This window comes from Paramormyrops kingsleyae, chromosome 3 (genome assembly GCF_048594095.1).
Source record: "Paramormyrops kingsleyae isolate MSU_618 chromosome 3, PKINGS_0.4, whole genome shotgun sequence".
Lineage (NCBI taxonomy): Eukaryota > Metazoa > Chordata > Actinopteri > Osteoglossiformes > Mormyridae > Paramormyrops > Paramormyrops kingsleyae.
This window is the reverse complement of record NC_132799.1, coordinates 7165367-7282075: the sequence shown is the minus strand read 5'-3', so window position 1 is coordinate 7282075 and position 116709 is coordinate 7165367. Positions and strand designations below refer to the sequence as shown.

The following is a 116709-nucleotide window of genomic DNA, read 5'->3' as shown; positions in this document are numbered from 1 at the left end:
GATGAGTTTTGCGTTCACGTCTTAACAGCAAGAAATGATAGGCTATATTTTGTCTGGAAAAGTATACGCCGTGTGGTATTGAATTTTCTCTCGTTGTTTATCCTTACACCAACGCTAGGCTCAGGCACATCTGCGGCTTTTCAAATATATGACAGATATATGGTCTAAGTGAAACAAGCGGCGGTGTGTTTATTACTGTTAGCACTGGATGAGACGGGAAGTGTCATTATGTTATTGTTTCTGGTTTTCTCCTTTTTGAGGTCTGAGGACAAAGTAATATATAAATGATATTGTTTAAGCATAGCCTTAAGTGCACGAAGTGCACGTGTGCAAATGATATATCTCTGCACTCCTAAGGACGCCTGTTATTCCCCCAAGCCTGTTTACACGCTCGGTATGAAATGGCACCCCAGTCATGGTCAGCTGTCCCTTTTGTGCTGTAAGGGCTGTTACACGGGCCAACACAACGCTGATCTACTTCTGAACGCTGCACGGAAGCTTACATTTTTGTCGATTTATTGTAGTTAGTAATACTGTGCCCGAGACTATAAATTTGTCCCGTATTCGCTATGGTTTCAAAGTAGGGGCGGCTGCATTTCATCCCAGGAAGAGAAGGAAAGGTAAGATGGTTTAGGTGATTGCATATCCGAAGTCAGGCTTCCCCAACTCGGGGCTTTTCCAAAGCAGGACAAAAAAAAACGGAAGAAGCCGTGGCTTGGGTCGGCTTGCGTAAGGATTTATGGATTTAATGCCACTTTAGAGAAAATCTAAACAGCGTTTTGGATTTAAACGGTTCACCTGCTCGCTTGTATTTGAGCCTGTTTTCTAGCGAGATGTGGCTTCAAACGCTCGCCGACGACGGAACATCTCGCATGCAAATTGCTCCTGCATTTCCATTCCCAGACTTTTGTGGAAATCATAGTGTTTGCACTACAGCTATTGCACTGCAGTCAGTTACTCGGCTGTAATTTGACCATTTAACCGAAGGTGTTTTTAAGTGCCATTTTCTTACTGTTCCACTTACTTTGTATGGGCTGAAAGCGCAACAAATGCGAGTATGATGAGATATTCTGGAAGATATTCTGGGTCGGGGTAAACGAGCATTTAAAAATTAACTTGCATAAAATTGTGATAGCCATAATTTTTCATTATTGAGATATTGGCTACTCCTGGCTCCTAAACTGTAGTATAATTCTAATTTTCAACTCTTTGGATCCACAATTTAAAGTGGGCGGCCAAGGAAGGCGGGGCAGTGAAGTAAAACTTGAAGCAGCCTAAGTTTTACACAGGCGCACTTAGGGTGTATAGCGGGTGTTTGGACGATGTACATGTATAAAATGTAACATTATTTCACACAAACTTGTAAATCCATCCCTTCGGGACTCAGAATTAGGCCTTTATTTTGCTTGTATATATTTTTCCCTGCCCTGCCCAATCTGAATGCTATTTACACAGCAGAAGCGGCGGCGTTTTAATTACACAGCTCCAGTCCCCGGCTCCAGGCTGGGAGCCCCTCGAGTTTGAATTCCGGAGCTCTGGAGACGTAGCGCGGGTAAATCCCATGTTTGACTGCCATCTTTAGGGGGTCTGGAAAACTGTTATCGGCCATTTTTATTTCAGCGACCGTTTTTTAAAATGCTATTCTTAATACATGACATATATTTATTCGCTAATAAAGCAACAGTTTCGAGCTTAAGTAAAATATGCGATGTTTTGAAAATAGGTTTTTTTTTATATACAATAAAGTCTTTCAAAGGATTACAGTGTCACACTGATCTTAATTATCTATTTGCGGCCCACAGTCAATCATATCAGCCATGGGACCTTTGATTAGAAATTGCAGAAACTTGCTGTTTTTTCTGTTTTTGTAATTTAATTTGTAATTGGGTGCGTAGTCTATCTTGTCATTTCATCTTAATTACGTCCAATAAAGACATGCTGTCCTTAGACCTTTAATGACACTTTAAAGTGCATAGTTGTGCATACAATTAGGACCCCCACTTTCCGAAACCCCCCATAAACTTGCTCCGTCTTGCTTTTTTTGACGAAAATGTGTGCACACACGCTGTTGCCCTGTGTTACACATGATAGGCGAACGCTCAAGCCGAGATGTTTGTAAAAGTCTTTGGTTACATAAAAATGTTTTATTGAGTCGTTTTTTAAGGGATGTAGGTGGGGAAACACTAGTAGTGATTTCATTAATGAAGTCAGATTCCATTTACTATGGATTCACACTTCCTAAAAATTCACTTGCGGTTTCCCAAGTCGGAAGTAGGCTACATGTTTTTTTTAACGTTACGTTATGTATTGCCATAGACGTTGACGGAATAAGCTAATAAAATAGGCCTTTCAGAATACATTTAAAGTAGATTATAAAGTCATCACTCCTTTCATGTCAACTGGTGGTAATACTATCTTCAAGGCATTTGTTTGAGTAAAATCCCTGAAATATACGGCCCCATTGTCACGCTGTTTTCGTCCTCATTGTCTGCGGACAGTTTATTCGTAGGCAATTTTAGTTAAAACTGCCTTTAAGTCTATGAGATGTAATTTTATTTTTGAATGCGAGTCCTGTGTTTCCCAGAATCGGGCAAACAAAACGAGCACAATGCCAGTGTTCAGTGCCGCTCCCCGTACAAAAGACAGGCGAGACCTTCGGTCACATATATCGTGGGCCTGTCAGGCAAACCAGAAAGCGCTTTCTGCAAACAAACTGCCCCAATAGCGAGCTGTCGGAGTATGAAGGAAGAAAAATTAGCTCCGTGAGTGTAACGGTGCTTCTCCCTCCCCCCCACACACATACACACACACACGCACGCAGTATTTTCTTCCTGCAGGACTGGGCTGCATGCTGTTGTCCCCAAGTTTTTAAAGCATACATCCCTGGGTCATCCCAGGCAACCGTTCCTGGGGAACTGGTGATCTAAACTTCCAGGCGACCATGCTGCCCAGGATGGGTGGTGTTGTGGTGTGTGTGTGTGTGTGTGTGTGTGTGGGGGGGGGGGGGGGTGGTCTCGCGTGCACGTGGGGCCGTCACACCGCGGCCTAAAGCCCCGCCCTGGGGAGACGGCGAGCCGCTGTTCCTGCGGCATGATGTGAGCCAGCCCGCAGATGGAGGTTTGTGTTTTCTGTATCAGTGTACAATTTAATCGCTGGCCATTTTGTAGACAGATCATAATGCACGACTGTCTGAACATGTGGAAGTTCCCAGGCGCTGTTCAAGTCCATTTCATCACTTTACTGTCGATCTGTCTAAATGTTGTGTGTGTGAAGCATGCAGTCTGTATGTCTACAGATACTCAATGCATTATACCTCTGTTTTAGCAAGTCTATTTCAGTATTTTATTTTGGTAGAATTACCTTATGCACAAGAGACCTGTACTATTTTTAAAAAGAAATACATTTCATGCCACTGTAAAAACAGCTGTAATGGATAGGGCTAATTATTTTTATTTTTTTCAGGTTTTGGTTATAAATCTTTTTTCTCTTTGCATTATTGTGCCTTGTTAATGTGTCCATACAGGTGCAGGCTGACAGACCTCTTTTTCTTAGGCTTAAAAATGACGTATGTGGAAGACACAGACACTTTGGTGTATAGGTACCATGAGGTGAAACATCGGTAAAGATGGCGGCGGAAGTAAGGGGGGCAGAAGAGGTTCTAGATTCTAGAAGGTTCTGTACATATACAACAGGCCTTGTGGACCATCCACTACATGAATGCGAACCCTTGGGAGATAGAGGGGGACACTGGTCATGAATCTTACAGTCACTTAGGGTGTGGTTCCCTGGTCATCACCTCGCTGAGGGGTTCACATGGAAACTCACAAATACGAGAGGGGTCTCTGCCACCCCCCGAACCCTCTACACTCTTCACATGGAAACTCACAAATAGGAGAGGGGTCTCTGCCACCCCCCGAACCCTCTACACATGCCCCCCCCCCCGCCCCCATTGTGCATGTAAGAATAATGTAAGGCAGCTTTGACACCCAAACTTTACAGAGTGTTAATTTTTGCCCTTTAAAAGCTTTAATTCAAAAGTTCGGCTTAATTTTTTACTGTTTTTTTTTTTTTTTTGCTCATTTGAATTGTAAAAAAAACTCTTGATTTACGAGTTCACACCTCTGGATCTTTATTCCACCTGTGTTTTCTTACGCTGCCTCACACAAATCTTTATTGGTGCTGCTGCATTTTCTCCCTTTCTAGAGTTACGCAGAAAGACCTCTCATACTGCATTAATAGAGTGGCGAGGTATTTAAGGAGAAGCATGGAAATGGTGGATCGGCTGCAGGTTAGCAGGATGGATTGAAGAGAAAGAGGCTAAGATGTCTGTGATAGCATCTGGACATTCGTTAGCGTGCTTTACAGCCCATGAGGCAGAAGTGTAACTGTTGTAAGACTTGAATGATAATTTTGTGAATGTTTGGTGCATTCACAATGTATTTTTTCCTATATGTATTTTTATGCCAGTTCCCTTTGCAGATATTTTTCAAACTATTATTAATTTTAAAACTTTTTTGTGCACGAGAAAGCTATATAACATTTGAGCCTAAGTTTAAAAACATTTTTTTCTAGGAATTTCTCTAGGAATTTTTTCCAGCTTTGTTTATAATATTCAAGAGTGAACCAGGTGCCTGGATTCAGCTCTCCTGTCATCTTTCATTATAAATGATGACGTGTGATTTGTCGTAAATATAAAGAGCAACTTCCCCTTCTCTGTGTACAATGGCGTAAGAATATAAATTATACCGCTAACGTTTTACAAAATGTCGTTAAGATCGACGTCCGAGGCTATTTACAATCCCCACCGATCTCAAATAGTTTAAAAAATACAAGATAAATGCCCTGTCTAAAATGCAATATCCAAAAATGCAAAAGCCATTTGTAGTAATTTTTAACTAGTCTCCCATATGTTTTAATAATAATTAAAGAACTTTCTGGTAGTTTTTATTTACAAAGCAGATCTGTAGAGGTGTTAAGAATACACTTCGCTACAAAAGTCGCAGTAACGGCGCGTTTAGACAGGATCAGGCGATAAAAAAGGTCACGTGCATGTGGCAGCTGGTACTGAAACAAAAAGAACCGGGAGAGAAAAGTCTCCGTTAAAAGAGAAAAGAGGAGGGGCTCTCGGGTACGGCGTTAGAGCCATTTTGGTTGTCATCTGTTTCCTTGGTGACTAAGCTCAGCCCTCAAACCCCCTGGGCCGGGAGATTGTTAGAGAAAACCAAGCTATTTTCTGCACCGTCATTTATCACTGTCAGCACATAATGATTCCCCTCGCAGCTCCTTATTGATGTTTGTAATTGCATTATCTCATAAGGGGGGGTGGACGCGGGGTGCTGATCAGTGAAACCGAGCCGAGCATTGTGAGGTCATGAGATGCCGAAGTACTATTTGTCCGTTTAATACAACAAGCGCTCATTATCTCCACTACTACGCCGAAAGAAAGATTTGATCTGGTCCTGACTGAGAGAGAGCCGAATAACGTATTGTTTCATTTGTGTAACCTCGATCCATGAAGGATGAAAGGATGCGGGGAAATACAAGCGTGAGGAAAAGCAAGAAAAATGAGATAATTTGCCTGAATGAAATAATTTTCCTTAACTGAGAAAAACGATACGCGGAACTAAAGCACACGGTGGCAGCTGGTTATTTAGATGCTTGTTGCAGAGTGGTATGATTTTTGATTCTGATGGGATTAAATAAACGCTTAGGTCGAAAAAGGAAGACGTCAAACTAACGTTTATTATAATGAACAGAAGGAGAGGAAAATTTGGAGATGGGGGGGAAAGTTGTTTATACATTTCTTTCTCGATAAAGATCTGACATCAGTCTGCTTTACCATTCAGTGCGAATTACACGGTCCGAAAAGGTATGTTATTCTTGAAAGCATTCCACACACACACAAATATGTCAGGATCAGGCCAAAAGTAACAGTGAAATTTCTGAGACAGTCTGTACAACGGCGATAGCCCCGGACGTTTCAGTTGATAGATGTGATCCAGGAAAATGAAGTCATGATATCGAGTTTCGCGTTTCAGTTGGCCTTGGGTTGGTAAAGCACTCACATCAAATAAAGACACCCAAACGCGTTACTGCGCAGACGAAAATAACAATTAGGGTCACGTAGCATGCCTGACTGTGACGTACTCAGTAAGTTGTTTGCCTACATACATACATTATATATATATAACTTGTTACTATTTTTTTAATATATATATATATATATATATATATATATATATATATATATATATATATATATATAGTAACAAGTTTTGAAGGTACAATAAAAATGAATGTTTAAAATTGTGCGCATTATAAAATCAGTATAACAAGTATTTGACAATTATTCTGAAATACTGGAGTTACTGATGATGTGATATTTGTTGCTTTTTAAAATTATTTGCAAACAAATACATTTATATTACATTTGGAATAGTTTGGTTTTGTCTAAATGCTGCATAGTTCTAAAAACCTTAAATACGTGTTTTTGTGGCCATGTACGTTTTTCCGTGATTGCAGCATTTGCTATAACAATTGCAAAATAAATTAAAATTAAATTTAAAATTAAATTTGTTATATCTTCATATATTATAGTTCCCTTCGCATACAATGATAATTTTAAAGAAAGAACATACTCGCCTATTGAAAATACCATATAGTTATAACCACACAGTTATAGTTATAACCATATAATTGTTTACGCATTTTAATTGAGCGCTTTGTATTTTTGGTTTAACTGCTGTGAAGTACAAGCGCATCCATTTTCCTATGAAATTTACATGCATTTAGCCGAATTTTCACACATGCGTGGAACGTAAGAGCTGACCATAATCACTGAGCTTAAAATAGAAAATGCTCAGAAGCAAATTTCGTGTTTGTGTTACATTTTTTTAAATATAGAAAAATTACATAATGACGGAAAGCTGCTACTCCCCTTGTTTTTTATGTTATCTCACGCTTTGCTTGTATTTAGTAGCTTTTACTCGGAAAGACCTTCGTATACACGAAAGTTAAAAACGCATAAGCAATAAAATCCCAGAAAATTGCTTAATATTATCGCACGGACTAATATATTTAATGAAAAATAGGTTGCATAAAAGATTCTCGTTATCTAAATAATATCCGGAAAGATGATCGGACTGAAAACTATCGATGAGTGGCTTAAGTATGATATTTTCAGAAACGCCCAGCGCGGGAGAGGATCCGCTCCAGGTAGAGGGTATGAAAGTACTCGCCGGCTTCTCCCATCGCCTCGCGACGGCTTCCCTTGCTTCTCTCGCCAAGCAGAGTCGAGTAATTTAAACTACCGCAGAGTAACAGAAATTGCGATTGGGGGGTGAGACCCCTTCTGCCCTTGTAATCGCTGATTTATATACTTCTGGCACACTCGTTTAAAATACTTAAAACGAACACGAAAGAAGCTGCTTTTATATATTTATATTAAAATCGTGTCTAATGTATTTGTGTTGGTACAAAAAACACGAAACCATAAATATAATGAAGTATACATGCAGCTGTAAAATATATAAAATGTTAATATATAATGGGATGGTTTTCTTTTTATTTTAGATAACCATGAACGCTTGAATAGTGTACGTAGTCGACGAAGTACTAATTATTGTATTACAGTTTAACCATACTGAAAAGATTTATACGTCTATGTGTGTTTATTACCTAATACATTCAGTATTGACGTAGAAGTAGGCTATGTAAAAGCTTTTTGACTATATTGTTATGACGCGTAGTTAAATCTTAATAAAAAGCTGAACAGTTTTTTCCAGCAAAGAAAATAACCTAAGAGACGGACAACAATGCCGGCAGAGAGAACTACGCTCGCCCTCGTTAAGTGTAGGCACGGACACTGAGGTATTACTTTTTAACCAGCTCTTCTGGTTGAGTTCTTGTGCAGTGAAATGAAATTCAGATCGCTGAGGCTGTGTGCTTGTCTTTTTCTTTTTCTCCCCGCCGCTTGTCATTCCACCCTCCTCATTTTCTCACTACCGGTCCTTTTCTTCCCCGCCTTGTAGTCTATCTACAGTTGCGGGCCGGGCAAAACATGGATGAATTGAAGGTCACCCTGGTGCTGGGCCGCTAAGGTCAGCGCCGACCGTGCAGCCTCAGGTGTCGGCAGAGGGTATACGCCGGGTCGGCTCCTCTCTTCACCTGATGAGATCCGATCCAATAATAGCCATCGTGTTAGCCTTTAATGAGACGCCCTGTGGGAGCACACAGACCCCCACCTGCTCTCCGCGGTAATACCGACGGTCCCCGCGAATGCCAGAGCGCGGTCGGCATCCTCTCCCCTGCCTCTTTCTCTTGTTATGAAGTATTGCGTTTCAGTCGCACAATAACCACTTATGTTCGCCTGCAGCTTTGATCCTGCCGAGCCCTAGAAATGCACCTGACAGTGAACTGTGATGTAACCGAAGTGAGTCAGGTAACAATACCGCGGTACTGTACGCCCATAAACAGGGAGAAGAGCTCTCTTCCAGGCCATTTACATATACGGTCACCACAGAATTGCTTAGTTAACGGCCATAATTGATAAGAGGACTCGCACTGTTTGTTTCACTTGATGACTCAAAAAGATTCCCTGGCCAAAAGTGATGGAGAAAAATTGCTGCTACTGGATTTGTTAACTTCTGAGAGAATAAAACGCAACAACACACAATGTATTTATTGAATATGCTGTTTACGCAACATTTACTTTTTGTAAAGTACGGGGCAGGAGTTTATATTTAGGTCTTCAGCGGATTGTTTACCATGAAGCTAAATGTAAGAAAAATATTTTACAGTAGGCCTGATATTTAATCAATTATTGGCCATTTTCATAAAGAGCAATAATATAAATTGTGTTTACAATTACGAAAATTGGCAAAAATTGTCTAATTTAATGCTGATTTACTTATTTGTTTTTTTATTATTATTATTTTAAGTTACCGTTACGTAGAACAGTCGAAGTTCCGCCGAAATTCCCTCCAAATGAAAATAAAAGTGATATTATATAAAGATTCAGCGTGCGAATAACAAGCTGACGTTTTCTTTAAATTATCGATCACAAACTCTTTATAATGCAATTTATTTTAAGGCATAGAGGAAACGCTCGTGAACTGCACGGATATCACCCACTACCAATTAGTCACGCGTGCAAAAGCGCACCTTCTCTGCGGCGGCTGAGTTCATATTCGGCTCAGGGGAGCGAATATATTAGTATCACGCTGTCCGCTGACCTCTGTGGATGCGCACGATAACATTCACCACAAACCATTTGCAGCACAGCATTAAAGGACGACATATATACAGCCCGAATAGGCACTGATCTTAAAACTTTTTAAAACTCTTTTTCACGGACATGAAATAAGGTAGACACAAGGGAAACGGCTAATGGAATCATCATTCTCTCTGCAATACGAAGTCCACCGTTTATCTATTAGAACTATTAACTATAAATACTATTTAAATTATTTATGATTACACATATGTATTGTGTTCGCACTTAATAACCTATTTTATATTTGGTGCGTGTTTATGGAGAAATAGATAGGATCGTATTTTCATTGTGTCAAAGCGGAACGGTTCTGAACTTTGTTAATTCCAGAGGGACTTTTCTGTACATCAGTCTTACTTGTCCTCGCTGATAAAACCGCACCATGGCGATATACAGCCGTTGGCAACATGGTTCAAGAACAAGGATGTAATATTTCTTATACAGCAAATTTTATTCTTGGGAAAATACATGAAAAAAGAATTTGAATAAAATCGTTATATAATTTCTGATCAAATGCACAGATCTGAGCTGTGCAAAAATGCTATGCCGTGATGTAACCTCATTAACGAAAATAAGAAATCAAAAATAATTCTGTAAATGATGGCTCTCTAATGATTGTAAATAGCTTCGTATTTTAAATAAATATTACATTTGTACTAGCGGAACAGGTGTGGGTAAAAGTTTGAAACAATTAGGGAATGAAGACAGTCGTGCTGATTATTGTAAAGCATTTAGCACTTTTAAATGAATTTTTCTCTGTGGAGAATATAAAATTTGAAATACGCATCATTTATTTTAATAGAGGAGTCGTGCAAACGAACGTGCCTAATTAAAAATGGCCCGTTTAAAAGGTCAGTATGTGGTTTCTCATAGTGGTCTGGGGTACTCAGGACTCTCAGGCGTGTCGCATTTTTCCAGCACTCTGAGCGCTACTAGCAGACAGATCGAGCAAATATCAAAGCAGGCGCGATCTTCAGTTGCATATTTGTCTAGACTCCAAAAGAGGCTCAGAGCCCTCTTGGGCATTAACCAGATTTTTTCTTCTTGTACGGAATCTCGTCTGGTAAATGTGCATGCAACCTGGATATTTTCAGGAAGGTCTGTAAAAAAAAAAAAAGTTTATTTATACGTTGAGCGCCACACAAAGACGCGCGGCATCCATTAAACCACGCTACGTCCGTAAACCGCGCACATGCTGTGCATATTTATCAGTTTTTATTGTTGTTGTTGTTTTTTTTGCTCCCCAGCCGCATGGCACACACTGTTTTTTCTTTAGCCAGCATGATGCGGTCTCACCTTGTCAGCTTCCGACGCCGTCTTTTCACCTTCACAGCCCACCTCGAGCTCATTACACATACAGCGCGAGCTCTTCGCCATTGTCGGGTAGCGTCTCCTCCGCGCCGCGCGAGACTCACGCTCAGATACACTATCGTAAATTTTCTGCCTACACGTATTTATTCAATCGATTATTTCGAAATGCATCACCATGGCTAATTTCTCTTCACAACGTCTCCATTGTTCATTAAGGTGGCTCAAAGTTCATGTGCGCGCTATTTTCCCTAATACGTTTTTGAATATATAAAAACAATACGTATTATTAATCTTCAGCTGGTCAGGAAGTACATATCTGTTTTATACTGTTGTATATTTTGATATCTCGGAACACGATTTGTTTATTTATTTATTTATTTATTATTAACAGCAACAATAACTTTGTCCAAGGAACCAATGAGGCCAGCTAGGACAGCCAACAAGAGTGCTATGATGTTTCACCCTCTAAACATTTAACACTATAAAGAAAAAAGTCATAGGTATTTGTAAATAAATCATAATTGCTGCCTGAAAAAAAGTTGCAGCACATGCGATCTTTTCGCAGCCATTGAAAACTGCAAAGGAGTATCCCACTTTTTAACTCTCTCTCTTGCTTTCTCTTCCCCCCCCCCTCTGGTTTATGTCGCCGCTGATGCAAGTGAGGGACCCCGGTTCGGGGATGAGTTCCGAGGCTAATTTACCTTTAGCCCCATCACGGTGGGCTGCACCACTGCGCAAAAGGGGGGCTGTTTATTTAGCGAGGGGGGGAAAAATTATTTAAAAAAACAGAAATAAAAGTAAACACCCAGGTGACACTCAGCAGGCTGTGTTAACAGCTGCCTGGTGGCTGAGGGATGAACCACAAGTACTGGGCCAAATGACAACGGAGGAAGAATCTTTGTCCATCTTTATTCTTTGTTTACACTGAAATAATATACAAATATATTTAAGCAGGGGTATGCAGTGATACAGGGTTTAGCTATCAATAAGAAGGAGAGACATGGATATTGTAATTCTTTTTGTTTATATGCAAAATACAAAAACAGATATTGGTTGTTGAACTACAGCTGCAGGAATGAAGCTGGGAATGTCTGCAGTCTCTACAGACCCGGGTGGGGAGACGATGTTCTCCTCGCTCTGGGATTTATGGTCTGCGGCCTGTTTATGAAGAGCAGCTCAGTCAATCCGCCTGTCCAGCTGACGGAGCACGTGGGAGCGGGATGCAAGAGAAGCCCCGGGATTTTTTGGAAAAATATTCACTATGATGAAGATGTTGTTTTGCCCGCACGAAACGTCACGGCGGCCGAAGCGATTCCAAACCAAACCCACGCTTTGCGTCAGTAGTTGACTGGTGTCGTTCCCGAAAGCCGTCGCCTCCAGTCGCACGGAAATAAAATACGTGCTCATTGTTTTGTCATAGTGTCAAAAAGAAGAAAGATTTGTTTGCACACTGCTCCCTGCTAAATTAAAGTGATTTGCCTTAAGGACTCCAGGCTAACAAATGAAATTTGTTGTGGAAGATAGAATTACTGCTTAAGATGTCAGGCGGAGTTGCCTCCTCCTGAATCCAACCTTGAAATGATGCAAGCACAGTTTACGGAGGTTCGTAGTCCCTGTCACAGCTACTAAGATTCCCCCTTTCGGATTAACAACTGTGGTCAGAGAGGTCTGCCTGAACAGACTGGTGGGATCCTTTCATTTCACAGGAGGTGTTTTTTTTTGGGGGGTGGGTGTTGATTATACAATTACTTAAATTGGTTGCGCAATTATGTCCTATCCCGCGTCGTGACGTTTGAAGTTCTGCTGAAGACCTCATGCCCGTTTATTACGAGGACGGAGGCGGCCCGATTTGTTTCCTCTGGGTGCTATGGTCCTTTCTGAGCGTGTGTGTAGATTTTGCCTTCCGGGACAGAAGTGTCAAAAGGTTTAATTTTTCAGGGCATTGTAAAAATATATATATTCCTGTGATTTTCACAGATGTGCCTAGTTATTTGTGCAGAAATAAGTGTGATCCCACACAAAGATTTCAAGGCTTGAATCCATCTGATTACACTTTTCTCTTGTGACAGCCCCCCCCACCCCCTGGAATAGAAGAACGACACATTTTACCCAAAAACCTTTTTAACTCTGTGGGGAGCAGTTGAGCTGGGACTATTGTCAGCCCCCACGATGAATTAAGTTCAAGAATGTTAGGTTTATCCTCCGAATCCACTTTTTAATTTATTAGCAATTGTGTAAGCAGGGTCAGTGGCATTAAATGGGATGTCAGTGACTGAAACACAATTTCAAGGTAAATAATAAGCACTAAAACGACCGGGTAACCCGAGCAGCACCTTGTGAGGGCCTGGGTGGAGGGAGAGAGGAAGAGAGAGAGGGAGAGAGAGAAAGAGGGAGAGAGAGAGTGGGAGAGAGAGAAGGGGCCCTGGACAGTGCATACAGGAAAGGATTTACAACCGGTGGCATGTTAGCAAAGCTTATTTACAGTTCTCATTTCTCATTTTCCCTGTAAGAAATTGGGCTTAATTCACCTTCAGCTGAAGGCAGTACCCATGTGGAGAGTCTCCATGCCCTCGACAATTGAGGAGAGCATCCAGCGATACTAATCTCAGCATACAGTCCTCTACACTTGTTTACGATAATACTTATTATTTAGATCCAGGTATAAAATGGAATAAGGCAGACTCAGTTTATAAAAAGTGTTAACTGTTACCAGTGTTGCCCAACCTGACAGTACACAAACAAACGGTACGCAGAATAAACACTCCTGACTCCCCGCCGGCGAGCTGCGGCATCGATATTAATGAGGGACGCATCGTGCTGTGATTTATGGAACCGTGTGTGTCTTTCTCAGTGGTTCTGGATGTCTATCCACCTCTGTGGAGCACGTCACATATTCCTGAAGTAAACCGATACCTATGCTGGTTTGCGGTACTTTAACGGGCAGGGTGGGGGTCCCGTCGGACTTTCTTTTGGGCCTCCACTCGTCTCCGCCCGCCACCCCGAATCTGGGGATCCCCCTCTAGGCCGCCCTCGTTGCTGCGTGCAGCCAGCAGCGTGCTTTTCCTGAGTCCAGTTAGCAGAGCGCCCATAAATCATGGTGGACTGGGGGCGGGGATCCAGCTAGCTTGATTTGCGTGGCTGTCTGGGGCTAAGTGGGGGTGACTCAGGGGTAGGGTGGAGGGTGGGGGTAGACAGTGGGGCAGGTAACACAGCAGCCTGGTTGTACCCTCCAGCCTGGTCTTATTTCACATTACAGAGCAAGCCCCAGTTATGCTGCACTGTAAGCAGTAGTGTCATAAGCAGGGCTGTACTGGGAAAGCCAATCAAACTGTGGCTTTCTGCTTATAGAAAAAAACAGAACATGAAACGGAGAATGTGATTGGTGGAAGCAGAGCCATTTCTGCCAGCCACAACCAAAACCAAGCTGGCCTCCCCGCTTGATACGTCAGTAGGCTGTTACGAGCCAGACCCCCGTCTTTAATAGGTGACACTGTTGGTTTGTGGGCTTTCAGCTCCAGGGTTTGGAGTGTCTGACCATTGGCTCTAACCCGGCCACCCTACAGGACGTTGGTGAAAGTGCAGAGACCAGGGACACAGAACACAATTACACAAGAAAAAAAACGCATAAAACATGTAATCTGCTGCAAAAATATTAATATTAATAAAATATGTATTTTATTATATATAATAAAAGCACGGGGTGGCGCTCAGTGTCCCAGTCTCGCCGGTGCTCAGAGCTCAGCTTTGCTTCCACTGGTTAACTCCATGGGGCCAGGATCAGCATAGCAAAGGTGAAGGGAAGCGACCAGGATCAGCATAGCAAAGGTGAAGGGAAGCGACCAGGATCAGCATAGCAAAGGTGAAGGGAAACGACCAGGATCAGCATAGCAAAGGTGAGGGGAAGCGACCAGGATCAGCATAGCAAAGGTGAAGGGAAGCGACCAGGATCAGCATAGCAAAGGTGAGGGGAAGCGACCAGGATCAGCATAGCAAAGGTGAAGGGAAGCGACCAGGATCAGCATAGCAAAGGTGAGGGGAAGCGACCAGGATCAGCATAGCAAAGGTGAGGGGAACCGACCAGGATCAGCATAGCAAAGGTGAAGGGAAGCGACCAGGCACCCAAAGTGACCAACTTCCTCACAGACACCCCCCGCATCCTGCCCCTCCCTCCCTGTCTGTGGCGCGGTGCTTAATGGCAAATCACATTGAGTTATCGCATCACTCCTGCAGGCAGGGGAGAAAGCTATGGACGATTCTGATCCCTTAAGGGGGGTGGGGGGGGCAGGACAGTAGATTGGGGGGGGGGGGGCTTTGGAGTCATCCGGCATGAGAACAAAGCACCTGGATTTGTGTCTTTGATAATATCCCCTTGACAGATGACCGGCGAAGCACCCAAATCAAACATGCCTTTAAATGGAAGCCCAAGAGGGACAAAAAGAAGGAAGCGGGGGCCCATGGTGCTCACCATTTGACTTGGTGTTTTCAGATTAAGAGAGGAGATTAAACTTTTTTTTTTTTCCTCGACGCCGGCAACTTGAGCTGCTTTGTTAGGGGGTGGGTAGATTCAAGCTGTTTTGTCCTTACACCACAAACAGACACTTAATCCTGACAGACAGCAGAACTTGACATCAATTTGTCCCTGGGGGGGGGGGGGGAGCCCGCAAGCTCCCGGTGACTCGCTTGAGTCCTGTGGCCCCTCCCCCCTCCTTTTTTTCAACCCCATGTTTTTTTTTTTTCTTTCAGCGTTCAATGCCATGGTAATAAATCCACGGGCAGGACTTCTGTGCCACGTGTCGCCGCCCGCCGACGCTTTCGGCAACCTCGGAAAATTCTAGAAGGTTTTCACGTAGCGTTTTAGGGTTAATTAAGCATATGGGGAATAGCGTCAGTAACATTAGACTGAGAATTAACTGCTGTGAAAATGTCCCATACATAACGTGATTAAAAGGCTGCGTGTGGGGGCCGGGGGCCCGTCCATGGGTGGGATGGAGTTTGTGTTCCCACAATGCATTGCTGCATCACAGTCTTAAGGGGAGGGGCCACGCATCCCTGCTTGTCTGCTGTTGCCCCAGCTGTCCTAAAAAGGAGGGGGGCTGGCTGAGGGGTTCAGGGAGGGTTTGTAGGGGGTGGATGGAGACCCTCATTTTCTTTTTTCTGGCCCGATGTAGATAGCAGAACAGGCCGGGGTGACAGGAAGGACACGACGCCTTGTAAAACACATGCTCTTAATATCAGGGCCATAAAACTTGTAAAATTAAAAGCTGTTTTGAGAAACCGAGAGATATTTATGTGTGTGCGCAGGATGGAGCGCACGCATTCCCCTCCCCAGGCGGGGGGATCGGCGCAGGTACACATCAGTGGTGTTGGGGGTGGGAGGGGGGGGGGAGTGTCCGCAGCATCGTGGTGGAAGCTCAGATGCACAAGAGCGGGAAGTTCAGCCCAGACGTGCTCTAAACGTCCCAAACAACCCGATGGAATGTGCAGTGGAGTTCGCAAGAATGACATCAGCGGAGAGACGTATTCTGAAACGCATGTGAATGAGCGTCTCACTCCCACCGTTCACCGCCCCCCACCCTGCGTGCGGCTGGAGGCCTCACCTACACCCGGCCCGACTTGGGACCGCTTCGATGACATTTATCTTAGATGTAGCTCCTCTGTGATGGGAACAGTCCATTTTGAGCTAATTTTCATGCTTCCACCAGCTGCCATTTCTGTCTTTAGATCACCAGCCATGGGTTAAGTGCCGTCAGTCACAGAGAGGGTGATTTTGAAGTGCAAAATGCACAAATGTTACATTTTGGGAATGTTTTTCTTCCCCCCTCCCAGCCCCATCCCGGGAGTTTTGTTCACTTCAGCTGACGTTATTTGTAGATTTGAAGGCTCTTGCTGTGCACGGTTATTTATGTGTTCCCATGTATAAGGTGTCAGCTGGCTCCACCTTTTTGGAGTGTGCCTCCCCCAACAAGAAACCTCCAGATGTAAAGAGACTTGGATGGAGGTGGGGGTGGTGGAGGTGGGGGGCGGGGGGGGGGCTCTGAAGTCACGCCGAGATTTATCGTTGATCTGATCTCACACTGTGACTGCTCCGTGGGGCCTGTCCGCACGCTGGATGGATGTGAGTGTGGCTGTGCCCGATCACAGCAGCGACGGCTAGTTATTCAAACATAATAAACACGTGTGACGTGTGTGCGCAGGGCCAAACAAAAATCACGGCTGGAATTTACAGCCTCGACGTCCCATCAGTCTCCGGGAAGTCCGACGAAATTCTGTTAGGTAATGATTGGAGGGGGCGGGGGGGGGGTTTTGTAGTCACCATGACAACGGGCTAACCCCCCCCCCCCAGGCCATCAGACCTCAAGCTGGGGCCTTCTGGAGGATCGAGGCTCTGCAAGACCCCATCCAGACTGGACCTGAGTCTGTAGTTCTGTTTGCTGGATATGGACCATCATGGAGGGGTAATATATCGCATTTTTATTGCAGAAGAATACCTCCCCTCCAAACCCTGCCCCCCCCCAAGCCTGATGGATCCCAGCATTTTCTCAGACCCAGGCAGGCCATCTCTCACCCATTTGGCTCTGATTAAGGCCCCGGCCTGCTGGAGATAGGAGGGAGGCGGGGGGGGGGGGGGGGGGGGGGGGGGGACAATGACAGAATGCTGAACGACAGTGTGATGGGTAGAATAGGGCGACCTGGGAGAGAAAGGGAAACCTGGGGCAGATTGGATGGAAGGGAAGAGAGGAGAGATCAGGGAAGTTCAGGGGTGGTGGTCCTGAAAGGGTGCGTCATTTGTCTGCCACCTCACTGTCATCTGGGGGGGCACCTTTACTCAATACTCTGCCCCCTACTGGTAAATATCTGCAACAGCCTTCACCCTGTAGTTAAAGAGCCCAGCTGGGTGTGCTGGGGATAGCGGGGGCGGCAGCATGAACAGCGGCACTTCGGCGGCCTGCCGGGATAATTGGCCACTGTAGGCAAACAGCGGCTGCTGGGCCACAGCAGGCCGCCATAGGCGGGGCTCGTTGGGCACTGGCAGCCCGGAGAGATGCGCAGGCAAGCACACGGCAGGCGCACACGCAATCGAGGCGTGATTATGGACGATGGACGGATTTGGGTGGGAAAGGTGTCTTATCCATGTGTCACGTGGAAGGACTCGGCGACAGTACACTGAGAAGTGGGTGTGACATATCTTACCCTTACGGAAAGCCATGTGGGAGGGGCCTTTTGTAGTACTTTTGTTCCATGAGTCTATTTTAATGAGATAATCCCCCCCGCCACCTTGGCCTGAGTGAAAAAAGCCCCCAGTACTACTGCTGATTGCTTTGTAACCATCATAATTGTGACAGGAACCAAGAGTCTCGTGACAGCATGGTAATTGAAACACTTCCTTAAATCTTCTCTCTCCCACTCTAATTTAATAAAGTATTATTTTTTAATTATGCCAAATCGTCTGATATTATTATTCACTTTGGATGAAATGAGAGCAAGTGGACCAAGCTACGAGGAACATTCCGGCAGAGAATGACTCATTTCTTTTGGGTCCCTGGTGTTTGAGGGGTGGGGTACTGATTAGGCAACACCGGGGTCACCAGAGACTGGTGGTAGTGCACGGGCGTTGTGTGTGGCACGAGGGTCTTTCCATGATGCATTCCCCGCCCACTTCACTCTCATTGGCCCACAGTGAATCGAGATAAAATGCAACAACCAATGAGTTACATGTACATAGCCTCATGGTCCCTACAGGAGCTGTAAACCTCATATAGGCTACCTGCTATCTGAAAGACTTTCAGACACATGGTCGACTCCCTGCTTTTAATATATGTTGTTTTCCCACAATGCATTGGGAACATCAGGTACATTAATAACACACAGACTGTAAAGGTGTACTGTATATTTATGTGTTTACAGTGGTTTCCGCTCTTTTAACTTTTCATTTTTTTCTTAGTGTCTCGTAGTCTCCCTTTATATGGGATTTTTACATTTTAGAAATAGATCAAATTTCGCTGGCTTCCGTTTCTCCAACCGTACACTCAGCCGTATGAATTATCTGAAGTAAAATATTATTTTGCAGTTCATTGCCGTCCAATCACTGGGTTTTCGGGAGGGTTAATGTTCTAGTATCTAGGTAATAAGAACTGCTTATATCCTTAGAACCCCAAGAGTAGCGTATAAATCATTATTGCCATTAATGTCTTATGACTTATTCAAATTAGTTTTTCCTTGCCGTTGTCCACCCATGCCTCTGTTAAATCCCCAAGCATTAATTGACTTCACTTCACTCATATAGGCTATGTCTCAAAACTAATTAATGGTGGAGTTTATAAGCAATTACTGCACTCTTGATAAACTTATACACTGTTAATGGAACAATCTGAATAAAACATGAAAGTGAAATTATGATGTATGACGGGAAAGGATAGAAGTGGTTTTCGTTTACTTGGGAGATGTGTTTTTTAGTGAGAGGGATAGAGTTCATACTAAACCATGCTCTCAATGAGTAGAAATTCCAAACAGAGTTCGAAAGGGAAATGCGCAAATTCGTGAACCTAAAAGATATATTTGTGTTAGCCTACAACATTTTTGTTGTAATTGTGTCTTCCAGATTTAGTCTAGTGAACCTATACTTGTCTAGTTTTTATTTATTTGCTTACATTTGTCTATATAGGTATTTGCAGTCACAAAACAAATTCACAGTATAACCAAGCAATAAAAATAACGTTTATATTTAAACCGTCTGTAATTAATGTTGATAAAAAAATGCGTAATTTTTCTAATAGCGTAAATTAGAAAAGGCCTTAAGTAAATTTCATACTTCGTCAAATTTTTATGTGTGAACGGCTGCATGGCATCTGGAATATCTAATTGTCATTTTAATTTCTGTATTTCCTAGTGCGTTCTGGGTTTCTGTTTGAAATGACTGGGATTAGTATAGATGGTTGACGATGGTATTTCATGTAGCACGAGTGTCATTTTGTATTTGTGTTACAGGGCCTGTTATATATTCTAAAAACGAGTCTATTTCCTGGCTCTTACAGTCCATTCTGACGTTTAAAGACGCTTCTCTCTCGCAAAACAATCTAAATAGATGTGTGCACGAGAACTGGTGATGCGTTGGGTGTCTGACAAGGGAACTTACATTAGAAGGCCTCGTGCCTTTATCCATATAGGCTACTTGCTATATGTTTTGATCGCTGAACGAGAAAAAATCTGCCGCTACTTTTAATTACATTTAATTTTAAAAAGGTGATTTTATGTTTTTTTTTTTTTTGTATTTCAAAACAGAAGTGGAAAAGAATATAGCGCCACGAAAACTAAAGCACAGCTTGAACTTGTCTGTATATAAAAAGTTTTTGGCTCCATCATTCATAGCGTTATAAATCTTCCAAGTCGTGATTTTCCAATATTGAAATGTTCATATTTTGAATTATATTTCGACAATAAACAAATCGTCGCCTCCACCCCTTTAAATAAAAAAAATCCAAATATCGCGAATCTAGTAATGAGCATATTTGCGTAAGCATTGTTGTGTTTTACGCGTTACATACGATTGTTTTAAAATTAATGGCGTAATTTAATCTGGTTGCTCAAATTCAGCTCCTTTTAGCCGGATGCGTTATTTTAAGAAGTTTATGTAGGTTTACGATTCTGTCAAATATTTATGGTGTTGAAATATAAAGCGTTTTTTGTATAGCTAACAACTTGGGCAGATTTTATAGCAGAACTTATGTACTTTTTTCCTACAAATCCGTGTGTTTTTATGCCTGTTGGTTAGCTTTTAAGGTGACGGATTCGCCAAGCATCTGAATATTCGTGACATCACATAAACCCTGCCTTGGGTCTGTAATGGGAAATTTTTTTACGCAAGAGATGCGACCAGGTCATTGATGTTGGTGGTGGCCGGCCGCCGTGACAGGGACTCTGTGATGGTCAATAACGGAACTCAGACGGTACCCATGACTCACTGACACACTGCGAAAGGCAACGGTCTGACTGTGATGGCTTTTTCAAAGTGTTTGGCAGACGGATTTATTTCCAATAAAAGATCATTTCCTGTATTTTTTCGACAGCTTGGTCTTTAGGTTTGAGAGCCAAAGCACGCACCGTGAAGTTTTGTGAAATTTCTTTCCACATCGTAATTAATGCCATTTGGGACTTGCTTAATTACATAATCGGTTATTTAGAAATTGTTATTATTGCTGTGTATATGTTTTGAGCAGTTTTAGTATGACACGCGATATGTCAGTGTCTATCTATTATAGAAGCGACCTTACCGCTGTGAACATGTACATTAATGCTATATAGTAGGTCATTGATGGAAGTTACTATTTTTGGATTTATGGAAGAAGGTGGAGTTTTGTGTTGTGACAGACCGTCCAGCTGAGAATGCATGGGTGTACATACGTGTGTGTTTGTATCGGGACGGCGGTAGGTTTATGGTTGGGGGGGAGGGGGGTTAAATGAGTGAATTTATTTTGATAATTCTCTCTCTGCACCCAGCATTTTGCTGTCTTTGTCAAAATGAATGACAACAATTTGGCGGGGGATCCAGGAGCCACAGTCGGCATTGACAAGCGAATTATCAGGGGCCCAGAGATGCTCATTATGAGCGGAGAACTCATCAGAGCGACCCCGGGAAGAGCCCTCTCTCCTGTCACTATTTGTCAGTGGGACAAGGGCTACCGCTAGGGCCGCCTGACAGGTAATTTCAACAATAACAATTACTCCGATTACTGGTGTCATAAACAATTCGCCCCAGGCAGGGCAATAACAAAGCTTTATAATTCCCAGCCATATAAATAAATGCCAGTGGGTAACAAGCAATTTAACAGAGGAGCGCGCGCACCCCCCCCCCCCCCCCACAACTCCGCGCCCCAACCCCGCCGCCACAGCCAACGCGCGTATTACTTTTGTTCGACGGAAAAGACTGAAAATTGTGAAAGGAGGCAAAACTAAAATATGTATTTGTAAATAGATAAGAAAAGCATTTTACAAACACTAATCTGCCAACGGGAGGCACTGGATTCGCAATAAAATTACAGCAAATAATTCGGCTGTTGGCTAATTAAGATGAACAAAGGGAATAAACGATTTTGGGCTTAATAAACATACGCATGAACATACAGTTACAAAAAAGGGGAAATAATGCATTGGTACAAATTTAGAGCACAGTAATTACATGTGTTGATTGGAACATATAGTCTTCTGAAGTTGAATATGAATATTATTGAGCGTCAAGAAACTCAGGGATCGCTTGGGAAAACAAAAAATATTACTTTGGCTTTAAAAGCGCAGAGGTTTTTAACATTTGAAAATATCTACGGTATAATTTATTATTTCAAGGTAGCGATAATTGGCCTTGACTCTTTTAAAATAAATATATTATCATTCTGACGCAGGTGTTGCATGAAAAAAAAATCACTCGTGATCTCCTTCGTATTCCGTGAATTTAAAGTAAACATAAAATAATGATGGATTTATTACACGACCTTTCACTAGCAGTCTTGCGAGTCACGTTCCCGGGCGCCCAGCTCAGTGGGAGCCAGAAATGTCCTGTCTTCGTCCAGGAAAACATCCCACATCCCGTAAAGCCCCGAAGCACTTAGAGAATTCGAAAATCCCTAATTAGGAGAGCTGTGGAACAATTAACGCGTGTCAAAGTCGACACCATCGAGTGCCAATATATTTTTCTCACTAAAAATTAATGGCCTTTTTTCCCCTCTCCTTTTCTTCGGCGTCCTTATTTGTGGCCCCTAAGGCAACGTGGATTCGGATATCGTCGCTCTGGATTGTCGCAAGACTAAGCAGCTCGGTAATTACTAGGCAGCGGATTCGCGGCTGCCTTTCTTAACACTCGCCACATACAGTTAATCAACAGTCAAATTACCCCCCCCCCCACCAAACAAAGGATAACAGCGGTACTTCGTGGTTCAAAAACAAATCTAACAACAAAGAGCGCGTACATCATATCAAAGTTATTCTAAAATACCCCTTTTTCTTCCCTGTTTTCGTGCACTGACCTTTTTGAGATGTATATGTACATTTCGGAAAAGAGGCAAAAATGTTACTGCAATCAGACAAAATATAAAGATATTTCACATTAGCTAAATAGAAATGTTGTTATGTTATTAAACCCATTATTTTAAACTATATTTGCATTAACTGATACATGCCAATAAGGAACAGTTCACGTTGTACATCATACGGGTTGTTACACGGAATGGATCGACACCCACTGGCTTAATGAAAGGATGACAGGATTTCAGCTCCATGTTATTGAAATGTGTATATTAATACAGGTATTATTAAAACAAAGCGTTTGCAATGTGTAACATTCGAAATAACATCAACAACAACAACAACAAAAAAAACTCAACAGACGACGTACGTATTTTGAATTAAAGCTAAAACTTAAATTGAAGTAAAATAGACGAAATGGATGTGTGTATAATTATTTTCCGAAAAATTTAAGTTGCAGACTTCGGAGATTAACAATGGACATCAGGATGTAAAAATGGAAAACTGATCTCGACAGGGATACACGCGCCGCGCATATAAAATATATTTCTATGCAAAAATAATATGTGTATATTTATATACATATACCTGTATAATTACTTCACATATACTAGCTGCTATTCTCGTGAAAGCTTCGGAAATATTTGCATTAATATATAAGAAGTAACAGACGCCGGTTCAGTCACCTATTTTGCTGCAACGTAACAACTTGTGCATTTTAAGTACTTGACTGGCTTCTAACCTTGTAGATCCCCCCCACCTCCTCTAATTAATTAATTAATTAATTAATTAATTGTTATGAAATTGGTTGGTGTTTTTCTTTAATTGGCACAGACGATGAGGGAGACATATATTCCCAAAAAGTTTAACGGTATTTATACAGGACGGAGATGAACACGCGCGTGGGGCGTAGAGAATAAAACCAACGGGCGCCACATGAATATCACAGCAAAGGCCACGTTGTTTTGTTTTTTTTTTCTTTTTTTAAATCTCAGTCTATCGTTCACGTTACGGCGAGTTTTATGCGTGTGAAACGTAATATACTGCATGTTGTTTTTGCACAAGGCGAGGATGTTTAGCGGATGAAGGAGAGATGATTTGAAATGCTGAAGCAGCAAACAGGAATTCCCACTATAAACATATCAAAATTAGAAAAATAATTCTTTCGAAATATTCATTCAGGCTATTAATATCGGCATAAATAAAAGTTTTTTTTTAAACTATGAACGCTCCTAAATTATTCCTGTCAAATAATTTTATTTAAACGGCCATATACATTCATTTTAATATGCAATTCTCCTTTCATATACCATGATGGTATAAAAATAAATTTGTGGAAAAAAATTAGGACAGAGCTCTACTTTTGAAAAATGACTCTAATTCAGGTCAGTACCTTTTAGAACTAACCTAGGACTAAATACGTATTTTTGTCTACATAACCGAAATTAACATCATTCCTCCGTCCTCCGACAAAGACGCGCATTCTTGCATGTAAACGACAAGATACGCTTCCTGAATAAGATGAAAATGGAATATGACTGAAACAGCAAACACAAAAAATTGAAACAAATGTATACAGCAAGGAGCAAAATGAAAAGAAAAATCCGAAGAAGGTCAGTGCCGTTCCTCGGAATTCCCACAGATTAGTGGGGCCACTTTGAAGTTTTCAATGGACAGAATGCAAACAATAGCTGGTTAGCACATTAACTTAACTCGAGGATGAAAAGGTGCTTTTGTTACCATTTCCATTATCAAAGCTGCCCGTCGTCCAGCTACAGGCACCGCGTGCAGACGGCTGGGAGTCTCGCCCGTCTCTCGCGCTCGCTCTCTCGCGCTCGCTCGCTCTCTCTCTCTCTCTCTGCCCGGGATCCTCTTGCTTGTGCATCTCATTTGCATACATTTCTGCCTCGCCGGGGAGGCCTTCAGCTCATTAAGGCTTCCTCTTACAAGCTCCCGGAGTCAAGCTGCGGCAGACGCGTACCTGCAGCGAAGGAGGCCACTGCCTGAAGAGGGAAAAGGGAAAAAGAAGGGTGGGGTGGGGTGGGGGGGGGGGGTTGGGGAGGAGAGGCAACAATTTCTTCATGAGAAAACCAAAATGCACAAAGGAGTCCCCCTGTGCATTTCTTTTGGTTCCCCCCCCCCCCCCCCCCACCAAAAAACAGCACCACCCTCAGATCGGGGCACCATTTTGTGTTAAGCAGTGACAGATACGTCCCGGGGTCAGGGGTCAGGGTTGAGCTGGAGGTCAGCAGTAAAACAACATGTTACCCAAACTCCGTGCTGGATAGTCATCTGGCGGCGGAGGGCTTTGGCGGCGGGCAGAGCTAAAGCAGGGGTACCGGAAGGGTCCGAAGTGGTGGGCGAGCGGCCGGGGAGGTCTGAGGAGAGAGAGAAAGAGAGAGAGAGAGGGAGAGCTCGATCCCTGCGAGACAGAGGAGGCAGAAAACTCCATAAACGTACTTCTATCTTGTGATGCTCTGGGGGGGTGGGCATTTAAAGGAAGACATTATGGACTTGAAACTGAACATCAAACAATAAACAGTCCATTAAGTCTCAAGGCAAAGATAAATGCTTGTTTTGTTTGAAGCCCTGGAATTATTTCGGTTTATCTAAGGCATGTCGACCCGTGCCGCGACCCGGCCTGATGCACCGATGAATAAAACCTTTATGGCTCATAAAGCACAGAGATCCCTCTCAGCACACTGTTCCACGGCACCATTTCTGGCAGCCCAGAGCCCGTGCCCCCCCCCCCCCCCATTTTTTTTTTGTTTCCAGACTGAGAAGCAACTCCTTGCCCTCCTCGCTGGAGCTCAACCAGGAGCAGACAGGATGAAGGGGAGAGGGGGGGGTCCAGGCTGGAAGATGCTCATTCAGGGACAGCTCACTTTTGCATCCGCCTTTCAGATGTAAACCCGACATATTAAAAAAAATAAGGTGGGGGGTGGGGGGGGGGGATCAAGCTTTCTGCCTTGATTGAAAAAAATAACAGGCATTTTAATGTAGGCCCCACCCAGGACATGCACAATTTGCTCCAGTCTAAAGGGTCCCGTGACGATTGGGAATCCCCCCCCCGGCTGTGCATTCCCTCAGCAGTCGTGTTGGCCCCGGGGTGAAACAAATAAACCCGCATGTGTCGTTATCTGCGGTAATATACTGGCACTCTCTCTCACCGGCCCTTATCTGAGCTCAGGGGGTGTGTTCCTGGAGTGGGGGGGGGGGGTGCGAGGCGCAGGGGGGGTGGTGTCCCGACACTGCCCTGGTGAGGGGCATCACAAAACGAAATGCAGGCGAGCCACCCTGGTGGGGGGGAGGGTGGAAGTATGACAGGCCTGATACCTGCCATGTGGCATCCCCTGCCGGTCCTGGTGACGTTTAGGGTCACGTAGGGTCACCGGCACAGAGGTGTCATCAGACGGCTGTCGATACACTCATTCCCCCCCATAAACCACCTTATAAGCTCTGATATGAAAACAGTTTCAGGAAATTCGTGCATTTTAACAGATGAATATGCAGATTGAAATGCTGGGAGGTGGGTTGACACTTTTATGATGTTGTTTATGGAGGAGGAGATCCAGGCATTATGATCAGCTGCATAATTGTCCGGTTTTAATGTATTTATTCATCTACGGTGTGTGTGACTAATTTTCTGACAGTAAAAAGCATAGTTAAAAAAAATTGAGTTATGTTGTGGGAACTGTCTAGGGGCCAACATGGAAGAATTTTAAAGAATTTATGTGTGTGTGTGTGTGTGTGTGGATTATGTTTGCATTACACTGTGGGGACCAAATAAAAACGTGTTATTTTGACATTGTGGGCACTATTTTTCAGGTCCCCACAAAGATCTGTGAATGCAGTCAAAAAACTAAAAAGTCTCGTATTTTATTTGGCTACTTATGTTTAAGGTTAGGGCTGGGTAGGGGTTAGGGTGTTATGTTGGGATTAGAGTTTTTCCCATAGAAATGAATGGAGAGTCCCCACAAAGATATAATTACAAACCTATGTGTGTGTGTGTGTGTGTGTGTGGGGTGATGGGGGGTGGGGGTGTGTTTTCGACCCCTCCCCCTCACCCTGGAACCGCGGGTGCTGTGCTCGGGTCATGAGACTGTAAATATACATGCAGAGGCCCCCGATCCATAAATCTCCAGCCTCTGGGTCCGGTCCCACCCCATGCTGCACCCCCCCCCCCCTTCCGACACAGCCTTCAACTCCAAAACAGGCTCCCGTCACCACAGACAAACGCATGAGCAGTCTCGCAATGGTTTGTGGTTTTCTCAAGAAAATTAAATAAAAGCAAAACTCTTTCTATTTGAAAGCAATTTGGCTCTCGATACATGCCAGTCAGGCAGACTCTGGCCAGCCGAGCGGTGAGGAGAGGGCTCCTTCACCAGAGAAAAGCATTTGTTTACATGCATACAGGACCAGACCGGGGAATATATGTTTATATGGACATACACATGTACAGAGGGGTGAATGACCAAATCAGAAAGTGTGTGTGGTGTAGATCTGAACCTTAATTTGTTCCCATTCTCCTTTGTGTAACTTTCTCATACTCATGCAATAAATCGCCCATATTCACAAATCTGCTAATGGAAATCTTTTCATCTGCGTGGAATTGGGGATCTGCTCAGAGGCAGGATATGGTTCGTTATCTGGACACATTCGTCTGCCTAATAAAACTTCAAGGCCTCAATTATTTCTTTTGTGTTTTTTTTTCCTTCCCAAGGGGAAGAGGGGAGGAAACGAAATGGTTTTGTATCATAATAATTTGAGAAATTAACATTTTTGACAGGGGTTTCCAACAGTAGATTGCATCTTCAGGACATTTTAGTGACAAGATGCTATTTCCGTGACAGATGTTATTGTTTTATTGTGATAGTGGAAAATCATCTTTCGTTAGAATTTAATGTAAATATCAAATAAGGAAAATTATTGCATTGTTTCCCACAACAGTTGCCTGTAGATTTGCTTATTGGGTTTAATTTTTTGTTTTGCTTTTATGAAACACAAAGCTTTATTCCTTTGTTTGTGTGTTTTGTGTGAAGGCAGTATTGTTTTTCTAATTGGTTTTGTGATTGTTCTGTTCTCTGGATTGATTTGTTTTGTCTTGTGGTGGACGACACCTGGTTCTTTTCCCAGAATGCCTTTCTCAAGGGTGTGCGCTCTCTCTGTGTATCTGTTTGTGTCCATCTCCATAGTAAACCCTGGTAATTTTTTCATCTATATTATGCATTATATTTGGGCTGGCATCCTATCCAGAGATCGAGTACCCCAACCGTGTGCTGTATGCTATCTGGGATGAGCTCCAGGCCCCATGTAACCAGTGGTTTGAAGATGGATGGGTGAATCACGGTATGTTTTTAGGATAGTCAGTAACATAACAGCGAAAATGTTAATCAAATTGCAAAATCTGAAATGCAAAGGGAACGAAACAATTATTTTATAATTTTCTATAAGCATGCTTGTTTGCGTAAAACCTGGTCATACTGTGATATCATTCCTGTTGTTTATGTACTGTAAGTAAGGTCACTCGTTGCATCTCGGCATGAAACGCATCAGTCTGTAAATTGCTCCGGATTACTGGCAGCCCCCAAAGGATTAAGTGTAAATGAGTTGAGCGACGTCAGATGTAATTTGCAAACACAGATACATTAGATAAACGATGTATTCTGGCTGGCTTTGATCTCTTTGGTAATGCACACTGGTGGTTCCTTGCGTTCGCAATTAATGTTGCCAAGTAAGACGCGAGGGGGGTGGGGGTTCTGTCAGGTGTAACATGAGGGAACAGGCAGGCCCTTCAGACCTGCGAGTGTCGCCTTAAGTAGCCAAGGTTCTCATTATAACCCCCATTGTCCTGGGACAGAATCCACTCCTTTGTTGAAAGCTTTCAAAGTACTTAGTACAATTACTGCTGTCTGCTACGTAGGAGGTGGTTAAACTGTGTACCCCCCCCCCCTCTCCGGATTGGGTTCCAGCAACTCTGTGACATCATGTCAGTTACCTCCCTCCAGAACAAGCAGCTTGCATGTTTTTCAGCTATTTACATTAATTGTTTCCTTTTTTCCCAGCCATATAAAATTGTGTGGTTCACTAACAGTCCGCAAAAGGTCTTAGCAGCATCACTGATGGGTTGGTTCAGGGGTAATCCTTCCTTTTTGGTGCCCACTGGGCATCACGGGGCTGGCCGAGTTGTGCCTGTTCCAGTTTTGGCATTGAGGTGTGATGCATAGGTGACCCAGAGTTGGACGTCTTGCATGCCAAGCCGAGCAGCCCGTCTCCCAAAGTCCAGTGTGCCCCGGCCCATCCCCATCAGGTAAACAACCAAAAAAAAGCTCATATTCCAATCAGGCACATCACAGAGTGCCCCTCACAGCTTGGGGTCCTGCACTCATAGTCTGCTTTAACAGTACGGGGCCTCGGGCAACTTCTGTTGCCTCCCCAAGAGGAGCCAGATTGGCATGTGTGGCGCACATCAACAGATACTGATATATTTTTACAGAAATGTCCTCACATGAATGCATGAATCAAGCAGCACACTCATTATTAAAAGGAGGTGTATAAAAAGGCGAGTTGGGGTTGGGAAGTGGATTGATTGTGAGAAACACTGCAAGATGGGGTGGGGGGGGAGGCAGCGGAGATGTGATTTACTCCAGCTGCTCGACCCCACGCTTAATCCCAACCTCTCCGCGGTGCATTGTGGGCCACGGACACGAGACCAGAAGCCGGGTGATTAAAAGCCAGTCCTCTGAATCGGAACCCGCCCGTCAGTGATCTCCATTCACATTTATGTCAGCCATGCGGGAGGTTTTGGTACACAGCAGAGCACTGCGGTTTTCACTGCGCCGCTTTGGTACACAGCAGAGCACTGCGGTTTTCACTGCGCCGCTGCCTTCATTCTCCGTGCCCAGCCAGTCAGCGGCCACCTGCGGGATACTGGCTGCCTTCCTCCTCCACAACGATTTTCATTCCTCCAGCTTTTCTTTTCAGCATACTGTACATTGGTGACAGTGTATAAATTATGCCACATACCGACATTATGAATCCCAATGCCCCCCCCCCCGCAACCCTCTCCCCCCTGAAAATGTTCAGTCTTCCGTATCCGCACATTTATGGTTGTTTTTTTTTCCCAGTGTCTATAAAAAGGGTTCCCTCCGTTTGAATGAAATCATAGCTTTGGTATCCCCCCCCCCCCCATGCAGTTCACGTTTGCCGCCCCCCCAGCACCCGGTGACGCGACGTCGCCTCCGTCTGGAGGAGACTGTAGGGGCAGAGGAGAGACGCTGGCCGTGAGCAGGGCGGCTTTCCCACGATGTTGCCCTCAGGGCAGGTTTCACAGGCCAGTGCCTGGACGATGGCGGGGTGGTGGGGGGGGGGGGGCGTTTGATGCCCAGGACCCTCGCTGTGTGTGAGGAAGAGGGGGGGTGAGCATGGCGGCGTGGGTCTGTGCTGTTGGAATCACTGTCACGATTCTGCTCCTCAGTTGGCCCTCCTAAGGGCAATGGGTGGCCAGACCCGCTCCTCAGGCACCAAGTGCATGAGCTTGAAACCGCTTCAAACTGTGTTTCTCCATGTGTGAAATGGCAAGAAAAAGGCTCTAGAGGTAGCGGTCCGCTGAGGCAGCCCCGGGCTCCTCGTCCTGCACCGCGATCCATCCGTACCCCTGCTCCAGCATTCCAGAAACCTCCGCCGAGTCTCACTGTGTGATTATGAGCTGTTATGAAATATTATACATGACTGTTTCTTAGTTCTTTACTTCTCCTTAGAAATTGTAATTGTAATTCCATAATGTAATTGTAATGTAACTGCTACTGTTAAAGGTAAAGGAAGGGCAATTCCATTTAACGCCTTACAATCTCAAAGCATTGTATCAGTTAGTTATATATTAATGGAATATCAATTAATGTGCTAATGTGTTTTTTTAAAGAGGCATTTAAAAGGAATTCATTTTTTTTCCTTCAGAAAATATTTAAATGACTGAATTGAATGATTTAAATTTATTGAATAGAATAATTACTGGATTCAAATTTATTAAAATAGATTATAATACAGAATCAAAGGCAATGAGTTTCTGGCCAGGATCCCTAGTGGGAAGGAGACGGTTCCCTCTTGATGGCAGAGGACACGTCTCAGTGCTTTGCGGGGAGATGCAAAGCAGTCAATCTTTCCCATACCCAACCGAATTTACAGTACTGAGAAAACATCTAATTAGGCAGTCAAAAATGTTTAAGGCTATTTATCTGGGTACTAAGTGTATATTTCCTCAGAAAAAAAACACAGTTTAACAGTCGAACATGCAAATTAACAGTAACACAATTAAAAAATAAAGGAGAATTTGTTCTGTTCTCCAAAAAGTTACTTACATCATGCTGGCTGGCTAGATGAACGCCACTTTGGTTCCCAAAGCCTTCCCCAGGGGCAGCCCCCCCGTTCCAAGTATTTGTTGCATTTCACAACCTGCTCACTTAATTCATTCTTCAAATTAGTTTAAAAAGTCGGTGAGGAGCTGACTAACCATGTGAGGTGGTCCTGGTTGAGTACATGTGTGTATTGGACGGTTGCTGCAAATGCTGAGGTGACTTAAGGAGAGGTTTTGAAATGGATAAGCAGCCGCACTCTGACAGACATAATGTCATAGTTTTATACCCGACACTGATGATCATTTCAACATCGTTTTCTTTGACTGCCTAAGACTCTCGCACAGTACTGTACGCCTGTGACTTTCTCCCCAGGGGATAAAAGTTGCAATTACAAAGTGGCCCTTTTCTGTGGGCCTCGCAGGACGGACGTCCCTCACCGCCCCTGGCGGGCTTCTCGTGGGCACTAGCCACTGAGGAGAGGCTTGGCAGCGGGCATCAAAAACTATGTCCTGCCAAGATCGGCGTTCTAGAAAACCCTGTCAGCCTGGGGATGAAACAATTCTCAGCAAAGGGCAGGACTTTTATTTAGGCACGGTGTAGCAAGGCGCAAATCCTGGGCACGGGCCCCAGCTGACAGCTGATTGGCCCCCGGAGTACCCCCTTCACCTGAATCAAAACACATCATTGGCCTGTTTTATGCCCTCCTCCATAAAAAAATCCTAGAATCGCCTCTGCGCAAGCGACCTTGAAAGGCGCAACACGCCAGCGTCACATGACTCGTAGGCGTGTCGAGCTGGCTGACGCTCGTGGTGAGGAGGAGGCGAAGCTTGGAGCAGTTCTGAGTGTTTGTAAAGAACGGAATATGGGAAGCCAGCAGTGTGGGGACGAGCGGCAGCTGGTATGGCGCCCTAACACCGGTCAACCAAAATGTGTTTGCCGGCTACGGTGGTACGACAGCTAACACGAGCAAAGCTCACACCTGCAGGGCCTTGCCGAAGGCGGGTGGGTCCAAAAGGGCTATCGGTTTCCAGCAGGCACCGGTTCTGGACGGCTAACAAACTTCCAACGAAGGGTCCTTAGACGCACAACTTTTTCACAGCATCCGAGTACCATTATTATTGTTCAGCATCTTGTTCTCTCTTTGTCTAAAAGGACTCAGTTTCTCATTCAGATCTTCACTTCCCCTGTTTGGACTAGTGTTTACATTAAGGACAATAAATCTCACATGGGTGAACACCTCAGATCTGCCCTACGTCCCATTGGTCCGTTGTAACCAAACACTGCCGCTCTAAACTATCTGAATCCTTCCTCCCAGCCTGGATTAGTCACACATTAATTAATAAACAACCACCATTAATATGCTCTCCGGAAAAAAAAAACAAGACAAATTTTATTAACAGATCTGGATATGCGAAACAGCTGAAAAATAAAATGTGTTTTTCTAAACCTGTCAGCACTGATATTTTCCTCTGGGTGTTACTTGGTCTAAAACGTTTCTGAAAAACAGATACATTAAAAAAAACATTACTTCCCGCTATGTTCCTGGCACACAAATGTTAAACGGTTATCACGGGGCTGCGTGGGTAATTTTTATAACAGGCGGAATGCAGGCCAGCTCTGCCAACGTCCTGCGGGTGACTGAGGAGAGCAAACGGCCAGCCTACCTGCACCCCAACGCCAGGCTGCTGTCGGACAGCCTGAGCGAGAACACCGGCAAGTCGGCGTGAGAAAGAAGATAATACTAACGTCATTTATCCCCCCCCCCCCATTTACTTCTCCCTGGTCTGTTTCATCTCAGCCTGCTTCATTCCTTTGGCGGGGCAACAGATCAATGCAATCCAAAGGTGACAGGTCAGCTGGGGGTGTGGGCAGGGGTGGGGGGGTGTGTGTTACCATATGGATAATGGAAGGTATACCAGCGATGGGAGTAGTATGCAGGGTGGGGGGGGGGGAGGGTAGGTTGTTCAACACATGCTAATCCACTCTCATGACAGGATTACTGTCTGGGTGTTAAGCAATTAATATTTCCAATACGCAACCTTTTGCAAAATGCACAATTATATTACAATACAGTATATATTAATGCGTATGTATATAATATATATGATATTAATCTGGTATTTTTTATTGCTCTCTATGTTGTAACTTGTCATTCATAACTTACTACTACTACTATATTATAAATAATAATAACGATGATAATAATACGATTTCCATAAGAGCTTTTCCATATTATTAAAATTCATAATGAATAATAAATCATGAATTTAGACATAATAATAAAAGCAATAGTATTAAAAAACTTTTGTCTCATTCTGTGATCAGTGTCTTCTCCTCTAATATCTTCGAATTTGCTTTAACCATAAATTAAAAGTTTCTCTCTCACTGAAGTGGTAAAAGTTTCCGTTATCCATAGCGATCTTTTGGCTCTGGCATTAAGCACAAATTCCAGAGGAAGATCGTCTCTATTTCTCAGCCGGAGAGACGTGCTACGGCTGACGGCTGATGTTTAAAGCAGAGAGACGCGCAACAATAAAAACAACATGTGGATGTTTAAAACGGAGCTCTAATGCAGGTTTAAGGACTTAATCTGTCACTGTGAATTAGCGGCTAGCCGCACGCAAAACGTCACATTTGCTGTGCGACAAAGCTAGACAAGACCCAGACTAAACCTGTCTGTTTTAGTTAGGGCCGCACTGGGATCCAGGGGCCTCCTTCAACCTATTTTGCAAATAAAGCCATAATTATACGCAAAATGCGTCCTGTCATGTCACAACATACCCTGTTTTCTCCCGAAATGATTAATCCAGGCACATCACATGGGATCGCTTCAGTTTCTTTGTCCCTTTGCTGTGGGGCGCCCCGGCGGTTCAGCGTGCGGCTACGCCCCCAGCCCACGGCGAGCGACGGGGCGAGAGGAAGCGTGCTGACGTGATCCGTGCACACTCTCACCCTGGGAGGCTCACCGCGCATGACCTTTGACCCCCCTGCACTCACCCTGGGGTTGAGGCTACGGCCGCGGCCTGGTCTCTCTCAGCTCACGCCTGGCCTGATGACATGCCCAGGACAGGGTTGGGGGGGGGGGGGGGGGCAGACATAGGCACCCCTAGGGCTGGCCTCTAACCGCCAGGGGTGTGAGGGCAACGGCACTGGAGTTTTATTGGCCCCCCAACCCATCAGCATCACTGCACGCCTTTCTGTGATGAATCTGTCTGTTCAAGATACGCTCCTGAAGAGATATGCACCCCCACTGCGATCTTCCCCGAACTCAACATGGGGAGGGCGTGGCACGTCTTCTCCTGGGGGGGCAGGAGCAGCAGGTAGGCTCTTAATTAAAGATGAGGACCCTGGTGTTCCTCTACTCCTTTGCCACATACGCAAGGCTGAGTGTTAGTAAAATCCAGCATCTCTCATTTAATTTAATTTCATTTGTGATGTTGTGATGTCCTGCTTGTCACTGAACGAAGCATTAGCGCGTCACATAAAGCATGCATCTACAGTGTTCAGTGGGCTGACAATCCATCCGCAATCCTGTTACATGCAACTTGCATGTAAAAAAAACATTTCTAAGTCATTTGGGGCCAGTTCAAAATAGGTTTCATCACAGGATACAAACTTTACTCACCCTAAATGCTAAAGCATGACAGTCATTTAATTTAATTTAATTTAATTTCATTTCATTTCATGTGTGAATGAAATGATTATGTTGGTATGTAAAGCTATGATATTGTCTGTGTTAGCTTAACCATTTCAAAACCTCTTCTATTATAATATTCTCTTCAATTTTTGCACACTGTATGTACGTACGCCTCTCAGACGAGCAGCGCGATGAGGGTTACAGCAAGCCACAAACTGACTGGTAGCCTAGTCTTTCCTTAAAGTTATTTCTAAATTTGTATTTCTACATCTTTGTTGCAATAAATGCTGTTCTACATCTTTTTAATAATCACTCAGATCCCATATATTATATATAAAGTTGATTTTTCAAAAAATGAAATGAACTTCTCAATATATATAAGTTGCTGTAATTTCGTTGTTTAAATTGAACTAAATACTTTTAATCCTTCCAGCCGAAACTGTTAATCAAAAGGTATGTAATACCAAAGCCATTGTATTAAATTTAATTACCGTAATTTTCTTTTACGGTTTAAGCTGAGAATATATATTTTAAAAAGCTGCACTGTGACTGTGCCCCCCAGGCATCAGCGGTGCTGCACGTACCTGTCTGTCTGTTTACTGTCTCCCCAGTAAATTCCTCCGGCCTGAGAAATTAAGGAAGCCATCATTAATGGCACCCCCAGTGGCAATGGAGACTGGTGTTTTTTTTATTTCTTTCTTTTTCTTTTCTTTTTTCTTTTTTCTTTTTTTTTTTGTAAATTTTCCACAGGGAAAATTGTGAGACAGGGTCGGGGGGGGGGTGGGAGCAGTGGTGTTCGAATATATTTCGGGAAAATAAAACAGAAACCGCCGCTTCTCCTGCAGCTCCACTGCCTCTGCTGTGGGTCCGAAACAATGCTTTGATGAACATTTTAAAACGGGCTGAACCACGACCTGCAGAGTGTGGCCCTTTGTTCCTGGCTGCTGGGAAGTCAGTCACCCCGAAACAATGGGTGGATTTAGGATTCATTAGCTCCGTGTTGTGAGTCCAAGACACGGTGGCAAATGCACCCTCCCCTGCTGAGAGAAGGCCTTGGGGGCGGGGGCTTCTTCGCGGTGGAAGGTCTAGGCTTCGCCGCGCGTCGCGACTGTGCCATTTACGGTTCGAGGAAGGGTCCGCCAAAGAAAGAGAAAGAAAACACAATAGTGGCTTGGAAAATGAGACAGAGAGGAGGGAGGCGTGATTAATTTGGGGAATACCTGCCATGAGAACGACGCCAGATGCCAGATGATGGGCGACGCTCATAATTACCCATCAGCCCCCGCAGTGTGGGCGATGGAGCTGGCTGTCATTGACTGAGCTGAGAGGAGTGGCCTGTTACTGCAAAGATGACTGATGGTCCTCAGAACCAATCACGTGTGCAGGAATTCAGTGTGTTATTCTTACTGTCACTTTCTGTTTTTGTGGTTGGTTGCAAGGCAGACAACCTTTAAGTACAAAAACAACAAGGATAGCCATTAATTTTCACCTCAATATATTTATAAAGACATTTATAATGATATTTTCCACGAAATAGTTGGTTTTGCATATTTTTGGGTTTTTTTGTGGATCATGTATTAATCTGTGAATAAAACTTGCATAAGGTTCATTTGAGAAAGGCTTTTCCTTGGGTACACGTGCCCCCCCACCCCACCCCCCTGCACTCTCATCACGGCCCGCATAAACACAGATGACAAGTTGAGATTAATGAACGTCCCGCAGTGACAGAACTATTTAATTGTGGGGAATGACGGCAGCTGACTTCGGAGGGTATGTTTACACAGGGCTGACAGCGGCTGAGAACGGCTGTAATTGATCACGACCGGCCGGTAATTAGAAAGGTGACGAGGACTGTCGGGGGGGGGGGGTGTCGATATTTCGTGGCAGTGCCCCGTGGTGCACTGACACGTGGTGATCGGGATGGGGTTGGTGAGGAAGAGGGCGGAGAGAGTCTGAGGTGGAAGATTCGGGGGGGGGCGTGGGGGGTCCTCCCGGGCAATACAACATGGCTACCATGGGATGGCGGTGTAGTTTTTTCTTTCCCTCTCCAAAGCGATCGCCACATTTCAAGAGCATTGAGGCCTGCCGCAGCGCCCACCCCCCCCCCCCCCCCACGATGAAGAGAGCGAAGGTCTCTGCGTCATGTAGAGTAAGGGTGACGTAAAGGTGTAGCCTTAAACTCCCAGAAACCCTGTGACTGCAAGTTGTATGACATCGGGATAATAGGACCTGAGATGACTAGTGGGGGGGGGGGGGTAATTTCCTTTCCTCCATTCTCCGCAGAAAACAGACATTTCCACAGATGAAGTTTGCAGGAGCTGTCAAAACATCATTAATGTGGATGGTCTCTCTAGCAGTTATCCTGTTTAGCCGTGCATGTGGGGTGGGGGAGAAGAGTCGTATTTCGTACACCACATAAAGTAGGAGTGCAATTTGTCAGGCATACATAATCAGGAGCAGTAAGGGCTTGGGAAAGTGCATCACTGCCCTGAGCACAGTGAACCGTTTTCTACATAAAGCACCTTCCCGTATTTTTTTAGTTGCTTTTCTTAATACCGCAAAAGGGCCATGTTCCAGCAAACTGCCGGGCATTTTCTCTCCATAGGTTGACACTGACCCCCCTCCCCAACTCTTCACCCCCCCCCCCCCAGGAGAAATTCACTCAACTGGGAAAGAATGTGTGCGACACCCTGGGGTAAAAACGCACACGGAATGGCCAGACGGCCCGGGAGCGGGCTGTGTCATGAAAATAAAAAAGGTTTTTAAGTGATTCCTTATTTGGACTTGTACTGACGTGTTTCAGCAGGACAGAACCTAGAAGTAGGTTTCTCATTCTTGACCTAATACCATTAATAGTTGCTTTTAAAAGAGCATTCACATTGACTTCATTTGTTTGCCTTGAAATCTTACAAGACATCCCAGAATATAGAATAATATTGATGCCCCCTTCCCCCAAAATAAAATGGAAGGTATTTTCATAAAGATAAACATGATAAGCTAGTCTGTCTTTAAAAGGACCAAGGCCTGCAGTTATTGGTTGTGGTCCTTGTGTTTTCAGTCGTCATCATCTGATGTCTGTACCCAAGCCTGACGCCACTTACACTGGCTGCTATATGTTATGATTAACAGAAATAGCCCCCCCAAATCTGGGATGATGTCCTTATGGGGAGATACTGGGGTTTAGCTGTAAGTGAACCGTGACATTATAGGTTAACCAAAATCTTTTGTGTTTTTAAGGATGGAAAAGTAGACCAATTGAGAAAGCCGATGCCCTGGAGGTATCCCTGCCATTCAGCGAATAGGCTTCGTTTGTAGATGCTGTTGTTTGGAATGAACCAGAACTGAAAGGTCTGCTCGATATGTTAGCATAAGGCTAAAGAGCTAATTGGCATGCTAGCCATAGCCCTGTGAAGGGACCATAGAGGGGCCAAGTCAACACCAGCGTGCTGGTTTGAGGCCCTTGTGTTTTGCTGTGCATGTCAGAACCACCGCAATGTTTCCTCTGCCACGATAACAGATGTATTAATGTAAGCAGGAAGTGCGCAAAGCACAATTTAGCATGCGCCGCTAAAACACCAGCTCGAGGTGTCGCAGCAGCACGCAGCCCTTCTTTGCTAAGCCATCCCGAAACTCGCAGATGTATGTGTCGGCATGTTATGGTGGGCGGGGGGGTCATGGATTCAGAACAGAAGTGATGGGCCTTGCGTCACCTGCTGTTCTGCCAACTGGGGTAGGATGGAGAAAGGGTGCTGATGGGGGTGAGGGGGAGGGCAGTGTTGAGTTCACACCAGCGGCACGACGACTGGGAAGCTTGTGTCTTGAACCCCCCACCAAACCTGCCCACCTGCCTGTCTCTGCTTCAAATGTTCCACCGCTACCCGCCAACTGTGGTAGAGTCTGCTCGATGGCAGCGATAACACCGCTAGAGATAACGTTGCAGGTCGGGTGTATCAGCAAGACGTTAAAAAAAATCAAGGAGGAAATGATTATGTTCGGTCTGGTGTAAATAATATATAAAGTCATTTACTACTTGAGACAGACCAATTAGTAAGCACACCGAGGGGAGAAAGGCAACAGGAACTCCCTTCTTCTCCACTGTGGCAGTAGCACCCCCTGCCAATCAGAATGACAGTTTGTTTGACAGATGAAAATGCATATCTTTGGCGTTTTACGCTTTCACTCAGATCCACGTCACAGCTGTACACAAACACAAAGGTTGGCCCTTGAAAGTGGTGTTTCCATGTCTAGTCTGAGTCTGTGGAGTTTGTTTTCCTCCAGAGGAATCCCTGCTGTCCCATTCCAGGTGAACTCACTTGTTCTCTTGCGTCACCGATCACCTAATACCCCTCAGCTGCACGGCTGCTTTGGACTGCCGCCGTGTTTGTCCTCAGATCTGACGTGAACTTACCAGAAACCCAACCCCTGGAACTATGTCCAAAACCCCCCTCACCACTCAACACCATCCCACTGCCATCTCTTATCGTAGAGGATTATACCTGCTCTGCTTGTGAACACAACTTTCTCAACTGTCTCAAGGAGTGAAAATATGATCCCAGCCGGTGAGCTGGGACAGAACCAGCCTGACGTAGAGGCATGAGGTTCTCGATGTCAGCGTAAACATACACAACTTAATTACAAACTTTGCCGGCTTGCTGCTGTGTTTGGAGAGAGAACGTCAGGTCTACGTGTTTCTGTTTTCCGTCTGGAGCACCAGCCAAGCTCTCCCTCACAATTTTGCTGATCGGGTTTCCCGCCGGTTTACCAGTTCTAATTCATGGATTCTTTTTGACCTGTTGTTAAAAATACTACTGTTCTGTGAGCCAGTCTTTATCTCTTCTGCCATGCTGAGGTTAACATTCTTTTCGGAAATTGTCCCTGGAACGTTGTGCATCACTGCACAGGTTTCATTGTGGCTGGCTTAACTGTGCCTAGCTTAATTGTTAAATGCACGCAGGGTTCATGAAAAGAGCCATCCGGTTGCTTAAACCCTTGAAACACTTGTGGGACATCTAGAGTGAATCGTGGTTAAAGCCGTGGGAAAGAAGGATATTTTTAGACATTGTTACTCATATTGAGTCTTATGGGTCTCTTCCAAAGAGGTGGGCGGCCTGCAGGGCTGATGCAAACACGGCCACCGCCGTAACCGAAGCCTGGCAATGAGGTGGCACTAGAACCGGGCATCTGGTGAATAATGGATACCGCCAATATCGGATGAAGGAGTTTTTATGGCTTGCCGACAAACTTGGACGGCGGAATGTTGGCGGGACACTAGGCTTGAATTATGCCTGGCGTCCCAGTCTATCGTTTCAAGATTTCAAATGAAAACGGTTAATTAGGAATTAATAAAATATGCGTCCCTATCGGTGCCGGAGGACGGCAGATCGGGTGGCTGACAGAGGATCCACCAGCACGGGGAGTGGCAGATCAAGGTTACCCCAGTGAGGTCAAGTTACCCGGCGGGGAGACGGCGGCCTGGTGCGCAGGAAGTGGCCCTCATTAAAGAGACAATTACGGAAGCTTAATGAAGGGATGCTAACGGACCCCCTACACCCCAAAGATGGCCTTGCCAAGCCAGCACAGGCACATAGCAGGACAGCTATGCTAACATAAGATGTGGCTAAGAGATGCTAATGTACAGTTTGCTGAAGGAAGCACTTTTTAACATGACAGACGCAATAGCGGCCTTATATAATGTTAGTCAGCGATTACCAAGGTTTAATAACTTAGCATTTGCTACTTTGGTTTGGTCACCAAACAAATGAACAACAGAAGCAACAAGCTATACTGCCCTACAAACCTAAAGCAAAACTGCACTTGCCTGGGTTTTAGTGTGGATTTTGTTGTTACTGTGATTTTCACACTCTGTTTTCTTCAAAACTGAGCATAGATGAACTATGATATTTTGCCGCCGTCACACCTTTACCAATGAGGTACTCAAGCCTGCTCTGGACTGGTGGCAATTAGAGGCCAACTTTAAGTAGAGCATAGTGCAATTCTCACTACTCAGTCATCGTCATTGTTGTTAGCACACAGGGTTCTTCCAGTTGGCACTCAGTTAGAGGTTTGTTTTATGGGGCTAGATGGAGTGGGTCTGTTTCCTTTGCGCTTGTCAGAGGTAGTGGGTTGGTGGTTCGGATGGCTAGGGGGGATCGTGGTTCTTGTTGACTGGTATCTGGTTAGCCAGTTTCAGGCCAGTAGTTGGCATTTCACAGCTGGATTGCTGTGCCGCTGCAGTCTTGTCTTGTTAAATTTCTCCATGTCCTTGTCTGGGACCTTTAGTCCTCTGTGGTCGAGTTCACCTCATCCTGGGGCCATCTCCAAGGTTCCCGTTTCCAGCAGTGTTTAGACTATTAGACTATTGGTCTCAGGGGCCAGGGGTAGAAGACCTGGCATGATAGATGGATGGATGGCCCATGGTGAGGTGTTTGTAGACCTTGCTTGTGCAAGCCAATAAAGGCTTTTAACTAGTAAGCACTGAATCCAAGTCATGACAATCATAAAATACAATGGAGCCTAAGAAACCTGATTTCAGTCATTACTGAGTTTTGATAAAATATGCAGTTTTGCTTTTGTACAGCGATAGAGAACATACAGGCTTCCTTGCTGTCATTTTTATCTCAATTTGTTTTGTTGTAAAATGGATGATATGTCCCTGGGGCTCTGCCCAAACGGGATTCTCCCATGTGACCCGCACATTCTCGGAGTGTGACAGTCTCGAGCCACAGGAAGCAGTGAGGCAGGATTCCAGAATAGTTATTTCAATTAGGGGGCATCAGTGCATGTCATTTGTTAACAACTTTGATAAGTTAAAACCTTTATGTCTTATTTAAATGCGGTGCTCATTTTGCAGAGCGGAGAAGTAGGTATGGGACCTTAATTGATTTTTCTGAAAAGCTAATTTAGCTCAGCCTTCTGCTTTGAAATCTGTCAGCAAATGAGGTAAAACACGAGAGGATTGAGGGAGAAGTTGTGTAGCTGTGTAGAAATGGGGTCAGGATCCTAGATTATTCATGGAATATAATAGCAGAAAGAAAAAGCTCATTCAGTATATTCAGCAGCAATAAGTTTAAGGACTTGTATGAGATTATTAAAAATGTTATATTAAAAGTAATAGATTCATAAGAATATGAACATGAGTCTAGGATCTGCACATTCTCCCACAAAACTAGACTTAAAAAACTAATCTTCAAGACTTCTCAATTCCCCAAAAAACTGCAAAATGCTATAATTTATAATGTCCTTGAATTTTTAACAACCCTTTAATTTTTGCTATTCAGAAGTAATTTGCTGGCTTATGTTTCAAACGAGCTCATTCTCCTATTTGAGTTTGTCTAAACTCCTCGACTTGTAATGGATGGACAGTTTATTTTTCAGGCTAAAAGCCCCATTGAAGCAGGACATGACCTCCTCTAAAACACACAGATGTGTCCATTCCCACCCCCTCACCGCTCCAGCAAGTGAGAGAGCTTCACCTAGCAAAGCAGTCAAATCACCTCACTTACCACTAGTAAGAAAGAAACCACATAGGGATGATGGGGTGAGGGAGACCTGTCCCCCCCCCCAATATTTAATTGAATTCATTAATCTTCTCTCTCCAATAAATACACAAAATTATTAAGTTGTGCCCCCCCCAATATCAAACTGTTTCCTACGCTGTGAAAACACATAACAGTAAATCTGCAAGCAGCATTATTTTATAATTAAGGCACAGATAGTTGGTTAAACATACATTAAATGTTCATTTAGCAAATGTTTAGGTATCACCAGGGGCAAGGACATTGGCAAAATTACATGGGGAATTGGGGGCGGGGGTCATCACCCCCCCCCAATAATCAAAATCTGGCAATACACCCCCCCTCAAATAATCTCAAAATGGGTGGAGACCTCAACCCCCCCAATGTTTAACCCAAAGTTACATCCTTGAGCATGGATACCTTCCACCAAAGGCAGCCCCCTCCCCAACCAATATTCTTACTGTTTATCCTCTCAGGGTCACAAGGGGGTGGCTGGAGTCTCTGGACATTGCAGGACTCGTACTCACCCACACATGGGCACACACTACGTGCCAGTTAGCCAAGATACATGCCTTTCGGCGGTTGGAGGACATTTGCACGACGCGGGGAGATCATACAAACTCCAGCCATGCGGGTCGGAGGTGGGATTCAAATCCACCGCAGGTGTGACACAACAGCACTACCCACCAAGCCGCCATGCCGCCACCCACAATGGGAACCATCTTTTTTAATTAAAAGGTGGTACGTTTCACTTACTCGCAAATTCCTGCAGTAAATTGGGACCTGCTTGTTTCTGGCTGTGCGTAAGAATCATCCAGGCACATCTCGTACTATATTTCACCTGAAAAAGTGTGAGGTTTATCACCAGGGAAACACATCCACAAAAACCGAGTCTGGCGCTGGTTGCTTTAGGAACCCGTTAAAAAAAAGCAGATTAACCCTAATTAAACGTGTCTTGTTTGTTAACTTGTCACTGGGTGTTGGTGCTGTAAACCGAACAGCTCCCCTATGAAAAAATAACTTGGGTCCCCCCCCAGCAGAAGTTTTTCCTACTTAATTCCTAGTTATGTTGCGCCTGGATAGAAGGATGTGGAAGGAGGAGTGAAATCTCTCCCTGTACTGTATCTATTTACATTCACCCCCCCCGCCCCCCGCCCCATGGGGTTTTTTGGCCTGGGCTGGGAGTGCTGCTAGCAGAGAAGCTTTCCCCAGGTGCATTGAGTGTTGTGGATTTCGGCAGATGCCCGGCAGGACTGTCCAGCGTAAACCGTAAACCACCCATCTGTCCCTGACTGCGGGTCGCTGTTAGGTCTGGCCGCTCCCTATCTTGGAGAATCTTGGTGCTCAGGTTATAGTACAGGGGGCGGGCTGGGGGTAAGCGGAGTAAATAAAGAGGACTTATCGAGTTCATAGTGGCCGTCGCCGCCGCGATTGTCTGGCGGACCTCGCGGTGCACAGCCCCGGGGAAATTCAAGCCCCCGCTTACAGCTTTGATGTTCGCTTGGGTCTAGGGAAAGGGATTCAGCGGGGGGGGGGGGGGGGGGGGCAGTCCTACATTGAGACAGTAGTATCATCTCCCCCCCTCCCAGCACGGTGGGGTAAAGACCCAAGCCGGGATGGCTCTGGCCCAAATCACAGTGCAGAACCCCCCCCCCCCCCTCTCCATCCTGGTTCCAGAGTCATGTACTTTCAGTCTGAAAGTGACCCAACTGACAGCCTTTTGTTGCAGACCATTTGCCTTTTGTAATTTATTACGTTTAGATTAAATCTGGCGAAACTCAATATTTTAATTGAATGTTTAGAGCTAAACCCCTCTGAGTAATAAATTTCCTCTGGCACCCTGCATCTCGCTATCGTGTTTCTTCCCTAATTACATTTACATAAATGATGTTCTGTGAAATTATCATCGGGACTGTACTGGCAAAGAGAGAGGGGGGGGGGGGGGGGGGGGAGTATGGACTCACGACAGGAGGTGCAGTTGGGGTGGCACCCCAAGAGGACGGGGAAGACGGTCAGATAATACAACACAGAGAGTCAACGGAAATTTACAAAAACAAAATGTTATTTCTCCGTATTTCATTGCTTAAGTTGAATGCCGACTGAATGCATGAGAAAATTTCAACCAGGGTTGCGTTGGTGTCCGGACAGCTTCTGCTTCTGTCCTCCCAAATGCTTATCGGCATGTGCGGCTCTTTCCGCGGGTCGTAAATACACACGACTCCAATCTACATAAGTATCTTCATATGGGTGGGGGAGGGGGGTGTCACCTTTATAAATGTAATGGGTATTGAGATGGTGACCTGAATGGACATCAATCAGGGTGCTGTAGAAATGCTGCCTCCCCTCTCCTTCCTGGAAATGTCAGGAGGGCATGACGGGCGAGTGAGATGTCCGGCGGGGATGACGGGCGAGTGAGATGTCCGGCGGGGATGGCGGGCGAGTGAGATGTCCGGCGGGGATGACGGGCGAGTGAGATGTCCGGTGGGGATGGCGGGCGAGTGAGATGTCCGGCGGGGATGGCGGGCGAGTGAGATGTCCGGCGGGCATGGCGGGCGAGTGAGATGTCCGGCGGGGATGACGGGCGAGTGAGATGTCCGGCGGGGATGGCGGGCGAGTGAGATGTCCGGCGGGGATGGCGGGCGAGTGAGATGTCCGGCGGGGATGGCGGGCGAGTGAGATGTCCGGCGGGAACGGCGGGCGAGTGAGATGTCCGGCGGGGATGACGGGCGAGTGAGATGTCCGGCGGGCATGACGGGCGAGTGAGATGTCCGGCGGGGACGACGGGCGAGTGAGATGTCCGGCGGGGACGACGGGCGAGTGAGATGTCCGGCGGGGACGACGGGCGAGTGAGATGTCCGGCGGGGACGACGGGCGAGTGAGATGTCCGGCGGGGACGACGGGCGAGTGAGATGTCCGGCGGGCATGACGGGCGAGTGAGATGTCCGGCGGGGACGACGGGCGAGTGAGATGTCCGGTGGGGACGACGGGCGAGTGAGATGTCCGGTGGGGACGACGGGCGAGTGAGATGTCCGGTGGGGACGACGGGCGAGTGAGATGTCCGGTGGGGATGACTCACCTACCCTCCAGTCCTCCAGTCAAGGCGGCAGGATTCAACACAAGGGCAAATAGCAGTCAATGAGGGCCGGGCTACTCAAGAAAATGGTGAGATAATTAAAGCGGCGCTGCTCAGCATTATCCAGGTAACTATCCACTTCCTGTCACATGACTCCGTGAGACTTTGCTGATTGACACTCTCAGCCCATTGTGGGGTCTGTCAGGCTGCTGACTAATGGCACCCGGCGTGGCGTCGACGTGGCACTCGCAGCAGGTATACGCAGCACCTCGACAGCTTCAAGTGGGTGTCAGGATGAAGGCGAGCTTGGGGCGCCTGGCGGCGAGGGGTGGGGGGCAGCGCTGGGGCCAGCCGGAGTACCATCCTCCTCCCAAGGGGATCTGACTACTCGATGCTTTCACTTTTCCATTAGTCTCGTGCCATTCTTGTGTGAGAGCTTAGAACGGGAAGCAGGCCTTCAGGAGACTAGGATGGGATTCCATCCCATGGCACTACACACTACATCCCCCCCCCCCCACCATCTTATTAGTAGTCGCCTTCGTAAGGAGACTTTTTAAAAGAGAAATCGTTTGAAGCTCATCTAATGTGTTATTCATCGTGCTTTCTTGAGGAAAGTCTTCCAATCACTTATCCTGGTCAGGTTTTTGGGTGGGTGGGGGGGGGGTGGGAGTGGGCTGGAGCAAATCCCTGGCTGCAGAAGGGGGGCTGATCCACGGCAGCGCACACACACGCATGCACACACAACAGGCAATTTGAAGATCTACCTGTGTGTCTGTGGACTGCAGGATGCAGAGCCAGCATGCAAACTCCATCCACACAGAGAGGTGGCGCCATTTAAACCCCAAGCCCTGCAGGTTCGAGGCGACAGTGCTGCCCGACTCACCATGCCGCACAGTATATCAAATTACACTTTTGTTTTTCTGTTACAGATTTGCACTTTTCTTCCGTTCTCTGGCGCGTGGACCTTGCAGGACCGTTAGCAGATTGACACAATTTACAAGGAGCCATTAGCCCTCATCTGAACCGCTTTCTGCATCATAAAAGCACCAAGGATCCATGGGTAACTTGAGAATTAAATTACACGAGAAGCTGGGGGTGGGGTGCTTTTCCTGAGCATTAGTACTGCGTATCCCCGAATGTGGTTTTAGTAAGTGGGGCATGCTGAGAATACAGGTGGCTGGTGGCCATCCACTCATCCATCTTCCGTAACCAGTACAGGGTCATGGTGAACCTGGACCCTATCCCAGAAATCCCAGGATGCATGGAGGCCGACACCCAAGACAGGATGTCAGCTTATCGTTGGGCGCCTGGTGTTGATATTAAGATTTAAAATGTATTCAACACCACTTTGGCTTCCAATAAACATTGTGAATGTCTCTTACAGTGATATCTTCCAAAAAAATTCGCGGCCAGATTTAGACTTATGATCCATGGATTTTAGCTCTTCTCTGATACATCTGACATTGACCGAGGATGGACCGAGCATATCTTGGGCGAAACTTGTCTTGAAGGTGTAGAGTTTGTGTTGCTCTGGGTGAGATGCGGTGGCATCAGTGCTCAGGACAGGCAACGTTCTCAGGAAGACAATGGCAGATCATATGATCATATGGTCATAACGTGCTGTGGGGGGATTGGGGGGCGGGACTTCCCATTCCACCAATGAGCTTTTGCGAGGGGCAGAGCCTGAGGCAGAGGTAAATCATAACTAACCTGGGCCTTTGATATGGCTTAGGATAGGTGTGTGGCCGGCCAGACATCAAGAGTTTACAAATGTGATATTGGTGTTATTTTAGATCAATGTTCTCCTATATATATATATATATATATATATGTGTGTGTGCTTGCTTGTTTGTTTTTTTTTTGCTTTTGTTTAAGATAAAGCCTAAGATTTATCATGTCTAACAGGAGCTCAGCTCCTGTGAGGTCTTTCCTGCTGGCATTTGGAGTGGAGTTTGGCTCCCATGCTGAGAGAATAAGTGGGGAGGAGAAAAATGATTAAACCATTCCCTTTTTTTACTGGGGGGGGGGGGGGGGAGGCACCTAAAACAACACAGGCTACATCACTTGCATGGCGGCCCAGCAGTCGTGTCACAGTGCTTACAGTGAGCGTGGCCGTTCAGTGGGGTGGGGGGGGGGGGGCATTAAGGGGGCATGGATGCAGGCGTGTTGAAGGGGTCCCCTGGAGTCCCGGCGCTCGTGGGAGACACGGGTCATGGCAAGAGGTGGGTGTGAGCACAGCAGTGCCACGGGGGGTCTGCTCTCCATTGCCCCCCTGCACACACACGCCTGCACACCTATACAGCACCTCCGGCCGTCCTAATTTGCGGAAAACCGATATTATAATTAGCGACGTGTAGGAGGATCTTCTCGTGCAACCTGAGGCCTGTGTCATAATTAAAGCAACGCGGCGACGCCGCTGGTCACTCTCACTCCGCCTCGAAGGGGCCGGCTCAGGTTTCCCTGCCCCCCCCCCCCCCCCCCCCCAGTCACCCCCAGACTTGCAATCCCCATCCGCGGGCCGCTCCGGGATGAGTGGGAGAATGCCGCTTTTGTCAAACCCGCCTGCGACTGAGGGCGGGGGGGGGGGCTTGAGTGTCACGTTATAGGATCTCTGTGAGGTACGGGTCCACTGAAACAGCCCCCCCCCCCCCATGCCAATACAGACCCCTATCCCACATGCTCTATAACGCTAGCCCGTTATCCAATGTCCTCAGACTGTTGTTTTTTTTTACGCGTCTCACTGTCAAGTTTCAAGGAGGCCTTTGTGTCTTCTGTAGCTCCCCGCCGTCCGTGCCAGCGGCCAGGGACAGAGCAAACCTGCCGGGCCGCTCCTCTTCTTCTTGGTGCTCCGCAACGCACCTCGAGCCCCGATCCCACCCTCAGCGCTTGACACCCCCATCCTCACCTAACACCTGCTTTGAGTGAATGACTAAGACAGTGAAAGGACTCATACAAGGATGATATTTTACCCTGGCGATTCGACTTCGTCTTCTTGCTCAAGTGAACGACATCAGAGACGCTCCCGGGACCTGGAGCACGAATGTTCAGGTTACAAGTTTGTGTCCTCAGTCTCCAGTCTCCCTGCCGTCCAAGCAGCCCAATAAGTGCTCGAGTGATTCTGAACTACGATTATTATTGCTATAATTACTGAGCAGAGCTGGGGGCCGCCCACATTTTGCAGAACAATCGTGCAAAAATGTCGCACTGATGATTAAAAATAGGTAAATCATCACTAAAAGAAAGGAAATAATTAGTGTAGTGAAATGCGCAAGTTCTCAAGTGTATGAAAAATACATTCGCTCACAGCCAGTAAGGAACTCAAGTACATAATTGAAGAGCAAATTTCCAAAGCTCACTCAGTTCACTGGATACAGTTTCGAGAAAATTTCTGTGGACTTTCTGCGTGAGTTTTGGAAATGAAATACGAGTTCTTCATCGGAACATGTGAGTTTTAAGTTTTGGTTCCAGATACTGCAATGTATGATGAGGAACCCTGATTGTAGGTCATTGGAGGTTTCATCTCATCACTTTGTTTAGGTGAATATACACATTTTAGGGGTGTGTGTGCAGACACTGGAAAGGAAGGTTATATTCCCTGCATGACACTGGGCCGGCCTCCCCTGATATGATGCTGGTTTTGATAGGGTCCAGTCTAATATGAGTATGATGTAATTGGCCCAGAACTCACTCGGTCATCATCACAAGAAAACATGAGATTCCCCCCCCCCCCAGAAAACTGGCCACACAGGAGGTTTCTCCAGGGGCCCAGATTCAGAGTGCATCTGCATTTTTCGGGAGGGGGGCATTGTTACACAGCCTGTCCCTCATTCCCTGTTCCCAACGTTCCACATCAAGGAGCAAATGTTTATGGAGCTGAGCTGTCCTTCTCGACCGATAAAAGCAGGACACTGCCCCACCGGGGCTCCTACAGGCTGGATGGCTGTCGTAAAGCGACTGGCTTCATTTCTTCACCGGCGACCTCGTCTGTTGAGGTTATGAGAAATGCAGGAGGCCGAGTTACACCTACCCCTCAGAAGCCGGCACCGGCTTCCGCCGATTTAATTGGCTTTCGGCGTGGCGGTCGCCGGGGGAGGAGCGACCGGGAGCGTCAGCCAAGGTCAGCGAGAGCGTGTTAATTAACAACAAAGGCGATGCAGTGGCGGTAATGATCTCCAGCATCAAGGTGGCACATTCGCGTCAGCGGAATTGGGGCCACGCGTCTGCGTTGGGGGGCAACGGTGGCGATGAGGGCACGGGGGTGAGGAAGAGGGGGCATATTGCGCAGCCGGCATGCTGGAAGAGGTGCCGCCACATTTCCGATGCCCCTATTTCCGTGCCAACTGCGCTCCCATTGGATCCACCTAGCTTGTAACAGAGTTTGGAAACAAATGGCACCCCCCAATAATGTCACATGGTTTAACCCGGTGGGTTACTGTAGCTGCATCCCAGACAGGCCAGAACTTTACGGTTTCCTACAGAACCGTCTCTGTCTGGAGCATTACGTAGCTCCGTGCCGCGACGCATCTCGCAGGGTTTGTTCTGCTCCCTGTTCCCGGTTCTCCTTACGGTGCTGTTATGGTCAGTGGGCACAGCGCTATTCACACGGCGACAGGGTTTCATTAACTGTTTTGCCGAGGGTGTGAAACAGGAGCTGCGGCCAGGCCGTGCCGGCACGCCTCCCCTGCGGCGGGTGTCGGTGATACGCGTGCGTGTGTCGCACCATCTCAGCGCCGCCGCCAACGGGCCCCGGCGGTTTCAAACTGTAGTGTTTCACCTGCCGGTGGTGTGGGGGGGACGGGGGTGGAAGTGAGGTCAGTTACCATGCCACAAAAGGAACATGCTTTACAAGACACCGAGGCGCATATTTCAGTGCCGACGTGTCATCCGTGCCAGGTGAAAAACACCAGGTGGGTTTGTTTGGGAACGGGGACGTTTATCAAGGCGCCCTATGGTCAAAACAGATTATTCTGCTTCCCGCCGGATCTTATCAAGTTCTATCTCTAAGAAACTGCAGCGGCGATGCGACCATCTCACGTTCGGCCGTATGGAGATGTGGGCTGCCTGTGTCAGACCCCGCTGCTTTCAGCTCCACGTCGTGCGTACGCGCTCGTTTAGTGCTGTAAACATCCGCCTCCAGGGTCACGGGTTCGATTACCGCCGCAGGCTCCGTGTGTGGAGGTCACATGCTCTGCTCATGTTTGCGCTGGTCTTTCTCTGGGTACTGCCTCTCCCTCCTCAGTCAAAAACATGGGTTGGGTAAATCGGTGACCCTGAGATTCCCTTAGCGTGTGGGCCCTGTGGGAAGCTGACATCCTGCCTTGGGTTTGCCTTGACTTGCACCCTGTGTGCCTGAGATCCAGACTCTAACTCCACCAGCTGGGTTGGATGGACGAATGACTTACGAGGGAGCTACAGTTTCCCATTTGCCGTGGGTCAGTCCCTTCAAACCTGCTGCTTGAGTATTTGATTAAGAAACGCATTGAGATTGTTCACTATTCACTGCACAATGTAGATATGCAGACTTCCCAGGATATGCTGATCTCCCATGCTGGTTTCTCCCTGAAGCAGACAGATGGCTTCTGCTGAATGCCCATTGACCAATCAGAACCCATCCACCCCCCCCACCCAGCTGCCCACACTCCCCTAACTAATGAGCGGTCGCAGTAATTGCACCGCCCATGACTAGGCTATCGCTCATGCAGACGTCCGATAAACTCTGATGGGAGACCTCGTGGTTGGATTCTCCTCACCTTGATCTATACCATTGATTTTTTTCCCCCCACAAGCTCAATTTTTCATATTCAGTGAGTAACATGCAAACTACCTTAGTCAATATGGGCAGATCTCAATTAACTTTACTTTACAAGGTGCTCCAGTGAAGCCATTGAACAGCAATTGCCAGGCTGAGCTTATCAGTAAATTCTGCCATCTTGGGCAGTATATCCCTACTGACCAGACCTCCAGCACCTTATGTGGCCTGACCAGCCTCTACCATCTAGCCCTGCTCATGAATGAGTGATTTCACTATTCCACATGCGTCAGCCCTCCCTGGGGGGTGAGCAAGCGATGGTACAATTCTATGATATTAAGATAAGATGAAATTTATTGATCTCATGGGGAAATTCTGGAAAAGGATGAGGGTTACATTGGCCGAGAACTAAAGCCCAGCGTCTTGTGTGGCAGGAGAGAATTCTACCACTAAACCACTGACCACCATCATGGAAGCTTGTGATGATGCTCACATAAGCCTCTTGGAGAGGCACAGCTTCTGGTCTTGTGATGTCACGCGGTTGAGGTCACATGACCTGTCAGGTGAGTGACCCTGCACCAATCAGGGGGCGCACTGTTTGTGAGAAAAGCAGGGGCTGCACCATCTGTGAGCATCAGCTTCCTTACGAGCCAAACTTCTGGAAGTACTTGATTTAAACTGACCTCTAGTTGGAGGTGGATTCCTTCATGTATATAAACTTATCCAAAAGCCTTTGGCTTTGGCTCATTACCTTAAAATCAACTGCACACCCCTCCCCTCCATTCTAACATGCAGACAGGGTGTGGCCCATTCTGCCCTCTTCTGGCAGGCTGCTGAACAACAACACCCCAGGGCTGGGATCCCAAATCCCAGGTGTATGTCTGTGGATGCAGCCGGCTCCCAGCTCAGGTGCTGGTCCCTCCCTCTGCTCTGCCGGGGGGGGGGCCCTCACCGTCTGCCCTCCAGCCGAAATACCACCAAGTCTGTTAAATAAAAGAGGAGCGTGACATCTTTTATGAGGGGGGAGAAGAGAATGAAAATGGACCGCTACATTAAATGTATGTGAGTATATTGGATTACAGTGAGTTCAGCTGTTGCTCACCATAAATTTTCCAGATGGGATGGTAAAAGACCAGGATGAGCGAACTTATTTGATTATTTTGACTGATCGGTGGGGGATGAATCATACAGAGTATGGACAACCACTGTGGGCTCGAACTATTTATTAGGCCAGAATCTGCCATCAGAGTGAAGCGAAGAGGAACATTCTAGCAAAGCTAGGGGGCGTCACATGCTCCTAAATGTTGTCTTGAGGGAATCCGGCAGTTTTCCTGAAATCAGACCCGACCCCTATTGCTTCTCAGACGATACTGTTTCGTGTTATAAAACAAGCTTCTCTTCTCATCTTCAGCCCTGTGTCAGCTGAGTTTCGTTTCTCGTACCTGTCAGATCGGGTGTCCTAGCCAAGGGAAGTGGTCTTCGTTCACCTCCTGCCGCTCCCACCTACTCGTCCCACACCCTCATGCTGCTCCTTCACGTGGAAGGAATGTGGGCTCTCCTTAGTGATTTATAAACACCCGCGGTAGAAGGCAGCTCAGGCTTTGTTGGAACATCTCTAACTTGGCCGGTGCGGTCCGCTGTGATTTAAAGAGCCGACATTTACAGCTAGGAAGACTATTATTCAGAATGACTGTCTGTATACAAAAGGGATTTTTACAGTGACGCTGCGAGGGTAAGACCCAGCTGGTTGGCAGCCATATTGGAAACACCGTGGGAATGTGAGGGGCTGGGCCACACCCTGCTGACTGTGTAGCACTGGGTGCATCTGAAGTACATACTGAAGCCTACTACTTGACCATTCACATAGTACATACTTCATGAATGCATGAAATCAGTATGCATGCACTCCAACATACTGCGGTGGCCATATTGCATATTACCTAACCCAGATGTTTACCAATCACGTAGCTTAACCCCCATGAGAGTTAAAAACTGTTAAAAACCGTCAACAAAAAATAAATATTTGAGACAACTTATGTAACTGGGTATTGTTTTTCTACTAAAATTTGTACAGAGATGGCGCGTCCTCCACCATCTTGACGCAAACTTCTGGCAGGCAATATTCTTCACTTCTGGTTGCTGCTGCAGCGGCCCTATGGGATAGAGTAGCATCCATCGGTTGCACGCTTCAGAATTTCACAGAATGTAGTATGTCAGCCGGGTACCATTTGCCTACTGGCCCTTGCTCACTTCCTCGGATTGAGGATGAGGATAATGGGCCAGAACCAAGTGGAGAGTACCTGTGACTGGGCCCGTGCATGAGGCTAAGATCCAGGAGCAGAATCATGGTGTTTTCCAGAGCAGTAACCGAGCCCATGGGCCAGAATCCCCTGCCGGGTCTTTTCTATATCTTGACGGCCCCCAAACCTTGAAAATGACCCTGTGGGGTGCTCTCCTGTCTTCACTGTGGTTGTGCGCCATTGACAGAAAAAGGAAAACACACAGCTCGATTTTTATGTTGTTAATGGTGGGGGGAGGGGGGGCATGGTCAGTGATGTCCCCTTCATCTCATACCTTCCCAACAGTAACGCCCCTCGACCCTTGGATCCCAACTCTCACACCCAGGTAACAATTTTAGCTTCCCTTACCCCCTTCCAAAAAAAAACCTTCCATTATTCCATTATTTCCACTAGCAGTACCTGTCACCGCAGTTACAAGTCACTGTTAATAACAGCCATTAAAAAAAATGCATCCCTATAAATTTTAATCGCATTCATATATGCAAAGTTCTGCAGTAGTTATACCAGCAATCGTTCCGGCATGATTAAAATTTTATCTTCCCTTCTAATTGCAGGAATATCATTGAATTAATCACTGCGTTTTACAATGGTACACAGAGATGTACTGTGTACCAACTGTGTTGAGGGGTGTCAGAGCCAAATCCCGTAAAAGGCAGGAGAACAAAAACAATGTGACACATCTATGTGACACATCACCCCCCCCCCCCCCCCCCCCGATGCCCTCTTTCTGTTCTGGACTTAATAATTGCTGGGTAGATTTTCAGGGCACCATTCAGCCTGCTGGCATTCAGCCTGAATCAATGCAATCCCTGAGTCGGCCAAACCATACATCCCAACATTTGTGAAAAAGGAACAGAAATGATGGCATGCACATTTTTTGTCATTCACACATTTATGATTACAGGTACATTGGAATGCCTTTTTTCACATATCCCATCATGCTCTCCTTTGAGACACACACACATACACACACACACGCTCATATAAATACGTATAAGGGCGCTATTACTGATTTTGGGTCCCGTGATATCATATCATATTGGGCCCCCCCTTAACAGTGCATCTGTATGTATGTATGTATGTGCGCGCGTATGTGTGTGTGTGTGTGTGTGTGTGTGCGTGTGTGCACGTGTGGGCCTTGCTCGACGGTCCCTAAAAGATGTGACTATTTTGCCAAGGCCGGGACTCAAATCACTAACCTTCCAATCACAGACACAGAGCCCTAACCTCAAAGAAAGTGGAAAGGAAAATGTTTCCAAAAATCTCCATACATTTCAGAACTATTAGCTGTTTGCAAATACAAGTGATGGAATGATGGATGTGTATTTGAGCCCTTGGCGAGTCTTTTTTAGGAGGAACAGAACGCCGTCTCGTAGAGCTGGACGCCTGGCTGCCCCCTGAGCTTATTGCCCAGGAACGATCTCCTCCCCAGAAAGGAAGCAGGTCTCCACCTGTCGAGGATCCGACCTCCATGCAGGAATCAGAGCCATGATACTGACGGCCTATTGGTACCTGTCAACGCCCCCTCCACCAGTAGGCACCATGGGAAATAAACAGGCTGTAATTACCATCCTTCTGTATTTTTTTTTTCATATGTTCACATCGGGTGACCAAAAGGACAAACAGCCTGCTGTATGGCAATATGTGCTTTTTATTTTCTGTAATTAACCCATGGAGACTCGCTGTCAGAGCGCAGGGGTGAGATATTTCGTACCCGACAATGTGTCCGTGTTGGTTTAATGCAGCTGCTCAGTTCCCAGTTTGTGCAAATGGTGCACTGCTCCCGACTGAATAGTGCATTTACCCTCCGCTGTCTGTGAGCTGTGCTCTTTGATATTAGAATTATTTTCCTGAGTGAAAGTTGGGGTTTGGTGTGCAGGCATAATTTTACACGGCATGGCTTTACTCAAACTCTCCTGGTTCATCTGATTTTTTTGTCTGTGCTGATTGAGGTGATCTATCCTCACTCATCACAGCTGTATACATGTGTCTGTAGAACAAAGATACTCACATACACACAGGTAACAGCACAGTACATACAGTACATACAGTACGCACAGCTCATGCATACAAAACACTTAATATGGACAACATGCCCTACTACTTATGACGTCCTTCAGGCCTACCCACCCTTGTCCCTGTGACGTCCTTCCGGCCTGCCCACCCTGGGCACTGTGACGTCCTTCCGGCCTGCCCACCCTTGTCCCTGTGACGTCCTTCCGACCTGCCCACCCTGGTCACTGTGACGTGCTTCCGGTCAGCCCGCCCTGGTCCCTCTGACGTCCTTCAGGCATACCCACCCTGGTCACTGTGACGTCCTTCCGGCCTACCCACCCTGGTCCCTGTGACGTCCTTCCGGCCAGCCCACCCTGGTCCCTGTGACGTCCTTCAGGCATACCCACCCTGGTCACTGTGACGTCCTTCCGGCCTACCCACCCTGGTCCCTGTGACGTCCTTCCGGCCAGCCCGCCCTGGTCCCTGTGATTTCCACTATGCAAATAAAACTGGACTGAAACAGTACATATACTGCATGCAGCACAAAGAGTACATATGCCGCATATAGAATACACATGCAGGAGACACGGTACACATAATACATACAGGACCTACAGAACTGACAATACACACAGCACATACAGCACAAATAGTCTATACAGTACAGGTAGTATATACTGTACAGATAGCATATACAGTACAGATAGTATATACTGCACAGATAGCATATACTGTTCTGAACACCTCTCCTGGGGTGTGCTACCCACATACCCAAATAAAGCAAGATATCCTGCCTACCCTGCTGCCTGAGAAGCCCTTACTACCTGTGATGTCCTTCGTGCCTCCCCTGCGATTCTGTATTTACACTGGACTTAAACGGCAGTGTATAAATTAGGACTTTGTCATTTTGGACTTCCTCTGCCGGCCCCTGGAGGATGGGCTCCCCCCTTCAGTCTGGTTCATCCCAAGGTTTCTTCCTACTAGGGAGTTTTTCCTTGCCACTGTTGCCTCTGGCTTGCTCACTGGGGGTTTTGGGCAGGAATAATGTAAAGTGCTTTCTTTAGCACACACAGAACATATAGTATGTACTGCCTATACAGCGCACACAGAACATATAGTATGTACTGCCTATACAGCGCACACAGAATATATAGTATGTACTGTCCAAACGGCATACACAGAAAATACAGTATGCAATGTCCATACAGCACACACAGAACATATAATATGCACCATACATACAGCACAACGAGCATGCACAGTCCATACAGTACACACAGAACATATAGTATGCACCGTACATACAGCACACACAGCATGCACTGTCCATACAATACACACAGAACATATAGTATGCACCGTACATGCAGCGCACACAGAACATACAGTATGCAACGTCCGTACAGCACACACAGAACATATATTATGCACTGCCTATGTAACATCCACACAGCACACTCATTGCATACAGTACACATAAGTTATTCCTGTGGCTGTCTTGCTTGTATGAGTGCCGAATCTAGTGTTTGTCCACATGAGCTGGATCAAAAACCGAGGATTAACACATATAAATTTGAAGACGTCTCTTTGGGATAATGTATTCCTGGCCCCGCTGACAAGTGCTGAGAGGTATCGCTAATAAATCTGGCTGCTGGAGCCCCCAAAGAGCACGGGCCGTCTGCCGGTGACTTAGGAGCACGCAGGAACCCCGGCTCGGCGCCACACTGTCCCGGACACGGCGGGCAGCGCAGAGTGGCACTGACGTGGGGTTGTGGCGCCGGCCCAGAGGGGCGCGGCCGGTGCCGGGCACGGCGTTCCAAAGCCATTTAACGCGCTAATCCAAAACTTCATTCTATTTTCACCCATCCAGTTCTCTTGCTGGGCAATTCCATGCAGTGGTCTGTTAGCTGTCACATCCATAACGCTGATAAAATGGCACGTATTTCTAACGTGCAAATTAAAATATGAATTTTGAAGAATGTTCTATATTCGACCCAAGAGTTTACATGAAACATTAACCCATGAATACCATGCAAGTCAATACTCTGAAACATTTTGTTTGCTTGTATAAGTCTAAATATCACATCCATTGTATGTGTGCTGTATTCATGGTGTATGTTCTGTGTGTGCTGTATGTACAGTGTAAAGATTACTGTTGCTAAAGATTACTGTCATCTTTTATTATCAAGATGAAGTTTAAGATAGATTTTATTGAGCCTGTTCGAATTTTACCTCGGAACTCAATGTCTGCATTATAAAATCATCACAAAACAAAAAAACAGATACATTCATCAATCACTTGCACATTCCCATTAGCATTAGGTAAAAAATGTGGCCAGCCCAGGAATGCATGAAGAGGAACTCTTGTGTACCATATTTGGACACCTGTCAGCCCCTCAAATCAGCTGTACGCGTCATGCTCAGGTTGTTTGACGTCGTTTGCCAACTCCACAGTGTGTACACCCAGGGACACGAGAGCGCGTCCTTCGCCCGGCCACCCTGGCTCCGCTCGCCGAGCGCTCCGCTCACCCTGATGCCCATAAATCATCCGTTTCACTGGTGCTACTGTGTTTACGTTGCAATTAAAAATCGCCGAGTGAGCCCTGCTGACAGCCCAACAAAAACGGCGGTGGCGGCAGCCGGCCGTGCGAGCTGTTAATGAGTAACCCCCCGAGTCAGCTCTGCACCCGCCAGATGAGGAAACTCCCAAGATGCATTTCACCCAACACAATGCCCATGACAGCTAACGGTAAACCTTCAAATAGTCATCAAATAATTATGCAACGCCTATGTCAAAACAAAAGACGTGACTGATCCCCATGTTATGGTTACACAATATATCATGCTATTTAAAATACAGAATATGTAAATATTAATATATCTAGTATATCTAATTTTGGAATATTTCCACAGTTTGCCATGGCAGCTATTTTAGTAACAAATTGCACTTATTCTTTTGATATTTAACTAACGTAAGTGCTTAATTCAAGGGTACAAGAGTCCATGTGTAGGTTAACATCCCCTTCAGTCAAAGGTCCTGTTTATACGACTGCAATTTTCACACTGTGTCACAAATGTCTAAAATTTTACCAAAAAAAGGGGGTAACCCAAATGTAGGAGGGAGAGGTGTCCCCAAGGGGTCCACCTGAGTTCTGGGGACACCCCCATGGCACTGGACATGCTCCATTGAGCCCCCCCCCGGCCAGACAGGAGCCCTACTCTGCCCATAATGTCTCTCCCTCCATTTGCCTACCTCTGCCGAACCGAAGACATTTTCCCACCATGGCCAGACAGCTTATGACAAATAATGATGAGAAATCAATGGGAGAAAAGGCCAGTTTGGGGGAGGGTGGTGGAAATCGTGCACAGAACTAAATTAATCTCTCAGATAAATGATTGGCCATGGACCCCACCCCATCCCTCCCTGGGCTGAGTGCCTCGGAGCGTCGTCTCACCAACCATCCCAGAGAAAATCAAACATTTTGTTTAGACTTCGCTAAATATCAGCCGTTCTCGCAACCCTAATGGCGCTCTCATCGATCTGCTGCTTAATGGCAGCAGTATATACTCAGCGATGCTGGAGGGGGGGTAACAGACGCCCCCGTAGAGACCGTAAAGCTGACTCTCAGCCCCTAGCGAGTTTAGCAGGATGGCGGCAGGGGGGGTTTGGATCAACTGCCGTGTGGCATTTAACTAGCTAGTGAGGAAGAGGAGGGGCTTGATCTGAAGGAGGAAGACCAACTGACAACTAGCAAAGTGGGTGGAGGTAATTATGCAATCAGATGCATTTTGGATGTTAAGAAACACGCTGTCTATATTCCGCACCTTGACGAAAAAGGTACACTCCCACCAGACACGTATGTCATCAAACTCCGCCTCTCCTTCGGTCATCAGCTTCGACAACAAAGGGCCATCGGTGGAATGACCTTGGCTGTGACATCATTCGGCGTCGGAAAGCAATGAAGCCATTAGACGGAGGCTGGGCCGGGCCATAAATCAAGCTGTTTCCAATAAGCCGCCCTAATGGTCGTCCATCATGGGCCTGTGTGAAGCGGCGGGGCAGGGGGGCCCGGTCTTGGCACAGACATAAACAATAATAATCCCCAGCCGATGGCCCGCCCCCCTCGCCGCGGCGTTCAGCAGCATGGGCCTGCTTTTGTTTGGGGGGGGGGGGGTGATGTTTGGAGGATTGGGGGGAATACAACACATACACTCATACACACACTCAACCCTGACCACATGCTAAAAGGTGTTGGGAATAGAAAATCCAAGGGCAGGTTTTTGAAGACATGCAGAGGAATGTGAAATAAAACATCTTCTCCTGGTTTCTGACTTTCGGTCGCAAGAATGAATGCATTATTTTGGGGTAATCGCCGTTGTGCGCTGTACTGGAAGAAGAACAAAATGAATCATTTTGAACTCAGAAAATCGATCTCACTGCAGCCACTGTTGATAGACCAGGTGAGGGACACCTTGGCTATTCAGACTCAGGGTAACAGGGTTGCTTCTCTGGTGAAAACCCAGAGCGAGGCTGCTGGGGCGGCGGAGAAACCAAAGGTCCACGCCATGAATCCGAAGATCCCGAAGCAGACTCTCTCCATCCTATGACCGTGGCTGAAGCTCTGGCTAAAATGGACCTTCTCCTTGCTCACTCTGCTGTGTCCCTGGCTGAGGACATTGAATTGAAATTCATCACGCCTACAAAGTGTGGTTGTGGTTAAAGGTTTTCCAGCCTAGTCTTCCTCATTCCAGGTCTTTCTCTCTCTCCTGCTCTGCATCTCCCTGGGTGTCTTTGTGTGTGGCGAGGGGGTTGCATAACCAAGACCACCTGGTTATTGCCCCCCCCCCCACACCCCCACACATATCTTCTTCCTGTGCGTTGCCAATGGAGGGTAAAAATGAAGCGCGTGGCGGATTTTCCAACTACTTATTCTTTATTCTTGGCGTGGCAAATGCACGTTCCATCACTGGGCTCCGCTCCACCGCCGAGTCCTCAGAACAGATTGCAGAAGACCGAGTTTCGAGACCGGCCCCGGAAGGGCAGCCAAGAGCGGGGACCTCTGTGGGGATGGGGGGGGGGGGGGGGTTCGGGGGTGCCATTTTACAGAGGCTGGCGCTTTCACACTGCACGTCGCCCGCGCTACACCCACGGCATCTGTTAATGCGCCGGGCCTGTTTAACCTGCTGCCAGTGCCCCCCCCACCACCCCGGCTCAGTCGGCATTAGCCCAGCAGCCTCTGTGTTATTCATGCTGGTTAATCTCTCTTCCTCCTCCGCCTTCCTAATCCTCCCCCCTCCCAGATGCTGATCGCTAGCGCCCGACTCTTTCTCACCCTCCTCTGCCAGGCCACCGGTCACTTGTCTCCGGATCTTTCCTGCCCCCCCGGGACCCTTGGCACTTTCTCCCGGGCTCTGGCACCATATGCTGTTGTTGTTCTCGTCGTGGTTTTTTTTATTTTTCTGGCCGCCCCCGGACTCTTATTTCCTGGTTGGCGCTCTCAGGGCGGGTACGAAGCGGAGCCTGTCAGATCTGTAATTACTTTGTGTCACAGTCGCTGTGGGGAGTCTGCTGGGGTGGTGGCATGGTGGGGGGGGGGGGGCTACATAGGCAGATCAGTGGTGCGAGAGCAGTGTGTAGGATTCTCTGTGCTCTGACACAGACGCAGGTCATTAAAAGAACCCATATTTACGTTTTACTGATTCCAGAATCGAGGGTGATGCAGTGACCTCATACCATCCTGGGTTTGGGCCTTCAAATCCTGCCCCTGGCTCTCTGAATGTGGGGCTTACATGTTTTCCTGTGTTTTGATTTTATCTGGGTTCCAAAGACATGCCCCATACTAGCCTGGCATCCTGTACATGGTGTCCTGCACCCATTGCTTCCTGCGATATGCTCCAGACTCACTGAGACCCCATATACAGTAGGATGAGCAGTTGGAAGATGGATAGTCACATATATAACATATTGACAAATACAGCTGGCACTAGATTAAAACAAAGTGGGGGCGTTTCAGCTGACTGGAGGGTGATGGCTTCTAACCAATCACAGCCCAGTAGCTCTTTGGCGAAATCCAACAGACTGGTGTTCTTGTACAATGGAATGCTGCCATGCTGGTTAGGCTGCTACGTATATGGCTGCTATTATGAGTTATAATCTTACTAGCAGAGGCTGTGATTATGGAATTAGCATTGCAACCGAAAGGCTGCTAGCATGAATCACGGAGGGTCACTGCTTTTGTCCTGTAAAGCTATTTACCTGAGTGCTTTAATCATCAGATGTGTGCCTGTGTCATTTTCCTAATAACAACTGTGGTACAAATTAATTTTTAATTGACGCCTAAAATTTCCCATTTAAAGAAACATTCATGTTTTTGTGCCACCACACAGATATGTAATTTAGACAATTTTTATGTAGTTGTATTGTTCACACGTAGTGCAACAAAAGAAAATACCTAACCTAACCAGGATGGCAGCATTCCATTGTACAAGAACACCAGTGTCCATCGGTTTAACCTGACACACGTTGCGAGTAATGGCGGAAAACCACACTTCGCAGTTCCCGGAATCCCTCCAAGGGCCACGCAACCAATGGTCGTGTCCAGCCTGTGTGTGGTGAACACACACGCAAGCGCGCACACTCAATGGCCTTGTGAAGTCAACTGAGGAAAAAAAATCTAAAAAAAAAAAAAAGCAAAATACCCCTGGATACGGACTTGCTCGCAGGGCACTCATCGCTCAAAGCGGCGTCTCTATCCCAGCCGAGGAAATGAGATGACAAGAAAAGTGCCATTTCCAATAACAAACAGCCTGCTCCGTCTGGGATATCTGGGAAGCAGCCGTGCCCATGTTCGACATGACGGGGCTGCAGGTCTTTATACCGAGTTTCGCTTCTGAAACGGCTCTTCCGAGATCCGGTCCAGCGCTACTATCTTTGGCGTCGGGGTGGCATCTGTGGCGCCATTGGCTTCAAAGGTGCCAAACCCGGGGACCGCTGCTCCCAGGTTTCCAGGGTGACGCCTGACTGCCAGGCTGAGGATCGGAGGAGTTTATTATCGGCTTGTTTTGGGAAATGAATCCCAGTGCATTGCTCTCCAGCAGTATGGACGCATGCTAATGTGCGTGATGTAATTAGCCGTCTGTTCCACCATGGCCGGTGTCATGTGGGAGCCCGGTTGCCCTGTCTGGCTGGTGACTGAGCATTCTGGGTTTGGACTTACTTAATCCAGTACCGTGTGCCTCCAAAACTCGTCGTAAATAATTGAACGCTACTGGTCAGTCGTAAAACACAGTCACGTGATTGAGCTCTTGTCTCGCTTCACTATCGCTTCAGAGACACAGAGTCCCATGGTTTTCCACTACAAACCTCAGGGTTTGGCTGTGTGAGTCTGTTCCTAAACCTGGTTTTGTAACGGCATACATAACATGCAAGGGGCATGTAACAGCTGTTTCTATGTCCTTATTCCTGAGTTTTATTCAAGTGATGATTAGTGGGATGTAATAATGTATTACGTATAATAATAATTATTGTTATTATTAATTTTAATATTCATTCAGGGGCCCTTTGTCCTGACTTCTGCTTGCTACGGCACCTCTGGTTGTAATCACATTGAATTTCAGGCCTAATACTTCAATAAACAAATGTATAAACTCAGGATGACATTATGCTCAGTTCATATAGCAAGGTTACAAAACTTAAAAATGACATTCTGAAATTAGTTCTGTTTAAATGTTACTCTATAAAACGGCTTAATAAATGAGATTGACATGTTTTATAAGAAATACATTTTTTAGCTCAGTCAAATACAGATTGTAATATCCATGTTATGGAATTTCGTTCACTTTTATTTTACTTTATTACTTTTTTATTACAAAACCAGGGAACCTGCAATAAAGACCAAGTTCCTCAAAACGTAAATCAATTTCGTATCGTATCAGTTAATGTGAATATTTCAGAATCCCTATTTTAAAGGGAAAAAAATCATTTGAAAAGTTATTTATTTTTAATGAATTTCAATTATCCTCTTAATGTCTGCAAAGGATTTCATACGTATCCTTGATTGTAGAATATTTAAACTAGGCTACTGTATTAACTTCGGTATTAAAACTAGATTTTAAAAAAAGAAAATAAAGGAGGCTGACTGCAGAAAGCAGGAGAATCCTGAAACGTTGGCGGATCAAGGGTTTCAATCTCAGCATTCGAGCCACAGATCATCCCCATTTAAAATACGCTATCTGGATCCATCTCGGTATTCAGCACGCTTTTCACATCCAGGTAACTGGACTGGTTTTGAGTCCCTTTGAATCTGATAAAGTGATCTGATGTTAGTCTTTGAAAATCTTACAGCGTAGGCCTGTGCATATGTAAAAAATTATAATAATATAGTAGAACAATAATGTTATAATATATATTAAATATAGAGTGGTAAGCACTAGAGTGTGATTATTCAAATATCAGTTTACCAGGATTACTAGTCTGTGTGATCTAGCTCAACAAAGCTAAGCCGGCTTCCACACAAGCTTTCTCGCGCCTGTCATCGCTGATATTATTTTATTTCAGCTGAATTCGCATCGTCTGCTTGCAGCTTGTTAATTTAGTGCTTGATTCTCTAATGCAGGTCTAAAGCGTCTTTTCTTTGCACATTTTTTGCCAGCAGCTATGTGGATTTCAATTATACATATTTGGAGCATTTTTCTACCTTGTAACGCTGGAAAAGCATTGCTCTGTTAGCAGTTTTTTTCAGGTGTCAAGCAGTTTGCTGGTGCAGTTGGTAGTAAATTGGGTGCATGGGGGGGGGGGGAGGACTGTGAGATGTATACTGCCTCTGAGTGGTGGATTGGTTGCGTTTTTTTTTCTTTTTTTATCAGTCTAATGTGTTAGATTACATAATTACTTTTCCTACAAAGAACTGCAGCTGTGATGATTTCTTTAATTACATTACCTAACACATTGTGAAATTTAAATAATTTTCCCAAATAACACAGCTTATCTCCTGAGATACAGATGGCAATGATTCAATTACAGAGAAGAGGGAGAAAAAACAGAAATGAATAAAATGATATATCTCCCCCCAGTCTTACAGTCAAGACCCTTTCGTCCCAATTTCCCTTCTCAAACTTTTAGCCCCCCCCAAGCCTGATCTATTAGCTGCCACCTTCCCGGATTGTCCCTGTATGAAACCCCCATCGCCCATGACCACCACAGCCAGCAACGTGCCTGAGCCAAATTTGTATCAAACGCATTTGCCCGGTTTAAAATCGGTCTATCTCGCTTTGCGGCCAGCCCAGGCTGCCACCCCCCCCCCCCCCCCCCTCAACCCCCCACCCACAATACCCTCCCAGAGCCCCGAACGGCAGCCATAAATCAATAAGCCAGATGTAATCTAGGGTGCGCAGAAAGGGAGTGGGGGGACAATCTTGCAGCGAGGCGACGCCGGCTGTCCATTGTCATTCAGGCGCAGTCTGTGGCGGGGGGAATGGTTGCCTACCTCCGATAAGGCTGAGACGGGACTGGGCCATAAATCACCAGGCCTGCTGTCCGTTTTCAGTGGTTTTCAAAGAGCCAAAACAGAAAGGATCCGCGGTTCGGCCGTTGTTTTACTTGCTGGGACACGCTTACGCGAGGGGCTTGACCTTCAGCTGACAGAGGCACCTTGCCTCCCCAGCTGGGGTCGTGTCCAGGCCGTATCCCTCTTTCGTGGATTGCCCCCGTTGGGCCACAAAAATGAACGGATGTACCGACACCATAATCCCAAACTCCAGCCGTCTTAATTCGCGGAGAACCGCCTGTGCTATTCAGCTGGGGCCAGCAGCCGGGGGGGGGGGGGGCTCCGCTGGCTCGTTGTCTTAGCCAAGCTCCGTGTTGCTCCTTAGGCAGGGGGAAGCGATCCTAACGCCGTCACCCACCCCCTCTAAAACTGGATCTCTATTCTTATGCAAAAGTGCCGTGGCCCCTGTCGGCTGCACGCACCGAGCGAGGGGTGTTAACACATGTAATCTCCTCCATTAACTTGTGCGCTCTTGCGGCGACCGCGGCCGCCCACTCTCCGGAGGGATTAGCCCTGTCGCTTAGCATGATGGCGGCTCTCAGAGCACCGTGCTCTTCTGGGCCCGAGCTTCTCCGTTTTTCCTGTGATGGCCGGTGACTGGAAGGCCTCTGTCCTCCACTGCTAGAGGCTTAGGGCTGCTTACGGTGTCGCCTCCACCGGCAACCCTGTCCAGACATCGTCCAATAGCATCTTCCAGACCTACGGCCCCAACCATAAATGGTCAGTTTGTTTTGTTATAGCTAATTTATCTAATTAGCATTTATTCATCAACTGCACCGTGATCAGCTTTACCGAAAAACTATTGATATCTTCCTTTCTTGACATTTTCTTCAAGAAGGCCTCTAAATGTGGCCTGATTTGTCAGAAATCCAGAGCGGAATCCGGGTCACGCTCCTGCTACATGGCTTCCCAGTACACCCTAGTGTCCGGTGAAGTCAGTGCCAATTGAAGCAAGAATCTGAACCACAAAATGCAGGGATTTAAGCTTCTGGGTTCAAGATGGTTTCTCGGTGCACTTTTCTTCACTGCTCATGATTGGTGAGCAACCTAAACTGTTCCGTGCCGCTCATCCATCCACGTCTTGTGATCCACAAATGCCAGTACTTAAGCAGTAAACAAAAGCAACAGCTATACAAATCTGTTCAATTTTCCCTGACCATTTGGGCTCCGCATTTCTCCAAACCCATGCCTAGTCCTCCACAATCTAAAGCAGGAAGACACTTTGGATTCCCCTCGGATAAGCCATCATCTAGCTAGTCATTCCACCCATTTCTCTGGCTGGAAACCCCTTCTTTGAGAACAAGTGAAGCTTTCTTAAATACAGGGCATATAAAGAGCCTTTCAGTTGGTGTCCATAAACACTGTCCAACATCTCTATCCAGAACACATACATTTATAAGACTAAGTGTCAGGAGAAAGAGGCCACACTTTACACAAAGTTCATAACAGTAAATCTCCGTTCCGCATGGATTTCGCACATACTGCATTTGAGTGTAATTTATGTGCCAGAAATTAAAATTTAATAGTAGTCATTCGCGAGCATTAAAACGGGCGAAGATGGAATCACCAGCGTTTCCAGCACGTCGCCGCGACCCGGGAGATGAGCGTAGCGCATGTTTCATTTATTGGAAGCCTTTCATGCCGTGCCAAGCGTCCTATAGATGAAAACCTCGCACATCTTTCATTGTCGGGCGAGAAAAAAAGAAATCAGTCTTGCTAAAACATTGATTACATCACTGACTTTGTGTTCGGCAGATTTTTTTCCCCATATTTTTTTATTTCAACACGATAAACCTGTAGGCTCGCTGGGGCTGGCGTCTTGTTTCCGCCCATCTGAACGGAGAGCCGCACAAAGGAAACTGAAGATGGAGGGCCTTGAAAGTTTAGTGACAGTTTTTGTTCGCCTCCTCCTGGCTTGGTAATAAAGGAAGCCCTGTTCTGAATTTGGGAAGCCTCGTCCTTAATCCCTCTGAATGAGCTTTTCCCCCCATAACTGCAGATGACACCCTTTGTAGCTCAAGCGCTCTGTTCCAGAGCGTCACTGGAGCTTAAACGTCTGTCACATGCGTTTTGGCCCCTGAATACCGCATGACTCTCAAAGCCCGGCAAGAGGCATCGGAGGAGTAAAGACTCCCAGACGGCAATGGGCTGCGGTGATGTATTTTTTTTTTTTTAATTCCTCTCCGGCTGTTATTTTCTCTATTCTGTCCAAACTGCCAAAATTCTTCCCCCTGCCCCATTTTGCCAGAACTTTGAAAAAGGATGAAACGTGAGGACCAGCAGTAGAAAGGCCGGTGTAATGACCAGGAGAGGAAAATGGTCCCATTGCGGTCCCAAGAACAAATCTGGTTCACTTTACAGAGCCTCATCTGAACCGCTGCCAAGGTCTCCTCATCCCAATGTGATGTATCCTCTCCCCTCTCACCCCCTTTTACCGCATCTTAAACCTTAAACGCATTGAGCGTTCAGGAATTTCTGTCCGCGCCGTCGCATCTTTGATCTCCGATAAGGTCGGCTAAGTATCACACCTCAAGAGTAACTTTAGAAATAGCTAATTGTGCTTAGGTATGTGGGTCGTCCGTTTGAAGTCTTCCTCTATTCTTCGCGCTCCGGTGTCTGGGAACAAACGGAGAGAAGACCTCGCTTTTCCGCCCAGAGTAGGATTTATATTTCTCCCCCGCATAAAAATGTCGGGTTTTCTTGCAACAGCATTAAGGAAAAGTGCATGAAGGGGACTAGTGATAAAATGCGTTATTTTCTGCAGTGACTTTTCTCTGGGCCATAAGTGAATCCTGCCAGGCACATCAGTGCAGGATTTTAGCCATAATGGGGGAGGGGGGGGGGCTTTAGCAGGAGAAGCCTGGTTATGCTGGTGTGAGCCATAACTGGACAGTCCGGCACCCAGCCGCGTTCTTCACACGCCCCCGTTACCATCCGGTTTGGTGTAGCTCACAGAACACAGAGTGCTAGCTGGTGAGGGTGAGGAAGAGCCAGAGGGACCGACCTGTCACCCAAGACGACTCAGAGCCAAGATTTACATCAATAAATCTAGAATCAATGAAAAAAGGCTTCTATCCAAATTATCTAACAGAAGCAAATTGCAATAATGATAAAAATGAAGCTTAACAGTGGTCATTTTTGTTAGGGCCGTGAAAAGAGAATGGTATTCAGGGGTATTTTCGCACACAGTGCTGGTGTGCGTAGTTACCCCATAAAAGGAAGTGGTACCTTCTAAACCTAGGGGTTTGTGGTCTAGAGCTGGAAGGGAAAAACCCACCTGCTAGGTTTGGAAGGTACCACATCCTTTAATGGGGTACGACAGCCATTAAGCTAACCGATAAATATATTACAGCATGAAAATAAATTAAGAACCAAAAGTGCATAGAAATAGACATAACAGAACAGAAACCAAAATTTTAATTACCGAACCCATTTAACATACGCTGAAAAAATGGAAATAAAGTCAAACTGTACTAAAAATAATAATAATAATAAAATAGAAATAACAACTGAAGTAAGACTGAAAATGAACAAAAATAAAGTAACCTTTGTGGGAAGGGGGTTCAAGACAAACACGAGCTTTCTGGCTGTTACACCCCCCCCCCCCCCCCGACGGGTTTGCTGTCACCATGGAGGAGCAGCAAAGCAAGAAATCGCTACCGGGAACAAAAGAGACGTGTTTCCAGGCCTTACACCTACAACAGGGAGCTAAAGGATTTAGCAGGTATTTTCTCCCCTAAACTTACAAGACTTATGGACATAATGGAACCATATAAATCATATATATGTATGAAAGGTATATTAACAGGACTGAATAAAATACCATCACGGTTGACTTCTTGGAACCGTTCCCGGTTCCCCGGCACATGATTCTGCAGGCTATGATGTCACTGTAAAAACACATTACAGCACAGGACGCGCCTCGCCATATCAGTGGGGGCCGCACTGTGGCTTGCGGGACAGGACGGGTGCATCGTCCATCGCTTCATTCTGGACTGAAGGGCATGTGTCCATGTGTGTGGACATAATGCTGTCTGTCCATCCTGCGGGAGGTGAACCGCCAGTGTTCCGTGGGTCACAATTCGAGGAGAGGGATCCAGCTTGAGCTGCAAATGGTTAACAATTTCGGGGCTTTGACTTTATTGTTCATAAGATAAGCTCTTGCCAGCACAGTTCTGTTCACACAGCCTCCCACTGGTTATGGTAGTAATACTTCTATTCAACTTCCAACCACATGTCCTGATCAAGGCAGACTGGGGTACATCCTGGACGGGATATTAGTCCACATTCAAGAGTGACAATCAGCCTAATCAGCCAAATTGCGTGTAGCTTTGGACTACTGGAGGAAGCAAGACTACCTGGAGGAAATCCACATGACACAGGGAGAACATGCAAACTCCACCCCTATATATAAATACAAATAACAGAGGTAGGATTCAATAGGGCTGACAAATGAGCCTCTCTGCTACCTTGTACCAAAAACCCTTAAATCATTACCGAATCTTAGTAATAACTACTAATCTTAAATCATACAATGCTAAGGAATTTTTCACAAACTGCCTTACTTATTCCATGCAAAAAGACTGACCATTTATTGTGACGGACAAAATTCAGGTGATACAAACAGTCAATGAAGCAAGGGATCCATTCGTCATTTTTGCCGTCTCTCTCGCTTTGCGTTTTTATCGCCAGTGCGTTACGTGGCTTAGGTGGGGTTACGGACTTTTCAAGCGGCCACTCGTCTTTCAGCGGTGTTATGATGGGGAAGGTCGGTGGCTGTGTGACCCAGCAACCCCTGGAAAATATCAAGTATGTAGGGGCCAAGGTTTCTTTGGATGGGGGTGTTGGGGATCGGGAGCCTATGGAGGGGCTGGTGTCAGGGGAGGGGAAAGGAAAACATAGGCAGGTGATGGATGTATGTGGGAGTCCCGGGTCTGTTCTCCGAGGCTTCACCTTCCTCCTGGCCATCAGGGAAGGGAGCATGGAGGTACTGTTTCTCCAGGTGTCTGGGGAGCATCCCGGGGCCTCGCTCGAAAGAGATAAATCGCTCCGGGGGGGGGGTGCACACTTTGGCTCGGCTCTCAATGCGGCCAAATGCACGAGCCAAACTTTTTGACATGCAGTTGAATGACTGGTTGGAAGAACGGATACACGGATGAGAGGAAGCGGACTCGCAAGTTAGGTGATGGCCTCAAAGTCTCGAACTTCACCCCGAACCTAGAGCAGCCACTGGAACAGGCTTGACTGGATTCTTCACTATGCTACGTCCAGAGTGTCTTCAACCATATAAGTCTCCTATAATAACTGGTTCCCTGAGAGTAATCCATCTCCAGAGCAGGCCAAGGAGGACCAGCCGATCCCAGATAATGCTTTTCAGATTTCTTACATTCCAGTTTGTTCTCGCACAATGTGCCGGTCTGTCACGTAATTAAGAAAATTGCCCTTAGCAGCTCTGCTGGGTAATGGTGTTATCGTTTTTTACATCTTCTGACAAGAGTAAACTCCTCAAAGACGTTCCCATTCATCCGTTCTGCGGCTGCTAACCCCCTGAACTCCCTCGTCTACTCTGCCTAATGGCCTAAATGACTCGCGCCATCTGCCTCACCTCCTCGTCTTCTGCATACTTTAGCCGACCTCTGACCGACGGGCCATTACTTTGACGGCTACGGTTAATGCGGGGTCCCAGCCAAGAACAGGTTGACTGTGAAGGATGACAAGGTGGTCCGAGAGCTGAGGAGCCCCACCCCGTCTCACCTCTACGTAGATTAAATTTAAACCAGTCATCCTCAATGTCCAGCCAACCTAAGCATGGTTTTGCATCCCATTTGCCAGGACAGAGAGGAAGACAGGGCACGATGTCCTCTCAAAATCAGTCATACCACTAACCCAGGTTTGGACTACCATCTGGCAGACTGGGCGTTTTCCTGGTGGGTCAATGGGCATGTTGGCAGGCAAAATCTTTCATGGGACCTTCCCCTGGTCAGCAAAATGTATCACTCAGTAAAAGCTATCATGGGGACCCCACAAAAATTGACCATGGTTGACCCCAAAGTCCAGGGCCGATTTTTAATCCCAGTCTAGTCCTGCACTCAACATATGCAACTGGTCCGATATATCTGTAGCAATACTTGTTCATCATGCAGGCCCAGATTTATCTGTCTCTTGTAGAAGGTCCATGATTCAGCTGGCTGTGTAAATCTGCATTTGATCCTAGGGGCAGCAGCCATTTATACCTGAATGCCATTAACCTGGCAGGAGGTGTCATTGGCAGCATTATTAACGGCATTAGCACATAGACTGAATTTATGCAGCATTCAGATTCTTTATGATGGGATAATCTAACATTAACAGGTGCTTTATTCTTGATCGAGTGCATCCTACTAACCGAGAAGTTGGCGCATGAAGTCGCTTTGAACAGTAATTGTTGGTTTATTTTGAGGCAGTTATTGCCTAATTCCAACCGTACATGAGCATCGAGCTTTGCCGCGAGAACACCATGCACTTGCCCCACTAATGGAGTGTGCCCCTGACCCTGGTCTATCGCCCCCCCCCCCCCCCCCCCAGTGCAGTCCGCCTGGCAAGCCTGACCTGCCCTCACCCTCGCAGTCCTCAACTGTGTGTTTAATGAGGCTCAGGAGTACAGCAGGGGCACTGTGCCCCCCCCCCCGGTGATGGGTACGGGGTTGTTGCGTGGGTCTACATGTCGGTCCTGGTACTAGACGGACAAAAAACTCATCAGTCTGTCCAGCATGTGGCCCGACCTGGGGAACCCAAAGTCTTGTGGCTCCGATTAGGTCAATTAATAACAATGAAGTCGGGAGCTGATGAACGCGACGCTGTTTTTCCTTCATCTCTGCCAAGCACCAGCAACGTCGAAAGAAACATTAGCAAAACCCTAATGCGAAAAAGAGAAAAAGACATAGCAGGGAAAAGACAGCCATCCCAAAAGAGGGAAAACTTTCACAGAAAAATTGAAAAAATCCAATTCTCCCATAGTATGCTTGTTGAAACTTTTGAACTTTGCTATGCTTTTGCCTTAAAAAAATAATGAGAGTCTAATTTCATTATAATGATAACATGTAAGTAAATTATTTTTGTTCTTGCTGCCTGGGGGGGCAGATTTTGCTCTTCAAACCATTAATAAAAACAAGAGTACAGCGTGTGTTAATTGAGGGTGTACTGATCTCAGCATACCCCCTCTGCCTTCGCGAAGCTGCAGGAGTGAAGTGTGATGTTCCTTTGCCTCATAATTGGAGCAGCCCGTGAATAAATGTCAGAGAACTCGGGGCTGATTAGAGGGAGGGTGATTAAGGCATTTTCCAAATGGGTCGGCCCTTGGACACGACCCGGAATGGGACTGATGGATTCTTTGCTTACAGTGCGGCGGACCGGGTCATCCGGATGGGAGATTCTAATGAGAGTCGCATTAAAAAGCACCTTGTTTATTTGGGCCATGGGGTTAAGAGGGCACAATCAATCCCAGTGAATGTCACCTTTCCAGTCCAGTGGCAGCGGGGCGGGGGGGATTGATTACTAAGGGAACGGAGCCAAGATCTGAATATGTTTCTGCCTTAGGACGCCCTGGGGGGAAGCCCCTTAGGGCCAGGACCCCTACATCCTCACCGGTCGTTCTTCAGAGAGCACAGAAATGTTCAGAGAACTTTCTAGAAGGCCAGTCCTGTCGTCCACCCCCCATCTGATGCGAAAAACAGATCCGGTTGTTTTTTTTTACGCTTTAACAGTGAAATGATGGATTATTTTGTGGTCCCCAAAAGGTTGTTGTTTTCTTTAACCCAGCGGGGGATTCCATTTGTGACCGACTCCCCGTGAAACATCTCGGGGATCCGTCTCTCCTGGCTAGATGCCAATCGCCAAAGAACCGTGAACGCGATGGTCGTTTACACGCGCAGCGAAGGGCCACTTGACGTGTGGTGGGAGGAGGGGGTGCTAACACGCAGAGCAGGCTTGGGAAGGCCCTCAGAAGGGGTCCGTTTGGGACCTCTGTTATTTATACGTTGTTGAACAAAGACAGAAAATGACACCTGTGGAGCTTCCAGGAAGCTGGAATGGATCCTGGGTAGGAGGCGGGTGGGAGTGTATGATGATCCTGGAGTCATCTGGCCAGCGGAGGTTCATGGCTGGATTTCCATAAGCACAACCCCCCCCCCAGCCCGGTGGAGTACCCATCGTCCCGCTTGACTCAGCTGCCAGCACAGACCCGCTCTGACCCAGGCCATCCGGGCCAGCGAGACCACATGCTTGGTTCGACACATTGGCCATTTCACAGGGATAAGACACGGGCTAGTGAGGAACAAGAGGAACTCTCTCTAGGCCCTTTCCTACTGCAGGAACTTTTTTTCAGAAACCACGTACTCAGGAATCAGGTACTAAGGATCTTCTGTCACATCCCCTACCTTGGTAGGAAAGCACCTTCTGTTATACGGAGTGCCCTGGACAACACACACACACACACACACACACACATATGTAGGGTAAACATATCCTTATGGGGACCGCTCTTTCATTTCAATGGGAAAAATGCTAACGCTAACTATGACAACCTTAACCCCTACCATGCCCTAACCATAACCATAAGTAACCTAACAAAATACAAGAGTTTTTGCATTTTTAGTTTTTTCATAGCAGTTTTTTTTATAAAATAGAGTGGATATTTATCACGTTATGGGGACATTGTGTCCCCATAAGGATAGGTAAACCCGCTCACATACACACACACACACACACACACACACACACAAACAGCGACACCAAGTTGGACAAAAAAAAACACTTTAGTGGCCATGTTGTCCAATGCAGTTTAGATCGTCAGTAAGGGTGGAAGTCGTAATTCCCAGTGATGCGTCGCATTGATGTTAAAGTAAACACGCTGAGACAAAAAACATTCCCAGAAATGGCGTTTGTTTGTTTTATGGGATAGGAACCTCACCAGCAGACAATGTAACACTTTTTCCCCTCACTCTGTTGTTTGTTGTAGCCTGTTTTTCAGTAAGGGTTTCCATGTCCAGAACCACCACAGAGCCCGAGCTGAGTAAACACGGCCCCTCCCCCCATAGCTTGCAAACGTCCGTTAAAGTCGACGGGGTTCCTATGTGCCATCGACCACAGCTTTGAAGTCATGAGCGATTCGCGGCGCCCCACATCTGAAGTGGCATGGTGGGGTTTGGACCCCATGATCCCATCACCTGATCCAACCCTGGAGAGACTCAGAGCATTTGCATGGAGCAGTTAAGCATTCTATGTGTGTGTGGGGGTGGTTGGTGGACATAAGCCACACCACAAGGCTGTATCAGTACTTCCAAGTACCCGGAAGAGTAGGAGGCAAAGGAGAGCGATTTCTGCCAAAAGTTCCTTCCAGTCAGGGAATCTGACTGTGACTCTGCCTGTGAGCTGACTGACCTCAGGCTGCTGCTGTTGTATGTTTTCATTTGGCTTAGTTTCATTCTCACATCTTTTATTGCCAGCGAAAGTGAGACTTTACATCCAGCATTGAATCAACTGGATACAGGCTTCCGTCGGTCAAACATTGCTCAGGACTAAACTGTCTCTGGTTATGATATAAACTAGCCACAAAACACAGCACATAATATTGACAAATGAGAGGGGGATGTAATTTAAAAGTTTGTTTGAAAGATCATAATGTAAAACACTGCATGGTGATTCTGGGTTTTTTTCGCCAAGCTGTTTTCTAATTTCTTGCATAATCCGTTATAACCAAGGCTGCTGGCTTTTCTCCTGTAAACAAAAGCACTGCTCAACAAAGAAAGCAACAAGCAAAGAAAACCACTGACTTCCCTTCTCGTTAATTTCATTATTCATACCTTAATCAACAAGGCAGACAGGAACAGCATGGAACAAAAAGGTAACAAAGGGATCAAAATATTATGGAAGTCAAAGACTGTCAAAATGCATTGTTTAAATGACTTGATTGGGGCGACACGAGTGATTTTTTGCAAGCTTTAGTTAGCGGGTATATTTACATGGTCTGTTCCTGACATTTGCAGAAAGCCGCTGTCACATATGGCTAACAATAGTGTTTGCTGTTACACTTCTTGTTATCGTCCTCACAATGGCACTCTGAAGCATTGACTAACCCCACTCAATTAACAGGCACAGTAGGAACAGAAGGGTGTGAGGAATCAGCAGAAAAGGAGGCGAGGTGTCACCTGAGGTGTCCATGACAACATGCTTACACCAACCCCCCCCCCCCCACCCCCGACCAATCAAGCTTCCTGAATACACACAGTGCACCTAAAACATAAGAACTCACTTTTTTTTGCCATTGTTTCCCAAATAATACTGTGGCGTTTACTTGTAGAAAACTTCAGCTACAACCTGTCAGCTAGTGGAAGGAGTTTGGACAAAAGACCCCTGTTGATCCATCTTGGATCTGGATCCTTTGTTATAATGCATCCTTGAGTTCATTATCATGCGTGGCGAGTGAACAGGTGTGTATGTGAATGTCTGTGTGTGTGTGTGTGTGGGGGGGAGGGGGGGGGTGCATGTGTGTGTGTGGGCACTTCCTGAGGATCAATCTGAACATGAGCAGACAGTGACAGGGCCAGCAGTGGACAGTACACATGGTTACCAGATTGACAGTGCCCCCTGCTGGCTCAGTAAGTCCAAGGATTCACACCCCCGGGGGTTTGTAGGATAACAACCCACCCAGGAGCATCCCTAAACAATATACAGGCGCAGCGGAAAGCGGGAGCAGCGAGCTCCCCCCCGATTCAGTGCCGGCCGGCGTTTCCTGCGCCGACCGGGCTGGGGCAGAGCCGCCGGAGGTGAGCGCGGCATGTGAGCGCGACGGGCTTGGGCGGGGCGCGGCCGCCGGTGGTGGCGGCGATCCGGAGGCCCCAGATGGGCCGGCGTGAAGCTCCGCCATTTCATTATCGCTGGCCTTCACGATTCTCGCCAGCGCCGTCATTATCCGCCCGCTTTTAATGAGGCAGTCCTGCTGCTGTAAAGGTCAAGCAATTACGGCGTGTGAGATTTCTTCTCCGAGCGGTCGAGGTGTGGAGTAGGGAGGGGCGGGGGGTAGCGGGCGGGTTTGGGGGGGGGGGGGGGGTGTTGCTGGGGAAAAGCAGCAGCCTGCCAGGGAGCCAAGATGGTCCCGAGCTTCGCATCACAGCATGACGCGTTAAACAACGACTAGAAGAAGCAATTGTTCCCGTGTCGCTCGTTCTCAGGCTGCCCCACATGGAAATATGGAAGCATCCATACCTATTTTTATGTTCTTGTTAGGGAGACGGATCCATGTCCATTATTCAGCTGCATCAAAAAGAAACAGGGTCACATGACGAAATTAAATTACTTCATCTTCATAACCAACCCCGCTGGGGATTCCCTGAAAATCGCAATGGAGAACACGGCCGGGTTCTTCGCAATCTTCAGATCCTTCCCAAACTCATGCGAAGACGAGAACATGTTGAAACATGAGACCTTTGACCTTTGCCCTTTGGTGTATGACATCATCCACGAGCCCTCCTTGTGATCTCATGTGTTCTGTATTCGACTTAACTATGTCTACATAGATTTGGAAAAAAAAATAATACACCCTTTCATCATTGAATAATTTATCTGAGCCCGTTTAAAGGGAGGTCAGGGTCGAGGACAGACATTGGGGGCATAAGTAGATATTCCAGCAATTACCTCCATTTTTACCTCGTTTGTGTTCTGGAATGGGAGAAAGGTTGTCAGTTCTGCAGACGATTCCCCCGTTTAGCTGCAACCCACCCAACCACCCTTTAACATGCATGGGTGCCCCCGCCCACTGTCCTAGAACATGCCCTGTGACTCTGCCCCCCCACCCCCATCATCCACCCTAATGACTACCTGATATTAAAACAAACCTGGAAACGAAAACCTGTGTTGGATAATCAAAGGAGTGAGAAAACGTATGTCTGGTACTCAAAGCTTGAAGTCTTGGTGGTTTTCTTTCTTGACCTCATTTCTTAATTACTTTATTGAAGTAATTGTATATAATTGACTAGTAATTGACTGGTGAGTCACCTCACCTAAGGTTTCAGGTGTCAACAGATATGTGATTAAAACACATTTTTTTGAAATTGGTCCCTGATTGCCCCCCCCCCCCCCCAACCAAGGTGGGGTCCAAATAACTAAAACGAGGACAGACACCCTGCCAGGCCATTTAGGAGACTGGGGGCATTAATTGATGTTACAAACCGGTGTGTCCTTGTTAAAATCACCGTAAGTTCATGCCTTGTGCGCACAGTTGAGATAAACAGCAGCCGTGTTTCTGCAGGAAGATTGGTGAGCCAGGAGGAAGGGATCAGGTGAAGAAGGCGCACACACATGCCAAGTGAGGCCTCCAGCACAAAGCTCAGCGATCGTGACCCCTGACCTCGGTCACAGGTGGAATGCAGGAAGGCTCTAGCCGTAGCTCGAATGTGCAGTACGGCTGCTCTTTCATCCTTGACACATCACCAGATTCTTAAGGCCATTTGATATGCATACTGGCCCACCATTGCCCACAAGCAGCCATGTCAATGACCAGAGGAATGAACCATATAAACAAATGAGTTAAGTAACCCCCAAAGGGGGGGACACAGGCCAGGCATTAAAACCCAGGGTGTGAAGGGCCACTTCAAGTGGGGCTTAAGAAATGACTAAGGTACCGCTGTACTTAGCTTCGCTCAAGAGCGGGTGGCTTCCCCACTAACAATTTTTCATTCTAGGAACGCATACCGAACATTACGATTAAGATAAAGACCCCGGCGCCTTCACTCCTGCACAGTGATACGGTTGGTGTGTGGAGCTCGGTAGAAAGAAAATAGTTCCTACATCGAACTGCTCACTGCAAAGTCTGTGGATTATCTCGAGTAACTCTGTCATGATTTCTGGTAGGAGACATCGCTGCTGAATTTTTCAAATATATTTTTTTGCACTTTAATCACAACAGAAAGAATACCATGCACTCCCATTATATTTAAGGGAAGACTGACCATTGTATGGGCAGTATTTCCAAAACTAGGCAACTCTCACCACAACAATCTAGATCAGGGGTGGGGAACCTGTTCCATGAAGGGCCGGTGTGGGTGCAGGTTTTTGAGAACCTCTCAATCAGCCAATAATAAAGCAGTGGTTCTCAACTCCAGTCCTGGGGACTCACTGCTATTGGCTGATTGAGAGGTCATCCCAAAAAGCCACACCCACACCGACCCTCCATGGATCAGGTTCCCCACCCCTGATCTAGATGGATAAATAGCCCTATCTGAAAAAATATGTTTATTTTTATTTTATTTTTATTTTGGGGTGAACTGTCCCTTTAAATGTCCATGTTGGGCTTCCGAGTGAGTTTTGCGGCTCTTTTTGACAGGCCAATTGCGGATGCCCTCATTCAGCTGACACTGCCGCTGCTTGTAATTTGTTTTATAACTGTTTTTGAAATAATCAGCGATTTTATGGCTTTATGGCAATTTATTTACATTAGATACAAAACAGGAAACAGGGGCCACAGCTCAATTACACTAGCAGGGGCCACCTGGTGGAGATGGAGCTCGGGGTGGGGTCTGGGGAGGGGCGTTTGTAAAAACCTTTGAAACAGGCCTTTTTTAAGCATAGCATCGCCAGTGATATTTTACATTTACGATATTCTGGGCAAGAGAGGAACAGAAGGGGCGAGAGGAGGCACAAAAATGAAGACAAGCGCCTGTAATTAAGTGTAAAGTCTACTCTCTAATAGTTAATGAGAAACATCCCAGTGTTTCAGGTGTCAGATTATTAGCCAAGTTGCCATTAGTCCTTCCTGAATTACTGAGTTCCAGCAGATGATAGGGGCGGAGAAGCTAGTTTGTAAACATCGGAGTGACTGGAAGCTGGTGAACATATACAAATACTTTGCGGCGAATTTTCTGTTTTGCTGAGTCAGCTGGGACAGTGGGGGAAATGTTTCTTCAAGTGGAGACCTTTCCTGAGCTGGACGGCCATTACGAAAGAGTGCACCTACACACAGAGCGCTTGCACACGCACTTAGCGCTGAGTGCTAAGTCTCTATTAGCGCTTCTTTGTAAATGGGCCACTATGGCAGGGCCTGGTCCTGGGACTCTCACCCTAGCGATTGGGAAGGTTTCGGGGGAAGGAGGGGGGGCACTGTAACAGTGAGCCTCTCAGGGACCCCTGAGACCACTGACTAGCCCTTTACCCGCATGGAATTACATGGAGTATTAAAGAATCCATCATTAACGTTTGGTCCTGAGGCAACGCGTTAGCGGTAAATGAGGGCGGACGAGGCCTCACGTGCTTCCCCAAACCCCCCCCCCCCCCCACCATTGAGCCACGGCTCCCAGGGCCAATTTAAGGCAGATATCGCTCGCATACCCCCACCCCACCCCCCAGCCAGCAGACCGGGCCCTCGGAGACAGGCACGATTGATTTTCTTATTTCCCACTGTCAGGCTTGCTCCGAAGACTGGGTTTTAATTCAGGATGCATTATCAAAGCCCTTGTTTAACCGAAAGTTTAAAAGAGAGAGAGTGAGCAAGAGAAAGAAAGCGGGAAAAACAGGGAGGACAGAAAGAAAGGAATCAGAACCCGCCCCGCCGACACATCTGCTCGGACTGAATGGCACCTGTCAGGCTATGATAAATGATCCCGTCTGCCCCGCCCTCATGGTGCCTGTCAGTCAGGTGGGGGTCATCAATCTTCCACGCAGCCTTGTCAGGTCAGGGTGATGGGCATGGGGGTAGGGGGGGCTGGGGGGGTTTCAACGCAGCTCGTCCCAGACCTGCAGGACATCAACCACCAAACAATACAACGGCACCTTCATTGTCTGGGCCATGCGTCGTTTGCATAATTTATTATAATTCAGCAATGCCCCCTCCCCATACATGACCTACCCCCTCCATTCTTGCCCAGGGAGGGTGGTTGGGGGGGGGAGACAGATGGAGTGTGGGTCGAGGCTGCCAGTCGCCTAGCACCCCTTGCCGGACTCCAAGGGGAAGAGGGGCACTGGCAGGGACCAATCAGAAGGCTGGCAGTTCAATTACAGACCAATAAAAGCACATTCATCATTCAATTAGGCATCTGTCAGGACTCCACAAAGAGGAGGGAGACTCGGGGGGGGGGGGGGGGGGACGAGGAAGAGTGGGTGGGAGTGAGGAAGAGCGAGGTAGACACTCACAGAGTCAATCACCAAAAGCAGGCCTTGGGAATGAAAACCACTGAGCATAGAGATGGAGAAGCGGATTGGGGACGGGGGGGGGGCGTGGCGGGTGTGAGGAAGAGCGAGGCAGACACCTGCCGGGGGGCTTTTTTACCCCCCCGCCCAGGCCCCCACTGACTCCCAGCACCCTCAACATCTGAGATTAAACGTAATACATTAAGGGCGAAGCACCAGAATAGAAAACAAAATGAAATCTTACAATGCATTACGCTCCCCTAGCTGCATCGCTGCTGCACGGCGGGTCTGCCCCCCCCCCCCCCCAACCACCCTTATCTCAGTTTTCATTTTATGTCTTCACATTACGCCTTTGCACTACATGCAAGATAAGAGCCTCATCCTGCTTCGCCTTCTCAAAATATCTTCCAAAAAACAATAACATTATAAATGTATAGTAAATAATAATAATGACTGACAATATTACACTGTGATGTGTTCCTGTCATTAGACCGCATGATACGTCTGCCATACATCTGATTATCTGCAGAGAGCAGAGAGGGGACGTGATCGAAGCAGTCGGGTCACACATGTGAGAAAGCCCGGACTGATGACAACATCAAGACCACACGTTACGGACTTCGCCTCGCCTCTCGCGGGTGTTATTCCACTTCTCTCTGAACTCTTTGAATTTACTGGACATTATTTACCCATCCTGGCTAAATGCAAGAAGAACACGCAAAACACACACTAACAAAGACACAGACAAACATACAAACCTATCAACACTCTAGCTCCCATGTTGTCATATACACGCGTGCGTCACCCAAACATCTACTGCTGCGGCACTTTTTACTCCGCAGTGCGATGTGGGAGTACCTGCATAAGATTTATTTATTTAATTCCCATTGCTGAGCTGTGTCCAGCTGGAGGGGGGTGGAGTGGGTGGGGGGGGGGCACTTGCCTTTTCACCCTTCCAGGACAGTTCGCAGGTACCCCTGTGTTTAACTTCAAAATGAACCGCAAATGTATCAAAGCTTTGCAGCATTTTGCTGGGAAGGTGGGTGGGATTTGATGGTGGGGGGGGGCGGGGGGCATTCCCTATTCTCTCCACACATCTGTCTCACACACAGGCATCTCACCGCCATCAAACAGCCTCCCTCAGATCTTCCATCAGCACCTGAGAGACGATTAATTGAGGCAACCCCCCCCCCCCCCAATTTTGTGTTTCCATCCCCAACCTGTCCAACCTGTAATAAAACAAAAAAAAAAAACAATAATAAGCCCCAAAATCTGATGAGTTTAGCTCAGTGGTATGCACGCCCCCCCACATGGCGGGGCATGAGAAAACCACGGGCGGGAGGAGAGGGGGGGCGGAGCGGGGCGGAAATTCGGAGAGGCATCCATCTGTTGGGAAAGCAGCGGTGGCGGACGGACGTGGGCAGGAACGGTGGAAGAGACAAAACCGGCAGAGTAGAAAACGGAAGGGTGAATAATGAATGAGCTTTGGAGCGCTGCGGGAGGGGGCGCTCTCCGGTGTCTCACGATGCCGCTAGAATCTGACCAATCGGGACGCGTCGCCACTTGGCTGCAATCTTTGTGCCTGCCTGTAGGGGCCGCCAGTCTCCCCCTTCATTCCCGACCGGCAGGACGAGACCTGGTAAATAATATATCAAGATAAACGATAATTACTCCGATTCTGCTTTGTGCCGCTTAATGAAGCCCATAAATTAAAATGGAGGCTCGCTAATAGTGTTTCTGGAAAACACTCCTGACATAAACACGGCGGAAAGATCTTTTCAGAGAGAGAAAAAAAACACTGGGTGGAATAAGGACTGAGGCCGACGGAGCCCTGAAGATGGCTGCCCGCTCGCTGGGGGGACACGTCCCAGAGCTAACATCCTGGATCCCTGCCGGTAAAGGCGGGACTGGGGGACAGCGCTACATCAAAGCTGACGAAAGTCGTCAGTGAGACGCGCGTCTAACACAGGTACATAATTAACACCTAATTACCGCTTGCTGCAGTGAGCTGCGTGGTTGCAGGGGGGGGCTGCTGAAGGGCGTCTGAAGAACCTGCGGCGTGTCTTTGTCGAAATCAGTGAGTGACCCCCGCTAGGACACCCCCCCCCCCCCATGCTGTATTAAATGATCCCCTATTAGCAAAGAGTATTCATTCCACTCTGACTGGGCCTCTTGGAGTGACAGGTCACGCCCTTTTTTCCTTTGGAATTCTGTGCTTCCAGGAATAAGCCAGACTCATCTTGACTGGAATCTAAAAGATCAACCCCCCCCCGCCCTAAGCCCCAGATAAATCCGGTGCTTAAATGGAAGAAGAGTAGCCCAAAAAGGACATGGCGAACCCTCAGTGTGGTCTCACCTGTCAATCAATGATAAGAGCCAATCAACATCTTTTAGGGATACATGGGCGGAGCAGTGCTGGACCAAAGGCACCATGGGAATATGGGGAGGAGACAGGAGGGTCTCGTCTCAATAGAGGAAGGTGTGGTATCATGGTGTGTGATTCCTGGCTAATGTCATTCACATTTCAGCCTGGACTGCTGCTTGCCACTGACACTCCGCAGAAGCAGAAACTGACATTTATTGGTGTGCTTTTGACCCGCAGCGCTGGGTGAGAAAAACACGAATCCCTCTCTCCTTCCCCCAAAGAGCTTTGGCCCTCCCCCTCACACACACGCCTTTAGCTTTTCTCCTTCTTTTCAATATGAAATTGATGACGCTGATTCCGGAGGGAACCTGCACACCCATCTGCCTCCTGTTTCCCAGCATGCTCAGCTCTGGAAACGAACCAACCCCAGTCGCAGAATCTCAGAAGGAAATCGGAAGGACGATTACCCTAAAATTACATTCATCACTGTTGTGATGTCACACAAACCAATTACTGATACATAAATCAGTTACAATTACCAATTTAAATTTCCAGTATCAAATATATACATTTATCCATTAGCCATAAACCCTTCTTTCCAGATTAAAGTTTGTTCCCTCAAACGTAGAAACTTGTGCAGCTCTTCATGTGAACTCAGGGTTGAGATGCAGCCACTCTGGGATGCGAAGGCACCAGCGCCACACTTCAAACAAGCTCTGGAAACACATCGCGCCGGGAATCCTGGGACATGGTGGGGGCGGGGCGAGGGGGTGGGGCACTGGGGGGCTGAATTCTGGCACGCAGGACTAAACATCTGCTTCAAACAAAAGACATCTGCATATTTCAGATTTGTTTTTCATAAATTAAAGAATCAACCTGCCAAAACAGAAGAGAGGTAGGAATATATTGAAGTATAACTAGATAAAGTTTACAAGCTTTGAAAGTTAGACATTTGCATGAGATGTCAGGACTCACCTGGGACTGTAGCACTTTGTCGGATATCCCTCCCCCCACAACCCCCCCACCCCCACCTTAATAAACTCCACCTAACAATGGAGTGATCTGCACACATATCTGTCGAAACTTCATAAAGTCACAGCTTACAGGGATTTTTTCCCCATGTTTTCCGACTGTAGCATCTTGCCAGCATCTAATATGGTCATTTTCCACTCATGGAGATGGCAAAAAAGGCCCGTCTTACTGTAATGAGCCCCATCGACTAAGTCTCGAAAACTAAAAGAAGTAGCGGTTTGTGATTTCGTTCCATAAAAGGGGTCGAATGGTACCCCAACCCAAACAAATACGATACCATAATGGATGAAAATGGCTCATAATGACCTACTTGGGGGTGATAGGGGGGTTAGGGTTTAGTGCGGTAAGGACAGAAGTGTTACCTCATTTCCCAGCTGCCTTTTAGTGGGTTCTGTTGGAATTGACAAAGGGCTGGCCAGCAGCCATGGGAGCATGGACTTCTGGGTAAATAGAATAGCTGGATGTTTAGACTGTAAACCTCAAACCAGGACTTCACCATTTGATCTGTCGGAACATAAACACCAACAGTTTGAGAGATCCCCCACATCCTGAGACAGTGTGGCCTACAGAGGATGTTCCAGTCAGGAAACTCTGAGAGTGGCAAAGAACCTGACCACCACAACCGTCACCACACCAGCTAATTGAAGAACTGGCCTTTTTCCAGATCGTGTTTGCTTATGTGTTGGTCCAGCTTTTTCCTGTGGGCGTACCCACTTATCCCGACAGCGAATAGTATATCAGGGAAGCAAATTCCGTCCAATGTCCATAATCCTGTGGGGATCCCACACAAAACGGTACAACTGAAATGCCACAACGAAGCTTTCTTTGACAAATTCTGGGGAACGATTCGTATTTCCTGTTTGTGTGACGACACGGTACGTTTCCTGTCTGCTCCGAGCCCCGGCAGAAAGCCAATTAGCCGTGCTTCTCAACGAGCCTCCTCAAATCAATCGTATGTTTAAGAAGCTACTGAAAATGCTTCCTCTAAACCGGAGGGGCACTCCCAGACCAGCCCCTTCCGCGAATGACCTCGGGCCTCATTACTCAATGGGAGGAGAAGGAAAGAAGATTTCATAAAGGCATCCTGTCTTATATCAGTCGTGAATGTTTTGTTTTTTTCTTCAGCTCCACTCTTGCTCACCAGCCGCCCAATGGGAGTGATAGTTGCATGTAATGCCTTTATGAGGTCAGATAGCGGGCTGTTGCACTTGTAAAAACGGTTTCAATTATTCAGTGAAGTCAAGTTCTGGTTTATCTCCCCCTTGTTTCAAAGATTGCTTTGGGAAAAAAAAATGCGAGTGGGTGAAGTGGTGGTGCGGGGGTGGTTGGGGGGTGGGCGAGCAGAGAGAGACACTCACACACACACAGGGAGAGAAAGCGTCCAGGGAAGTATCAATTTTTAAGAGGTGTTGTGAAATGCATAGGATTTCAGAGTTAGATTTGATGGGGATAATGAGTGTTGTGATGTAGCTTGGCTTAATGGGGCCCGTCTCAGATGGAGCCACTACTGTGGAAATTTCAGAAGAACCCCCCCCCAAAATAGCATTATATTACTACTTTAATATGTAAATTGTTGGATGTATGGCCAAGATCTAAGATGTGTCCTTACAATACGTTCAGTTCGTCTCCCAGGTATACCTTCAGCAAGCTGTTTAGGGGGTCTTCCTCCTCATCGTGGGGAGACAGTCAACCCTCACCAGGCCCAAAAACAAACCCACATTTTATTTATTCAGCAGCCAAAGTGATGCACAGTTGGGAAAGCGGGGTCAAGCAGTTCATGGGGCCATGCTCATGTACCCAATGGTGACATCACTCTGCCAACCCTGGGATTTAAACCAACAACCTTCTGATCGTAGGCACAGTGTCCTAACTCACTGAGTTATGAACTCCCTATAGCCATCATTCACCGAACATATGAGTCACAAATTCCCCATATTGATACACAGGAAGTCATGAGCCAGTCTGTCCACATGGCATGCGGGGCACCTGGGAGAGCAAACAGGTACCACCATGTCACATTTAATGCACTACTCCTTCCACCATCATAACGTCCCTAAACAGGAGACACAGATCATTAACTGACTATATGGACGACCAGGGAGAGCATTAATTGCTTCAACGCAACATAAAACCGCTATGGCTGGAAATTTTTAGTAATTGCTGGTTTCTGAGTTCAGTTGCAGAAATTAGTTTTCCACGAGAATCATTTTGAAAGCGAGTAGTAAAAACTGCGACAGGTATAAATGCAGGAATGCATGTGAGCGTGCTGCCCCAGCCTTGCCTTCTCAGTGTGACACGTTCGCAGATGAGAAGCTGACAATCCACGATAATAAACGAGCAAATAAATAACGCGAAAGGTGCCGCGGATTCAACTTTGGTGTCGTGGCGAATCTTTTATTCATTAATTTGGTTTATTGCAAACTAAAGGAGTGAACATGAGCGCTGAGTGTTGCAGCTCCCCCATATTTAAATTAGCTCACCCCCCAAGTAATTAATCACTTCCTTGCCCTTGTTGACAAGGTGAGATATTTTCACATGATAATTGCTACTATCACTGTAATTGCTCATAAAATAGTATTTTTAACGGGTACAGCAAAATCGAGCCCAGCAGGATTAGTGGGAAACAGGCCAAAACTTCAACGATTTTTTTCACCTGTGTGATTCTCCAAAATGGGTCTTTGGGTCTTTTTCTTGGTTTTAATCAGTCAATCAGTCTGTAAAGTCTACAGTTTTTTTTACACTTTCTATGAATAGAGAAAGAGATTTATATCACGACAAATCTTCCTCTACTTCTGTCTATGCCGTTATTTACAAATTCATTTATTCTTAATCTTACAACCTACCAACGAAAAGTGTTTCATCGATACAAATTTGTTTTTCAAAGCAAATATCCTGAGGAAAAAAATTAAAATCACATAAATAAATTAGAGACATTAACTACAGTGTGTTATTCCTTTAGGAGCTGATTCTCTGTAAGCTTTTGATCTTAAAAAAAAAGCATCCATCTGCAATTACTATGATTGCCTTAAATTAACAGGACTTTCTTGACGTTAATTACTAACCAAAAAAAAGAGATTTTCTCTGATTAGGTCTATAAATTGAAGTGAACGCGGCCTCGCCAAGTGGCTGACATTAAGAACGGCCCATTTTATGGGTCCAAGGTGTCTAGTAAAACTTCTCCTGCATGTCTCAGGTGAGTAGCAGCATTGTCTGGCAGGGGGGGCGGGGGGGGGGGGGTGATCTCTGACTGGTGTTGAATGCTGTTCCATGCCATGAAAGATGAGGATGCCTTTTTGGCCGAAGATGACAGCTCCCGGGGTTCAAGTTGCACAAAAACCGCACCGGAGGTTATGGTCCCTGGAACAATCAGGGGTATCCAATTTCAAAAAAAATTGCAGGGGGGGGGGATAAAAGAGCGGGAGAATCTTTATCTCTTTTAATTCTGCACCCGTTTATGCCATGGTCCCGGATGCTTCGGTTCGTCACCCTGAGCTCTTACTTCCCATAATCCACCTGGGGATTTATTTCACGTTTAATTGGCTGATCGAAGGCCTGTAGGAGTAAGATCAAGAATGAAGTTTAAAAAAGAGAAGAGAAGAGAGGAGAAGAGAAGAGCAGTGATGCAGGAAACTGTGTCTGGCATATGCAGAGTGTGTCTATAACCAGAGAGGAGGAGAAGCGGCATGGGGGGGGGAAGAGGGGGCTCCCAGGGATTCACCAACGACAGGATGCATGAATGGGAATTTGGTCCCTCCTGTTGTCGGAGGACCCTGTGAAGGTGTCTGCCATATGCTCCCCTCCTCCAAGGGAAAAGGAACCAGAGGATAAAAGTGAGTACGACGGCAGCCCCCCCACAATATGTTCAAAGCTTGCAGGAAAGCGACTGCAAGCACGCCTTCCGCGGGGGCCCGTTCCAGATCAAAGTCGCAGTGGGCCGGGAGCGAGCTGGGCGGATCAGAGGCGCAGGGACTTTCGACGGGGAGGGAGGAGGAAGGACCTGGTTCTGGTGGCGGTATGGTCCTGCCAGGGTACAACCCCCGTGTCCTAAATGGAATCTTCAGAAAAGTGGAGGTGCGATTAGCAACACAGGAAACGTACAACAACGCGTTTTAAGGTGAATCTGCCAACCCAACAGCTCCATATAAGAATGAATCACTGCTCTGTGTATCCTGGAGAAACCGGCTATGTCTGTTTTCTGTGAATTACCGATTCGGAGTGACTATTTAAGAGTGCAGGTATCTAGGGCATAAGAAATGGGGGGGGCTTTGCAAAACCTGACTGGGTGGGGAGAAGGTGTGGGGGGAGGGGGGTGCTCGAACCGCCCATGCTTGGTATCTCACAGGAGGAAGCCCCCGTGTCTGGTTCCTGTCTGTGCCATCTGGCGTGCCCCCCCGTCACACCTTCCCCCCGGAAAGAGGCGAGTCTGATGGGCATGCAAGCGCAGAGACAGGACCCAGACAGAGAGGGAGGTGTGTGCGACCCACCTGTGCCCAGCCCGCCCCCCCCCGGGGGCAGAGGAAGGTGTACCTGACCACGGCCTGGGCGCCGAATTATGGGGCATTGACGCATCAGATTAAAATGGACGCTGGGCCGGCCGCAGTTGGTGTCGTCGTTTACCCGGGGGCTTGAATAATTAACTTCACCTTTATTGTCTGTTTTCCTGACGACTAGTGAGGGGAAAAAATTTATTCCTGCTTCAAAATTCAAATAAAAAAGACGCCGACTGATGCTGTTGTAAATAATGTGTGTGTGTGTGTGTGGGGGGGGAGGGGGGGGGAGCCATCGAGCTACCCTTTAATCAAATTTCCGTGATGACTACCGGAGCCCGGAATCCGTCTTTCCGTCCCGATTAACGGCACCATTAAAGAAATCCGAGATCTCGTTTCCCGCAGCTAGTTGGATCCGAGCGCCGTCCCCCGTCGCCACGGCACTGACGCCGGTGCAAATTTCCAAGGAGCGGATTGCAGTGGGTCCACAGGACGTAGGATTGATTAATCTGCCGGTAGACGGCGGGCGAGTATAAATGTAACACGGCTGCCAGTGCTTTTGGATTTATCGGTGTTCCCCCTTTGCAAATTAATAGTTCCAATTTATGAATATTTTAACACGTGTGCATTCCGGCAGGCATTTATCAGTGGGGTTCGCTATTATAAACAGAATAAATGAGCAGTCAGTCTGCCACGCTCCTGCCCGCTCACGTGTCGGCCTGCAGATTAATGGCCGCCGACCCTTATGTTTTCATTCATTTATTTATTTATTTTGTTGCCACCAGACGAGAGTGTGGTCTACCTCTGACGGACGGGAGATGATTCCTCACCAGCAGGGGGCCAGATTTCGGACACCATGCTGTAAATCACCCCCTTTTTTAAGACAAACCCAGGCTAAGGGAGCTGCTCAGAGGAGAACTAAATCCTACGGACTTTTCCCGCAAATTAAATAGACACAGCAGGAGTAAAAGAGAATTGGTGGCTTAGACAATAATGGACTTCACACCCCACCCCCCCTCACCCATCTTCCTACAAGCTCTTATCACGCCTCCTGGTATCCCGGCGCCAGGGATGCAGGAACCAGGGGGATGGGGGGAACGTATACCACCCCCCCCCCACCCCCCCAATATATAATTTGGCTTCATTTGTGCCCCTCCCAAAAAAAAATCAACCTTAAATTATTAAGTTGTCCCCCCCGCAATATCAAACTCTCTGTGCACCCTTGTCCACAGCACAATGCGATTTTTGATTCCTGTCTAGCTCTGCCTGCTGTCAACAGCGGCATACTAACCCCCCCCCCCCCCCCCCCCCCACCCCCCCAATGTGGACCAGTCGCCTCCACGCCCCCACTCAGGATGGCCACTGTGGACGGGACACGGTTCTGAGGGAGCCCGTGCTGTATCGAGAAGCCCCTTCCCCATGTGAGTACCATCCCGGCCTGTTCTGCGGGGGGGGGGGAGGCATCCAAAGCGGCGGCTTGCATTAAATCGGCTGGCAGTCCGCCTCCTGGATGCATTCCACACGCCACATGCTCTCTGTCATACATGATGCCCGCTGTATCTGTGTGTGGGGGGAGGCTGGAGAGAAGTCCTCCAAAGGGGATGGTTATGGATGCACCCCCTGACCCCCCATCCTTCCCGCGTCCCAGGCTCTGCTGGCTCAGTCCCAGCGGCTTGGCTCCCCGGCCCCTTTTTCCGTAAACAGCAGCAGCTGCTGTCGGCGATTAGCGCCGCTCTCCTGCCGCCGCACTCGCACAGCGCTGCCGCTCCTCCATGATCCCCGCAATTAGCTCCCTAATTGGGTCTAAATAACGGGGAGGGGGCGGTGCCGTAGTAGGGTGGGTGGGTGGGGGGGGCAGCAAATAAACAAAAGCACCAGGAAGACCCTGCTGAGAATACCAGTTCAGAGAGCCATGCTCCCTGAACCACCCCCCTCCCTCATACCCGCCCCCCAGTGACACCTGACATTTCACCCAATGGCTTGTCGAGAGCGGAGGCAGCACCAGGGTCGAGGCCGTGAGATCGGAGCGACATCTTTTCACCCCTTTCCGAAGCCTGTTAACTATGGCTTCTGTCAACCACCAACGTGGCGGTCGGACCATTGCATGGCGTCTCAGGCCAGATCCGACGAATCCCTGCGGATGAGGGGGCCACCTACTGTACGTGTCACACACGGTAAACATAAGAGGATCAACGTCTAGGCTAACTTTCCAGAAACAGGAAGGGAAGCATTGCTACCTCACACATGCAGGTCTGGGAGTTGAGATCCTGACTCTCCTTTGTGTTGCGTGGGACACCAAGGGACCGGTGTCCTTATATTGGCCATAGGGGTGCGCCCTGCGATGGAGGGTGTTCCCCTTCCCTGCATAGCCGGGGACAGGCTACAGGCCCTCGGTGACCCCGACCAGTATAAACAAATGGAAAATGGATGGATGCACAAAAAAGCTAGCAATAGCAACACAAATCATTGAATTCAGATTTATCATAACAGTAATATAAGTTCATAGTGGCTGTCCATTCCCTAAACTGTCATTTTTCCCTACCTTCCCCCCAATCCATCAATCAGCCAGCAGTTTACATTCACAGAGGGGCAGGGAGCCCCCACAAATGCCAGGCTGTGATGCCCAGTCCAAACCAGATTTGCCACAACTGCCTCAAGCAATCTAATTCGGTCGCTCGCTCGCCCCTCTGATTGCTGATAGTGCACGAGAACAGCACATAAACAAAATGACTGAATTTTTTTTTCTATTTCATTTTTCATGCCGGGTACATTTTTGCCCAGTGACAACCCAGCTTTAGCAGAAGTGTCGGGGGTGGGGGGGGGGGGGCGGAAGAGTGGGTGTGGAGTTGGGGGGTAGCAGGCGGCCCCTAGCGGAATGCACTCGTATCACATCTCATCCTCCCGGCGTCAACGCCCCCCCCCCTCCCCACGCACACACACACACCCACCCCTTGAGGCTCCAGCACAGAGCTGCAGAAGAATAGAAGCACCATCTAGCGCTTCCTTTAGGCAAAAGCTCTGCAGTTTCGCCTGAGAAGCACGCTGGAAATGCATGGGCCTGCTGCGCTAACCCTGCGAGCAGCAACAAATTAGCATGCACGTGCTAAACCATTAACACTGAAGCATTAATGCAGATTTTAATTAAAACAAATTCCTGTGGTAAACATTTTGCTTGTCTAGAAATTCTTCAAGTAAAAATTACCTTGTTTGTTGTAGCCTTACTCTAAATTACAGCTGCGAATGGCATGAAAACTTTTAGATGTTTTTCTCAAAGAATTCCAAAGTCTTGTTTTCATCTAAGGCATGTGGGGTACCGGGCATTATTTCACCTCATGAAGATGATAAATATTTCATCTCAGATGTATAGCCACCGTATGGTATCGACTGTTAGAATAAACGGTGGATTACACAGAGGTCCTTGTTAGATACCTAGTAAACAAGGCAGACCAGCATGGTTCAGGGCCGAGTGTGGAATTTCAAAGCCGTAGCTCACGGGTACGAGGAAGCCAGTTGTGAGGAACCACAGCTCGTTCCCACTTGTCCTCCGGAAACCGAGAACGCTGTTACTCGCCACTTAAAAGATGAAAACAGGTTGGTTCTGTCATGTTCTGGTAAAAATGGCGTCTAGTCGACCATTTTGAGAGTCTAGACCCCAGTAGCCATCTCTAGTGTATTTTCAAAAGCTCTTTAATTGAATTTGTCTTATAATTTTCTGTGTTAGATAATGAGGGCAACCACACCTTCCTCTGTACAGCAGTGTGGGAAAAAAATCACTTAAGATGTGTCCTAATGAGGCTAAAATAATAGATTACATTTTACACACAGGGGATGAAAGGCTTAGGTCGACCATGTGATCGTGTCAACTGTCCAATCCAGCAGCATCCAGTCCTCTGTCTGTGTGGCTCATAGATTTGGAACCACATTATGATAGATGGAAGATGACAACGCTTAATGCAATTCTAATTCTGTGCTGCACAGGAAATAATTATTTTCAGTGGGACTCTGGCATTGGGCTGTAACCCAAAGCCCAATTTACAAACAAATGCTATGAGCATTTGCAGGACATGTGAATTTGACTTTATAATTCTTTTAAACCAAATTTAGCCTCATTTAATTTTATGTAAGGCTACTATGACTGCTCTGTCTGAACCCCTTAGACAACCCTTGAGTAAATTAATTATGGAGGGGGCTCATTGGGGGCAGGGAATTAAATGGTAACTCTTTAGTATCATGTGCATTTTGAAAACGGCAGCGAAATTGAGCCTTAATTCCAGGGTGTATTATCAGGCTTCCTTGTGACCTGAAGGCACCATTCAGGCTGCAGCACTTGACTGCGGGGGATGAGGTCGCCAGGTCAGGTCCCCAGTACAGACAAGGCCGTGACCTTGGTGTAAATAAAGTCTCTTAGTGCGGCATCAAGAGAGATTACATCAGGTTAGCGAGACCCCTGAAACAAATGTGAAACACTGAGATAAGCTGGTGCCCAAAGCCTACCCTTTTTGGCTGCTTTTGCCATTGATTTAAACAGCAAATAGTGCATGTGTTAAAACAAACAGGGTATTACTTGGAATCTGTTAAGAAATGTGGTATTATTTTGGTCTGATCACCCTTCACCTCCAGGCCCTTCCAGAGGGAAAATGTTTTGGGTAGAGTGGAACTTTTAAAAGATTAGCTAAGGTCAAAGAAAGGGTCAAAGGAATACAACAAATATATTTTAGGTTCCAGTAACCTGAATATCCGTAAGTTATTCACTCAATCTGATTATGATGGACAAGGGATAAATTTAATAATACGCTACCTTAAAAATACCAATAGTTAAAAAGTTAAAGAGTCAAATTTATATAAATATTTATGCTATGGATCAGTTGGAATAGACAGCCAACTTTAAGTAACTGCTTTAAAATTTTAACACAATATTTACCCGCGTATTAAATTGACCAATCAGAACCCCACTTCCGGTTGGTGGCTCAGCCAATAAAAATGAGAGTCACCTCCGCTGCGAAATCTTAATATGGTCAATAGAATATCTGACGACACGGTAGCATAATAGCTTGCCTTATACTGATAAAATTTGATGAAATACATTCTCATTATTTACTGTTTGACTACGTCTGAGAGCGAAACAAGATTCTTGAAGGCAAAAATAAGTATACTGGGTCAATGAAAGCGCGTTGAATTCCGATTTACGTTTCGACGGGTACAAACTGCAAATAACCCTTTGGAAGAAACTTTACCTTAGCGATATCATCTATGTTTTTTCTTATTAATCCTCAGAGTAAACCCGGATTCTTTTGATATTGGCGTACTGTATGCAAAAATGTTCATCCTGATCGAACACAGGTGTGTTGTTCTCCGAGGTCCCCCGGGGATAGGAACGCGTTACAATACGACAAATACTAAGCCAGGTATTTTAGTCTTCGAAAATAATAGATGACGTAACGTTATTCATAAATCAGAAATAAAAATGATAACAATTAGCCCTGAAGTGTTTTCTCTTAAAGTGTTGCATTGTGTGCAAGTAGTAACTTCTCTACTGAGACTGATGGCTAAATTGGTCCAGTTAAAGCAATAATTACTGCAGTCAAGTGACTAAGTGCTCAGTTGGAAGTAAACAGCCCACCTTCACCCGCCCTCCAGAACCAAAATTGGAACCAGGTCTTTACATGTTAATGACTATGGTGCTAAGAAGTGGTCACACATGCTGTTTTTATGATGAGTCCTCGGTGTGGGTGGATTTCAGTGATCCAGGTTTGTTGCATGTAGACTTAACATGCTGCCACCAATGTCATCTCAACAATGTTCTGTGTCTCTTTTCTGACACCCGGTGACCACAAAGTAAATTGTACCTTGTCTCGTGTTCTGCTTAACCGTGCATAACCGACAGCAGAAAGTGTGGGTGGTTGAAGAGGAGGGAGACATCCCTTCTCCAGTGGGTTGGGAGCTCATTTTTAGTAACTGATAGGCACAGTGTAGTATACCCAAAATAAAGTCCACCACCCAGGGTAATATCAGAAATATTTTCAATGGTTGTTACAGAGAATTAATCTTAAAAACAGACAGCTGACAACTAAGGAATAGTGGTTTAGGATGAGTGTCAGTTGTAATGTGCACGCTAAATCATTAGAGTGTTGAATCTACATGAATAGATTATGTTATCCCTGCTTTCTCAGTGAAGATATTGTGTAGCTCCTGAAATAATTTGGCATTGATATGACTTGTTGATAACTAAACCAATATTGGTTGGTTAGTTAGGGGGGTCTTCCACAAAGTAGGATTTCTCAGTTAGCTGGGTAACTTGAATCCTTAAGGTCAGTTGTGTGTCTTGATTGTCCTTAAGGAATGTGCCTGACCTAAACGGGACTAACATGACTTCTGGCTTAAGTTAACTCAGCTGAGAAATCATTATTCATGAAGCAACCCCTAGATATTCTGTCGGATTTAAGGTACCCCAGTTTAAATGGACTTAGTCCAGACCTATATCCGACAACATATCTTGCTAACCCAAAAATCCAGCTTCATAATACGGTCTCCAAGTTACTAATAATTATGTTTTTGTTTTAAACCAATTCAAATAAGGTGTGGCATTGGAATTAGTTGAAAGTGTCTGTATTTTGGTTACAGAACCCTAACTTGTCACCTCTTAAGCCCACTTTTCGACCAAAATGGGTCCTACAGCTCACACAGGGGAAACTCAAATGGCCAAAAGATCAATCAGCCAACAGGAAGTGGAGGGGACCACAGACCTGTCACTCAAGTTATCCAGACCAATCCCAGTGGACGATCTTACTCTAAGAGAGACCTCTGTCTTACCCTGAGGCACCTACCAACAAAGGTGAGCTTTGTATCTCAGACACCTGTGCTGCATTAGCGCTGAAATGATATTAGCAGCCATCCATAAGGATCAGCTCTGAAAGCAGATTACTTTAATCATGTTGTTTACTTGACCCATTAGCCACTTTTTATTAGAACTCAATTCATTACAGCTTTGACGATGAGACCTCCATTAAAGCAGGCCCAGGAGAGGAATCCGATTTTGAGCTGATTTGGGGGGAGGAGTAAAGATGACCGGAATCGTAATCCCATCTAGGCCATCATGCAGCTAAAAACACTTAACAAATTAGCAGGATGTTGCGGTCATGCACGTGCGGGACGCCGTGGGCTTCAGCAGGCCTCTCAGCTGCTGCGGCACAGTTGGTATTGATTGCAGACGTAGTCTGCCTGCAGCTGCATATGCGGGGAAATCTCCCGTGCCAGTTCTGCGCATTAGCAATGCTGTGCACCTGTACTGAACCCCAGAAACCAACGACTTTGTGACTAGAACCTGCAGCTGAGCATGAAGACTGAAAGTGAGCTGGAGATGCTGAGGGGTGTGTCAGCCCAGTGGCATGTGATTGAGTCTGATGGCCGTATCGCTCTTCTGGAATCTGAATTTTTGCTCTGAATAACACTGACGTGTGTCACCAATCATACGCAGGATGTCAAAAACATTCTATTGGCTGTGTGGATTCCTTCATCACGCAGGAAAAGTTTTAGCTGGTCATGAGTGGCTATTTCTAAATGTTTTGGTGGAGTTGTTCAAGAAAGTAACTTTCTCGAAATACTTTTTTGTCAGGAAGATTATTTGATTTGAGGACGGGAAAAAGCACACTGTTCTAATAATATAATATCTGGTTTTATGACGCATATAAAGGTGTGGAAAAATGTGTTTTTCCATTTTTCCATGTGTTTGTCGACTTTGTGTCCTGAGTAAATGAGTAACTGAATGGTTTGTCGTCTTCGAATTCCAGTTAAAATCGTGTGGCAACTCCGCAAACTCATCCACGACGTGATTTGGTCTGTGGGAGAAACTTCCACACGTGGTTTAGTGGTAACACCGGGTCCCGGGAAACGGACCTCCTGGCCCCGTACACACCTGGCGGCGGGACTCCCGGCTTGTGGGTTCCCAGGTGTGTGCGCACGAGTGCCGCAGGTGTGTGTGCGCTGCAGGTGCGAACGCCTGTATGAGGGTACCCAGGCAGCCCGGCCCATGGAGCGCAATAACCGTAAATCAGGCGGCGGAGCCATTTGGCCGGGGGGGGATTGGGGGGGGGGATGAAGGGCTTGTTATTACGCCACTAATGTCTACTGATGATGATGGCGACGACGATAATGATAATAGCGAGTGCAATATCAGACTTGGTGAAGGATTCCTGTGGCACAGTGCCCACGGCAAACCAGCTGTCGTGGAAGAGCAGCGTTCCGGAAGGCCGCAGAGGGCTGCTGTCTGTCTCGCTGCCCGGGGGATTCTTAGAGTGCACCCCCACTTCTGCATGTGGGGGCCCTCAGAAGTGTGATGTGCAGCGGTGCCCTGGCTCTACCCCCTGAAGGCGGACAGAAGCTACCCTTTCACTCAAATGTAGTGTAACTGAGTCGACGAACCAACCTCTAATTAAGACCCATTCTGTGCTTCTTTCAGGACCCCAGTCCCCCAAGGAGCAAGGTTTGGGGGTGTCTGTAACTAAAGAAAATGCTCTTATCATGTAGGTGCCCTAGAGGCTGTTTTTCCAGGGGGTTCTTGGGGGGGGTCTTTTTTGTTGATCTTCATGTTACAGTGATGTTTTCATTGTTGAATTCAAACATCAGCACTAAAAGGGCACTTCTGTATACCGCTATAGCTAAATGGAAATTTGGCTGTACTGTTCCAGGATCAGTTGTGAGCTGTATATTCAAGCATGTGAGATTTGTAATCTTACTTTTGTAAAGTTTTAATTGAAAACTTTTATGTGCAGCTGACAATATTGTTTCGATGGTGTGTGAGCCCTGTAATGGACAGGCATCCCGTCCAGCGTGTACCCCAGCGTGTACCCCAATGTGTACCCCAGCGTGTACCCCAGCTCAGTGTCCTTGACATTTCCTGGACAAACTGCTGATGGATTGGAGAATCAATGCAATACTGCTTTGGAAGATTCTTCAGCCTGCAACTTTTTATTGAAAAGAACTTTGACACAACCACATGCAATTTAATTATATACATTCCCAATACATGCTCTTTAAGTGGCTTGATAACTGGCTTTCCTGGGTTTGGGTGCCGTGTTCCAGTAGTATACCAGTTGGAGGTATTTTCAAAGGGAGATGCTCTGAAGCCAGTCCTCTATGACAAGGAAGTGGCTTGACCTTGAATTTGGTCCTCTGATTCAGGAAGGATGCATGTTAAAATGGTTATGTCAGAACTTGTAGTCTCCAGTCCAATGGATAAGTTTCATTGAGACAAATGTATGATTTTTAACTTGATATGTTTTAAGGTAATGCTTTATTGCCTGTTTTTATTCACAAAATCAAAAGTCAAAACAAAACATATAACTGTAAGAAATGTATGACGTGAGGCACCCGTTTCTTAAAGTCATGCAGTAGTCATCGTCAACCTGCCCTGCTGGTTGATAACCTCCCTGTCTCATGCATCCTGAGATTTTTCAATTGAACTTTTTGTTTTCTTGCCTTCATGAACGCCCCCCCCCCCCCCCGTCACAGATGACTGCTTTGAGTATGAGTAATACACTAAACAGTCGAAAGAGAGAAGGACGACCGCGGCTGTCGTCAAGGTAAGCGAACCGTGAACGTTTTCACAATGTGTGTCATTAGCGGCTTAGATTTGTTTCGCCGAAACTCACCCAAGCGCTGTCTTCATGAGCCCTCAGGTATGAGGGGTGGGGTGGGGGGGTTTCCAAGATTGTGGCTTCTCCATTAATCACCAAGCTGTGAAATGTTAAGACAGTTGGGGAAATCTTAATCCTTGTAGTTGTGTTTGTCTGTGTGTGTGTTTTTTTTTGGAATCTAGCTAGCTAGACAGTTTTTAGGGTTACGATGCAATAGTCCCAGATATTGTTGAAAATCATGATAAGATTGACCCTTGTAGAACAACCATGAAGCACTATCAGACGAAAATGTATTTCTGAATTACCTTAGTCTTAGTGCTGTGAATTGTTCCTATGTGATGATGGTGCTGCACACCCCTTGAAAACAATGATGCAACTTGTATCCTGTAAGACCAACCAGTGGTCTCCGCAGCCTTGATTAAACAGCAGCGATCTGTCAGTTGCTCTCATAATTCTTGCTTCATCTCCTGCATCAGCTGCTCTTCCTGTGCCACCGTCATTGCCCTGAAATTGAAGACCAAACACCCCCAGTCTGGTCTGTAAATAAACAAAAAAAAAAAACACACACACCTCTTTATTGAAGTGTTCTGCCATATGTCACTATTGAGTGAGCACCGCTAAAGGCCTGCGGAGTAAACTGCTGTGAACTTTAATCGCGGCGCTAGGAGACTCTGAGTGAGAGCCCCCATAGCAGATCCGTCGTACAGATCCGTCTGCCAACACCCTTTGCTCTGTAGCGGCGTTGCTGAGCCAACGTGGGCCATAAAGGCGTGCTGACAGGTACGCGCTGAGGTAATCTCCGGAGATTTCGTGGCTTTCACGAAAAAAAAAAACCCCAAAATGCCCTCAGGCCGCCACGGGGATCGAACCAGGTGACCGCAGAGAGGAAGGTGCCAAGGGGGGAGGTGGGGTGACTTCAGTGAAACTTACGGGTCCGAGGTGTACTTTCTGTAAACATTCGGTTCGTATGGCGCAGCTGGAACTGTTTCCGGAAACTTTTGAAATCGTCGCCTTTTGAATTTATTTGCCGTATGTAAACTTGAGAGTAAGGCGGGGGTTGGGGAGGGGGGCCACAGCAGTGTTGTGAGAGCATTCGGGCAGCGGCGGTCGTCGCTGGGCAGCGGCAAATCTTCGTAATGCGCCAGAAAAGTGCGCGGGGGGGCTGTGTAATTGGAATTCCATCTGTTCGTGTTTTGCGGTCGATGGCCGCTCCATGGAAAATTGAGGAGGGTGCAGTGTGCCTCAAAATGGGTCCCCTGCCCCCCCCCCCCCCCAAAAAAAGAGAAGTAATCCCCCTTTGAGGCTGGAGATGATCTCTGAACTCCTAACCAGAGCCCGTTGTTCCAGCACCCCCACTCTGGCCTCCCAGTTGGTCCTCCTTGTTGCCCCCCCCCCCCCCAATAGCGGTGGCTAATGAGTGAATCTGTTGCTATCAGTTCATCTGGCTTTCATTAAACGCGCCCCCCAGCTCTGAAGCGGCAAACTATGGCTTTAACATGTGTGTCTGTGTGTTTTATTGTAAAAAAAAAAAAAAAATGTAATCCTTCAGTTACCATTAGATGTATTCATCCAAACATGAAAAAGAATTCACTTGGGTATCAGAATCAAAGGTCTGGATGGTGAAACCATGAAACCGCAGCACAATAATTACCCCAGAGCACATTAATCTTCAGTGAGAGGGAATATCATAATTGCATATTTTAGGCTTTAGCTGTATAGTACTCGACTGCACTAATGTGCCCTAGCAGACATACAGTATATAGCGACACGTACTGTAGACCATAGTTGTTTTGTCAGTCCAAACTTAGTCAGTCTGCAGGCACGATCGCTTCTTATTGCTGTTGGCTATTGTCAGCAGTTTTGCTTCCTTGGTGTTGGTGATGAGTATTGGCCAGCATAGTCCAGAGCAGCCTTAAAATCCATATTTGGCCAACAGCATAGCCAATGGGAGTAAGGGGGAAGGGGAGCACAGTCACATGACCAGGCAAATTAGCAGTTCTAGGTTAAGTTACACAAGACACGGACAGATGCAAATAGGCTTCAGTGGGCCGAAGTGAAATTCCATAATGCAAATCTACTGATATGAGTAGCGCTGAAATGGGAGATGCGACTCCATAGTTATGAGGCTCCAGAATTTTCACAAGCGTTCGACAGTCCTGACATCTGGAGTATTTTGGATATGGTAGTAAAATGTGTTCACAAGCAAGGTTAAGTGTTTGTGTGAATCCAGGTGAGCAGGACAGGTGTGGGTCAGATAGAAAGCTTAGCCAAATGTCTGGCCGCAGAAGAGAGCATTGTTTGTCGAACAACATACATAGCAAATTATTACAGAAATAAGAAGTTAGGTACCCCCACCCCCCCCCTCCCATGTCCCAGTCGTGAGATGCTCATATTTAAAATTTGGAGTTTAGAACTGATGCCTTGTTTCCAGTAAAAAGCCGTTCTTAAAATGTTAAAATGCCAGTCAATCTATTTATGGCGTATTTTTCCATTATCTGTAAATTATAAAATTAAAAATGCTGAGTACTTGTTAGCTGAGAATGGACGGGAACTCAGATTAGGGATGAATTTGCATACAGAATGGGAGTGGAAAATTGAATCTTTTCTCCACATGCATCAGTTTAGATGGAAGTTAACATTGTGCAGAGTGTTAATATTATTTAATAATTTATTTTCCACCTTTGATACTTTGTTGATATTCCCGACAAACAGTGTTGACTCCGGTGAGATAGCGGCAGCAGATTGGCAAACGAGGGGGAATGATTTGTGTTTCAACATCTCAAATCGTCCAAAAATAAACACTCTGTGAGTCAGGGAGGGTAGGCGAGCATGTACACACAAGTCCGATGACAAGGGGGGGTGTTGGGGGGGGGGGGGGCGGTTAGTGTGTGTGAAATGCCTGTCACGCACGCGCCTGTGTGCGTGTGTGTGTGTGTGTGCGTGTGTCTGTGATCTAGGTGTACATTACATTGTGGGGACCTAATGACTCAACAATGTGATTAAAACCTGCTATTGTGATGTTGTTTCTCCCCAAATGGAGAAATTCAAATTTATAAAAATCTGTGACTGCAATCAAAAAACTAAAAATGCCAGAAGTCTCATATTTAGTTTGGTTACTTATGGTTAAGGTTAGGGCTGGGTAGGGGTTAAGGTCATCATGTTGGGATTAGAGCTTTCCCCATAGAAATGAATGAAGAGTCCCCACAAAGATATGAGTACTGGTCACTCTCCCTCTCTCTCTCTCGCTCTCTCGCTCTCTTTCTGTGTGTGTGTGTGTAAACACACAGAGCTATTAAAATGCATTGTGTTTACTGTGCCCTCTAGCTATTATGGAAATGACAGAGTTTAATTGGCAGCTGTAAGCGATAGCACCTGCAGACAGCTCCAGTCCTGTTCCTGCGGACTGGCCACATTCCTGCTTTATGTTTTAAATAAAGACTGCTCATTCAGCTGGAAAAAAAAACAGTCGGACGTGGGGGGGGGGGCACTGACAGCGAGTGATTGATGATTACCCATCAGCCTGCGCCCGACAGTCGCTGCTCGGCCGCCCGCTGTGCAACAAAGTGACCCCTGTCTAGCTCCTGCTCCGTCAGCCCTCCTGGCCCCGCCCTCGCACGGCCCAGCCCCGTGTTTCCGAGGAGGGGCTCCCCGCGTCCCTGGGGCAAGTCGGGCACGGCTGATGGGGACAGTCTAGGCCTCTGTGACAGTTGGGTCCAAAGCTGCCTTCATGCAAGCAGGATCTTCAAAAAACATCACAAAGAATGATAAACGGCAGTACAAAAGTATCAACAAAGTATGCTGAAAGTGATCAGTGGAGCGAATTATGGAGTCTGGAACTCCGGACAGCAAAGAATTAACCCTGTCCATCAAAATCTCATCAGATACACATACAGAACCGTTAATGTTCCAGCAACTTGGCATCAGCATGAATTATGATGCTTAGATTATTCTCTGCTACAAGAAAAATGTACAAAAAGAAATAATTTTTGTTGTGTTTAATCCCTACCCTGTTTTTTGCTCTCTGTTGTTCTTCCTTTGTTCCCACCCCCACCCAACGTGATCGGAGATGCTCTGTGTGTTGCAGCTGTACTGTACTTCACACTGGAGTATATGCTTCCCATTGGGTCCTGCTGCTGTGACTGATGGTGTGATACGCAGAGCTGAATGTTAGATCCACGTCAACTTCTGCACGTGAGTCCCTCTGCGGGATCAGAACCTAGTGGCTCTGACTAACCCCCATTCCTCAGGATCCTCTCCTCGGAGTTATTACCCCGACCGCCCCGTGCCGAGGTGAAAATGTCTGACTTGGTTTTGAAGCCCGTCGGAAAGGGGGGGGGGGGCACCGCTGATCCCACATTGTCCCCGAAGTTCTTCCCAGCAGCCTGTCGGCCTTGGGAACCGTGATTTAGCGATGATTTCGTGTCAGACCCAGCAGTAATGACAGGTTCATTTCCGTCCTGGCAGGGTTGGTAAAGTGCAGAATATTCAGAGAGGCCCAAACTCATCAGCAGGGAGTTAAATCAATACCCCTGTTCTGTCTGGTTGCCAGGACAAAGCCTGCACCGTAAGATAGGATGTGTCAAAGGCTCATGGCAATTATTATGGGCTTCTAATATAGTCATAGTTGTTCTCCCACTATTATTTAATTAGTTTTAATAATTCCTAATCGATTTCCTGATATTATGCATTTTTTATGTATCAGTTACAATATCCTGCAATGTATTTTTTTCTTTTTTAAACTTTAAACTCCAGACATGCTGAGGTGGCAGCGGGATGCAGTCGAGTTTTCTGAAAGATTCATAGCTCCGAGTCGCGGGGAAACGAGGAGCAACTCAGAGGTGTGTAGTGTCTGAATTATGAATGAGCCCTTTTTCAATGTTGGATTCAACAACGTACAGGGGGGAAGGATTCGGGCTTCTTTAATCCCCCCGTTACTCCTTTTATAACTTCACATACCTTTGAACTGCATTGAACAAAATATATGTAATGTATAAAACAAACCGGCAAGTTTCTACTTTTGTTGGGGGGGGGGGAGTCTGAAAGGGGTGCGTTCCGAGCCCTTGGTTCAGTGACGTACTTGTCTCGATGTGTTCAGATGGTTTCTCTTTGCAAGGAAAGTAAAAATAAAACAAACAGGCTTGGGCCTGTGAAGACCCCCCCCCATCCATGTTTCGGGGTAGGGTGTTATGTTATTGTCTCAGGCCCCAGGGAAGACTGGCAATCCAGGTCCCCTCCGCAGCTCAGCCAGGAACACAGCCTTCGATTGTTCACTCTGTGAAAAGCGCCGTTTGCGGGCTCCCTGTTTCCTCTCCATTTTAAATGAGCCTCCAGCTGGTTCGCTCGTTATACAAATGCTATACTGGGGTGAACTTTTTCTTTTTTGGGGTCCGTGTTGCCTGAGGCTGTGCTTCCCGGTTGGGGTTCCCATGTTGACGTTCTCGCAAAGTGTGTATGTTCGTGCTCCCTGTAAAGCGGCCTGACTTCACTTTCCATGAGGCCGAAGTTACTTTCTGCGAGTCAAACTTGCGGGGGGAAGAAAGAAAACTTCAACGCACTTTACCGAACAATAATTAATGATTGAAAATATGTGTGGGAACACCGATCGATATTGTGAGTTCGAGGTTTTTCGGAGAGCAAATATATTTCCATGTCGGTAGTATCATTAACCAAACACAAATGTGACTATAAACCCTGGTGCTTCGCGGCCAAATGGCTATAGGATGCATGTAATTGTAATAAGCACTTAATTGACTAGCAAGAGCTAAGATAGGGTGACTTTTAAATAATAAGAAATTAACATTAAAGCAAGTCCCAGTAATGGTGGTCATTAATACCCAGGGGTCCAAACGGTTTGATGTAGGGTTATATATACTGCAGTGTGAGTTTGTAGTGACAGAAAGAAAACTAGTTTTTTGTTTATTTAATTCTTTGCTTCCTTCTCCATGTTGCCACCCCCTTTCTGGTTTTTCTTCTTGGATCCCTTGTTCCGCTGCTGGAGAAGCTGCTCACAGAGCTGCAATAGTGACATCTAGTGTGTGTGCCGTTCCTGGGTGCCTGTACCGGCGGGTGGGAGATCCTGGCCTCCTGAGAAGGCCAGGCGCGTTGCTTTTGGCCCCTCCCCCCCCCGGACGTGCGTTACCGCGGATACTGGTCTTCCGACTGCTGCGGGCACAGGGCGGGAAAAAAAGATATTGCCAGAGGTTGTGTATCTTTTCTGTTTTCTTGGTTTGTGGTCTTGTCTAAAAATAAATATAGGAACTGCAATTTTTCAAGATAAAAAAGAATGACTAATTTATCTTGACATGGGTTCCTTTCAGGAACTCTGTGTAATATGGCAATAAGGCTACCTGATTTATGGCTGAACAAAACCGTTTGCACAGGACTGTTCATGTCGCAGCTTGATATATGCTTGCTTAATGGAATAATATCCTAATTTATGTGTGTTTTGAAACCCGCAAAATAAACTCCATTCAGATAAGTCGCGAGCTTTTGGCACTGGATGGGTGGAAAAACGACAAGTAGCCAATCAAGCGTGGGCTTGCAGCCGCGGCTCTGAAACGTGCACGTAGGACATGGACACTCGCAGCGTTATCATCAGGACCGTTTCGTTTAGTACAGCTCAAGCCGTATTGACAGATGAGACTTATGGTTGGGTTGAGGTTTGCCTGTAAGAACTTCAAGAAGATCTTACGGGTGGCTGCGGGAGGACGTTGAGTTTTTGAGAACATCATTCTACTGCAGGGATCTTGAGTGGGTATAACACGGTGTCATTTGTTTCAGTGAGAAATGGCTCATTGGGGTTGAGAAATAGGGATGAGAGGATGCTTTCATTACATGCAGTATTTAATGTCTAAAGTCGTTTTTTTATGATTAATTTGAGCATAAGGAGTGTTGTGTGGCAGGTCCACCTGACCAACTGTCATCAAGACGGCTACTGGATGTGACCCCAGAAACCATGTGAGCGAGGAGGCTGTAGGATTGTGTTGGAAGCGCTCATGAGTGGGGGGGGGGGGGAGTGTTTCTGAGTGTCTCGCAAACTTTCACAACAGTACGAAAAGATGCAGGCGATGACAGCTGCTCTCGTCGGCTGTGTATTCTGCTTGCTTTAAGATAACGCTAATCTCTGCTGTCAGGGTGTTTGGGGATATGCCTGTCTCTCTTTCACTCTCATACTTCTGTGATCGACCCGTGGCTTTGTTCAAACACACCGTTCAGGGTGTCCTCTTGTTGTTTGCTTTGGGAAGACATGAGGGACCAGGCCTGGCCAATCGGATCTGCGGCGTGGGAAAACAGACACTGGTTCTTGTCTTTCCAGTGTCGTTCGAAGAGCCGGGCTGCGGGGTATAAAGGGACCAATCCTCAGTATCCTGGCATCGGTGAACAGTGCGGTCCAATGTCGACTTCCACACAGGAGCTGGTGAGGAATGTGAGAAGAAGCAGAAGTGCAGGTGCTTCAGAAGGTTCCCCTTGTTAAGCCCGATAGAGATGCTGCAGGCTGGCCTCTGCAATAGCAGGTTCACATTTGAAATGTGTCAAAGATGCTTTTAGAATCCTGCTGCTCATAGTGGAAGCCAGTGATGTGTGACCCCCAACAATGGAGCCAACTTGTTTGGAAAGCTTCTACATTCAAGTTTCGAAAAAGTTACTCTCGGTACTTTTGAGAGCAAACTGGCTCGCAGCAGAAGATCCTCACTGCAGGCAGGCAGAAAAGCGTTGCGGAACACAGGGAGAAACACGTATCGATATTTCAAACGCGTGATCACTACACGAGCTGGGTGTAGTTCTAGCCCTTGTTACACAGTGATTTTAGCCTCTCTTAATGGTGCCTTTTAGCAGACGGTCTTTTCATCCGTCATTAAGCAGAAGCTGGGATAGTTGTGGGTTGATTTACCTGTGGAACACACAGGCGTGCAAATAGACTCGCAAACACACACACACACGCACATGTAGGGTATACATATCCTTATGAGGACCGCTCATTCATTTCAATGGGAAAAATGCTAACGCTAACTATGACAACCTTAAACCCTACCCTGCCCTAACCATAACCATAAGTAACCTAACAAAATTCAAGAGTTTTCGCATTTTTAGTTTTTTCATAGCAGTCACCGATTTTTATAAAATAGAGTTTTCCCTTATGGGGACCAGGAAACCAGTCCCCATAAGGGAAAAAAAACGAATATTTATCACGTTATGGGGACATTATAGTCAAACCCGCTCACACACACACAATAGGATAGGCAAACCCGCTCACACACACACACACACACACACACAGCCCCTTGAGGTTTACCACCCTGAATGCATTCAGGCAAGCCATATATGTATATGTGTGAAATGTCTGCATTTCAGTTTGGACAGTGTTACTGTTTTTGGAATTTATGCGGCATTTGCACAAGGAAAGTTTAGCATGAAGCTTGACATGTGTCTGGTTTATTAATATCTTATGTAATAGTCAATATAATGAGTCATGTACAACCACTCCTCATTTAGCAACCGAGTTCCAGCAACCAGATCATTAAGTGAAATGTTTGCTGAAGTGCAAATCATGGTAGCTTGGGTGAGTCCCCGACCGCGCTTACGACTTTACGTCAGACTTCCACACTCAATTTCTTTAATCCTTCATGAACTGGACATTTTTAACAACATTTTTTACACTCTACTTAAAAGATCTCTCTGTCTCTGCAGCAAACGTTGTTGTCAGGCTTACGAGATTTGCTTGTAAATGCGTGCATTGGTCGGAAAATGAATTTTTTATTACATTCATATTTGCGAATGTTCGCTGACTGAGGTAGTTTCTAGACAAGAAGCGGTTGTACCAAAATAAAAAACATACTGGCCACTAGAGGTGATCAGGGGTCCCAGGTTTGAAGGGACCCACCTGCTCATCAGATCCAGGATCTGAAGTCCTTACCAGCTACTTCTACATTTTCACCTGAACATCAATACCAGAGAGCCCAGCTCTATGGGATGTCACAGGAGCAGTGGGACAGCCAGAGGACAGAAGGGGGTATTTCTGGACATCACCCAAGCATCAAAACAACATATTGCACCTTATCTAAGTTTGCTAAGAAAATATTTAGAATGATGACACCTTTACATGGTGCTGCACAAAGGGGCCAAAGAGAAAAAAAATGCAGGAGAACTTTCCGGTCAAGGGTAAACTCGCAAGTGAGGAATGTGCTGGCCGTGCAGAGAGCCAAAACACACTCCTCTGCTGAGCACCAAACATGGTGGGGAAGATGGTGCATCCATCACGTCACAGATAGATGTTAGCATAACCTTTCAGAGACACCTTTTAATTTTCTCCTCTCCGTTTTTGGTGGATGGAAACTCAACACTCCCTCTACATGTCTTTTTTTTTTTTTTTTCTTTTTCACCTGGTTGTCGTGGCAACCCACCAAAAACAGGAAAGTCCATGAATGACATTCCAGCCGTCATTGATTGCTCCTGACAAAGGCTGACTGTTGTGGTGCGTCTGGTCTGGGGAGACCTAGGCGTGCCATGGGGGTGGGGGTGGGGGGGGGGGGTGGCTCTGGGACCTGTCCACACCTCCACCCCAGCGCTAAGCCTTATTTAACACTAGTTGCTATAGATAAAGTTTAAAGTAAAGATTAGTCCGTCAGGCCCTGGAGGAAGATGCTCAAACTAATTGGTTCCAGGATAACTAAAAATCATATTATGTGACCCCCCCTGTGTGCGCTATGCCGTAATGGGAATGAAATGTAATGGACATGTAGGTTTTCTCGGCGCAACTGGGGGAGACCTCCCCCTTGCAGGCAATAAGACTCTCCATAATCCCCTTATTTGAATACATAAATGTTAATGAAGCATGAAGGAATAGGGCTGCCTGCCATAAGGACCTGAGCGCCAGTATCCAAAATTTTAGGTGTCTGGTTCAGATTTGTGCCCCACGTTTGTTCAGGGCTGAGGCTTGGGGTTCAAAGGACGGCCGTGGGGAGGTGGGATTGCGGCCGGGGGAACCCCCCCTGAAGGAAAGCATCGGTCCGTAATGCGGATCATTGGTGATGAAATGTGAATGACCCCGGCAAGAAAGACCAATGAATTTAATCATTTCGAAAACCATTTTTTTTTCCTTAGTATCATATAATTGTTTCCCCTTATCCTCCTGTGTTTGGGTTTTACTGAACCATGTCATAATATCAGACCATTAGTTTGTGTGGTGTAACTTTGGTAGAGTACCGTTGCCAACCAATAGGGTTCGAGATAAGGCAACTGGTCGGATCTGGTGAGGCGTGATGATTGACGTGAATGAAGCGGATATATCAGCTAATTTGCAGGGAATGTGAACCGGCGCTGGAGGTGGCTGATCCATTTGCTCGCCATGTCCCCCCCCACCATCCGAATTCCAGCCCTTCCTCATCTGTCAGCCCTCCATAATTTGGGCCACCACACCGCTCTGATGTTCGGCTCGACTTGTGAAACCTGTTGACGGGGAATGAGGTGACTGGGGGGTAAGGAGGAAGCTGAGGTGGAAAATTAGACCCGAGTTGGAGGCGGAGCTTACCACCTGTTCGACAATGACTAAGTCTGTCTCGCTCAAATCATTGGTGGTAATGGCTTCCTGGCAGAGCCCATCCATGCCCACCAGCCTGAGGTGCTAATCCATTCCAGGGCAGGCATATTTATACACTGCTATGTCTGTAATTTTAAAGATACCTGCCTTGGGGGGTTGTGCCCCCCCCCTCGTTTCCAGTTTCCCTGATTTACCATAAGCAATATGTTATGACTTCCTTATTTTCTCCTGTGGGACAGCTGCTGACAGTAAATCTCTATTACCAATATTCCTCCATATGGTTGCATGAAAATTTTATTGCGCAGAGCCTGAGGCTGAAGGTCACAACTGAGGAGCTGTGGTTTAACTGCAGCAGGTTTTTAAGTTTTTTTTTTTTTTTTTCTGGGGCAGGGGTGGGGAGATGGCATCTGGTCTCAGATTCTCGGGAAAAGCGACTTCGCTGATTCCAGAGGTCCCAGGGCAGTGAGATGGCTGGTGCCCGATTGCGTATGTTTGATCCAGGGACACAAGAATGATCTTCCATTCAGGATGTTGGTCGGTAATGCGAGGGAGAGGGGCATGTTGGGAAAGCGGCAGTTCAGGCGAGCTGTGGGTGTCTGGGCCATCATCCAGTAATTGCTATCTTACCCTAAGCCTGTTGTATAAAGATGAACCAAAGTCATGAGCAAGAGTAGTTGTAATATTACTGTGTGTTGCTCAGCGGGTTCGGATGCTGAACTTGTGATCGGAAGGCTGCCGGTTCTAGTCCCAGGCTCCTTTTTGAACCTGCTTTCTCAAAAAAAAAAGTGGACATTTGTACATAAAGTGTGAATATACTACTAGTAGCAGCAATAGCAGTAATGATATTACAAGGGAACATCCATCGTACTGAGCACAGGCTAGATGAGGGAGGAGCTCTCTTGGTTAGATGCGGTCTGTTGGCAGGCTTCCAGATCCGTCACCTTCCTGGCCACCCTCCAGTTACAGCGTGATGCGACTTCCCGAGCAAAGCAGATAGTGACAACATCCTGGTTACTTGGGAAGAAAATAAATCCATCTGTTTGGGGTTCTGCCATTCGCAGGCCTCTGTTTAACCCTTAGTAGGGGAACAGAGAGTCTCCCTCTCCTGTAGCCCCTGCCACAACCCCCCCCCCCCCCCCACGACAGTCGCCATCTGTGTCACACATTAGTCACCAGGTGATCAGCGTGTGCTCCGTGAAGAAATACTTTGCACATAATAAACACCTCGAAACGCCACTGTGTCCAACAGCAGCTATGGGGTCTTTGCTGCAAAGAGGAGAATGGGGGCGACTGGACCAGTGGGGTTTCCCACTTTGCGGTCTGAGGCACGAACTCACATGATTTGATGGTGGAAAGTGAAAGAGGGACTGAGATTTATGATGTGTCAGCGCAGGATCTTACATACTGTCTGGATTTAAGTGCAAGAGAAGACCAACCAGCGGTGGACATAGCAGAGGGGGACGGCGGGGGCCTGCATCCGAGTGGGAACGCTGTAACTCAACTCGGACTCGTCGGCGAGCTGTATCGTTCCCCGGAAAATGAGATCGGCGCGGATCCGAAAACACAAACATGCCATGAAAGATGCATGCAATTAACAGATCCGGCTTCCCGGACATCTCGCTCGCGGTCTTCTCTGTCGCTTGGAAACCGAATCAGTGGTTGACGTATGTCCTAGATGATGGGTAAAATGTGACCCCCGCTAGTGTGATTCGCGAAAGAAATTCACATATATTTCAAGTATCTGTTTATTTTGCTTGTTTATTAAGTTTAGCAAATCTCGTAGGTAGTAATCTCCAGTATGGTCACATTTTGAAGCGAAGCATGTGCAAATAAGTTGAAGTAAGAATGATTGTTGGGTGTCGCGGCAGCTCAGTGGGTATCACTGTGGCCTCACAAATCAGGGTTTGAGTCCCGCTGCCACGGTGCATGTGGAGTTTGCCTTTTCCCTATTTTCTGAGCAGGATTCCTCCATGTACTCCACTTTCGTCGTGTATTGCAGAGACATGCAGGTGGTGTTTCCAAATTGCCAGTGGCTTGGTGTGTGTGGATTATGTTGATATTACATCGTGGGGACCAAATGTACCCCACGATGTAATAAAAACCTCTTATTTTTCAGGTCCCCACAAAGATCCGCGAATGCAATCAAAAAACGAAAAATGCCAAACGTCTCGTATTTTGTTTGGTTACTTATGGTTAGGGCTGGATAGGGGTTAAGGTTGTCATGCTGGGATTAGAGTTTTCCCCATAGAAATAAATGGAGAGTCCCCACAAAGATATTACAAATCTGTGTGTGTGTGTGTCCTCTTCAATACTGGCTGATGGATGCTGTGTCTATTTGGCAGAAGTATATATATGCACCAGGTATCTATGAAGGACCTTGGTTCTGAACATGTCCCTCCACCCCCAGCCAAGGGACACACATGGCCGCAACTTTCAAACACGGTGGCCAGTTAGCAAAATTCTATCCAAGGGGCCCGTGCAGCCTGCTGACATGCTAATCCTGACATGTTGTCATGTGCTAGCTTGGGACAGGCTCAGCGATTACCGATATTATAGAGGGCGGAGTGGACAACATCGCAATTCGGCGCCGGAGGACTGAGCTTAGATGCCTTGGGTTTGACAATAATGAGCTTTATTTATATTGAGTCAGAGATTCCGGCAGGTTTGGCTGGATGGGAAAAGCACTGTCCATACAGGCTTTTCATTTAGCATGGATCAATGGTGAGACCAGACCCCTCGTCTGCTGACTCGTTGACTTTCAGGAATGATGACCCCTGGCGCTTACTTCATTAGCTGCCTGGCAGCGGGACTGAGATACCTGCTGGCGGGGGGCCGGGCAGAGGTCCAAAAAGGTGAGCAGGCCGATCGGGGGGAGGGGGCGGCGGGGTAACTGTAGCCATCCCACATTGCTGCAAATCAGTGGAGGCGAAACGTTACCCATTCAGCTTCATCATGTTCCCCGGCGGCCTTACATCAGCTGTTTGTTTTTCTCCGTCTCCTCTGTCCCACGGGGACACTTTCTTACATAATATGGAGAAAGACAGGCAAGGAGAACAAACCCGGGGGCTGGAATATCTATATCCAGCCCAGTCATTTAATTTTTTTTTTTTAATTGTCTTTGCTTAATAGGAGCTTTGCCCTCCCCCGTGCTCTAAATCCATGCATACTGTACATCCACAGTTTGTATATCCAGCCTTTTCATAAGCGTAATCTGTTTATGGCGATACGTCGGGGCTTCCTTTGATCTGCAAAATCCCTCGCCCCTAAACCAGCTTTGACACGCGAGTTCTCAAAGGCAGCTATTTAATGGTCCACCTGACCCTTTTAAATAGGATGTCTGAATGTGTTATTGAGGATATTGTTTCCTATAAACATCTCGAACTCTGGCAATAACAATCGCATCAGGCGAAACGAAGTTATCTGAGAATAGAATTAAACTCAGAATGACCCTTCGCGCAGCCCCACAGAGCTCCATTAATAATTCCTAATCTAATCAGGGAGGATAAATGCACCATTGCTGGCCACGCCAGGCACCTTGCCAGAGACGGCCCATTCAGGCCGGGGCTCTTCTCCGGCTGCGGGCCACGGGGGCGGGGGGGGGCAAAGGAAACATCTTTTCAGTGTGGAACCGCAGCTCGACTTCCTCTTTCGTTATCTCTTCCTCGGCAAAGTCATGTCCTTGTAACTGATAGACACATTTCTTTGTAAATAACCCTCGGGTGGCTGATAATGGTCCAGCCGAACGGGGGAACTGGGAGTTAGGGGGTGTCTGGAGGGGGGGGTGGGGTGGCGACGGCTGGAAATAGCCAGACATTACTCATCATCGTACCCTGAACACTATATCACGCCTTCCTCTGATAAATCTATGTTTTGTTTGCCCCATGCATTGATTCAGACGCGTTCCCACATGGGGGACGAGGGCCCGGGCATATTCCCCACCCCCGTGAATCAGTGGGTCATTTTTAAATCAGGAGTTTAGAGGAGAATGTCAGGCCTGTCGCGGGAAGAGGGTGTATCACACTAATTTTTACAGGAACACTGCTTTCATTTGCAGCCCTGCATGGTAAAATATAGTTTGGTCGTGTTCACAGCCAGTATCGCCTCTTCGCACTTTCTGACTGATCTCATTAACTCTTGTCATACCCCTGTTTTCTTGACAGTCGTGTAATGTGTTATTTTCGGCTCCTGAAAGGCATTAACGAAACGCATTGCATTTTGTTTAATACTGGTATCTGCTGGAGATTAAGCTGTGTAATTCGAAACGAGTGGGTGTTTTGGCACGGGTGATGCATTCATGGAAGATAATCGGCCTCTTCCTCATTTTATTCAGACCGTGTAGAAAGAGAGAGAACTGGATTCTGTATGGGGTAAAGTGTGTGTGTCTGTGACCACATTGCATGCATTTCGGGTTTCTTTTGGAAGCAAAAACTGAAGAAAATGTACATGCTTCTCATTGGAGGTAATTTAAATATTACAACAATCAGATTAGCTTCAGCCCCTGGATTTGAGGCAGAAGTTAATGTCTTTAACTCTGCACCCTGATCATTGATAGGCAAGCAGATTGTGGCAATACGCGCTTGACCCGCGATCAAGCCGCTTCGACCACTCACGGTTGAGTTTATGGTCCTCTGAAGCGTAAATGAGCGTGTTTTCTTCTTCTGCTTCTTTGAGAAAACGATATCAGTGTCATGGCCCAATTTCAAAAGGGTATAACGTGTACAGGATGAAGGAATTATCTTGAAATCAAGCGATGTTATAATTAAATTTGAAACTGTGCGTGGATGAGCTCCGTTACCATTCGCCGAGTTTTTTCTACATGCCAGATGGAAGCATGTTTTATCGTCCGATCGTTACATTTTTGGAACGAGAAAAAATGAATTGCAATTCATATGGATACCACAAGCCCCCAGAGAGCAGTCTGTTTGAAAGTGGACGAAAACATGGAAAAGCAAGCAGTAATAACAAAGCGACTGGTGTTTGTTTATATTTAATCTGAAATAAGCTTGTATTTCCAACCCAGCATGTGGCTTTCAAAAGCTCACTTGTATTTAAGCAGCAGTGTGGAGAGGGAGAGAGCGAATGGACAGAGTTATTAACTAGGAGTGGAAATTATTAAGTCAATTGAGTACAATTAAAATGAGCAGTTCAAAAGCAACACTTAAATTGTTTCAATAATAATCCTTTTCCGGCTTAAAGTTACTGAATGGAAAAAATGACGAGTCAAATTATTTTTTTAGAGGTCCAAAGATAAGGGGAATTAAAAGTGAGAGTCTGCATCCTGACTGAAATCTCTCTTTTTTGCTCCTTCTTTCTCTTCTCCTGGCCTGGTGTGTAGAAACATGGTGGGTTTACTGGTCAGATTCGTATGTTGCGTGCAACCAGATGTCGGTTCCGTCTCTGTCAAGCTGGTGCCAGCAGCCTTCGTCTGCTTAGAGGTTCCAGAGCAGCGGGATTGGACCTATTTTTCTAGAGACAGGGAAAGGGATTGGGGGGGGGGGGGGTGACTTGTGTCTCAAACCATCCAATTGGTGCAGGCCACAGCTAGGCGTTGGCTAAAAATCAGGCCTGCTAAAGTCGATCTCTACCTGATTGGTCCTTGTGCATTTTCTCATTTTGTGATGCTGTGAAGGCAGTCGCCCAATGCGCACAATGCGCACAAAGCACGCGCACACACTCTCACACACACACGCACACACGCGCTGCTGAATCCTAGTCTCCCTGTCAATATGAGTCTTGCGTAACTCCATCATGATGGCATCTGCAGATGTCGGCCTGTATGCCGGACCGCCAGCACTCAGCACCGCCCCCCAGCCTTGTACTTTGTGAGGATTTATCTTTAAATCATCTCTCCCCCGGTTTATGGGCCCAATTAGAACTTTCTTGTTAAATCTCTGCAGCGGTGGGAACGTCGAGCTGTTGACAGTTCTCACTCTCAAATGCGGCTCCTTTAATGGGAATAACAGTGCCGCTGGCAAAGCCGTCGCCCGTCGGGCAGAGGGGGATTGTTTGGTGTGGCGCGGTGGTCTCCCAGGTGATGGCCGCTGTCTGGTAGCGGTGGCCGCCGGGAGGGGTTGGCGTTAATCACGGCTCTTCGAGTCGCGCATTCTCTCCCGCTTTCCCACGTAGCTACATGGCGGCATGTTCCGCGCGGCTCGCCAACCATCACAGCCCCCCCCCAACCCCCCCCCAGCTCCCCCCTCAGAGCCCTTGCAGGAACGCCGGCTTTTCCTGGCCATAGGACCCAGCTGAGCTCCCAACCTGTCGGGGTCCTTTGTGTTTTTGGGAAGGCTGCCTCATAATGTTTACTTATTATTTCTGTGGATGTAAATGATGAAGATCTGTCTACAAGATAAGGAGGGACTGTGTCAACGCTATAGAAACATTTTTCATTTGGAGCAAAAAGTCACGACGCTTCAAGAAGAGTGCATTTTGAGAATGTCTCACATTTCCGATGGTCAGATAAAGCATCTTTACTGAGGATTGTATAATTTGAGAAACTGAATGATCAATAGAAACAGCTGAGGTCATTAAGTGTCTTTTCTCTGGGGAAGGACCTTAAGGCTGTTTTATTTGTTTGGTCACTTGTCTGTTTCTGGTTGTTTGGGATCGTTCCCCCTTTCTGCAGCAGCACGGTCCTTCCTCTCGACCGGCTGGATCGCTCCGAATATGCTGACCTTTACGGGAATGGAGGGGGGCTGGTTCTAGCCGCCCTGAGTTACAGGTCCCGACCTTCTTGGGTTTCAGTGCGCGACCCATTTGTTCAGCACTGCCAGGCTGGAGTCCGGGACTTTTAAACCCCGTTTATTGGTTTTGCTTTGCTCCACGGTCGCCACCCCCCCAAACATGCGCACCCCCGACCACGGCTTTATTGCTGACCCGTGTTTCTTGATTAAACGTTTCACAGGTTACATTTCTCTTTAAAGCAAACATGGACACCATCTACCTCCTCCCCAGCAGCAGCTATAACCTTTCTCTTACCCAGACGTACGAAAAAACCTGTGAGGGGGGCAGGGGGGCAAGGCTGTGTTTTGTGACTTGAATCAAATTCGCGGCAGTACCCGTACGGTAACTCTGCGGGCCTCACGCCACCCCCCTCCCTCTGCAGTGTCCATGCGGGCGCAGTGCCCTCACTGCGAGGAATGCACGCCTGGTTTTACTGGCTTTGCTGCCCAGGTGATGAAGTGTTTGCGGAGTCCTTCATAATGCAGCTGCGATTGATGACCAAACCCCAGCTGTGCAGAGCCGATAAAAGAAATGAAGTTGGGATGCTGATGACACACCGCCAAAAGTGACAGAACCATTCCCTCCTGCCCGCTGGGGCTTCTTTGGGATCCTACATACTTTTTCATGGTCTCACTAAGGATCATAAGGACCTAGTTAAACAGAATAGAAATAAAGCCGCCGTCTACCTGAGCCCAGCTGCCAGTCCTCTGCAAATACAGTTGTAACATATATGGCGTAATGTTGTTATTCAATCATGGCATTGATTTTGTACTTCTGTAAGAGTAATACATTTAGGCCCAGCTTATTGACTCCAACTGCCGGACTGCACTTCCCCATCTAATTGTGTTACAAAGTTGAAGCTCCCTTCTTTTATTTCCGCTGGGCCAAAATGATGGATCTGCGGGTTACGTCCTGTAGGAGAAAGAGGACCGGACAGATGGGCTAGGACAGTGTCCGGTGCTGGACGCTCATTGCCGGGCAACTGCCTCCGCTACTGCACCTTTTTCGTCAGGGGGAAGTGACTACGGGAGCGAGCCAGCTCTACGATCTCTGCAGACACATCCTTGGGCTTCAATCTCATAGAGTCAAGTTACTGGAACGAGAGCTCATATATTTTTTTTTTGGTGACCTTGCATCAGATGATCAAGCAAAACCCAACAATATAAGTATGTAAAGATACTCAAAGGGGATGAGGGACGTTCCTCAGTTGACCATCAGCATAAATGTATCTTGCACTGTTGAATTTAAGCACATGGTTTATGATTGTGCACTAAATATAAAAGGCATGGTCTGAGATATCCACTGGAAGATGATTAGGCCCCAAGGTCTGCTGTTGGCTTCGCTAATCGCCTGCTTCTTTTAATGTTTTTTCTTGACCGTTCGTGTAGCAGACTCGTCCAAAAAGAGCATGTATTTACAGTAAAAAATGCACTCATTTTGGATGTGTCACTTCCAGAGCCCAACCTGGATCCTCTCTCCTACATACAATCCGAGGTAGTGTGTCCTCTTGCCGCCTGGCATGGAACTTGGAAAAACACTCTTACCTTTGGCTGTAGGCAGCATTTGAGAGTTTGGCCCAAAGCTGATCGCTGTCCAGTGAAATCGCAGTGGAATCGTCCTGACATAAAAAAATACAGTCACCCTGGGATGGTTTTTACTGCCGTAGCTCTCCTGAAGCCTCACGGCTGGTTGATAGAGAGCCTTTTCTCCGAACTGCACAAGACAGTTAAAGAGGAGCTTTCTTTCCAGATCTCGCGTAAGGACTTCGGGTTACATAACTGCATTTAAGACCTAGTGTTACACAATGCACAAATGCTACTTTATTGAACATGTTCATCCCTATAGTAAAATATGGAACTGTGATTTGTCTCAAAATGTCCAGATTATTAGCTATAACATATTATTAATCATCGCTAGGAAGTGGTAAATATTGTTCTGAAGACACTGGTTATTAAACCTTATGAATGCATTAGTCGTTAAGTTTAAGCTGACTATCGGAAAAGTATTTTAAAGCAA

General features: G+C 46.7%; 2 long non-coding RNA genes across 2 annotated transcripts; one reads left to right on the top strand and one right to left on the bottom strand.

Annotated features, from left to right (window-relative positions):
* Positions 1 to 22545: 22545 nt before the first annotated feature.
* LOC111858500 (uncharacterized) lies at positions 22546 to 97863 on the bottom strand. Its single transcript, XR_002841596.2, has 4 exons — positions 97739 to 97863; positions 97449 to 97533; positions 24863 to 24972; positions 22546 to 24597 (listed from the first exon to the last, which is right to left on the bottom strand). It is a non-coding gene; the product is annotated as an uncharacterized lncRNA (long non-coding RNA).
* LOC111858491 (uncharacterized) lies at positions 92826 to 105026 on the top strand. Its single transcript, XR_002841595.2, has 6 exons — positions 92826 to 93206; positions 94477 to 94633; positions 97309 to 97379; positions 101518 to 101624; positions 102186 to 102271; positions 104749 to 105026. It is a non-coding gene; the product is annotated as an uncharacterized lncRNA (long non-coding RNA).
* The last annotated feature ends 11683 nt before the right edge of the window (positions 105027 to 116709 follow it).